This window comes from Teleopsis dalmanni, chromosome 2 (assembly GCF_002237135.1).
Source record: "Teleopsis dalmanni isolate 2A chromosome 2, ASM223713v2, whole genome shotgun sequence".
NCBI classification, from domain to species: Eukaryota; Metazoa; Arthropoda; class Insecta; order Diptera; family Diopsidae; genus Teleopsis; species Teleopsis dalmanni.
The window spans coordinates 153,560,033-153,704,211 of NC_051847.1; the positions used below are offsets into that span (position 1 = coordinate 153,560,033).

Genomic DNA, 144,179 nt, shown 5'->3' on the forward strand with positions numbered 1-144,179 from the left:
ATACAATGCGAAGCTTCAAACAATGTGATCCTTTATTGTGTTCTTTCTTCAAATTAAGTAAATTAAATTAGATTAAAAAGATTTCAACTGAAATTTCGGTTTAGAATTTACGTTATGACCAAAAACCAGTAAGGTTTTACATATACAATTAATTCATTACTGTGATATTATCACAGTTAATATAATACAACTATTTCAATATATCAGTTATATTGAAAAAACTAAGAAATGAACTCCACAGATATGAAATAAATACAATATATCATTTCAATTCTTAAATATTGTAAAAGCAGATTCGTTATTAAGACATTTAGTCCATTTTAAATCAGACAAGGAATAATGTTATCCACTGAATACTGGTTTTGCTTAATCATGTCATGAAAATGGATGACGACGAAGCGGAAAATGGGTTTGAAGTCATAATCTCTGGTGGGATTATGATCTGACTAGATCAAGTTGAGGAACTACTAACCGAAATTAATATACTCGACTGGAGAATGTGCAAAAGCAACAAATACATCAGGCAGAAATTGGACAATAGATTTGTAAGGTAAAGTTAGTAGGAAATCGAGCAGTTCAACCATCCTCTTAATAAGCTTTGGTATGTAACGTGATTCATATTTCTTCATTGTCGGTGTCTATGATACATTATAATTTTGGTAAAATCTGTAATGTGCATTAGATTTAAGATCGGTATATTTGGTATACTGCAAAACTTAATCTTCAAAGTCATACGGTAAGTTTTTATAGAATAGATATCAACTCGATATCTAGACTATTAAGTGCTCGTACATAAATAATTTGTTGATTTATAACTATAGTAAATCTGTCCGGTTTATTATTAACAATCGAATTAATTGAATTTATTATTGCCACGTGGTTGACTATACTGCAAATTCAGAAAATATCACAGCTATAAGTTGACTTCAGTAGAATTAATTGTTAATTTCAAAAGAAGTTACTGATCTGAGAAATTAACATTGGATGTTAATATTCCAAAAGTCATGGTTTTCTGGGTATTTTAGTATAATGGGAAGAAAGTATTATACTAAAATATAACATAATTTCAGATTGAATAGTTTTTAAGCTTAGAATTGAATAGAAGAATGGCTTAAATAAATATCATTATAAATATATGTGAAATTTTTAAAAAGTATTTAGCCAAACCTAGATATTTTTTGTTTAAATATTTACTTTTACATTAATAAAAAATAAAAATATATTGAAATAATTCAAAACTAAAGAAATGTAATCTTCAAGTACAGAAAGGAGATGAAGAGAAAGAGAAAACATGGCACTGCACGTAGTCAGTATAGTGGACTACATACACGAGATTAACGATAATAGAATGTAAAATAAAAACTATTTAAATCTATTTAAAATAAATAAAATAATTATACATATTAAAAATAGTACAATTTTTTAATATACTTCAAATTCAGATTGTCATTGCAATTACAAAATAATTTTTCTTGAAAGTAATTAGTTATTATGTTTATAAAATAAAGTATATGTTATCATAAAAGAAAACGTGGGACTGCGATATAATTCTTCTCATAATATATATTATATTCTACCGAGGAATTCGAAATCCGAGGGAAACAAGCGCTGATACTCAGACAGTAGAATTTTTTTAGTGTTCTTAATAGTGCTCGAACTAACACCTGTAACATCGCTTATATCCTTTATTTCCACCTCATGCTTGACAATCTAAAATTTTACAATAGGTTACTAAATACAATATTGCTTTTAAAAGTATATTATTTAGCATTGGAGTAATATTTCATACCTCACAGGCGAAATATATGGAAGCGGCGGCAATTGATATTGGAGATTTGTTGATCGCAACTTGCTTTTCTTTTGCTTGTCTTGAAATATCGATGGCTTTCTTTTTAACGATATTGGGTAAACCTTTTTGGATGAGAAAAATAATATAATTTATTTTATAGGTAGACCATTTCTTCATGTGATCAAAAATATACCAATGTTTCCGCAAAAGCGCGAGATGACGTCGTCACTAACAATACAATCAACGTTGCAGTCTAAGAGTCTTGTAACTTTCTTATAGCTGCGCCCAATATCTTTAACACTCAAATCATTGGTAGCAGAAATCTCTTTGAAAGTACGGGGTACGCCTTCTTGACGGCATGCAATGAGTAAACATGCTCCGCATTTAGCCAAAACTGTTCGAGATATTCCTCTGTTGCTATGAATCTAAAATGGATACTCAGATATTAAAAGCCGTCAATATAAACACCGATTAAAATTGTATGGATTAATATTTTTACTATTATTCCGTGTTAATGTTAAATGTAACTTTAAGTTATTAGTTCGGAGCTAATTGTTTACACACCTTTCGATACAAAAATTTTGCTCGATCAATAATTGATTGCGTTAAACTTATCCGAGCTCCCATAGAATAAATTTCGTCATACGCTTTAATTAGCGCTTGTTCTGAACTGGTTATTAACCGTTTAGTTCCACTTCGTGAAAGTTGGTTTGACGACGATTGTTGGCTTGAAGGAACCACAGTAAAAGTTTCCAGATTTGCTTCAGTCAGTAAAGGGTTTTCAGGCCCACCAACGCGATTCCTGTTTTGGGTTTCCTCATGTTCAATGGATGTACGCCACTCGCAGCCAGTATCAATTGTACGGTCGACCACAAGCCCACACTCAGAACAGATCATGTCAGCAGTTCGATCATCGTTGATAAGTGGTGCATCATTGTGATATTTACAACATACGCCGCTGCAGATGATATTCAAAAATAAATAAAAATTTTATAAATTGCAAAAATTTTAAATTTAAATGAAAGCCACGGTCAATAAAACTTACTCTGTAGTATATTCCATCCTTTATTTTCTAATTAAACCGCACTCATTCACAACTAGAACAGAAAGGACGCCAAAAAGAATTTGTAGAGTAATATTGGAACGACATAGAACGTGGTTGCTATATGGAATGAGTGGTACTGCTATTTGACATTAAAACAGTGATACTTTATGTTTTTTTTTTGCTTGGCATTGCTTACTTAATACTTGGAAGAAGTAATAAAGAGTGGCATATATTACGCATTTCAATAACTTCATTATGGCATATATGAGTTCAAAAAAATTCCAATTAAAGATCATAATAATTATTTTAAATGTTAAAGTTAACTACCTCCATCGCTCTATACCTTCACCATACCCCATATATTTTGTTAGTTTGATAATTAAATTCAGTTTTTCAGTAGCCAGAGTTAATAATTTCAGTGGGTCAATTACAGAAATATGAAGAATACACATTTTAAAATTATTATGCGATTATGTTTTGCGCAAGATGTCATAATTTGAAAATTTTTTTACTCCCCACATCGTGGTGAAAGTTAAAAATTGTATATTGAAAAAATAAAAAAAAAATATTGCTATGTAATTATTATATGGAAAATTGATCATTTGATGGGCCGTTATGATACCTCTACAATAGATACAAACATAGACAAATATTTATAAAGTATATCTGTAATTTTATGTAATTTTGTTTTTAATTTTTGAGTTGTTACGTCGAAATCATTTTAAAATCGGTTTTGTTTGTCTTTTAAGAATTTTATCTTTTATCTTGAGCGCTATTTTTAGTTTATTTCTATTTGCCGTATTTCGGCAATTTATTAATATCTGCAATTATTTCCAGAGTTATTAAGACATAAAAATAATTATGATATGTCATTACGTATACATATATTTGGTTAGATTTCTTGTTATGTTAAGCTTATGTTAATGGCGTTCACAGTGGTTATTAGGCACTGATATCATGGTATTGCTGGTGGTGCTTAGAGGTGTTGACGACACCATACGGGTGACGATGGGATGCATGTGCTGATACAATCGGGAGTGAATTATGTGCCAGCAACATACTGAAGGTGAGGGCTTGCAGCTGCAGAAATAATTGGTTATGAGTCCATGCTGGTGATAAAGCTCTAGTTACAGAGTTTCGGTTTTTGAAAATTTGAGTTCAATTAGCGACTAGTGGTTAGGAGCCAGAAATTCAAAATAAGAAGACGGAACATTTATCAAGCACACGAAACAAAACATAGTAAGAGAAACGTCAAAATTAATTTCCAATAATATAAAAAATGTATATAAAAAATTCAGATTAACTAAACCAAGTCGACATTATTTTAATGGTTTCACTTCCATCCCTTAAAATAGAATGAAATTTTGCATCTTAGCCGACAAAAATCCAATTGTACACAAAAAAACAAACAATTTTGCTGATAAATCAAAATATTTTGATTTTTATCCGACTTGTCGTCAGACCTGCAAATATTACTATTACACATCAGACTTGGGACAAATTTCGCATTTCAACATACAAGTTGTACGACCAAAACTTAGGTGTAATACCTGCTTTACACACAATCAAGCAAGTGTACTTACTAGTCTGTAACAAGTCTTTTACTTATTGGAATTATTTGCTTTCTGTAGGATTTACTTTTGTGCTTAAGTAATTATTTTGAAACCCTAATAAATAAATGTGGTTATTTGATATCGGATGAAAAAAGAAAATTCTGTACTGTGGATTCAATACTAGAATTTATAGAGGATGTTGGACTTAGAGAATTATATGGCGTTTACACTGACCGAAAATGGGTCATTTCGAATGAGCCATTTGGAAGTGTTTACATTTGTTGTAATTCATTTGTACTCATTTTAAACAGTTGATTTTTCAACTTGCCTGTTGATTTGAATCAACTTGCCTGTGCCAAAATATTGTTGAATGAAAGTTAAATATACCTTCAAATCTTACAGTAGAAACTGAAAACTTGTTTTTGGCTTCGATTAATTTATTTTTGCGAAATAGAAGTTCCAAAAAGAAGTGCATCGTTTTCAAGCAAATGCAACCACCAAACATTTGTGTACTTTTTTTGTAAATATGTCTAAAACAGCTTTCTCAAAACGTCAAAATACCACGAAAAGATTTTATTTAGGGTATGTTCAATGTATTGATTTGCATTTGGAACATATTTGGAACTCATTTATACAGAATGAGATCCAATGGATCTCATTTGAGTCATTTACTCCTCATATTCGATTTTTGACCAAAATGAACCATATGAGGCTAGTGTAAATGCCGCATTATTCTCATTCCATGACGAAAGCACAACTGTGACTAGCTCTTCCTAGTTTGTATTGTTTGTCTATTGCCTTTTAAACTAGTTGATGTAAATACAGCGCCCGCTCTTAAGCTCAAAATTTTTTTTCTTATTGAAGATGTTTCTTAATATTTTCAAACCTTGTTGAATTTTTACTGTAGTAAATGTAAAAAAAAGGATTGATATAATCTAGAGTAAGTAAGTAACTAATTCTCTTGTTAAATATGAATATATTATCTTGCACCCAAACCACAAAAATCATAACAAAAGTAAATAAATAATGGATTTTTAGGTAACAAGAATTATTGATGTAATAAGATGTAATAAATTAACTAAATATACATTTTTTCAGTTACATTTACTTCAATGTTATCTCAAAAGCAAACCTAATTTCCACAGTGTATTGGCACCATAAATATTCATAATTTACTTAAGTTAATTAAGGGAAAATAAATGGAAAACAACACACAACACCGATCCGCCATATGCGGATTGAGATTGAGGAACGAGAAGAAATTTTCGCATATTTCCCCAAAGATTAACAAGTTTGCGTCAAAGCATAACCAAAAATTGTTGATGGTTTCTCATTCGCCGTGGTTTCTGCCGCAAAGGATGCTGCAGTGCAGAACAAACGAACCGAAGTTAACCATTATCCTTGCAAGTTTGCTTACATGTGAAATTGTGTTCGAAATGTGTTTGTGGATCTTTTATATTTATTTTCTCTATTTATATCAAAAAGATTTCGTTTTGATATTTTTTACTATTTTTTAGCAAAGTTTAAAGAAAATACAAGCTATTAACTGTAATAGTTTTCATAAAAAGTAAATTTTTTTTTTATTCTCATTCAGGACATTGGGGAATTAATATAAATTTTATTATTTTCATTTATTTTTATACTTTTTACCTAAAAAAACAAATTTGAAAATTTTATGTGTTTTTAATGTCCTTGCGCGGAAATTGCGTGAAAATTTGGCTCCAGCTTACACGTGTTGATTTGATGTTTTTTATAAAATTTTATGGTCAAGCTTAAGATAAAACTCAACGCAGACGAATATTCTATGCAGGAGCAAAGATGAGGTTTCTTAAATATCTTAGGTAAATAAAGCACTTTTTTCGAGTTTATGGTTTCCGCACAGTAGCTGGCCGTTTTACGAGGACAATTAAATTTTTTTTTGAATATTTATCTTTTAACATAAGCGCCAATCTGGCTGTAGATAATGGCACGTTTTTTTATTTGACTAATTTTTATATAGAGGTTTTTTCGAACAGTAGTGAACTACAACAACAAAAAATTTTTTTTTTTTTATTATTTTAATTAATTGAATTTTTGGCTGACCATACAGCTGTTTCGAGTATTGCCAAATACCCTTCATCAGTGGTCTTGGAAATAATTCTTATATTTAATTATTTGTAAATAATTATTTTTGAGACTGCAAGTACCAGGAATCTTGCCCTGCCGATTTAGAAGCTTAGAGTCAGCGCTCTTTTACCAAGTGATCCAAAGCCGTACTTGAATTTTTATGTTCGCATATTTTTCTGATGTTTTGTTACTTTTGCTATGAAAGTTTTTATTAACAATTTTACTTGCTGTGTTTATATTAGAATGAAATCCTAAATCAGCTGTAGAATAATTAAATTAATTAATTAATTATATTTTTATTTTAAATTGTTGAATTTCAATACAATTCTGTTTGTAGAGGCATTACTTGTTGCATGATTTGTTCTTTCTTATGTATAGAACCTAAGCTAGGAACGTAATTTTTTTTTCATAATTTTTATATGAAAGAAAAGTTCCTTCACTTTTAAAGATATTTTTCGAAGAAATATTATTCTAGTTAATTTATACGCTGTTATGAAAGTTTAATATTACCATGAACAAGAGGCTTAATACCTAGTAGAATAGGTTTATCGTAGCCTAAAATCATAGGCGTAGCGCAAGTAGATAGGGGGTAGGGAGGGGTTATTGAGCGAGCGTGGGGAGTGGACTAGTGGTAAACTCTGTCACCGGGATCACGAGAGCCACGGTTGTAGAGTGGGATGATGGGAGCATCCGAGTCCGCTCATCGAAATGTAGTGTAAGGTTTTTTTTATTAATAAGCACTCAAAAGCACCAAAAGCCTAAGTCAGTGCGGGACTTTAACTCACGGAAAGTGCCTCCTGGAACTACCGTTAAGTATTACGTCAGAAGGCATAGCTTGAGGTGTGAGTGTTGGGGTTTGAAATGAGTGCCTTGGACGAGGTCTGTTGGCAGGATGCTGCGGGTAGAGACATCAGGGTGAGGTTTGTGCAGTATTTAAAAATTCTTTGTGTCTGAAACGGTTTTAGCTACTTTATGATGTTCTGTATTGTTAGTTTAGTGAAGAGCAGTTTAATTTTTCAAGTGAATGAAGAAAATATCACGTAGACTATAAATCCCGGCACAAAGTGATTTAACGAAAAAATTTAGCAATAATTTAACAGCAGAAGAGGGTGAAGCACAACTGGCTCATGAAGCAGTGGAAAGAGAAAGGGGTTTTACTATTCACATTCATTTTCCACATTCACTAGGCTTTATAAATTTGATATAAAGAGTGCAGATAATTTGGCTACATGCCCTGGTTTTCCATAATAACAACATTTGGAAAGATTTTTTGAAAGTTTGGTTTTTGGAACTATGATTTATTAGATGGTATGCAGGCATAACTTCGTACTATGATAATATTCTGTCAAGTGAAACACTGCGGTGCATTGACGTACACTTTATGTTCAAACTAAAACTGGAATTTCTAGCTAGGAATCTCAATTCAGAATATAGGGGAAGAAATGAAGAAGATGATCAAAAGGATTAACATTTATGAAGTAAATATATCTAAGCCATAAAGAAGATTGTGATCAAATTTAGAGGTAAGTAATTGTAAATGGAGTTAGAACAACGAGGTTAAATGGATTATTTAAGAATAAACTTTATGTAGGAAGTTACTGGAACCACAATTATACAACGGAGAAGAAGTAAGCAATGTCGTCCAAATGGAGAACTGGGAACTGAGAAGGCTTGTTCTTGATAGAGAGTAGTAGATCAGAGGGCAGATGATTAGTGCGCAGAATTTTGAGTGGAATAATTTGCTAATAGCATAAGCTTGGCTTAAACATCAAGTTGATTGTGACGCCGTAGTTCGGTTTTTAGGTTCATATGACGAAAAGACACATTTTTAATGGTCAACGTGAGGAATAAAGATATGTTTACGGGAGAATATAACTCCAAGATATTTAAATTTGCCAATAAGTTTCACAGTTTCAGTTTTATATCAAAGGCCTTATATCTCCTGGAATGATCGCGGAAATTGCCTGTAAAGTCGACAGCTGAAACTTTTGGTGAGTTCAGTTTTAGTTACCAGTTATGGTAATAAATGGACAGTGAAATGTCGCTAAATTTTTGTTGAGGGAATTACTGACAAGCAAACAAGCGTGGGTAAGCGAATCTGCAATGAACTAGACAGTCATCAGCGAAACAAATTTGATTGACACAGGAAGAACGTGGTGAAAACATTACAAAGTAGAGGTTTAGGTTTACTGGTTTTATGGACGGGGATAACTATTGGTTTTTCTATGATTTAGGAAAATGACCAATGTTATGGGCATGATTAAAAATTATTGCACATTTGCATAAGAAGAGTGAAGGGAAGAGAGTTATTACAAATACCATCTAGTCCAGCAGATTTCATATGTATTTTCGGCTTCAAAATATTAAAAAGACCGGAGGGAGTAATGAACTCATTAGGGTCAAGTGTATTGCCACAGTTGGCAAATCTCTCAGAAGTCAGTTATACTTTTTCTGAAGTTACCATATAAATCACAGACGAAGTTGCAGGTTGTAGCATTGGAATTGGGATTACCATTATCTAAGGAGACACTATTAATTGCTCAAAGGTTTTACCAAAGATGTTGACTTTGGTAGAGTCATAAGAGATACTCATATTATCAACAATAATATCAGGTTTAATTTTTTTTTATCACAGATTTGTCTGGCTTTTTTTAAATACATCAGAGTCGCACTTAATCAAGCGAATATTAGTAATGAAACGATTATGTCTGGTCAGCTTAATTCTTTGAGTAAGAATACTATACAGATTGGAAATTATCGCTCGAGTAAATTGGAAGCGCGACGTGCCTTATTGCTTGAGGCGGTTTGTCCTCCGGCGAAAACTTTTTCGATGACGTATAAGGTCGAGTGGGGAACATGGTATCTAGGGGAACATGGTGGCTTTTTTAAGGAGAGTGTGTGAAACGTGTTCTTGGGTAGTGGTGATGAGAAAGCTCTCGAGGTATAAAACAGTGTTGTCGATTTCAACAGGATATAAATTTCAGTGTTCGAGAAGGTCGAGGTTAGAGATACAGCGATCAAGAGTGGAAAACTAAAAAGAATGTGCAATGTTTTTCTACGGATATTATTATAGGTAAGTTTAAGAAATAAATTAAAAACTTAAAATATCACAAAATCATTTCAAGCAAAAAATAATTTAAAATTTCAACTGATAATTTGCAAACATTGTTGACATGGCAAACATTTTCCGAGGTCCTCAGACGGAAATGTGTTTCATCCACTTTGCACACAATTAGGATATTTACCAAAACTAAAATGCCTGTGTGCCTAATGCATGAGTTTTATGTCGAAACGCGCATGTGGCAAGGATTTAATTAATTCAATCATTTACATTTTCCTCTTATACACGCTAAGACCACCACATCCTTGCGCCATTACCCACCAAACTAGCGTGCTTGCATACGCCACAAAAACAGGAGCATATGTAAATTTGACACGCTACATTGCATTACTTTGTGAGTTCAATTAATTTTAAGCTCCGAAATACATTGTTGGCAAATCTACTCGAAATCTATTTAAATATTTCATTATTTTACTTAATCTATTTTTTTTTTTTGTGGATGCGATGTCAAATTCTATGCGTAATTTGATTTCTATTGGCAAAATTTCCATAGAATTTAATTTCATTAATAAAATGCGTACTCTACCATTAGCGCAAAGGACGAACTTTTCTGTATGTTTACATATACGTTTTTATGTATGTGTGTGCCTGCCAGAATTCTGCACATGGAGGGCGTCCTGTGTATTCCAGAAAACTTTTTGTTTGAGTTTCAATTTGCGTAAACAAAATTACGTTTGACTTTTGTTAAATTAATTTCGCTGTCTGCAGAGTATGTTAATTTTTTCCTCTCATAAAATCCTTTAAAGAAATTTCATAATTTAATAAATTTTTTAATGTTACTTAAAATATTTTCGCTTAAGAGGAAGTAAATTTAATTAGAACTGATTTCTTGAAATTACGGACGTCGCTTAAATTCTGTTATGATTTCATTCAACATGCGTGCAGGTCGGTAAAAACTTCTGTGGAATATGAGGAAGTAAGAATAGGTATCTTAACAATCTTCATCACATCCCTTTGCTCATATCGGTGTCATTTGTGAAAGCAATGCTTACTCGTATATATATTAGAAACGATTGCTTTTGAGGCGGCCATATAACATTCCTGACATATCGACCACCCAAATGTAGAATACGAACGTGGTTATGAGAAGTAAAAATGTGGTAATAGAAAAAAGGCAGAAAGCGACGCATTATCATTAGTGCCAACAGACATTGTAAATTTGTGTAGATTAGTGTTTCTGAATAATAATTCTTTAGAGTTTAAGAATCAAATCACGAGCGTTTTAATGAACACACATTCTCCACACTTTCAAAGGACAGATAACTGTTAAGTGAAAACCCATTATTAAAACTTTTTGATTGGAAAACGCACTTTTTGATTAATTAAAATGAAATCATGTTTTAGAAATCTATCTTCCGATTACAGCAAAAGTATTACTTATTAATATAATTAATGAATTAGTTTTTTATATGAGCGTGACGAACTAACTTCCTCTAAGCTGTCAAGTTTCCAATAACACGACAGTTCGTAAATGACATGGAGAATTTATAGATGAAGCCAATCGATGGAAAGAAGCTTTCCGGCATCAAGTGTGCTAAATTCAAATACATTGAATTCTGCTGGCATACATTTTTTTCATTTAAATATGATTTATTCCAAATATTATAAGTAATAGAAATTATTAACAAATAATATATGCATATGTGTCATCAACAACTAATTCTGCTTTAAACAGTTTCCTTTATTTTAATATTATGTTTATATTACATTATTATAATAATCACTCTTTTACAAAAACGTGGCTTTTCGCTCCACGAACACACTCGGGAGTTGTTAAACTAAAGTCAAAATCATAACAACGTCATAAGTGGGAACTAGGAATTAGGAATTAAGGTACAGGGTAACACATGTATATTAACGGTGTTTTACAAATATTAAAACACTTAGTGACAAGGTAACTCAACAAGCTTAGAATCTGTCTCATTATTTTGCGATAAAAAATTGGTCAACATAAATGAACTAGAGAAATGATAGTTGCTCCGATGACTCCTGGATGGATGACAAAGCTAGAGTTTACTCCAAAGAGCTAAAGCTAGCGTGCACTCTGCATCTAGTAAAATATGTTTTCGTCTATTAGGTGGAGCTTATGGTTGTTGTTGTTGTAACCCGCTGGGGGTGGTCGAACGGCACTTGGTCGTCTTTGACGAGTGGCTCCGGGACGTAGACCCGGCCGTTCTTGGAACCTTATGGTGGTCTTACATGCTTTGGAACAGCTATTGGATTGTAAGGTGTAACAGAAAAAGATTTTGATAGCGTTGGACAGTCAAGCAATTATCAAAAGGATGCAGAAGACGTTAATGTGTCAAGAAGCTTATAGAATGAGCTCATGAAAATAAGTTAACAGTCTCACCTCAAAACGATAGGTATTGTTGAGGAAAACACTTGCGGACTATGTCTAGACTATGTCATCCTTCAACATATCTCAATAGCTTCCTCTGCTGTGTTCGGTCTCAATGAATACTCCATACTTAAGGCCAGAAGGCAGTCACAATTCAAAGCCAAGACTGCTTACCTACTTGTCTCGTGTTTAGCCGATCGATATGCAAATGAAAACGCGTTTGTCTCAAATTGACGTTTACTTCTAGAGTCTGACTAAAGTTTTCTAGAAAAGCCAGACCGTGAAGAAGGACCAGATCGTGTAGACGTAATAGAGTTAGTGGACTTACATACTATTTTGTTGCCGCTAGAAGAGGCTGCAGTTATTGTGTTAGGACAGGGTACGAAATCATTGTCCGAAGTTGAAAAAGATATATCAGTATGGTCTTTTCGTGAAAATATACTTAAATATTCTTTACTCACAAATGTTGTGATTGGCAGCGTAATAGAATGTTAATTTTAAAACTTTAAAAAAGAATTTTTAACAAACTAGTTATATTTTATATAATTATTTCTTTGTTTTTATTTAAAGTAATAAAAAATTAGTTCATTCTTTATCTAAAACATATAAATTAATTTCATATTTAATGTTCTAGTTTATGAACTTCATCAGAGTCATTGGTATTAAGAAGTTTTATAGGTTTCCTGAAATGTGCCTCAAAAGAGCGTAATAGCTTCATGTCATTTTCGTTTTCAACTAAATTTAAAGCTATACCATGTTTCCCTTAAGAAAAAAGAATCAAGATTAAAAAAAAAATTATGTGCAACAATTCAATAACTTAACAGATTTACCGAATCTTCCAGTGCGCCCAATGCGATGCAAGTATGTATCGTAGTCAGGTTTCTCGTCACCATGCAAGATTGGCATATGAAAGTTCACAACTAATGTCACCTGTGTGACATCTATGCCTGTATATTTGAATAAATTTGAAACAATAACATCAACTTCTTGTTTTTACATACAAAATTAAATAAATTAATTAACAATAATTATAAATAAGTATATTATAATATGGTGATGAATTTTAAAAAATAATCTATCTATTCTATTCTCTAATTCTATTATCTAATTCTAATATCTATTCTCAAATTGTGGAAAAAATGAAAATAGTTTAATTTTCATGAAGAATAGGTTTTTGAAAAGGTGTGTTATTATTTTGATGATTGTTATGTTAGCCGATACTTTAAAGCCGATATAATATATTTTGATGTATAACACATACTTTGCGTTTCATTGACTGACTGATTGACTGAGTACTTTCCTGACTTAGTAGTATTATTAGCATCTGAATTCAGTAACAATTATATTAAAAATCTGTTGAATAACATTGAAGAGTATAGAGGATAATGTCTTTTATGTGGAATATTACGGTTTAGATAGATTCATATATATACCTAAACTTGTTGTTATTGATTGTATCAAGCTTAATTATAATAAAAATTATTTATGGTCATAACTTAATATTGTTACTACAAACTATTAAGTTATTTATTTTATTTATTAATAAAATATTTTGAGCTATGTTATTTTTAAACACCACCCACCTCGTGATAAGACATTAGTAGTCACCAAGACTTTTTCAAGTCCTGCTCTAAAGCGGTCTAAAATAGAAAGACGTTCTACAATATTTAATTCTCCCGAGAGCACGGCAACAGAGTGACCATCCTTAGTTAGTTTCCTTGTTAGCCAGGCAGCACATTTACGAGTCTGTAATTTATTTTTATACGTAAAGATTATTAATGACTATAAAGATTATATATATACATTGCAAAAAATAATTGCTTGACCAATTGTAATCCCACCATAAATATTTTGTATTGCTGTATATTTTGATTCCTCGCCTCGGCATAAAGCATAATACTGCTTGATATTATCAAGGCATTCCTGTTCACGCGGCAATCTACAAACATTATAATTTTAATTTAAATTCCATGATTATCAATTTTATTCATGAACCTTATAATCTTAGGATTAGGCACCATGTATTGCACAAAATCGAGCACTTCATCATCGTATGTTGCGGAAAAGAAAATCATCTGGCAACTCAAGTCAAGTTTTCTAAAAAATTAAGTCACGATTTCTGGGTAAAGTATTTATTAAATAGCTTATAACAATTACCTATGAATACGAATACATCGATCATGATGACCTTGAGTAGAAACCATGGTATCAGCTTCATCTAAAACAAAGACCCTAATCTTACTGAGATCAAACCACTTGTATTTAATTCCCCAATCCATGACTTTTCCGGGAGTTCCAATAATAATCTGTTCCGTGATTTGAGCTACAGATGGATCTAAATAAAAATAATTGCGTATGATCATCGATTTTTTGTTTTTTCTAAATGTGGTTTCATTAACGGAAGACATAAAAATATCTATTAAAATATTGTATTTAAGAGGATAACTATTTCGAAAAATTCTAATTTACTCCAATTTTTTAATGAAATTATAAAAAACCTTTATCATACGATTCTGTGTGTCCCACTCTAGAAATATAAAATTTTCTTCCATATGAGTTTACTTCCGTTGCATTACGTTCTTACCTAACGAATTTGTTTTTCATGGTAAATATTAATTATGAAACTACAAACTTTTATCCAATAAAGTCAACTGCACCACTCGATAGGATACTAGATACGGTCTTCACAGCAGGGAACACGTGATACTGCGATCATTGCCTCAGGCGAGTCCAAATCGTTGCACAGTTTAAAAGAGAATTTGCTTTCTATTATATTTAACAATAATTCCATTTCAATATTAGATGGAATTAAATATATAGGAATAAATATTTTTGCCTATTAACATGGGAAAGGCACATATCAAATAAGAGAAATTAATTAGACATGAAAGTATCAAACATGATCTGACTGATTGGTTGTGAAACAAAGTTTGGTTAGTTGGAAAACAAAATAGTGATAATAGTGAACAAAAGAACGTATGTATGTAATTAATAATCTCCAAGGGGTTAGAATATTCCCGAGGTAAGGAAAGCCTGTTGTAAGAGGCGACTAAGATCCCGGTGCCATTCCAGCGCTGTTTGGAATGTAAATGGTAGTAAGTGAGATTCAGTTCCGACACCCGAGCGGAGGCATATATCTGGTACCACAGAGCTTGCAGCTTCTGCTGTTCTAACCAATTGAGGTTGGTAGTGTTGCGATGGCTGTGATTAAAATTCAAATTTACGAGCGAAGAGTGATGGTATTTATTTACTTTCATTCAGCGTGGAATTGCGTTTTCACACCGGGTGTTGTGACCCAAGCAACAACAGGGGTTAAATACGTGTTGCTACTTACATAAAACTTCAATTGGTACCGGCGGAATTCCCCGGAATTCCCATGGGGCATATATCGACGAATTATCTTGATACATGTGTGAAAAACACAATGGTTTTGGCAGACCAAAAAGGTACCCATGTAAAATATTGGATCTTCATGACGATATCTCTTAGTTTAACCGGAAAATACTTATTCATACACCTGGTATATTAAACTTTAACATTATGCTATAACTGTATAATGCATAAACTAATATTAGCATACACTAGTAATTGATTATGTCTTTATAAAATTTATAGGATTTGCTTATTGTTACGAAAAAAACATTTGTATGTACTTACTGGGTTCGCCACGCACTGCATATATCACTGTGATACCTGCAGACAGTTTAGTACAGATCTCACCTGTCTGTATTGCAAGCTCATACGTTGGGCATAAGCAGATAACCTTAAATCAAGCAATTTTTATTTCATATATTAATTTGCTACTATTTAAATAAGTTAAATTCAATGTTTTTCAATGTTGACATAATGAAACATAAATATCAATTTAAGTCTGTTAAAATTTCAAGTTCCCGCGAGATCACGAAAATATATGTAACTTTGAAATGTTTTCCGTTTTTATTTTAATCAAGACTGACGAATATGACTCCGTCCTATTTTTAACACATTTTACCTATTTTATCTGAGATTGTGCTTAGAGTTTATAATGAAAGCTTATTTGTTTAATATAGTAAAGAATCAAATATTGAACTTAATGAATTTTAAAGTATGTTTTATATCTTTTATAAAAGTAACTTTTAAATAATGATATCCTACTTCGCAATTACCTGAGGATAATTTAGTTTTTTATTTACACGGGTTAACATTGCCAACACAAAAGCAGCCGTCTTTCCGGTTCCAGATTGACTTTGTGCGACTAAGTTTAAGGGCGGATCTGCCAATAGGAGTGGCAACGCATTTGCTTGTATTTTGGAGGGTCTATTGAATCCAGCTGCATAAACTGCCTTTAGTAGGTCCGCATCCCTATACAAACCAAAGACTGTAAATAAATTGGAGAAATGTAGAAGTGCACATATTACATACATATGAATGTCTTCAAAGTTTTTAATGGAAACAAGTGGTGAGTCCTTATTTGCAATATTATCATAATTCTTCAATTCATTCAACTTTTCCTTTACGAAATCTATAAGAGTATAGTTCCTGTAAATTTAAAGAAACTATTTATTACTATATTTAAAATATCATATTATGCACAAATACTTATATTTAATAATTATTTTAACTGAATACTAAAACATTACAGTTTACGGCTAGGATACAAAAAAGTTAATAATCGGAGATATAGAAAAATTGCAATCAGAATTTAGAGAGAAAAAAAAATGAATTTTTTTTTATTTGATGTATGTTATTATATACCCATGTACTATATGGCTGAATTAAAATTATCCTATCGTACTCGGTATTTTTCGAGCTATTAGATATAATGTAATAAAACTTTGTGGAGATGGGTTATGGTGGAGATATTGTAATACATTTTTTTTAAACATAATTTTTGGGATAGTTGTTTTCTGGGAGGGTTGTTTTCTGCTTGCATTTTGGGTGCTATAAAATTGTTAATAATTATGCAAAAATAGTTTTAAAAATGTACTTCAACGTAGATTTTTAAACTAGTTTCAAGATTTGTATACAAGTTTTTTCACTATATTTATTATGTTGAGGCTAGTTGGGTTATGCAATTGAGTCTCGACTGGATTATTGCTTATCATTTCTTTAGACTAAGCAATAACTGAGCTCAGATCTGCATACCTTCCCGAGGAACCTGTAACCATTCTAAGATTCATTAACACGGTGTTAGAAAGCCTGTCAGTTTTCGTAAATAGTTTCTAGGCTTTATCATTTATGTATTTTTTTGATCGGATGAATCTTGAGGTCTCAGTCTTCTTAATATACCATGACACCTTGACAAGTCTTCTCAGAGCCTTGTTTTGTGCAATTTCCAGTTGGCGAATAGTAGTGATTGACGCCTTGCTGAATGCTACACACCCATATAGAAATAGCGGTCGATTTATTTTGGTATATATCTGCTTCCTGTTCTTCCTGTTCTTCTTATTCAGTTTTTCATTTTTTAATAGTGGTTGGAAGTGATGAAGAATTTTGGCACAGCTAATGCTATTCAGTTGAACATGTTAAAGCTACGTGAATCGTTTGTCCACCGTAATGACTAGATACTTAATCCTATCCTCTCAGTTTATTACGATATCTCCCACTCTCACTCTCGGCGGGTACTGCCTCCTCTCAAGCGTAACAAACAGAGCTTTAGTTTTTCCATTATTGATTTTTATTTTCCATTTCTGGAAATACTTCAGGATGAGGCTTATATGCTCTTGAAGTGTGTTTGTTATGTTGAGAGCACATTTATCCGAGTATAGCACACGCGCATCGACAGCGTATAACGCCAGTGCCAAGGGACCTAACATTGGGAAATTGGATGTATAAATGTTGTAGAGAGTGGGGGAGAGTGGCGGTCCCTGAGGAACCCCTGGTTCTATATTTCGAACTGACGAGAGAGCGCTATTAATTTTAACCTCCCACGTAGGAAGTTGTCGATGATGTTAGTTAGCCTGACTAGAACACCGCGATGAAACATTTTTACTTTCAGAGAGTCCACAATGAACCCGCTACTTGTGCTTGCGAATTAAATCCTGCTCATTTATCTACCCTATACTCCACTTCCATGCTTTCTGGTTTGGATAGACCCAGACTTCTTAGTATTAAGCTTCTTTAACTCATTTCTCAGTCCTTATTACTGGAACGAAATTTTATCTATTATACTTCGGGATAATAATAGAAATTCCCTAATGTATTCCTCCTACCACAAAAAAGAAACTGATTCATCAGTAGCTTTTACATATCCTGATACGAATATCAAAATCATGTTTTGCTATTTTCTATAATTTTCATATTTCAATTTTGCAATATAAAAAAACAAAAGCTTTATGCACTTACTTTGCAGGTGTAACCTTATTTCCAAATCGATCCATCAGAGAGCTTCTTAGTATTCTGGAATCAGTTTCTACTAATGAAATGAAGTGACAGTAATAATAATTATAAAATTATATTAAACTTTTTTGAACTGATGTGTTATATGTTTATGTATATATGAATATTAAGCTACTTTATTTTCATAATTTGTGTTATAGCGTCATTTATTTTTTTTTTTTTGATTTACACAATCATTTAAAACCTCACATAATAATGAGTAAGATTATGAATACTATATAAAGATAATGGGATTCTTTATATTAACAATGTACAGACTTGTTATTTATTGCATTGTGAATTAATTACATTTCTTATTAAATTGATTTAATCTTATTTAAATAGTACTGTTATGACATGGTGATATATGCAGCGTATGACATGTATCTTTTTATAGGAGATGTTTTTCGGAGCCTTTTAACGCCTCTTAGCGTTCCATTAGTTTCATCGAGTAAAACATTAGAATCTAAGGATATTTTCCACAGTTGGATGTAAATGTGAGAAGTGTGTCTACATTGCTTCGTAAAACACCAGAATTAGGAAGTTAGCGATGACAAGCTTCCTTTTTGTAGAGAAATATACATAGTTTCAGGTAGAGGCGAGGCGTCGAATGGTTCAGAGTGTTCACTGAACACCTTAACAAAGCTTCCTTTTTAGATTTTTTTTATTAGGTAAATAATCTCGCTATATTGCTACTTAGCATTTTTATAATAGCTTTTCCAAAAAGATTAACATAAACACAAAACGTACAATACAAACAAAATCACACATACATATGTTAGTTACACCCAACACTACTTATAATTAATAAAAGAGTAATATATATTAAGGTTCAGAATAAAACTACACCGCGCTGCTTACAAAGCATGCAAATGAAATAACATTCACATTGGGCCTATGTTCAATATTGAATAAACACAAAACATACAAACAAATATAACAATAAAAGAGAAAACAAGTCCCGCAAAATGTACGTAAAATAATCATAACTCTTAAATTAATGCGTGCAAGCGGTTCAATAAAAAAAGTGAACCTCCAATGTTATGCGAAGTAAATACAAAAGAGAAAAGAAATGACTGAGCGAAAATCGCTTTACATTTGATAAGAGGTTCAGTCGACTGAACTGAACCGCAAGTTCATACAAAGCGTGCAAATACAATCAAAGTCACGGTTGCTGTTTTATAAGAGCAAATGGTTCAGTAAAAAAACTAAACCGCCCATAGTAAATACAAAGTAAAAGAGTAAATGAATTCATGAGAGTTTCTTACTCTTATGTAGAGGTTGGAAATAAATCAAAAACAAAGTCATTATTGCAATTTTATACTAGCAAATGGTAAAAGTAAAGAAAAAAATTAAAGAAATTTGAAGTGAAAAATAATATTTAGAAATGGATAAATGTGTGATTAAAGATTTAATTCAAATATCTTTTTTTAAACGATCCTCTGAAAAAAAGATTTTAATTCATAAAATGAATAGACCAACTCCAGATATGAAGAATTTGATACCTATTGTAAAAATGTCGAAATCTGTGGTAAGTCGTCGTTTTCCTACAGCTATAGCTTGTAAGGATGGAAATTTTGTAATAATTTCCAACCTACATAAATTTAGTAACACCACCACTTTGAACAAAATACGTGAAGTAATCTGTAATTAGGAGAAAACATTTCAATAATAAATACAAAAGGTATATAAATAAAAATAACCATATAACATACCTTCATTATTTTTCCACATAAATTTATTTAAATTAATAAATAATAATTTATTTATAAATTATTTATTATTTTATTTATAAATAATTCAACTATAAAATAAAACCACGAGCACCGCCGCTTTTTATAAAAATGTAAACAAACATTTACAAACGTCAAAAATGTCAGAATGCAATTCGCTGCAAAAAGATGCACAAGGGAGCTTTTGTGTAAAAGTGTTAAGGGCAGTAAGTTCAACTAAGATCAACTCTAAGCTTTGTGTACTTTACACAAAAAGTTCAAGAGAAATGCATATAAAATAAGGCGCAATTTTCTAAGAATTTAGTGAGTCTTGTATGATCACTCGGTGGCATTGTATGTCAAAATATAAAATAAATAAATATAAAAAATATTGTCTGACACAGTGGCGGTTTTAAGCCTAGTTGTATAAATTACTAAAATATATATATAATTGTGTACAAGTGCATGGGCGGTTTTAAGTCAAGACACTTGGACACTATTGTATAGATATTCTATAACCAAACAAGGAAATATATTTTTTGTATATATACACTAACCCTTCTGTCCCACACAGGTACGCATTGAGCAAGTAATCATACGAAGATACAAACCACGGAACCAGATTAGAGATCACCGAGCTCCAAAGGAACAACCTCCAGATACAGCAGAATACCAGGAAATAATCTCAAGTTTCTCAAGTTTAATCACGTTTAATGAATTTACTTTGTTTTTTTTTTAAAAAATACTATGTCATTGAATTGTACACATTAGTAATCTCAAGTTTACATAATGACGTTTAACTAAATTCCTTTTTTTATAAATACTATTTTCATGAATTAATAATATTTTAAATAAATCTACATTTAAAATTTAACACACATTACTTTTATTTTGAGAAGTCCTGTCTCCGCGAATATAAATTTATTGTAGCGACCCCCTGGAAAAGACTGAGGATACCCCAGCATAAATTATAACGAAACGGGAAAATCCGTGTCGTTACAATTTATGCCCCACGTTGGGCGCCAACGCATTGAGCAAGTAATCATACGAAGATACAAACCACGGAACCAGATTAGAGATCACCGAGCTCCAAAGGAACAACCTCCAGATACAGCAGAATACCAGGAAATAATCTCAAGTTTCTCAAGTTTAATCACGTTTAATGAATTTACTTTGTTTTTTTTTTAAAAAATACTATGTCATTGAATTGTACACATTAGTAATCTCAAGTTTACATAATTACGTTTAACTAAATTCCTTTTTTATAAATACTATTTTCATGAATTAATAATATTTTAAATAAATCTACATTTAAAATTTAACACACATTACTTTTATTTTGAGAAGTCCTGTCTCCGCGAATATAAATTTATTGTAGCGACCTCCTGGAAAAGACTGAGGATACCCCAGCATAAATTATAACGAAACGGGAAAATCCGTGTCGTTACAATTGGCGCCCGAGCAGGGACAGACAGACTTCTCAAAATTAAAACGAAGTAATATCTACGTTACCATGGCACAAGCTAACATGATCAAAAGATAAAATCTAAATACTTTCATCCGTAGTCCAATTCAAGCCAGTTCAACAGAGAAACATACAAGACGTTCGCATAAGCAGCACATCATGGACTTATCGTATGCACAAACCGTGGAGCGGATACGAAAATGGTCTGTAAAGTACAATGGAGGAGTAGATCCAATAGATTTTGTGGAAAGCATAGAAGAGTTAGCAGAACTTGACGACGTCAACGTGAATCTAATTCCCAGGATGATGCCTGTACTGCTTGAAGACAAAGCACTGATGTGGTACCGGAACAACAATAAACAGTGGAACCTCTGGTCAAGCTTCAAGACAGACTTTCTAAAATTTTTTCTTTCATCTAGATATTTCGACAGATTAGAAGACGAGGTGCGAGCACGAGTTCAGAAGGAACAAGAAAGTTTTAAAGATTATGTACTGGAAATCAAATATCTTATGCGACACACAGGCATAAACCAAGATTCGCAATTGGAGCAAATATACCGAAACATGCGCACAGAGTACCAAATGTACATCAAACGTCGAGACTTTTCGAGCTTAACAGAATTAACAATACTAGCTGATGACTTCGAAGAACTTCGCGCAGAACAGGATAAAATGAGTCGACGCGGTGTTCAACAGGAAGTGATAGTTGGTCGCATAGAAGTTGAATATCCACAAACGATGTTATTGGAAAATACAGTGAGACGCGTACCTACTATGTCGATACAAGATAAACTTATTCCCAGTTCAAATTCCGAGTCACCTATTCTCAACCAGCAGAGAAGTAATCAGCACCGCAACCAGCCGACAGCTAAGCAAGTAACAGCACGAATCATACAAGATCAAGATATATTTCAAAATCAAATGTACCAAGTATCAACTCAGCAGAATATCCAACATGTCATGCCAGTAAGAGAAAATCTAAAACCATTCAATCGAAACCAAGTCACAGAAGTTCAACAAATGCTGCAAGTCCAACCATGCGAACCAAAGCAAGAATCACAAAATATTAGGCCCATCAGAGGAAATTCACAGGTGCAAGAAACACAACGACAAGTAAACCCAAAACTTACAAAGAAGAATCCCGAAGTATTTAAGCCAGCACAAGTTACACCAGATCAGGAAATATTTCAAAGTCAAACGAAGCAAGTATCAGTACACCAAACACTGCAACGTGCCACGCCTTTCAAAGAAAACCTAAAATCGTTCAATCAGAATCAGGTCAAAGTAGGTAAACTTCCAAATGAAGTTCAAATTCAAACGTGTGGACCACAGCAAGATTCAAAACCCATCCAGGAAAATCCCAAAGTATCCGAACAACAGCGAGTCAACCCAATTCAGCAAATATTACAAGCTCAAACACAGAAAGTACAACGACAGAAAGAACCAATCGTAATCAAAGCGCAAAAATACAAGATTCAACGGCACAGAGATCCAAGTCCGGGCAAGGAAAATTCACAGGTAGCTAATCAACCAAGAAAAATCAGTCCAACGAGGAATCACCATATAACACAAGTTAAAATTCAAGATACACAAGGATACGTAGAACAACATCAAGTTCAAGATATTGAAACACAACAAGGTCAACGAAAGGTTACAGTAATCGAAGATCATACCAGACGAGTTCGATTGACTCAAGAAACCCCAAGTCCGACACAATCATTGCAACAAGTTTCAATTAACCACGATAGTCAACGAAAGCAACAGCCAGAAGAAGAAAAAAATGATTCCACACGTCCGAAGGATAAGATAGACAATCCTCTGATACAAGTACAGGAACTAAGTCTAGGAATTCCAAAACCATTCAGCACCCAAAAATTGCAGAAGCCGATGAATAACTTAGATGTACTTCAGCAGAAGGACTATGATCTTGTTAGTATACACCAAGATAAATTTTTCAAAATATTCAAGAGCCCAAAGAAACGGCACAGAAATCATGCAGGCAGATAGTGGCAAATTAATTTTCCTCGGAGAAGGAGGGAAATGTAAGGATGGAAATTTTGTAATAATTTCCAACCTACATAAATTTAGTAACACCACCACTTTGAACAAAATACGTGAAGTAATCTGTAATTAGGAGAAAACATTTCAATAATAAATACAAAAGGTATATAAATAAAAATAACCATATAACATACCTTCATTATTTTTCCACATAAATTTATTTAAATTAATAAATAATAATTTATTTATAAATTATTTATTATTTTATTTATAAATAATTCAACTATAAAATAAAACCACGAGCACCGCCGCTTTTTATAAAAATGTAAACAAACATTTACAAACGTCAAAAATGTCAGAATGCAATTCGCTGCAAAAAGATGCACAACGGAGCTTTTGTGTAAAAGTGTTAAGGGCAGTAAGTTCAACTAAGATCAACTCTAAGCTTTGTGTACTTTACACAAAAAGTTCAAGAGAAATGCATATAAAATAAGGCGCAATTTTCTAAGAATTTAGTGAGTCTTGTATGATCACTCGGTGGCATTGTATGTCAAAATATAAAATAAATAAATATAAAAAATATTGTCTGACACAGTGGCGGTTTTAAGCCGAGTTGTATAAATTACTAAAATATATATATAATTGTGTACAAGTGCATGGGCGGTTTTAAGTCAAGACACTTGGACACTATTGTATAGATATTCTATAACCGAACAAGGAAATATATTTTTTTAGTATATATACACTAACCCTTCTGTCCCACACAGGTACGCATTGAGCAAGTAATCATACGAAGATACAAACCACGGAACCAGATTAGAGATCACCGCGCTCCAAAGGAACAACCTCCAGATACAGCAGAATACCAGGAAATAATCTCAAGTTTCTCAAGTTTAATCACGTTTAATGAATTTACTTTGTTTTTTTTTAAAAATACTATGTCATTGAATTGTACACATTAGTAATCTCAAGTTTACATAATTACGTTTAACTAAATTCCTTTTTTATAAATACTATTTTCATGAATTAATAATATTTTAAATAAATCTACATTTAAAATTTAACACACATTACTTTTATTTTGAGAAGTCCTGTCTCCGCGAATATAAATTTATTGTAGCGACCCCCTGGAAAAGACTGAGGATACCCCAGCATAAATTATAACGAAACGGGAAAATCCGTGTCGTTACAAGCTTTATGGTAAATAAAAACCAGTGGTTTTGTACGCGATTTGCTTGTGGAAAGGACAAAACTTAGAAATAGGGGGAATACGTTATAGTTGGAATTCTGTTTTGATCAAATTGTGAACACCTTGCTAAAAAGCTGACGCCTCGCTACTGGTTGCAGGCATATTTCTTAAAGCCTCGCGGTAGAGATCAATGTGTAACGAATGAAATTTAAATGTACCATATGTAGCACATTAAAGACATATCTGTTGTCATTCACGAAGTAATTAATCTGATTTTGTGTTGTGGTGGCCATATAGCATCTCTATTCATACATGTCAACGTAAAATAGAGAAAAGCGACAAGCAACGTACCAACATTAATGCCATCAAGATTAATAATGCAGTCATTATTATTAATGCAGTCAATATTAATTTGTGTTGCCTAGTGTTTTTAATAATAAATAATTTAAGATAAAAACACAATCCCAAGCTTAGTATGGATTTTGTATGCTAATTATTATTAAATTTAAACAAGACAAACTAGGAAGTAATTGAAGTACGATATCCTATATTGTAATAAATTTATTTCAAATAATTCTGTAAGAACCCAATTGTAATTAATTACGGCCTATGAATGATGTACAGATGTTTAGTGTAAACGTAAAAATTTTTTTAGAATTATGTATTATTTATGTTATCGATATAAATCCTAAAATACAGCTCTGCTATTTATTAGGAAGTAGCGTCTTCGTTGTCAAGTTTGATCGTGTTCCTCATTGTGAAAAAGTTGTAAGTTAGCAAGAATTTCGATTCGCTAACTATTAGATAAATTGTGAATTTTGAATTTATAGAAATAACTTAACAACATTAGAATGCCACGCAAAGTAAAGGCTTGTACTTCTGATACGAAGTGGACCACAAACAAGGAAATTGAGTTTATTTTTGCTATGGGAAACTTAAAACCAGTCGGAATTAACAAACACCTTTACATGGATGTCATAACAAAGAGACTATCTAAAGCACTCTCCAAAAATGTAAGCAGCGAAAATAATTGGTCATATTTGCGAACTTTATACAACCTTGAAGAGTTAGAAAAAGAGGAAAAACTTCCATTTAGTAATGAACAGATGGAATTCAAATTAGATGATGATGAGTATAAATACTATAAAATATTAAGTTTAAAAAAAGTATCGTTGAAAAAACCATCGTCTGCTGAACTTTCCTCTGATAATAACATCAGTCTAGGTAAAATATTTTTGCAAACAAAAAATTAATTATTATTAATCTGAATTTTTAGATGGAGGGCTCACTGAAATAGTCGATAGTATGGGCAAACTATAACTTTGTTCATAATAAATATGTTCTGCACAGCGGCTTGTTTCAAAAAGAAATTAAAAATTCAATACATTTATTAAATATATCACAATAGAAGAAATTAAATAAGAAATGTTGTGTAACATATAAATAATTTAATAAATTATTTATTTATTTCATGTTTGGTATTTGTATTAAATAATTAACAAAAATTACTTTTGCTCGGAATTAGATATTTATAGGAATTTATAGGAAAATAATTAGACCATCAAGTCATTGGTCATTTTAGATAATGTTTCATGGCATTCGGTTTATTTGAATTTATTTATTTAAATTATCAGAAGATCTGGAGGTTGTGTACCTCTCAAAAAATACAGCAGATCTATTACAACCAATTTATCAGGGTGCTACATAACAATATTTAATTATTTTCGAGGAACTTTTAATACACATACTCAGTTAAGCCATAGTGAGTTTTCGATGAAACAATATTAGTAAACTACAGCATCAGAGATGTTATTTAAAATATTATCAAATCAAAGAAAGAATTAATCAACCCAAAATATACTCTGTTTGGAAACAAATATAGATAGAAAGCAATTCTCTTCCTGATCTTCGACAGAACGTATGGAGCTTAGCAAACGAGCGTGGCTGTGAACATTTCGAAAAACGTAATTTGATTGAATTGTGTATGCTAACAAAGCAGCTCTTTCGATTGTGGAGTTAACCCGTTACCCAAGAAGCACTTGATGAGAAGCCAGAACCTGTTATACACAGTTAACTAAGAGCAAAATCCTTCAAGGGTGTGCTTTCTTATTTCGAGACGAAAACCAACATTTTACTTTAAAATCATACCGATGAAGAACATGGTTTTAGAGCATACGTAACAAATTTGTATAGTCCTCGTCCTTCCTTCCTCAAAGCAACGTTACGCACTTGAATTTTCTGATATTCCAAAAAAATATTTGTTTGTGTATTGTATATTTTTATTTTCACCAAAGAATTTTTATAAACGTATCTTATTTAAAAAAAAAATAATTATATACAATTATATAAATATTTAAACTTGCTACGAAGAAAACGTATACCAGAAAAAATTATACGCATACTTAATGCAACATACGCTGACACAATGCAGTTTATTGAATTCCATAATTACAATATCAGCAACCCCATAAACGTAAAGATGGGAATAAGGCAAGGCTGTGTTTTCTCACCTCTGATCTTCATTACTGCGTTAGATGACATCATGTGCAAGTTAAGTCGTTCAGCGAGAGGCATAGTATGGAACGCATTCCGTAGACAAAAATATCTGGATTATGCTGACAATATATGATTTTATGACATATAGCTCATTTAACGGCATCCAGAGCAAACTTAACGAGATTCATTCACATGCAGCAAAGATAGACCTAAAAATAAACTTAGTAAAATTGTATAAATACAAGAAGTTCCCACCCGTTTACTTTTGGATAACAATACAATCGAGGATTCAATTACCTGGGCTAAACCATGCATGTCAATGGCTGATCTACAGTGGATATAGATGGTCATATAGACTATGGTCATTCAATCTATTCATCATGTGTCAAATATATCATGCTTTATGGTTGCAAAACTTGGCGAATCAACACAAATGAAATAAAAAAGATTCGAACTTTCAATAACAAATGCCTAGGGATCATCTACAAATTATTGTGGCCTAATTCTAAGAGCAGCAAAGCGTTTTGGTTCCGTAGTAAAATAGAAATTAAATATTAATATATTTAACCTTATGCTCCCAAGTGGAATGAATAGGCGAGGCGAAAAAAATAAATATTTGAGAAAAAAAAAAATTAATAAATATATATAAATAAATATAAAATAAATATAAATTAAATTAAATATAATATAAATTAATTATAAATAAAAATAAAATAAATATAAATATACATAAATTAAAATATATATAAATAAATATAAAATGGATATTGCATAAATTTAATAAATAAAAATCACAACTCACTCTCTCTGTCACTCCCACTTTCTTAACCATATGTACATTTAAATAATAAATAAAATAAATATTAAATAAAATATGATTAAATAAATATAAAATAATTAAAAATAAAAATAAAATATATATAAATAAATATAAAATGGATATTGCATAAATTTAATAAATAAAAATCACAACTCACTCTCTCTGTCACTCCCACTTTCTTAACCATATGTACATTTAAATAATAAATAAAATAAATATTAAATAAAATATGATTAAATAAATATAAAATAATTAAAAATAAAAATAAAATATATATAAATAAATATAAAATGGATATTGCATAAATTTAATAAATAAAGATCACAGCAGTAAAAAAATCTGACGAAATTAAATAAATCGCCCTCTCTGTCACTCCCACTTCTTTAACCATATGTCACATTTCGTAACAATTGGAGCACAAGACGTACTCCTCTCCATTTTCGAGTTTCCTAATAGCAAAACGAATCCTTTCTCTTTTATTTTCTTAAACTTACCTCTTTTCATTCAAACTACAATTTTTTAAAATTAAAACACAAATGGATTATTTATTTATTAGAAAACAATTTCATTTATTTAATAATTACTTTACGTTCTATATATATATATATATATATATGTATATATATATATATATATTTGTATATATATAATTTTTTTCTGTTTGTAGTTAAATATTATAATTTGTTCACATATTTTTTAAGAAGTTATTTGGATTTCTTATATACTTTTTGGGTTAAGTTTCTAATCGAATAAAGATTTTAATAATATTTTTACTTTTTATTATTAATACAATTTCACAGTTTATTGTCGTTTCTCGACGATCGATTAATGTCGAGACTATAAAATATAATAATATTTTAAATATAATTTCATTTTTTAACATTAAATATTATTAATCATTAACAAAATGTTAGCTGAAATATTCTGTTTTATTTTTTGGAATATTTTTGTTTATTAAAAATATTTCTTATAGTTGATTTGGTTGAAAATGTTAGGTTTATTTAATTTTTGAAGTTAATTTTTAGAATTTGTTATGGTTTTATATATTTTTGTATATATATAAGTATATATATTTAGTAATAAATTAACTTCAAATTAATTCGTTTTTTTATAAAAATTTGGTTATTCAAAAATAGTATAAATGATAATTATAAATATAATTCGTTAAAAAGAAATTAATTTGTCAGTAAAAAATTACTTTTATATGAATTAAAAAAAAAAATATTTTTACGTTAGAAATTTAAATTATAATTTTAAAGTAAAAATGACTGACTTTAATTATATATTTATATATAAATATCATTTATTTAGTTAAGTAATAAACAAATAAAAATTTTTTATTTAATTTTTTGTAAGTGTGTAACAATGTATTTATCGTTTTCTTTTATTTTTAGGATTTTGGTTCATTTCTGAAATATTTTATATTAATTTTGTTAATACAAATTTTCAATGCTTTTATTTGTTTTTTTCTTTTAAACTGAGAATACTATTGAGTTGAAAATTTTTTAATTAATAAATATATATTTTTAAATATTTAAATGGAAAAATATTTATTTTATATATTTAAATATATTATCTACAAAATTTGTTTATTTATTAATTATAAAAAATATGCTTAAAGCGATTTTAATAAATATTTCTTTTTATAATACAAAATTTGTTTTGAAAATATCATTTTTAATGCAATATTCTATATATATGAAAAAAAAAATATGTTTGTATTTTATGTACAAATAAATTCTATGTATTGTGTTATATGCCATTAAGCGGACGGAAAATGATTAAGTAAAAAAATTTATTGAATGATAGATAATAACAGATTGATAGATATATGATATTGATATTATTTTTTAATTTTTTTTATTTAGATAATTCAATCTACAACCTTATGTAGTAAGTATATATTCTTTTATATTAAAATAAGAACTTTTGTTTTTATTTGTATATGTAGCTAGATTTGTGCGTTAATTGTTTTACAGAAAACCTTTTAACTTTAATAGCTAATATAATTTCGTATATGTACATATATATATATATACATATATTAATATGTATTGTTATAATAGTATATTGATATAATATGAGGTGTTTGCATTTAAGTTTGTTATAGGTAAGCGATTAAACGATTAAAAAATGGTTAGTTTAACTTTAGATGTATTAATGATAAGTAGTAGTAGATATTTTGGTTTAAGGAACAAATATTTAATATGCTATGAATTTGGAATTTTAATAATTAAATGTAGAAATGCAGGTACTCAGCAAAAATCTTTAAAAAGTGCACATGTTTAATAAATTAATATTACATCTGATTGCTGCAATAATCATTTAACACCATACAAATGCAAGCTGAAAAGTGTGGATAGATTGAGTATCTGCTTCCAAAAGAAAATTTTAATATCGTAAAAATAGATCAGCAATATATGTATGTTGCAGTAAAATAGAAGACAACCAGAACTTCATGAGGAATAATGATTCTAAGTGATTGTGACTTATTTCTATCCATTATAAGGGTGACAAAGAGTATCAGGATTTATGCTTATAACCAGTTCAAGGAAAAATATTACATATTATGACTATGGATGTTTTATTCTCAAAGACCAAATGAATACTGCCCAGTCTTCACGAAGCCGCAATTTTTAGTAGTGGTATGGATACAAAAAAAAAATTTTTTTTAGATAAAAGTATTTTAATATTCAAAAATAAATAATGCATTAAAAATGATATTTCCCAAAATATGAGAAACTATTTTCTTTATAAATGCGCTTGCAAATCAAAATAAAAGAAAAAATAAAAATATTAATTGCATATAAAGTTATTATATTAAATTGTTATATTTAGCAATTATTCACTGAAACATAATTTTGTTTTGTATATAAATATTTATATAGAAATGTAATTTATTTTAAGCAGGTATCATTTTTACAGCTCTCTATTTTTAGGTACTCTTTATTTTTTGAAAATTATTTTATCTATTTTAGCTGATAAATTTATGTGCTACACCAAAAACAAAATGGAATAAAATTATTGGTTATTAGAAATGATAAATACAAAACGATCATAATAATTTTTATATTAAGTAATATTATTTATTATAAATATTTTTTTTAATCAGTGTTTAAGATTGATATCGACCAACATCAGAAATAAAAATTTTTAACAATATTTCATAAATAAAAAAAGGTTATATATAGTATATATATTGTGCTGACTGTTATATTGTTTTCATGATTTTAAAATTAATCTTTAATTCAATATAAATGTATATCACTTAAAGAAGTTCAATTTAAATATAAATTAACAGATTAGTTTTATTTAAATAATTGAATACTAACAACTTTTTTAAAAATTTTTAACTTAAAATATGTTGTTACTGTTACTTAAAAATATTTCATAATTTTTATTTAAATGAACGTCAGTTAAAATCATAATCTCCATTACATTCAAAAAATAATACAATAGTATTATTATTGTACAATTATATTTAGAAGATATATTTTAATTCGATTTATTTCAACCCAAAAATTTTTTTTGGTTTTTAATTTAGTAGATCTTATTTATTTTAAACTAATTTTCTGCATTTTTAATATATTTTATAATTAAAAAAAAATAAAAAGCGAAAAAATAATTTCGAAAACATCTGACAATATCATCTAAAATGAATAAAGCTTTTTAACGATGAAATAATTCCATATTTTAAAGAAAAAATGTTTTAGTATTTTTTTGATTAAAAGTAGAATTTCAGTTTTTATATAGTAAATAACATAAAATCAAATTAATTTTTTATTACAACAAAAAGGTTAAAAATAAAAATAAATGCTGCAAATATATATATTGTTTTCGGTTCAAGTTCAAAATAGTGGGTTGTACTATCTCATCATAATATAAATAATAATATTAATAAAAAGGTAGTAATAATAAGGAATACAAAAAAAACTTAATAATAAAAATCATAATGATAATAATAAAGAATTTTAATAATAAAAATAATAATAATATTAAAAGAATTATACACCAATAATTGTAATAGTAATGATAATAACAACAATAATTGTAATAATTTTTTTATTATGATAATAATAACTGCAATAAAAAAAGAAAATAATTAAAAAAAGAAAATAATTAAAAAAGAAAATAATTAAAAAAAGAAAATAATTAAAAATAAATAAATAGTAATTTATTTTGTCCCAAATAAATGGCAACTTAAGTTCTCAGGTTTTTAATAGACTGAAATAGTATAAATTATATACTTAAAGAAATTATAACTTTAAATATGTATCTATCTTAGAAAAATTTAATAAAACTGAATAAATAAAAACCTACAAAATTTAGATTTCAAAATTCCTCTACAGAATCGTGATTTGTAACAATTTCTTCATTAAATTTACTTTGAGAATAGATTTCTAGAACTATAGTGACTAATAGACTTAATAAATTTGGAGATCTGCGCTCATTGTTACTTGAAGGTTTATTGCAACAGTTTTTTTCTACACTTGATGAGATTAAGTGCTAAGAATGAGAATACTCTATATGAGATTATACTTAAATGGTAATGAATATGGTATATTGCATTATTGAATATTAGGAGTGGCTTATTAGGTAAATACTTTTTCTGATAAAAAGTTACATTGAGAATGCTGGCGTATAGGCGCATTGCACTAAATAATGAAAACTTTGTATATCAAACTACATATATAATATATTAGAGCGAATATATTTATACTTGAAATAGAAAATTAATAAAAATAAAACAGATTTGGTGACCGGATTATTGAAGTAACTTAATATATCAGTTGTTGTATTTGTTGTCTGTAGATACGAGTAGATTGTCCGGATTACAGACCTAATAGAGAAAATAATAAGAGATCAATAAAACAAAAATATAAATTAAATCAATGACAAGAATAAAAAAAAAAAAATATTTTATTTATGTAAATTGAAGTACGATTTTTCATTCAATATTAACTTTTGTCCTATAGTATTAGCAAACCTGTTTCAAAAATATATATAAAATTATAGAAACAATTTCAAAATAATATAAAAATATTCCCTAAACATCTTTTGAATACAATCCATAAAACAAAATCAGGAGAGAAGCATTTGAAGAACATATTTAACTCTGACTTAGTATTTTATAAAAAATAATCTGGTTAATTTATTAAACGATTTATTACTTAAAGCGTGTACTTTCCCTTTGAAATGAAATTGTGAAATATATCCTTTAGTAAAACTAAATATAGAGAACCTGTTTTCATCATATGCTGCTTTCAGGAAATACGAGTATATATTTATTTAGGTTGACGAAAAATAAATATACTTATATAAAAATTATAAAATAGAATCATGTAATAAATAATACATATTATTAAAATTTTTTATTTTTTTATAATTGTTGGTACTTTTTTATATTGATTCTATTTATAATATAATTAGTGTAATATATGTGTTATTTTTATGTAGAATGAATATAAATAAATTGAATTATTTTTTTTGCGAATATTTTTTTTCTATATTAATTTGAACCGAAAATAATTGATAATATGAAAAATATTTAAAAAAAAAAAAACTAAATATTTAAAATGTGCTGTTAATTAAATTCGATTTATTAAAATGTGAAATGTTTAATTTTGTGTAGGAAATTTAAATTTTGTTAATTAAAAATTCATTTAATATATATTAAATATTAGTTTTTAATATTTTGGTTCATAAAAATGTTGTAGCGTATTAATTTTATAATAATTATATTATTAATTTTATTTTATAATAATTTTATATAATATTAATTTCATATTATATTTATTTTATATTATATTATATTTAATATTATATAAATTTTTTCTAATTAGTTAGTTCATTATAATTTAAATATTTTTAATAGTAACAAATTTTATTTGTTTCTTTTTAACGAATTCTTTTTGGTTTTTATTTATTATAAATACCTTTTTATTTACAATTTTTATTTTCGCATTCATAACAGTTATTATGTTACATTATGTATGTATATATCATTTAGTTTTTAATTTGTAAATTTTTTGTTTTAAATAAATTGAGTTTCTCTCTTTTTTTTAATTACAAAATTTTCTTTTTTCATATTTTTAACATAATTTATTTTTCTGTTATTTAAAATATATATTGAATTTTTAATTTTAATATTTACAAATATTTTGTTTTAATATACTTCGCTCTTTCAATACACGTCTGTACTAGAATTATATTTTCATTTGTTTTTTTGTTTTTTGTAAACTTATGTAATTTTTTGTATATAATCTAAATAATTTCATTTTTTTAAATTTTAATTTAAATTTAAATAAGTTTTCATTAAGAGTTACTGGTCTGTTCTTTTATGCTTAAAATTTAATTACGAATAATTTCATTATGAATAATTTAATTTACCTTTTTTAGTTTTATCAACTTTTCGTTTGTAGACTATGTTTTTATTAGTAAGAATTTCTTATTTATTTTTTGTTTTTTATTTTTATTTTTAAATTTACAAATTTTTATTTGTATTTTAAATGCAGTTTCAATATTATTTTTATATGTTTTAATTCAATTGTAATATTTTATACCTTTTCAAGTTGCAGGAATTTCATACTTTATATATATATATAATATTTTTATATAACTGCTATAATAAATTAAGCCTTTGCATTAACTGGCAGCCGTTGGTTGAAATTCTACACAAAGCCTCCAACACAGATTTTACTTGGTGAGAGCTGCGGTTGAGGCAGCTCTATGTAAGGGTTACTGTAAGATACAATTTAGTTATTGTTTAATAATATGTAAATTTATTTGTTGAATGGTTAATGAATTTATTTAAAATTTTTAAGTATAGAGGAATTAAAGTGTTAGTATTTAGAAATTTTTAGTAATTATTAATTTAAAAAAATTTTATAAAAATATTCAAGCAATAAGTTTTTACAAAAATATTATGCTCATAAGTAATTATTTATTTAATTATGCAAATAATTAATATTGTTTCAATGCTGCTTTATAATTGTTCTTAACATAAAATCTAAGAAGATTATATATAACAAATATTTCAAAAGAACTTAAATTTTCTTAACATACATTTTTCATATCGAAAATAATACTGGAATTATTTTTAAAGTTAACCTCTCCATAAACAAAATTCAAAAAATAATCTTATTACTCTATATAAATATATATTTAAATAAAATTATGAATCCAAAATACTAGAGGAAAAATATATTTTTTTTTTCAGACCGGGTCAAATAAAAAATATAAATACAAAAAAACCATCTTTTAGATACCCCAGAAGAAAACCTATCATTGGGTGAAAAAAATGAAGTAAATTAAGTATTATTTGCATTCCTTTTATGAGACTAGAATAGCTTAAACAAAAATTATAATATAAATTGGTATGGTTTTCCTCCGCAAAAAAAAAAAACAAAATGAGAGAAAGGATCTTCGGCAATAATGAGGAGATAATTAGCCTATCTGTTGTATATCTAAAAGCAACAGTTTTGAGGAGTGTTTTCGAAAGTGTATATATTAGATTTAAAAATTTATCGAAATTCATAAAAATTATATTAAAACAATTATAAATATTAAAGTTATTAAATTAAAATTATTTTTGTCAATTTTTTTGAAGCCATTTAGGTGAACTTTTGCTACTCCCTTCGTAAATACTCATAGTTAACTCATTGTTAAGCTTTGTAGAAACTTTTCAATAAAAATGCTCGTATGTTCGTATGTATATTTACTCTTGTAATTACTTTCAGATATAGGTCTATACTATTTATGTACATTTTAAAAATTTATTTATAACAAACAATTTTTTTAATTATTCAGTTTGTGAGATAAATATGCATATATAATTAAAAATATAATAAAAATATAGAATATAAAATATATCTATTAAAAAATATTTCATAAACTTTTAATTTACAAAAAAGATGAACTGTAGCCGGATATAAAATATATAAAAAACATTATTAAAAAAACCGGAACGCGAAACAAATTCAAAATTTAGTAAGAAATATAATAAAATTAAAAGCAAAGTATTTTTTGAAGTAAATTTTTGTTTAATAAAGATTTTCAGCGTATACTACAATTACTTATGAGCATTTCATAATATATCTTTTATTTTATATAAACAGAAATAATTATTTAAAATAAGTACCATATTGCCTGAAATATTTTTTTTTTTGGTTTAAATTTATTTTTGTATAAAAAATATTAAATTATGTTAAATAGTTTAAAATGTATTTCCAAAAGAAAATGGCATAAGCTAGCTGCGTATTTTTTTTTTAAGCAATTTATCTAATTATGATTTCGTTAATGTTTGACTTACAAAATATATATAAGGTTATAATTTTTTTAATTAGATTTTCTCTCCAGATTATTTTAAAAGTAGTTTAGTTTTTTACTTACAAAAACTGTAGTTTAGTGTAAATTGTGTGTAAATATTATTATTCACCCTCTTCCTCAATTATTATCGATTCACCAGCCCAAACAATGGGACGTCCCTAAATTATTTTGTATTTAATTATGTTTAGATCTTTAATAAAAAATAATTTATTTGGAATTAATTTGATTTATCTAATGCATCGCTGTAGCGTATTTATAAAGCCAAATGTTATTTAGATCCATTAGGACTACGATCTCTTAACACTACCACTTCAGTTTTTTTTCACTAGTATCACTTGATAAAACAACAATGTGCCTATTTAATATTATATTCTTTTAAACTATATAATTTAACCCATGAATAATTAATAATTAAAAAATATTAGCCATTTTATTTTGAAAATAAATAGTGTGTTATTAGCTGTTTTTATTTAAAGTTTTAAAATTGGATTGTGAATGGGATTAATTTAAATGAAATGCTAATAAATGCACTTTCATGGTATGGGGAAAAAGGTGAATTATGTATAATAAAAAATAAATAAACTTTCATTGCAAAAATAAATTGTTTCAGCAAATTTTAGAAAACTAGACAAATATATATAAATCAAAATATAAATATATATATATATAGTGGGAAGAGAAAACACATGCTTTTAATGTAAAAAAGGAAATAATTAAATTATCTCTAGTGCAGTTTTAAGCTACAGGATAATAAGATCAAAAAATAAAATAAAATCTCATAATAGAAATCTTAAAAATCAAATAATTATTACAATAAAATGTATTTAAAATTTATTAGTTTTTGTACTATGTTATGACAGATATATCTTCTTCTCTTATTACGCACTTTTACTCTATAATGGCTGGGGCAATCTACCCCCACACCCCCTGAAACAAAGCCTAAGATCATATAATTTATTGCCCTTTAAGTTATGACGGATCTTAAACCATATCTCCCGAGAGCAAAAAAGTGACTGAGATTGTTAGGCAGGTAAGTAGCGTATCAACTTTAGTGAATAATTTTAGAGCTCCGTCTCTGATATATTTTTTCACTGAGTCAATCCTAAGATCTCTATGTATGTCTATTGATTTAATATACCATAGAATCTTAAACAGTCTTCTTAAGCCAGGTTTTGAGCTATCTGTAATTGCTTTAAGGTAGTATTTGAGGCTTTGCTATATATAACACATCCGTACAGTAGTGCCGGTCTAATTACTTGCGTATAAAGTAACTTTCTGGTTTTAAAGTTGAAGTGATAATATATATATTGAACCTCTAGAAGATGAGTATTTCAAAATGCAATTAAAGTTTGTAAATTATAAGCTTTCAGTAATAAATGACGTCACAATTTTGATTTCCCGTGCATGCCGTTTTAACAACGGATTTTAGTAGAAGCAGCTTTTTGGAGCAACACTATGCTAAGTTACTATGCACTATGCTAAGTTACTATCTTAGTTTTTGAGGTATATTTGAATTTAGAAATTTTTGCAGGAAAACCACCAAAGAGGAAATAGGCACTATCTGGCAGAACTACTTCATATTTCGAGAAGTAAGCTATATCTTTAAATTTATAAATTACTATCTCTTCGTCATTATTAGACTTAATATAAATAGTTGACATAATAGGCGAAGAGAGAGAAGTACATTCTTAGGTTTGCCGGTATAATCAAACCGAATAACTTGTAGTTTAAATAGGGGTACAAGTGCCATCTAGTTAAAAATGAACTATTAAGGTTCGGAAAAATTGGGAATATCATGTAGCTTAGGTAGATTTCAGCACTTATGTAAAATCCACCAAGAATCTAATTTATGATAGATCTTCTATCAGACCTAACATGATAGAAGAATATAATAGAATATATATGGAGTACATAGAGTTAGTTACTTGACTCTATGTGATAGAAGCCTCCCAGTCCTTTGAATGAAGGTCAAAGTTTTACCGTTGAAAACATCAAATGGAGACAGAAATTCCCGGCTCAATTATCTCCTCTTGGCTTAGTTCAAAGCCAAATAGTGACAGAGATACTGATAAGAAGCTAAATATAAGGATGAGGACTTTTTATTGAAAAGAACAAAAAAATACTTGGAAAAATAAATGTGTAAAATCAATCATGAAAAAAATGCATTGTTAAATTATTATTTAGGATTTAAATTTAAGTACAAAAATTAAAAATATTAAACTGTTATAATTTAAAACATATATATACTAATATGAAATGATTCAAAAATAATTTTTAATTAGCATTTCATGCAAACTATACAATTATTAAGTGCTTTAATACAAAGCAGAGTGTTTAGAATATTAGTAAGAGTTAAGGGGAAATATCTAAAAAAAAAAATAGATGGATAGAACATACCTATAAACTACGTTGAAGAATTCTATGCCATACGATAAAACGGTGAAAGAGATGAAATTTCTCACTTATTTATAAACAAATTAATATTTAATTATTTAAGTGTATTAAGCAAATGTGGTACTTTACTTTTGTATACAAATACATATCCGAATATATAACGCAATTTCGTACTATGTTCTTTTTTTAACGATGTTACTATTTGTTTATGTTCTCGAAGTTCAGAAAATTCAGAAAAAGCATTAAACAAATGTTTTCAAACAAAATGCAAAACATAAAGAAGAAGATAGAGTAAGAGTTTTAGAGTAAAAAATTTTATAGATACAGGAAAGTGCTGTGAAACTATTAAATTTGTATAATTTTATAGTATTTCTAGATACTTGTTAAATATACTGATTTTTTAAGTGTGTTCGATTAATTTTACAAACAATTTGTTTAAGTAGATAGTTTTTTGTTTTTGTTTATGTTTTTGTTTCAATTAACAATTCAAATGAACTAATTAACAATAGAAAAGATGTGATAAAAACTTTAAGAGTACTACGATTGTGATATACTCGTCTATAAAGTTACTGAATTTTGTGTATATGTTTAGTTAAAAATACTAATTTAGCTATAAAATTGTTAGTATGTTTTGCAGTTTAATATTCAATATTTTTCACTTTGTAATTGTAATGCAAATACGTTTCTATAGTTTGAGTGAGTCAAGTGAAGCGATTGATGAGCGCCTAGATGAACCTAAACCTAAATTAGTAGGACAACTGACCAGTGATGTTGTTCCAAATAATTTGTACCATCCGATAACAATATTCGATAGATTTAAGTCATCAAGCATTATTTGTGCCACACCCATAAATACTTTCTTTTCAATACGCCCGTAATCGCCCCAAACGGTAACCTGAAAAATATTAACAGAAATAAGTTTTTATTTTGAGATAGTTTATTAATTAAGTAGTATTAAAATACTTATTTTGCTATTTTTTATATTTTATTTCGTTTCTAATTTTTATTCTATATATTTTATATTCTATATCAGGACCTCAAGCGGCCCGCGACATGTTTCTAATCTAACACAATACGGCTAATTTTTCATTATATTTTGGTAAAACCACATTATTTATTATTTATTACATTAAATGTATTGAAAAAAAAGTAATGTTTATTTTAATTATATTGGTAACCTCTTTTTTATAGTTCAACTACTGTAACTACTTCTCTCTGTAATTTATTTTAGTTAAATAAACTTTTTTAAACTCAACAAAATGAAATAAATTATTTTAAATAATTTATTACACTCCAGACATGTAGTATATATTTCATTGTACAACTGGTTCAAAAAACTCGTATCTAGCGCTGTAAGTCATTATATTTTATAATGAAGTTTTATAGAAGTTTGACTGTATATTATATATACTATAGAATTGTCATAAGATACAGTAATTACACTTTTCTAAAAATTACTTACTTGTAATATACAACCATTATACGGCTGTTTGAAAACCAATTGTTGTTGATATAGTGGGTCCAATGTACGACGAGCAGTGGAGGTTTTCATTTTATCAATGCAACGTTTTCCAGAAACCAAGTAAACTTTAACATAGGGCGCGGGTAACATTTTCGATGTGGGCTTTTGCTAAACATTGTTAAACAAAAAAAAATCGTTAGTATATGTACAATATTTAATAATAATTTTTATACATGTATATTATTGATTAGCTATATATCATTAATATAGCTTATAATTTTACAACTACTTTCTGATTTTAATATTTATAATAAATCATTATAACACTATATACTAACCTGTAAGCCTCTAGCACGTATTACTTCTACTTCTAAGAAACCCTTTTGATGGCACATTGATAATTGTATATCACCCAAGGATGGCGCTCCTAACACTTGACGCCCCACAAGCTGACCAGGTCCCAAGCCATCGATAAACTCTGATAACTGCCCATCATTCATGCGTAGTGACGGCGAAAATCTATAGATTTATTGCGATATGTTTGTAAAATATTAAAAAAAAAAAAACTCTTGTTAATTTCATGATGTACCAAAAAAAAAAAAAAAATTTAAGTATTTAAGGAAAAATTATATCTCCGACAAAATTAACATTGTCATTTATGCATAAAAAAATATAAATAAAAATTCACCAAATCGGTTTTTAAATAATTTATAAATTTTTAATAGTTTATTTATACACAGGGAGAAATAGAGATAGTTTTTATATTCATTTTTATTTTTTTGAAATATTTTACCAAAAGTACAAAATTGTGGCTGAAATTTTTTGAGGTGATCAGTGCTTTTTTAGTGTAATTGTAGTTTTCGGAAGAAATACATGCAATAGTGTCAATGTTTGATTATATATTTACATAAAATTGTGATAAAATAATAATAAAAAATTTATTGTAATTTGTTTGTAATTTGTTAATAAGAGAATTTTCTAACAAATTTTTCAACAAAATTTATGTGCAAAAATGTTTGATGCATGCTTTTATAATTTTTTATGACACAATTACACAAAAACGAAATCTAACCTCTTCAGTAAAATAATATTTAATAAAAATATTTACATTTGCTTTATAATAAATTAAATTATTTTATATATTGTATGTAAGTATATTTACAAAATAATTATAAATCAGTAGGTTTGCAAATATTTCTCTAAGTTTTCTTCATTGTCAATTTATTTCATAAGCACTTATAAGAGTACTCCTATGTCTATATCAAAGTCATACAATCATGATTTTTTAGTGAAGTATATTAGTACATAAAAATTTGATATATAATTAACAATCAAAAGACAGATGGAGTGACTTAATCAAACCGACATGAATGTTTAAAAATACATTTGATTAAAATGTAAAATATCTGTGTTATCGCAAATTAATTAATATTTTAATTGGACATTGTCAGATGAACATAAACTAAATATCATTAGCAGTGACAATTGCAAGAAGTGTATAAATCCAAGTGTTAAATTTGAAACTTAAACTCTGTAATATATCTCCAGTTTCTATCCAGATCTTCCGAGAAATTAACTAATACTATGTTCAGACAGCCAAATTTTCTTAATTTCGTAAAAATCAAATTAAGTTAATTTCGAAAGTGTTCATACTGTCCGAAATTAAAGAAATCGTATAATTTTTATTTACAAAAATTAACTGCTCCAATCACCATTTGTATCTGGGAAATTTTAAACGTTGATTATTATAACTATAAAGGAATGCAATCAATAGTGTTATTAGCTTTAGTGGATTTCAGGTATGTGAATTCACTCTATTTTTAATTAATGTTAACAGTTACAGTTTTTTAGGTATATTTAAAATTTCGCGGTTTTATAAAGTCAACTGTCATTGAGATTTATTTAAAAAAAATGTCACTTTTTCGTTATCTCAACTTTATCTTTTGCTTAAAATTTTTCTTACGCATAGTCGCATTTAAAATGTCCCTTGAATTCAACCTTCATTTCAACGAAATTAAGACCATTTATCTTAATTTCGTTCTAACCTTAAAACTGATTTTGAATTTTGTATGGAGAAAACAACTTAGTTTCGCTGAAACGACGAAGACGAAGTTAAGATCTTTGTGACATTAAGATGAGTTTAAACATAGTATAAGATTCTTTGAAGCAAGTTTAATTTAGAGCAGTTTAACACCATATCTGATTATGTATAAGAAGTATAATCTGGTATAACAACTGAGCTATTCCGTTACGATTGGTCCCAGCCAATCCGTTTTATCTGTTTAAGAGATAAGCTATGCAATAGCTTAATCGTTGAGACAATGATTGCTATATAAGGATCAGTTATGTGAAGTTATATCAAGATAAATTTTTATGAATTAAAGCGAAAAAGCTTATGTCTATGAAATCAAACAACGCGTATTAATTGATTGTTAGTTCTGAAGTATATAACGATTTCCGAATACCAAAGTTATTAACTTAAATAATATTTTTAATTATTTATTTTCCTTTAAGATTAATAGAATTAGTTCAACCTTATTTTGTTACTAGATATTATTTTAACCGTCAAAAAAATTATAAAACAGAGTAAGAGTTAAGTACTATATAAGTTAATTTAAATTACACATCCAAATTAAAATTTCACATATAGAATTTTTATATAGAGAATTTTGAAAGTTATAACTCTAATATGACTAAATTTAATAGATATTGAAAATCGATAAAAAATTGTAGTAGAACTATAAATTTGAATGGTTAAAATTTTTAGAATAAATTAAGTAATAATCTTCATCTCCTCTTATTTTTTATATTACTCATTCCCATAATAATGTACCTATAGTTTGTATTCAATCGGGAGGTACTTCTTTTTAAATAATTTCCATTTAAGTTAATATCTTAAGATCTTAAATTTGTTTCTCATTAGTTAGGAGAGATAAAACTTATCATTTGTGACTTAATATTGAAAGGATTGATTAAATTTTTGAGAAAATGAAAAATTAATTTCTGTCTTCATATAATTTTGTGAATTTAAATCTTTGAACTTCATAATCTTAATCTATTGCTTAATATACGTTAGCAAACATATATTATGATAATAACCTCTGAATAGGTGCTAACTTAAAAAACATTTATGTTAATGTACTAGAGCTGAATAGATGATATATAATTGTATCTAAAACATGAAAAATGAAAGTGAAAAAAATACTAATAAAAATAATAATATTGTATTTATAATGAAAACCTAAAATTTATTTATTTTTTATTTTAGAAATATTAAAATTCAAAATAACTTAAAAAAATAGTTTGGTAAAATAGTTTCTATATTCTATTTTTTATTATATTTTATTTTTATGTTTTAAACTATTGAATTTTGTTTTGACAAAAATGTTTAATATATTAAAAAGTATTCATTTCATCTATAAAGTTTATTTAATCTCCTTCAAAGTAGTTCCTCTTAAATATTTAATACCACGATTTGCGATTGGAGAAACAAATCGTATAGTGCTTTGGCTTTTACCTTATTTATTGATCAAAATTATGCTTTTATGTATCTTTTTTAGTTTGGAATATAAAGAAAAATTGTCATATATAAGGAACAGTGTGGTTGTCCCATTACAGAGATGTTATATATCGTGACGATCTGTTACCCAATCAAAGCACCGTCATAGGTGTGTCAGTGACTATAATTTTGAAGTCATTCATTTCATGTTTAGAACATTAATCGGAATCGGTTCACATGTGCCGTATATCATAGCTATTACTTTAATAAAAATTATTTACTTTTAACAAGCAAATTCTGTAAAATATTTTTGATATTTTCATTATTTATGTACGTTTTAGAACACTCACTCTCGCGTCATCTTCAATTTTCTCTCGATTTTGCTGAAAGCATTTGTACTATACATGAACTAGTGATATAATAGACATCTATGGCTCTTGAATGTTTCGAAGTTTTGTAAAAATAAGCGAATCAAAGTGAATCTTCTTATTATACATTATATTGTATATATGATTTGGAATCTCTGCAAACACAAACTGAGCATCGCAAATTGTGTCCTACTTCAGACATATGTTACTAGCAGTGCAACCAATACACAAAAAGAAAGAAAATATTTGTTTCTTTTTAATCTTATTCTGTATAAAGTTGCTTCACTTTTTTACGCCTTCCATATTTAACAATTTTAATCTATATTTTATTTAAATAAGGGGGATTGACTGCTTATGCTTTACTTCTTATGATTTTGTTTAGAATGTCAATAATAGTTTTTAAACTTTAATATTTTAGAGTATACACATTAACATAATATAAATCACATCAAAAATATTAATACAAAGACATTTTTACTTATACATAAATTAATTAAAAAAAATTTTAATTTGTACAAAGCACGGAACATATAATTGACAACATTAAAAAGGTGTAAAAACTTACAATAAACATTTAAAATTTATAAACAGTGAAAATAAAACAAATATATTACATAAACTAACAAATAAACTAATTATTTACGAACAGAATAGACACAAATCTGAAGGTGTTTCACCAGAGACATGAGTACATCGAAAAGTAATCGAAGCAACACAGAACTTAGTTTTGTTATAGAATTGATCTATGCATTTACATGGTACCATATTTTACACTGAGAGCAGAAAATTTAGTAACAAAAGTGAAATCACGAGACAAAAAAAAAAATGTTAAGGCAAAAAATATACACAGAGGTAGCGAGAAATATAGATAGAAAGATAGTTAGATAGTTTTAGAGGCAGCAGTCAACTTTTTTTTTTGTTAAATGGGAAATTCTTCACAGCGATGCAAAAAAAATGTTTGTTTTTTCTAGCATTTTTACTATATGACTTACGATGAGCCCTCGGAGCTAGAGATTGAATGTATGCTTCCAGCACGATATTGCGTTGCTGATGCGCTTGGTGGCACCTCAACAGATCTTTGTATGCTGCCTGCGGAGCCACGCGATTGCCGTTGATGATGCGGATGTGGATGATTGGTAGCATACTGAGCCTGATATTGGTCTGTCAATGGGAGATACGTGAAATATGCTAGGTTTAGATTTCTAGTTTAAAAAATTTTTTTATTGTTTATTATGCGTGTTAGGTTTCGGAAACTTAGGTATATGCACGGTTTGCATCCTTGTACAGTATTCTTAAAAGGAATACCATTTGCTGTATTTGTTCTTAGGATAAAAATTAAATAAAGAGATTTTTAAATCATAAGCCGATCTATATAGCTATACGCCACCTCACCCTTTACGTAGCCAAAACAAAACGCAAAACTTTTAACGGATAAGCGAACAGCAAAAACGAACAATTGCAAACAAAAGTTGAAATGAAGCATAAGCAAAATGAAATCTTAAATATATTTTTAAAATTAAAACATTTAAAATTTATATTCATATATAATTATAATTTCGTTTTGTAATATATAAAAATAGGTTATATGTGTATTATTATATTTGTTTAAGATTTGTTAAAAATATGCAGTGATATATCAAAACTTCACACAACTCATGGATAATTTTGCTAATGTTTTTGAACTTTAAATTGAGTTTAGTATGTGAAGGTATAACCTTAGAAAGGCGGAAGACCGATCAATTTTTAAATTTTGACTCTTTAAGTAACTTAACCAATTTTCAATAGGACATATTTTGATTTCTAAGGCCACACCGCTTGAAAAGTAGCATTTGCAAGAAACATGATTATTAAATGCCTTGAACTTTGTAGTCTATCTCTCCCTGAATATAAAAATATATAAACAAACATGAAAAAATTTTTTCTTTTTTACAAATCAAGTAATGAAAATATTGTATTTAATCAAAAGATGATAAACATTTTAAATATTTAATAACAAATTGGAGAGCATGCAATTAAAATATATACTCTGTATAAATTGTTTGGCAAAAATGTAACATTATAGGTAACTTCCTATTATAAAAAACATTTATTTTGATCATTTAACTGATATTCTTTGGTTTTATTAGTTTTTTTTTTTTTGAAGTAGACGTCATTTAATGGGATGAGGTATGCAATATGTAAGTATGAATTTCTAAAAAGACCGCTTCATCCGATTTACACATTTTTTAAATTTTTAAAGTACGTTTAAATACAAAAAAGTATATTAAATAATATATTGCAATAAAGATTTATGTACTTATACAAAACATCGTTAAATTTAAATATTTTTAAAACCAAAAACGTTAATATATAAAAATAAAGTAAACTATACATAATAATATATTAATATATAACAATAATACTAAGAAACAAAATAAAACACACAAATATTTTGAAAAAAAAAATGAAAATAGATTTATATGAAATGTTTTCATATAAAAAGATTTGCTATAACGAATTAACAGAATTAATAATAATTAAAAATTAATTATTAATTATTAATAAAAAAGTAACAAAATTGTTTTTAAAAAAAATTAATTAATTATAATTAAAATTTTAATAAAAAAACATTTAGAAATATGGATTTATGCATATTTTCAAAAATAAAAGAAATATATTAATGTATTAGAAGTAATATACATTAATATATATAAGAAATAATAATATAAAAATATAATAATATAAATATTTAAAGACACATATACATATATAAGACTATAAGAAAAAAGATATGGGTTTGAAATAATTGAAAATAAACCTATATATAAATTAAAAAATAAAAAAGAATACAAAAATGTATACAAAATACAAATACAAATACACTTACAATACAAAAAAGGATATAGTCCTGATAGTGAATTCATTAATTTATTTCATATGAAAATCAAATAAATCAATAATCTCTGTAAATAATTCATTATTTACATTATTCATTATTTTATTTATTCATTATTATTAATAATATATATCAACATAAGCTATATATATAAGTAGCTTAGTCAACAAATAGTTAATAATTTTGTAATTGACAATATTAATGTAATCATTAAAAACTGTTGACTAATATAATAATATAATATATGACTAATATATAATAATATAATATAACACAATATGTAATATATAATACCTAATACATAATATATAATATATAACATATAATGTATAGTCTATAATACATCATATATATATTATATATAATATGTAATATACATTATATATATAATCTATATACATATATGTATATATATAAATACATATGCAATGCCACTATTTTTAAAATTGCTTTAATGTATTTAAGTTTAAATCAAAATATTTATTTAATATTAACAGTTCAAAAAATTAATTATACCATATATATTTAAAATAAAATTATTAAAATATAGAGTAGTTATTAATTTAATGTATTATTGAAAATTGATAATATAATATAATAAAAATTTATAATGTATTTTTAAAATTTGTAAATAAGGACATACTTAACATATATACATAAAACTAGGGGGTGTGACTCGACAACCCCCGTTATATTCATGATGACGTATATATTGTTCTAACATAGTTTTTAAGTTCTTAAAAAAATTTGATTTCTCTGATTTGCTGATACATATTGTTTAATATAAACAATAGTAATAGTAATAATACCACTGCACTGTAGTGCGAGCATGATGACGTCATAAATGTAAGAATACCACGGCACTGCAGTGCGAATATACTGATGATACATTGTATTATTTATGTTTCATTTTCAATTTTATTTGTTTAAATATGTACTAAAATAAAGTTTCACACATAGCTTGTGTACAAAGTTTTGGATAAAATAACAACCTTTTCCGGAGGGAAACATTTTCTATAACCCATTTAAAGTCCACTACTAAGATGTAATAGCAATTTTCCCATATATGTAATTAATAGCTTAATTTCAGCTTCATTACCAATTAATTTTCTGTACATAAAAAATGCATATCACTTTCAATTTATCATATCTTTTCGAAATTAGATTGTATATTCTCCAAATGGTAATAAAAGATAATGAATTTTCCCATAGTTTTCATTGGCTTCCACGAATAAAAATTTTCACGTCTATTAAATGAAAAAAAAATTTAATGGCTATTAAAACATGGAGTGAACTGTAGTTTTCCTACATACATGATGAGTTGTCTTTACACATAATTGTAACGATTCATTAAATAATATCATAATTAATTTCAGTCGTGTATTGGAACAAATTTATTTGTATTTACCTGAAGGGCTTTTCGACTATCTGGTTTCTTCGGTTAAACAAACTGAGTCGATTTTTATATACAATTTTTTAACATCGAACTGTGTTGAACTTAACTTAGGTACAGTATTAGAATGGGAATCACTTATAATAGAAAAGTATTACATTATTGTATATGTATTATATAAACTTATGTATTACTGATATATACAAAAAATCCTTTAATGAAAAATGGAAGCATATTGAGAATTTTAAAAAGATCATTATATATTGTTTATTACTCGCAGATATGTATAGGTTTAATGAAAGTTAAATGAAGGTACTAGGCGCATTTTCGGAAAAAATGGGAAACGCTATAAAAACCGCTGGTTTAGTGTCCATTAAACCCATAACTGAAAGATAATATTACTGATATATATATAGTACATAGTACACTTTCCTTATTACTTATTCAGATAAATGTGGTGTCATTGCCAAGTTAATTAATTAAGTTAATGGTATAATTAAGCTACTTACGAAAATATCTAAGTTCTCTAATTTGAAGAAATGCGTAAGAGTGGAAGATGCAAATAGTAATTGCGTTGCATCAGTAATATTTCCCACAAACTTAAGACAAATTCTACATAAAATATATAAGATTTGAAGTCTTTCGCATTGGGGTTATAGAATAGCATATTTTATTTATTTTATATATTATATTTTTAAAGAAAAAGTAAATAACGAGGTATCCATTTTATATACAATAAAATGTCGCTAGAAACACATGTTTTATTACGTATCCAAAATAGTTTTAAATGTTAATTTTTTTGCTGAGAATTATGCGTCTTATGACGAGAATAAACTATTTAAAAGGTAGAAGGGTTGAATAGAAATGAAAAGACAACAACAAAAACTTTATTTAATTTATTGAAATTTGAAGTTGTACCGTCAACTTTGTTTCGAGTATTGCCAAGTACTCATCAAATATTTTTTTTTTTGGCAATTAATATTTTCTTTTTATTTGACACATTTTTTTAAATATGATTTTTAAAAAATAATGAATTTATTTTTGGTTTTACAATAACTTAGATACATAAAAATCTACAATATATAAAAAACTTATTTTTTTCTATTATTATTTTTTGAGATAATAATTCAGTCCTTGCAAAATATCTTCGACTATTTTTACGATCTGCGTTTTTGGTTATATATGCTACATATATAATATATATATATGCCATATATATAATATATATATATGCCATATATATAATATATATATATGCTATATATGTAATATATAGCATATATTATGATATACATTTCCAATGGTTATCGGAAAGATTATTGGCTATTAAAGCCCGTGTATAATTTTTGGATTACAAGTCCTTTGTTATTTTTGACTTCACTAATTTTAATTTATATAATTTAAAATTTTTTTTGTCATTTATATATATAAAAATAATTTATATTTATATTTATTCTATATGTTTTGATATACTATATGTTTTTTTACTCATATATAGTATATCAAAGAATTATTATAAAAAATTTAATTTTCGATTTTATATTAATGAAAATTATCTTAATTAATGTAGATAAATTTGATATAGGGTAAATTAAGCGGATTTTTATACAAAACAGAAAAAAGCAAATGGAATTTAAAGTACTATAGACAATGAAATTATGATCCTACAAATGACGTCTACTTATGTAGTATTAATCCTAATGGTCCTTTCAATTTGTAAATATATATTTATTTTTATATAAGAAGATATGATATAAGGTTAATAGATCTTTATAATTGGATTGGCGTAGCTTACCACATTTTCCAGTGTAATTTTTCGCTGAAATAAATTTGTCTAAAATCTTCTTAATAATTTTTTTTTGTTAGTGTAAAAGCATGCATATTTACTTTAATTAATTAAATACAAACTTTACAAAAATATTTTAATAGCAACAAAAATATATGTGTTATGTTTTTTCAACGAAATGGTAGCAAAATGTTTTGTTTAGTTAATAAATATATTAGTTTTAGTAAAAAAAATTATGGAAAATTATTTTTGGGCACGCTTTGTTAGTTAACTTCAATTCTACGAACTCATGTGAAAGGTCAAATTAATGCTACTTTTTTAAAATTGTTCTTAAATGATAATGAAAATGCATTACTGTTCAAACGGAAAATATTATTAAAAATGCGCTTGAAAAAGCTCAATAATATTGAAGCTTTAAAGCTAATAAAAAATTTTAAACGCAACCAACAATTCCTTGCTAAAAGCTTTCATGGCTACCTTCTTCTTTCTACACCGGATGTAAGGTTCTGAACATGATAGCTTTTAGCGGAATTGCCGTTTAACAAAACGTGTTTTTGTTAATAACTTTTTAGCAAATAAAAGCCTAAAAATACGTATCGACTTTGGAGTTAACTTTGTTTTTGTAAAAATAAATTGTTTTGTTGTACAACTGAAATAGGGGTTTATCGCAAAAAATACGAGTAAAAATACGAGAGGATAGTGTACGATAATATAAAAATAAAAGCTTTAATTTTTCTTTAAAGGTTTTCCTAGATAATAAAATAAGTCGGGAAGCATGCCAAAGCGCCAAGAGCTTTTTAATGCTTTTACAAAAACTTTTAATTTCTAAGCTTTTTTAGTCAAATAATGTTTTTAAGAAGTAAAATAAGTTATGACATGGAAAAGTTATTTTAGCATTCCCTAATAATTTCAAAGTTCTATTTTATTTTTTATTTAGCAAAATTTCAAATTCTTTATAATTTTTAGCACAAAGTTTACAGAGAGGTCTTCGTAAGCAGCTTGAGCTTAAAGCTGCAAAGAACTTTTACAATCCTTCAAAGCTTAAAACTAATTGTCATTAAAAAAATCGGGTAGTTTTTTATGTTTATCATCCTTTGAAAGCAATATATAATAAATCATAATTTACTTATAAACAGAAGAAAAGAAAATATAAAAAAATATAAAAATAATTCAAAAATTAAATAAATTAAATTATTAATTTAAATAAGAATTAAAAAAAAAAACTAATATATAGTTTGTTCGAACCTGTCCCCACCACTACCGGCACCAGCATCGGTGAATGCTTCGCCACCATCTGCTTCTGAAGATGAACCACGCGATAGCGCCCCACGTATCTCACCTGGCAGAACTTCTTCACTGCGATGCACCGTAAATGAGTTCTTACCCTTTTTTCCAAAGCCCATACGTCTTTTACGACCTTTTGATTATGAATTTGAATTTATTTTTTTTTTTTTGGTATTATTGTAGATTAGTATCAAAAATCAAAAATTTTTATTATATTTTTTTTTTGTTAGTTAACGTTAATATGATACGCGCAATCAATATGAAAAATAAATATTAAACTCTCTAAGTACTAGTTTAAATAATAAATGAAAAACATAAGTAAATATAAATTAAAACAAATGAATATAAAAATGCAGTCAAGTATGCAAAAAATCGGCAGTGAATAAATCGGTATTTGATTTGGTTAAGATATAGCATGAAGTTGGTTATAATTTTTAGCATATAAAATCGGTAATTATATAGATGCTGCTTAACTGGCAACTACATTACTTTAAATGGCATGTAAGATTGCAACAAAACGTTCGGACTTACCTGTTGCTGAGAGCTGTGATGTAGAATTCGATTTTTTACCCATACCACTACCACTCTTTGGAGAACGTTCTTGGTCCACAGTTCCTTTCTTACGATCAGTCGCTGTATCAGATAAACTACCATCTGAAGGAGATGAGTTAAAAACAATTTGAAATGAAAAAATTTGAATTAAAATTTTTTTTATGGTGCGATGTTTTGATAATAAAATAATGACAATAATATGAAAATAACTCATTTTTATAAATTCAATAATTTTAATTTATAAATTTGTTTTGGTTCAAAATGTATAAATTATTTAACTTATAAAAATTATATAATTTTTGTTTTTTCTCATTTTATATTACGGTTGCTATAAGATATGGATCTTTCCACTCTCCCATATGATTTTATTGAACGTTCTCTAATGCCTTGAACATATCTAACATACATAATTTTATATTTTTGATTTTATTGAACGTTCTCTGACACCTTATAGACATCCAATATATGTAGATGCACAAACTGATAATTATTTAAAAACGAATTTAAAAATGACTATATTTGATTTAGAAAACATTATAACGTCCTTCCTACCCAAAATTTTAATACAAGTAAAAGTTTAATTTTCGTAGTTACTCCAATTAAGGCTTTATTATATATTCAAGCAATTTCATGCCTGATTCTTAAGGCAGATTTAGGACAAAGTTACAATAGAGTTCTCTTACGATTTTTTGAGAAATATGATTTTCAAGAAACATTCATTTTTTCAGTTTTTATAACTTAATCAGAGCGATTTATATAGTCAACTACAAATTATTTCTTTATCCATATCAAAATATTTGTATTATAATAATAAATTGTTGGCAATGTTTTAGTCACAAATAAAAAATAGTTTTAGATTGGAATAAAATATAGATAAAGGTAAGTAGGTTGAAGTGGCGGCCTTGTTTTCAAAAAGCCATTTAAGCTCAAATAATGATCCATTGTGGTACTACAGGAATAGCAATGTTGGCAATGTTTTAGTCACAAATAAAAAATAGTTTTAGATTGGAATAAAATATAGATAAAGGTAAGTAGGTTGAAGTGGCGGCCTTGTTTTCAAAAAGCCATTTAAGCTCAAATAATGATCCATTGTGGTACTACAGGAATATCATTAGTACGTACATATATTTAAATCAGTATAAATCAGACTCTCCCATTAGGTAAAGGAAAACCAACCTGACAGTTTTATAGACTTGATCAGGTGTCTAACATTACAGGATGACAGCTCAGTCAGATCGGTGAGGAGAGGGGTTCTGAAGATTTTTGATCTTCTTCTAGCTAAAGAAAGGCAGGGTTGATCCCTCATCCTCAGAGGCATAACCTCGACAAAAGTCATTGTAGGGTAGACCCAGTCATATAGCATGCAGTCTCATATAGATAAATGATGAAGAGAAATTCGATCGCGTTTTTATTCATCTAATAAAAGTTCTCATAAAACAAAAATTATTCGTATTCGTAAATTAATTTATTTATAGAACGTCATCTTTAATCCAATTTAATTAACTCATAGTAATCAAAAATTAAAAAAAAGGATAATAAAAATAAAATAATAAAAATACATAATAAAAAATAATAAAATAACAAATAATAAAAATATTATGTATTCAATTACTTACCAACTTTTTCTTCAACACTTTGACTGAAATTTGTTTCATCTTTCTTTTCTTCACCACCATTCTTATCCTTATCATATTCACTAAAATCATCATCCAACATCGCATCAATGGCATCCCAATCAATAACATCAAGTGGTGCATCCGCATCAGGATCGTCGGCAAGTGCCGTTCCATCAGAATTGGTTAATTCAGTACCAGTAGCATTTGGATCAGTATTTGTTTTATTCGTTGTTGTTGTAGTTGTTGCCGCGGCAGGCGAGGTTGATGTTGTAATATTTGATGTTGTTGTTGTTGTTTGTACAGTAGTTGTTGTTGTTCCGTCAACCGTTACGTTTTCGTTTGCGTCGTTTATTGTATTTGTATGTTTCAATGAGGCACGTTTAGGTGATGTGGAGTTAGCGACACCATGATGGGAATTTGCAAAAGAGGAAGAAGAAGCATTATTAGCAATATTACTACCGACGACGATATTACCAGCAGCAGTAGTAGAAGAAGCACCACCACCACTACCACTCCCACTACTAGATTTCGTCTGTTGTTCCATGACGGATGAAACTTCTTTCCCTTTTTGCCTACCACTACTACTACCGACACTACTACTACTTGTATTCATTGGATAATTTCGATTATTGTGTGAATTATTTGTGATTTGATCGCCGTAATCATCGTATTCAAAATATTCTGGTTGGTCATTAATGCTAACGAGATTACTGCGATCACTACCTGACTCATGTTGTAAATGTTCTGCACGAGTGCGTTGACCACCGGTGGCCATTGATGATTTGCTACGTTTTGAGGCTATTGACGAATGACGTGCTTGGTATGATGTTGATGTTGTACCAGTTGCTGTTGAACGATTAGGATCGTGTGGTTCACCAATAGGACCTTGTCGTTCAACAGCACCACTACCACTTGTATAACCATTCATATAGGCTTCACCTTGCGGTAGTGTAGCAGACGAATGTGCTGTTGGATCAGTTAGCATGGCTTCATCTTGAAATGGTAAGTTTGAATCTGGTTCAACTGGAGAAAAGTTGTGTGCATTTTGTGCGCTTGGTGGATGTGGTAAATTACGTCGTCGTTTTAAGTAAGGCAGTGTAGGGCCATAAAGTTTTTGTTGATTCGTACGTTGTAAATCTAATGACATATGATTACGTTCATTACGTGCATCAAAACGACGACGAGGATCACGAAAAAGTGATGGTGCTACACCACGTCTGGTCCATCCAACATCAGAATCATAAGTTATTGTGACTATTTTATCGTCAGTAACTAGGAAATGAGAATGACTGAGTGGATTTCTCGCATCAACATTAGCGCCCATATATGATTGACGTATATTAGTTTCAGACCCATATGTTCGAGAAAGATCATCCAGAGGAGGATTTTCAATTTCATCTTCATAACGTATTCGACGTCTACCCCAACTTTTAGTATGTAAATCATCATAGTCCAAGGAACGTGATTGCCCTTCATGAAACATTTTTCGTCTGTCTAATGTAGTACCAGTAGCTGTACCAACTTTCGGTTTCTTAAGTATAGATGTAGGTTGGGCTTTTGCTTCAGCAATTGGTACAGCTGCAATGAGCGCATCTTCACTTAGTTGTCGTGATAAACGTAAAACAGACTGCGTTGGTAATTGAGGTGGTGGCGCTAATGTAGATTTTGCTTTCTTGTGTGCAGTTGGTGTTGGTGTATGCACATGATATGTTGGTACGGCACCTAAATCGCATTGTGGTCCTGTCATACCAGTTAAAAAATGTTGATCCACACATTCGTCGCACATTACCGGGTCCATAGTTGGCAGTGAAGGTTCAGATAACGGTTGATACATGGAAAGTGAAGGCCGACGCAGTAACTGCTCAGCAGTAAATGCATGTGAAACCGGATGATGTTGTGGATGGGGATGAGCATCCGCAATGCAAAACGGATCATCGCAAGCGCCGATAGCAATGCCGGGCGTGGTGAGTGCAGCATTTGTCGAAAGAGCAACCGGTTGGCTGCCGTTCTGACAATGACTGCAAGACTTATCAAAATGATCACGCACATAGCCGACGTACGATGAAGGCGAAGTAGAAATGGAATGCGGATGCTCGTGTGCATGAGAATGACTAGCTGTTGACAGCGTGGAGTTCGGGTGACGAAAAAAATTCATTACTGGTGTTGTAATACGTTTGAATTGATCAAACGAGGGTAATTGATCTATAAAGGGATAACCTCCGCCACTGGTATGGGTACTGCCATTACGGCGAAACATTTTATCAGGGAAATGAGTGAAATCAGCTGCCTGAGTTAAAAATTCTGGAAAATGTATGGAATCAGGTATGTGTGGTATATACTGATGTGGATTAAATGAATGGACTGGCTGTGTGGGTATAGTGTGTGATGGTTGGGATTGATGTTGTATTTGTTGTTGTAGTGAAGTTTGTATTTGTGGATGTAACATGCTTGTTGGCGGCATAATGGCCATGTCGTTGTCCAATAATAATAAATTTGTATCGCCGGTATCGACGAAAATTTGTTCGACTAAATTGCCGGTATTGTCGGTCACCATAAGTTGAGTTGGCAGTTGTGGTTGCTGTTGTGATTGTTGTTGTTGTTGTTGTTGTAATAAATGATGTGGTGTTGGTATTAGTTGTGGATGTGGATTGGTCATTGCTGTATTCGGTGGTGATTCAGATGCAGCCAACTGTGCAAGTTGTTGTAATTGTTCAAGCTGTTCGAGCAGCAGCATTTGTTCTGTAGATGTTGTTGTTGTTGTATGCAACTGTGGTGGCGTATGCATGAAAGCTGACGCTGCTGGTGCTGTTGTCAAACTATTTGGTAAAAAATCACAATCATCGACTTCAATGGTATTGGCGCGGAAGCGTTCAAATAAACCGCCCGGACCGACGACGCGACTACGTGTAGTGCCGCCGTTGCTATTATTGGCGCCAAGCAGCATGCGCCAATTGCGTGGTAAGCTTCTGTTTTTGTTTTCGATTGTTTTTTTTTATTTTGAGTTATGGTTTTGTTATTGTTTTTGTGTTCAGTTTGGTTGTGTTGTTGTTGTTGGTTTTTGTTTGAAATTATATAATTGTTTATGTTGCAGAAACGAGTTCATCCGCATGCGCATGCAAAGTGATTGAGTTGATTTCGGTTTTTGAATTTGTTAAAATTTTTTATTTAAATGAGTTTTTCAAACAAAAATTATTTGTTTTTCAATTTCGCAAATAATCGAATTCAAAATTTTGTGTGCATTGTCATTGAGGTTATGTCAGTTCGTCGCAAGTTTGCAGTTGGTTGATGGTCAGTTTGCAGTGACATACAAAGCAGTTTAAAACACAAAATTCAGACGCGTTTGTTGTATGGTTGAGTTGTTTGTTTGTATGCAAAAAACAACGAAAATAAACAAAGAAAATTTTGTTTTGCTTTCTAACAAGTCGTCATTAACAAATATGTTACTAACATATTTTTTTGTTTAATTTCATGTTTCTGATTTTGTATATCTACCAATCTGTTAATAAATTTTTGGGTGTGAAATTTTAAAATACTTTCAATGAGCTCGAAAGAAACAAAATAAAGGTTTTAGTTCTTTTTATACTAACAAAAAATGGTGCATTAATTTTGTTTTCCCAAAATGTAAAGCTTTGTGGTAAAAAGCTTTCAGTTGCTCTCTGTATTAAGCTTCAAACATATAAAAAGCGCTTACCTTAGTCCACGTGAACCACGTGGCCGCTCTGATTGTGTCGAGAAAGCACTTGAGGTTACGCTTACAACAGACTCCATATCGGAGTCACCGAACTCGCCCATGAAATCCTTATCCGGAGACAGGGAATGCCGTGGACGCATGCGTGATTCCATTGAATGGAGATCGCTATCTGAGAGGCCAGTATAATGACGTTCCCAGCCGCCCATTCCGGTGCTGCGATATGTAGCCTGATGGTGCGGTTGACGTGTCCGATGCCGACTAAAGCGACTGCCCGCTATACGTTCGTCAAATTCTTGTCCTAGGCGGTCACGAAGCATTGCGCTGCGTGAAGTTTGCGGTACCTTTAATTTTTATGAAAAAAGAATTAACGAAAAATTTTTTTAAAAAATGTTATTAATAATTTTTATTTATTAATTATAAATATAATCAATTTCTTATAAATAAGGGAAATATCTTAATAATTTGCATATACTTCATATCATATAATATATATGACAGGATACATATTAATTTGGGAACTAGCGTAAACACCAAAAATTCCTAGGGACTTAACGAAACATCACAGATTACCAACAGATATTAGCGCGGCTTAAGATAATAAACAAAAAATACGTAATACAAATCTTTTATCATGTCTATCCTTTTGTATGGTACAGAAGCTTGGACAATAACCAGCAGTGATGAGAAGGGCTTAGAAGCATTCGAAAGAAAAATTCTTTGACATAGTTAAGTGCATAAAAATTCAGTGGTTTCGCTGGCTAGGCCATGTCGTGCGAAAGGAGGAAAGTACTCCGAATAGAAAGATGTTTGATTCGGTAACCGCTGATAAAGGACGTCCACATCTTCTACTTCTGCACGTGGCTAATGACGACTCACGTCATTAATATCTAACTAAGTAAGTAAGTAACTACTTTATTACTCTGGAGAAGTTGAAGGTCCCCTCGATAAACTAAAATAACATTTTAAAAATTGCTAATTTTAAACACTATTATTAACCCAAAATATTATAGATCGCAGAAGCATAGACGATCAAATTTCTTTTAATGGTCTTCGATATAACGATAAGTTGTACGAGTCTCATCTGGACACTAATATAGTGAAGTCTCATGTTGTGGTTAGAACATGTCTTAAGAAGGCAATATAACGCTCTAATTAAAAAAAGTCGAAATTGCTAACAATGGAAAATCGCGAAAGAGGAACATTTTATATATGCTAAGAGGATAATGAACTGGGTAATCTGTTGCAGATTGATGTTTGTGACTGGCTTCAATTCGCTGAATGTAAAAGGGATTGGTTAAAGGACGGTTGGATTGCTGTCATGACCGATAGGAATATAATGGCATATTTAATAAGAAAGTTGAGAAAAATAAAACTTGTTTTATAAAGTTAATTGGATCGGATAATGGTATATAATGAAAAATTTAAGAAATTATTATAGTAAATGCTTCGTTATTGATAGAAATACTTTTAAATGGAATGATATAAATATTTAGTACTTCTTATTGTATTTATAAATATCTTATTACAATATATTATTATGTAAATTTCACATTCCATCAAACAATTATTAGATTGTATTTCATAATTATAAATAAAATTTTTAAATAAAATTAAATTGAATATTTAATTTACCTGTGGCAGTTGTCTTTTCTTCGGTGAACCAGTAGGTGTGGCAGTTGCTGAACGTGATTGAAAGCGCGTCTGTTGTGTTGTTGCGCCAGTTGCTGCTGCAGCTGTGCCACCAGTGACAACAGCACCCGATCCACCACTTTGTACACCGTACGCTGTACTAGCGGCGGCGTGTGTTGGAAGAACTTGATAGTCTATATAACGTTCGTCTGGCGGTGAGAGTGAACCACGACGTGGACTATTGCTACGATAGTAACCGTGACCACCACTAACGCCGTGATAATTATCGCTTGGTGCTGCCGAATGACTGCGTTGACTAAGGCTCATGCCACCAGGACCTGTAGTGGCACCATTGCGACGTAAGTAACCGCTTTGTGAACCAGCCTGCTATTAAAAATAATTATTTAAATATACGAGTAATTTTATTTGCCCTTAACTGAGAGGGAATAAAAAAAAATTTTCAATTCCCCTCGTTTTCGATTAGATGAAGAAACCATGTAAGTTTTGTGTTTGATATTGAACAAATACATAGGTAATATAAATTAATACGGAAAAACTATAAATAGTGAGTAAAAGTAAAGAGTCAAAGGTAATATATATTAGTAACTTTTTCAGGCAGCTTTTTAAGAAAAATATTTTAAACTACAAATACATAGAGCAAAAATTTTTAAGTAATGCTTTAAAAAGTTTATAAGTTTATAAAAAGATTGCAAAAAAATATTCAAAAACTAAATTTTTAGATATATAGTAGTTAGCTGTGGTGTGTGACAAACTAATAGGGACTGAGATTATTTTAATGTGCTTCAATGTATACACTAATATTAATAAAATATAATGTATATGCAGCCTTATCGGGCATGTAAGGACCTCACAGATTTGGCGTCTTGTGATTTGATTATAATATCACCAAAATATTCTATAAGGATATTTAAGTATATTGAACTTTAGTTAAGGTTGCATATAAAGTAAATCAGAAATTTTGTATAAGTATTCAGGATATAATAATCTATTCAAACTAAACAAACTGGATTAATTTAATGAATTTGCTTAGATTTTGTAGAAATTTTTGTGAGACAAGTTCTTTCGTTGCGAGTTTTATTTCTGAAAAAAGTAAATAAATAAGTAAAATTGGTACAAGCTGTTATCATTAATTTTTAGTTCTATAAATAAGGATACCCTAAACGATTATATGTAATTTCTCCCACTCATAAGCCAGTGAATTATAAGGTCACAAATCTTAATTTTATTAGACATATATAATCATTTAAATACATTAAATTAATTTTGAATTAGATTTTCTAAAGAATATATATGGTTCTTTAACTTCTAATAGAGTGTAGGATTTAACCTCCTTTAATTGTTTTAGATAACACTATGGTATTTCTATGACCTCTTTTTTGAAAGTAACCGCTTCAGATATAACGTAATTATTTTATGAGTTGCTGCTTTATATATAACATATTTAAGAATTATTGAAAATGTGCAAACCTGATTGTGATAACTTTGTCCAATGCCAGATACTGTGCGATAATCACGCGCTACCATGCCGGCCACTCTTTTACGACCTTGAGGTGACATGTCACGCCTTGAACGACGTTCATTTAAATCGAGCTACGTTTGGAGTTTACAGCAAAAGAGTTTGGGTACGGAAAGGATTTATAGATGGAATGAAGGTTGATGCACAATAAGAGGATTTTTAAGAATATATATTATAGCATGAGAAATAATATAAAGAAAAAAGAGAAAGAAAGTTATATATATATATAAAAGTGATATATGCAATTATAGGTTTATTTCTTAAGTGAATAAAAATAAAATATACTATATGTAAATAATCAAATTTACACAGAAATTTTGTACAGCTGAGTGTGTATATATATTATCATATATATTTATATATTTTTGTATATATATTTTTTAAGGAAGTGTGTTGGATATTATGGCTAAATTAGTGGGAGTATTAAATTATTTGGAGTTGCTAGGGTATTGCATGGTGGGTAAGTATATAAGCTTAATGTTGAGTAGTAAATATGTACTAAATCTTTTTACATATATATAAATATATAAAGCTATGTGTACACCAAACAAAAAATATATTGAAAGCACATAGATTTTAGTACTAGGCATGCGATACGATTACTTAAGCTAGTGCGGTTTTAATTTAAATTAACGCAATTATAGTTTTGATTATATTAGTAAAAAGCTAATTGCTTACAAACACATCGAAATACACATATAAAAGCTACTAAGTATGTGTTCTCTTAAAATTGCTTATTAATACAAAAATTTATTATAAATTTACATCAATTGCTTAAATAGACAATATGACTTTTAGTTATATTTTACAATAATATTTTTTTTTGTTTTTAATTAAAAAAGTACAATTTTATTTTAAATTTATTGCTAAAACTTATTTTTATTTACGAGAGATTTATTAATTAATTAATTAATATAATAGTTTTTATACTATATATAAATATTCTTAAAACCACACAATTTTCTTATTAAAGTTTCAATTTCAAATTATAATAAATAGTAAAAAGTTATAATATTTTTAAAATCTATGTAATTCGCTTGACATAGTGAACCTTGGTTAGTACTAAAAGTCTTAAAGCAACAAAAAAATATTATATCTTTATTAAAATAATTTTTTTTTACATTTTTAAAAGCCTCTGCTTTTAAAACTTGTAGAAGAATTTATTAACATACACAGACATAGCAGAAAGTACCAGTAAAGACAAGACTTTAGAGACATGGCTTTGAAGAGAAAAAATTTCACATAACACCAATCCGGTACAATTATCTTATGAAAAATACATTGAATATAAAAAAATATGAGTTTTTAAAAAAAAAAACAATAAAAAGTTAGGTAATCTAAAAGCTTTGTTTAGAAGTAAGTTTATTAGAATAAAATAAATCCGAATTAAAAAAATTCCTTAAAGGTGGTGCTTATAAGGAATTCTTTTAGTTCAATCTAATAAAATATTAAGTATAAATCCTTAATATTAATTATATATAATAGCGATGAGGCAAACTTTTGAAGTAGAACTTGTATATATATATATAATAATAGACATTAAATTTTTTTAAAAAGAAATAGTTTCAATTCTGTAAACTGTTAAAAATTAAAATAACTGTTAAAAATAATAATTATAATAATTGATAAATATAATTAAATGATATTATTAAATATAGTTAAGTCAATAATTTCAGTTACAGTACTGTATGTAAAATTTATAAAAAAAAAAAATATTTCATATGTTTTGATTCTTCGGAAGAAATGGAGAAATATCAAAGAAATTTGATTCAGGCCAAGCCTGGATATAGACATAGCAGGTGCTCTGTTGTCCTTTTTTCAATAGCTGGAAGACACGCGTTGCAGAGTAGACCGAGCATTGCTTTATGCCGTCCTATGGTCCAATACGCTGTAAAAACAGAAATTAACCCAGAAACCTCTGATTTGCTTCTGTGTATCCAGACAGACGTTCTACATTTATAATAGATTCGACATGTAATTCTAGCTGCTGAGACGGTATATGTTTATAGGTTTTAGGTAAAAAAATAATTAGGGAGGAATAATGAATTTTATATTTAAACTATATTATTTATATAACATATAGTTGAGAGAAGTTTCTCTTTGTCAACTCAAAAGGTACTATGGGGTAATAATATATTATATGACCTAATTATGTTATTACGCATATATAGATTACATATACTATATCTATACGTTAGCCGTTAACCAGTCATAAGGATTCATTTAGGCTTATTGTTCCCAATCATAATAAATGTTTGGCAGAGCCTAAAGTGTTCTTTAAAGGGAGATTCTGATACAGGACAAGATTCTCATAGGAGAAAACCACTACCATAGTAAATTGATGCTTTGCATGTTTTGGACAATAACGAAGCAATGTGAATTTCTTTAAAAAAAAATATATATATAGTAAAAGACGAAAATGAAATATTTGTGGAATTCTGGTCTTAATGTCATGTCCCGACAGAATATGAATCGGCGTTTGTTTCTCTATATAAAACAATATTTGTTAGCAGTTCGAATTTATGACTCGTATAAAAACATAAATAGTACATTAGTTACTAACACCTCTAAAGAAGATCTTCAATCAATAATAGATAAGTGCACAAATAACTATTTGTAATAGAGCAATGTATATTATATTATTATTGTATATAGAAATATTTTAATTATAAAAATGAATTTGTATTTTATTTTTATAATTGCATTCTATTGTTTTAAAAATGTAGAGAAAAATAAAAACACAAAGAGAAAACAATGAATAAATAATAATGGATAAACAATGTACATGTATGAATGTACATATATATGTCACCGTGGTATTTACTTATGTAGATGAAGCTAAGATTTATTAGTTAATCGTCAAGATTATTCTTTTTATTCAATAAGCATTGAACAATAATAATATATTTTGAATAAAATTCAAATTCAAATCAAAGCAGTCTATTATTATTATATATATAGTTTTCAAAAGCCTTTAGATTCCTTTTGCTAAATTTTATGCAAAGAGTAAATTCCAATATGCAATGTAAATATTTCCTTATAGATAAATAATACATATCATTCAATGCAGCCAATGCACACAGAGGAATTTTTTTTTTATTATTTTTTTAGTTTTCCCAAAGCAGAGATGAAAATGTCATACACGATATGAATGCTAAGGATATATGCATATGTAATGGTTGAAATGACAATGACAGTTCAAGGAATGTCTTGAAATTGTATATCCTTTTAATTTCCTTCCATGGAAACATTTTAAATATGAATATTGTATTGATTTCATTTCACTTAATTAGTATATATAGTACTTATGTACTCAGTCGTACATGTGGTGTAGATGTAGTGAAATATTGGTAACTCCTTATGTATTTAACATTTGAACATAATAGAAGTGTTATTTTATTCAAATGATATGAAGTTGTTTAAAATAATTATTTTTAACACAAAAAAGGTATTTTTCACATCATCCAATTTTTGTCCGAGTATTGTCCGGACACTAGTCCGAGTATTGTCCGGACATTAGTCCGAGTACTAGTAAAAATATGAGATAAGAAATTTAACTATATTAGCATTATAGTTGAAATAACCATTCAAGCACTATCTAAGTACCTTTATTATTGTGTTGCGCAATGTTTAAAAATTAAACTATACATACAGGGTGTTTTTATTATAATTCATAAAAATTTTATATAAAATTTAATATCGTTGCTATTAAAGGAAAATTAAATTTTAGTTAGCACAATTGAGAACTGAGCTGAGAGTTGTAAAACTCGGCGTGATACCAGTTGTACATGAGTTGAATGTGGTCTGCAGATGATTTCTGATGCGGAATGCAATTTTTACATGAATTTTTATATGAAGTGAATCTGAATCTGAATCTGAATCGCACACATTTAGTTAACAAAAGCAAATAAAGAGAAAAAATTGTTAAGGTTTGTTGTTGACAGTTGTAAGTATTGCTGTTGTTAGTTATGTTGCCACTGTAAGTGTGCCTTTTTGTTCTAGTATTTCACTATATGTGGCTTGTGTGAGAAAAGAGGTCTGTACCTACACCAACAGTATTATTGTTAATATGTGTTATTATTATTTTTTTGGTTTTAATAAAAAATTTTTTTTTACCAGTACTTGTAGTGGTTTTGGAGAGTAAGAGTTGTGTTTTTTTTAATAATCTGTTTTTTTTTTTTTTTCTTTTTTTGGTTACCTCAGGCGGTGGACTTGATGAGCTACCCATGGAGGAAATGCTTGCACCATCACGTCCGGGCGTTATTCCATCGATGTCACATTCAGACATTGTATCCGAATCGCTTAGACGTGATGTGGTACTTGGCGGTGATAAATGGTCTGTTGGTGTCAAAATCATAACGTCTGCTTCGTTTTGGTCATCGCGATGTAACTGTGATGAGTAGGGAGATAAACATAAAATAAACGAAGAAAGAGCAAAGGGAGACGTATAAAGTGCAATACATGGAAGATGAGTGAATATAGTACGACGATTTATTATGGTTTTATGTTAAAATTGATTAATTAATTTCGATCTTTTTTGTTTTTTTTTTTGAATTTATTATACAAATAATATTTTTAGTTGTAAAACTTTTTCCCAGCAAAACCAGCTCAACCAGTTTAACCAAATATATATACACTTCTTATCTGTCATAAATTTTTTGGTGTCAAGATTTAGTTGAATTAACTTTTCTTTTTTTGAGGAACTTAGAGAAACACCCTTATACTGAAGTACGCAAAAGTATGTAACGCCACTAAATTAAATAAATCCAACAATATATTTTATAAATCAAAAATGCAAAGAGTATTATATTGAAATAGTAAAAACTTTTCTTTCAGGAACTTGGAGACGCCCTTATACTGAAGTACGCAAAAGTATGCAAAGAGTAGATTACTCCAATTAGGTGGAAGCAATTATGGGATATTCAAGTGGGCAAGCAAAAAAATATATATAATTAAAAATTTTATTACATTCTTAGTAAAGAATTACCTAGAAAAGAAACCTATTTTACTCTATGTATTTAAGATTCCTCATTGAATTAATCAAAAATTTGATCAAAACATGCGAAAAGCGAGAGGCAACTGAAGTAAATTCTGCGGCAATGTGAGAATATCTTCAATATTTCTAGTTTAATATGAGAGAGCAAAAAGGAAAGTTTTTGAGGTATTTTCTTTTCTTCTTCCTCCAAAGGGTTTAAAAGACAGTTTCATATGTTTTAATAAAACGCATATACTACAGTAACAACTTTAGGAGATTATGTAGTTAATGAACATTAACTTGCGTATTGTGAACTGTTGATTACTTTATCAAGCTTGTGTGGTATATTAGGATTAATTTAGTGTATTTATATTCCACTAATCTATCTATAAGCTATATTTCAGAATGAAAATTTGATGATAGAGTAGTGAAGGATAGATATATGTTATCGATGTACATCACTGTCAATATATGACATCACAATACAAAGCTAGTTTTGAAGTCATTTTTACACTTCACTATGCACTCTAATTTAACGACATAGCTTTACCTAATAGCTTTTGGTTCATCGCCCAAAAACCGGTACTCTGGCCAGAAGAGTCCAATTGTACCAAAAGTTGGTGACTAACTCTCTGCATAAAATTATATTTATGAAAGTATTATGTAGTTTCAAACTCCTACTTATGGAAAAAGTAGTCCTTTTCTAGGCATTAAGTATGTTTTCTATTACTTAATGTAAAATGGATTTTATGTCACAATTTTTGATGAACTTTTGCGCACTTGAACGTATACAACCAATATAGTCAATTAAATTTTATAAAATTGAATCAGCCCCTGAAAAATTATGTAGTAGTTCTGGTATAGTTTGCTCAATACCTATGCAATGTAAAGAAACCTACATTGTTAAAATGTAAGATTTAAATAACAAATTGCTAATGGAAAAAAACACATAAACTAATACAATATATATAAAGAGTAACTATATAATCAAAACATACGAGATATGAAGTATCCTGATGAGGTTGCAGTTGGTACCATTCAGCTTCGTCGTCAAGTATATGATGGGCTAAGTCAATAACAACTTCGCCTATGAAATCATTAGCACCATAACGTACATAGTCCCAGAGCGTTACCTAATTTATGATTTTATTGATTATTATAAGGTTTCCTCAAATGTTTTTACTTCAACGTAGACTTCAGCGATAAGTCGACCTACTTACCTCCAGTAAACGACCCGTTAAGTCACAACGTCTTAAACCTGTATAAACAAATGTCTGACCCCAACGTGGTTCACAGGTATTAGCTAGGGTTTTGGTGCGTCTTTTGGATTTTGTACCACGATCGGGTAAAAGGAACACCTGTACATATAATATGGGTGTAAGGAAAAATAAAGAGGGATAATTAGAGTTAAAAGTTTGTGAAGATGGCAATTAATGAGAATATATACATATTATATTATACAATTTCTTATTTATATACGTTAATGTATATATTTTCATTTTTTAATTACATTAAAGCCAATTTTGTAATTATTTTGTGAAACATTGAAGACTTTTGGCCATCTGCACTTACTTTTGCATAAGGATTTCGCGCAACGCCGCTCTGACGCAAAGTTAGGCCGGTCGCGCATACAATTGTCACTATCAGCTGCAGTGTATTTTGGTCGTAGCCCAATTTGAGCTGTAGACGACCTTCCACTGGCAATGGTACCGCGGTTCCATGATGTGCAGCGCCGACGCTATGTGTGTGCGTATGCGATGACGGTGGTGGTTGGTGGCAATGATGATGATGGCCCGCCGTCGTTGTGGTTTGTGAGTTATGTACGCTTGCACCTGCGTTCGTTGGTCCCAGTCGTTGTTGTGTTTGCGGTTGTGGATGTGGATGTTGTTGTGTGGAAGTGTTTTGCAGGTGTTGTTGGTGATGTGTGTGTGTTCCAGCTGGGTATGTGCGTTGGTGCTGTACATTCGTTTGACGCAAACTATGCGCACTGCCGCTGCCACCGGTGGCATGTAAATCCGGTGAGCCCGGTGAGGTTATTAAAACGCTGGGCTTATCACGATGAACTTCTATTGCATCGACAGTCGGTGCTAAAGAAAAAACATATAAGGAAAAGAGTGTTTATTATTATTGTAATTATTACTATTAAATATTAATTTTAAAATTAATTTAAGTGATTATTATTACAATTTACATTAATTTGCTTAAATTCGTAATCTATATTTGAATTAATATATTTCGTTTTATTACGATTATTTTGACATACACAGTATTTTATTTGATATTTAATGAGCACTTATACATCAGTGTATTGATGGAGATATGTTCATGTTGTTATATGAGAACTACGTTATATATATTAAGGAAGGGAACGTTTTTAGATATAAATATGAAGAATACTCTGATACACTTTATATATATTATATATTACTATACTTTATATATAAACTGCAAACAATTTGTTAATGATTAATATTAATGAAAGATTTTTTAATGAAATTAATGAAGCATAATTTCCTATGAATGAGTATAGTGGGCAATTATAGCACAAAAGATACTCCTAAATTATATAAAAATAATAAAATCAGTTTTTAATCTATTTAATAAAAAGAAAAGTGAGGTATAAAATGAAAATTCGAGCCGATATGAAAACGGCTTATGATCTTTTTATTAACAAACTGTCATTATATTTCAATAAATAGTAAGACCTCAACATCTAACTTTGATCTGGCATCTAACTTCTATAGTGTTCCTAAACTTCATTACTTTTCCCTATTATTACTTTTAATATTTGCATTCGTTACTTAATTTTCATGATTAAATTTCATTCGTTTTAACGAATCATAAAAATAAATTTAATTATTATCATACAATGAAAAGGGATATGCTTTAACGTGATCTAATTAGCACTAAATTAGCACTAAATACTCCAAAGAATTCTAACAACCAATACTGCTCATTGTTGCAATGTTTTCAATAGAGTAAAAATAACGAATAATGTTAAAAATCTTAACTTGTTATAACAATATTTCTTGGGTACTGAACGGAGAGAACAGATAAGTACTGATAACTCTACTACTTACTGTCTTTTTAAATATAGTGCTACGTTTTATAATATATTATTTTCGGAGACTGACGTCATAGTCCGAGAATCAAAAGAACTGTTTTCAGTAATATAAATTACAATATCTCAAAATGTTTCATTCATAAAGCTTAAGTCATCATAAGTTTTCCCATAAAACAACTTTTTATTTGCTGTGGAACATGTTTTTGGACTTAAATAGGTTTGGAAATTATGGTGCTTTATAATTAATTTTTTTTTTTTTTTAATATTTAATGATTTATGTGGAAAATCTCATTTTCAATATTTTTAATAAACTATTTGTTTCTTTTTCTGTTTTTAAAAGAGGCTTATGTGAATCTTTTTTAAGAAAACTTCATTGGAATTTATTTCTATTTTATTTTCATATAATTATCTAAATAAATATAACCGATATTTGTAAGTTTATTTGACTTCTTCTGAGGAACAGATATGACTATATCTTCCTAATACACATGACTAAAACTAATAAATGCTATATTAATATCAATCAAGCTAAAAGTAATCTAAGAGTTCTAGCATTGCCATACTTGAGCAGAACGAATATACGAGGTTTTGAAAATTTACATGTAAAACTTGAAATATTTGAAAATGTTCGAGCATCTTTAAAATATGATATATGTACTGTTTTATGTTTCATCTTATTTTTCTATTTATTCTATATAAATACATATATTAGCAAAAGTTCCAACACCGTATGACAATCGAATATTTTTAAGCAATTCGGTACCAAATGCGCGAGCAGTCCTACATCAAAATGCTCTAGTCAATTTACGAGATAAGGATGAACCAATTACGAGATATTATGACTTTTAATCTTCAGTAAAATTTATATTTATGTAGTTTACATTTTTTTTATGATACTTAAAAACTTAAAAGATGTTAAAAATGCTTACTACTATGTAAATGTGAAATATGTAAATGTGAGATGTATGAGCGTTACGCCGTCATCTCGATATGCGACTCTAATCTCTATAAGAGATTTAGGTCTAAAATTCAACTCTAAGGAGCAATAAGTAAAGAAACTGTCTATTAAACAAAGCACTTCAATTTAGAGAATTAGATATATTCAAGAGGATATATTTGAGATGAGAGTTTGTTTGTTCATGGGTTTGTTCATGAATATATCAATATAAGTAATATGATAGCCTCATAAGCTTTGAAACAAAAGGTATGATTAATGGATTTTTCTTAATTATTGATTTGATTATAAAAGAAAAGCCATCCTACATGATTCTATTGTGTATCTATTAATCTTAGTAACGAAAGTTGAACAGTTTTTCGAGTCTAATTCCATTATAGTATTTCTCTAGTTGTTCCCGCTTTTGAATCATCAATTCTCTAGCTGAGAATAGAGTTAATATCTAGTTGGATACTTATTGCTCAGATTAAGAAATGTCTAATTTTCGAAACTGGAAGTTACAGCTGCAACGCACTATAATGGTTTTGCATATAATTCTTACATTATATCTATTAAGATACAGTGAGTGTCCTCACATTTTTTATTGTTAAAGAATTGAATTTTGTTTTTTTTTTTGAGTATACTAAGCCATTTGTCTTGCATGAAAAAAAGTTAGTTTGTTCCGTAATCCATTTTACAATGTTGATGTTCTTTTGCTACAATAAACTAAAATTTTTGTCTGTTACAGGGATGTTAAAGGGTTCTATCTCTGTTTAAAATCGTTCTTATCACCTCAAATATAGTTATACTAAAACTTTTAACAACTGATAACAAAAAAACGATATCTAAGATAACAATGACCATTCGATAGATCCATGGTAAGGCAAAGTAAGTTTTATTATAGCAATATGAAAGTATAAGAAGCTATTGTAAATTAGTGAAATAAGAGAACAATTATCAAAACATATAAATCAATTTGAATAGTGTTTAAAAAAGGTTAAGCTTTAAATTATATTAACTTCTCTCTGATTATGTATTTTTTTATTCAACCATAATTTTTTTAATATTCACCTAAAAAATTCTTTCACCACATAAAATTACTTATCTTTTATTAATTTCATCAAATTTTTTTTTTGTGTATATGATTATTCATCTGTAAGCAACATGCTAATTTTTTTAAAACATTTTTTTTATTGGATATCTGATTACGCTTCTATATAATATATAAAATATATTTGTGAATATGTAATTAGTTATCTATATATTCCACCTAAATTTATTATTCATTAATTTTCTTAAAGAAAATTATTCTCATATATTCTCATATAATCTACTCCAATTTTTTTAAATAATTTTCTTAAGATATTGTTTTATATTTTTTTATTATTATTTATATAATTGATCTATATATTCAATCTTAATTCATTCAATTTCTTAAAAAAATTATAAAGATTTTTTTTTCGAACAGTAGTGAACTATAACAACAAAAATTCATTTTATATTATTTTATTTGATTGAATTGACTGACCATACAGCTGTTTAGAGTATTGCCAAATAAACATCATCAGTGGTCTTGAAAGTAATTCTTGTATTTAATTATTCGTAAATAATTTTTGTGAGACTGCAAGTACCAGGAATCGAACTTTTGCCCTGCCAAATTAGAAGCTCAGAGTCAGCGCTCCTTTACCAACTGATCCAAAGTCGTACTTGACTTTTTGTGTTCGCTAATTTTTCTGGGGTTTTGTTATTTTGCTCTGAAAGTTTTATTAACAAATTTACTTGCTGTGTTTATATTAGAATGAAATCATAAACCAGCTGTAGAATAATTGAATTCATTAATTATATTTTTATTTTTAATTGTTAAATTTCAATACTATTCTGTTTATAGAGGCATTATTATATTAAAAAATAATTTTTTTATTTTTGTGATTACTCATTTATATATCTATCTTATTGTTTTTTTTATTAATTTATGTAAAACAAATTTTTTTTTAATGGGATTACTCAGAAAAATAATTTATTTTAGTGGTATTTGTGATTACTCATATATATGTATATTCCACATAAATTTTTTCAAATAATTTCCTTTAATTTTTATTTTGTAATTATGATTACTCATTTCTATATTTAATATTAAATATCTTTTTTATGAATTTTCAAATAACATATCTAAATATTCCACAGCAATTTTTCAAAGTTATCTACTATACCTATTATTTTAAACATAATTATATCATTTTTAAACAATTAATTTTTATTAATTATTAACACATAATAAGTGTTGATCAAATGAACGCAGATATAAACTCCTGACTACTTTGGTATACTAATGTATAGTCTCGAAACCTTAACTCTATTATAACTATATTGCATAGAATATATATTTATAAACTCATATAAATGGATATATATTTATATTATATATGTATATATAGAATATATATTATTATTAATGAATAATATTTAGATGAAAGTGATTTAATGTTGTGTTTGTAAAGTCTTGCATATAAAAATAATAATATTAACGTTTCTGTTAATATTCAATTGATAATATCATGATTAAAAATAAATACAAAAAAAATAAAAAATGCTAATTGTATTATGTATAATAATTTATTTTAACAAGAAAATAATAAATGAATCGATATGTTAAAAAATAAGCCAACACTACAAAGAAAGCACTAATTATATTAGATATACAATAATAATAATTAATAGAAAAATTTTTAACAATTCTACAATAAATGTATTTAAAACCAATGTCACTAATGTTTAAAAGTTTTAATTTTAAACTAAAACTTATTCTTATTCTAATAAATATTAAAATAAAATGTACCTTTTCGCTGCACATAACGACCACCGCTGCTGACCACAGCACTACCGGCGATATTACTAGCAATATTACTATTCGGTAAAATATTACTGGGCTGCGATGTTTTTCGTACACTCGGTGCTGAACTATTACCGCCACTACTATGTGTTAACTGTCGCGAAACAATCAATTCTACTTGAGCATCTAAACGGCTCTCATCAATAATATCGTAGACTTCGTCAGCGGTTTTATTATGTAAACTTTGACCGTTCCATTCGATTATTTCGTCGCCTGATGATGGTGGATGAAAATAGTTTAGATAGTGGAAAGTTAGAAAGATAGCAATGTATACATAAATGTAATAGGATGTTTAGTAGTGAGTATGTGTGCTTGTGTTATTTTATGTTTACCTGGTCGTATACGTCCTTCAAGATCAGCAACTGAACCGCGTTTGACCTTTTCCACTATAGCACCACAACCACCGCTACTGCCATTGCTGCCGTTGCCAGACAAGGCCTGACCGCCGTTTATTTTTAAGCCTAGAATATCCTCGCCATCATAATATTTACGCAATATCATATGACCGATCATACGAGTATTATCCGTTGATTTTTGCCAATTTACTGGGTGCTATTAATTTCGGTTTTCGATTTCGAATTTCGAGTTTATGTGTTCGGATTTTTCGTGACAACATTGGGAATGTTGGGTATGTGCACATGGAATAAGGCACGTGTGATGTTTAATTTGCAATTTTTTTGGTATTTTTTTTTTTTTTTGAGTTGGATATAACATTTGTAAGTTTGGGAGGTTGGGTTTTAAAGTTGGAGTTACGCATATGATAAATGAGAAATGTTTATCATTTTAAATTAATTTGTTACATATATAAGATAACAATTTTATATACTAATTTTTTAATACAATTGCTTAAAAGTAAATTTTTTTTATATATTTTAAATACACAAACAATTGATAGAATTTCACAAAGTTTAGTTAAATAATTACTTAAATTTACATACATACATACAAGGATAATAGTTTACAAATGGTTAGTTTTATAAAATAACAATATGTCATATATAGTAAATAGAGTAGCGCAGTTGAGTAAAGCAAAGTAGTATATATAAATTAAGTATATATTTACCATTTTGTTAGTAATATTTTGTAGAAATCATTTTGAAGTAAATAATTATAGATAATGTAATTATATTTTTAAATATTATTTGAGAACACACACATAATACAAACTTTATTTACAACATAACACATATTCATATATATATAAAGCTATATGTGCAATGTTTGAAAAAATACATATAAAAGTTTAATATTATATATAAAAAGTGATTATAAGCAACATTTAAGAGCAGAGAGATAAATGACATGCATAGATCTACAACTGAAATTGATATATATAAAAAATGTGATTAAATCTGAAATGTGCCAAAGTATATAAAAAGCATGAGATCTTAGTTTAAAAAATTATAGATATTTATTATAGACGTGTGATATTTTATAACAAATAAATAAAAAAAGTTATTTTGTATTCTGGGTTTGATTACTCAATAATATATTGAAACTATCTTGATATAGTGCTGATTTTGATTTGTAGCAACTGTTATTAAAAGGAATGAGATAAAGACAGAAGCAATTACTTGACTTTGAAAATATATTTATATAAAAAAGTTACATTAATAAAACTAAGATTTTGATTAATTTTTTATTTCTCAACATTGCTTAAACTTTGTCAATACAATGTCATTAAATGCCTTTCCGCAGGATATCTTTGAGGATTGTCTGTAATAACAAGAATCTTTACATAAATTGGGATTCAGATCTGTCACTGTAAAACTGGTACCGAAAGACTTAAGCTTCATAAAGGAAAAGTACCGTAGTAATACTATGAAAGCTAAAAATTCAACAAATGAATCCCATCCAACAATCATTAAACGTATAATTACTGAAGACGAGACTTGTGATTATGGTCACGACATCCAATTCAAGCTTTAGGCGAGTGAGTGACGTTCACTGGATGAGACAAGACCGAAAAAATCATATTTTCTTCAGTTCAAAAAGAAAATAGTATCTTATCACGGTTTTTAAAGATTACAATGGTATTCTGCATCTTGCCAAAAAATCAGATAAAGATTATTGTGTGCACGTTGAGATGTTTCCGTGATGCAATTTGTCGAAAAATACCGGATTGGTGGGGAAAGAAGTAATCGATTTTGCACCACCATAACTCAATTTCACAAACTGTCATCCACTTTAGTACACTTTGGAACAAGTTTAGTACGGACACCATTTAAGTCACTGAAAAATCGTCTGATTTGATTACCGCGGCTTTGATGGGTATATAAAACTGCTAATATAAAAATGTTTAGAGGATTGAATTAAGCACAGGCAAATATGCCCTTAAGTTAATGGATTATATGTCGAAAGAAGAGTATATCCACAATCGAGGATAAACTGATCATTTCATTTTTAAATAAATTCATGAAACTTTTTGATTAAGATGATGTTAAGTTCGGTTGTAAATTGTGGTACATTCTTGTATAATATATATATAAACGTAGAATTTTCTTTTGATATATTTTATGAGATATATGTCATCTCATTTTTTCAAGTTTTATAATTTCGCAAACTTAATCATAGAGAGGAATGTATAATGATGGTTTAATTTGTGTGTATGGATACATATGTTAAAATATTTATATACGTTTTTATATACGTATTTATTTACATAAATATATCAATCAAAATAGTGATCAAATTTATTATATATTATTATAAAACAAGGGTTATAATATTTTTTTTTTTAATTTATATATAATTTTATAGAAAAATAAAAACTATTATGTATTTAAAAAAGTGATATATAATACAAAAATAAATAAAAAATTTTAAATAAACTATATTATATGCAGCATGCATATTATATTTATATACATCAAGTTTTCCATTCATAAGCAAAAATATTTAGGTGCGATTATGTAGGTGTAGTTTGTGTTGTTTTCCTCAAGTTTCCTAAGACGTATGCATTAGGAAACATCGAATTGTGGGTATATAGACAATACGGGAACTAACCTAATATATTAAGAAATTAATGCTTATATAATTAAATATGTATTTATATATATATATAGGGCTTATATAGGGATTATTTTAAATATTATACATAAAAAAATGCACAACACATATTATTCCGTCATGTCTAAAAAAAAATTATTAAATAAATCAAAAATGTGTTAACAAAATACCATAAAGTGAATAATGATTCCAACAAACGTAAGATAGTAGAAAATACTTAGAAGTTCAGTTATATACAAAAGGTCGCAAGTTCAGAGAAGTGAAGTGCTTTAGTAAAGTTTATTAGTAGAGATTGAGTTAGTAGCTTTCAGTGAGAACCAAGAAAACACAAAAACTAACAAAAAATTTAATAAAATATGAAAGAAAAATAATTTGGTTGGGTCTACTTATTGCAGATACCCAAACGTTACTAGTTGTATACCTTTGGCCCATCACCACGATTCGAGTCTTCGCTGCTAGTGAATGTGCTACTTGTATCAATTCCCGAATCTTTTGTAGCTGAATCTTGGCTACCTTGACGTTCGGCATCCCAGCACGACCAATCGTTGGTTGTATCTAAAATACTGTTGCTGCTATTATTGCTGGCAGTGTTGTTGGCATTTAATTTAGCACTGGTCAAAATATTTGCTGCACCCACTTCCACAGCTGTTGATGGCAATATTGTTGTAACTGGTGGTAATGTGGTAACACCAGTTGATGCAAGTGCATCATCATGCCCATCGAAACGTACCGTTTTCTTTATTCTACGCTCAGTGAAACGCCGTGAATCCTGCGCCGCACTTGTTGCTGTTACTTTGCCGCCACCAGTTATTGTATTCGGAATTGTTTCGTCCCAATAATTATCTACAGCAAGACTACGTTCACGACCTAATGTACCAGTTAAACTGCGCTCGCCACCCCCCTCACCCTTGATTGTTGTTGTTGAAGCCAATGCGTTCGTTGCTGCCGATATACCGTATCGTTCATAAGCCTTATCGCCTATCACAATTTTTGGATGCTGCTGTGTTTGGTAGCTGCTATTACTGCTACTGCTGCTACCACTAACGGTTGCGGTGGCTGTAGCTAATGGCGGTGCCCGCCTTGAATAGAGTCCAGTAATGGAATTATATGCTGTTTGCCGATCGTGATTTGTGCGATTAAATGTATTACGTTGCTGTACATCGAGACGCGCGGTACGTGTGAGCGGATACTGTTCGAGACGTTCACGATGCAAATCGTATCGGTCACGATCTGCCGATGAATATAGTCGATTGTTGTTGGTTAGTCGATAATCTGTGTATGAATTACTAACGCTAAGTAAGTCACGTTCATTAAGGCTGCGCTGCTGACGCCAAGGTTCACGTAGTCCTGTTGAGAAATTTTTAAGCGTTTGTGTGAGGCCAAGGTTTTGTAAAATTTTAGTTAGCAAATTTTGTTTAGTTAATAGAATCTTATTAGGAACTTCGCGCACTATATTGGATGTAATTTTTTGGAGTCGTTGTCTTTATTTTATTACAAATCAAGATAAAAAGTATGAAGGAGTACAAATAAAAATGAATAGAAATGATCAAAATATAAACATTTTAAATAGAAATACCTAAATTAGACTCGTTATATCAGTAAGATAAATAAAATTCAAATACTTTGAAGTTAACTGATATACCATTTAAAAAGCAACAATAATCTTGAAGCATATTAATGTAATCAAAAATTTTTCTAATATCTTAAAAAACATATGACTGCAATAAAAAACCATAGTTTTGGCTAAAGATTTATTAGAAATTAAAATAAATAATTATTACTATAATTCTATTTATATATAGCTTTATACCTCTTAAGTCAGAAACACCTGGTAGAACTTACAGTACTAAGTTCTATACAAATTGGTTTATATAATATATACCTGTGCATTTAGTCAAAGAATTGTTTTCAAAACGTTAGTTTCATATTATTCCAATACCAGTATATATATATACATAGACTAATTATTTTTAAATACTTATTGGATTCAAATGTACACATACCTTACCTTTTCAAAATGTTTAAAAAATGATCTATAGATATGTCATTATAATACCTTTTTTATGAAGTATAATAATCGGTAAATGGAACGACTAGGGACCCACAGCAAAATTCAAAAAAAAAAGATTGAGTATGATATAAACATTTAGACACTATTCGTTAGCTATTAGACAAATATGGTAATAGTATCCAAATATAGCATTTGCTGTAAAAGGACTCAATAAAAAGTTCATATTTGTGTCCATTAACCACAGTAACTGATATATTAAATCTTTAAGTAGAGCATAATAAAGCTATTTATTTTGCCATTTGCTTAATTTCACTTCAGGTCTTCGCAAATCATTGCAGTTCGGTATTTTTTACCTTTTCCTTGTATTGCGTAAATGCCCGGGGGATCTTCTGCTGCCTCAAGAGTTATATTCAAGAATTTTTTTAAGTGAATGTAAACAGATAATTTAGCTTGAATTTAGTCTTATCATTAATTAAATAATGATGTCACGAAGCAGAAATAAAGGACAACTACGAAGAATAAGTGGCAGTAAGTGGCTTCATCTATTCCGTATGATCAAATATCTAACACCACATTTAAGTAGCAAATAAAACATATTTTGTTTATGTTAGAATAATCAGATATCAGCTTAAACATCGATTCATTATTAATAAAGCTGAAAAAGTACATTGGGAGTACAAAACACATTAATTGAGATGGATAGAATACTCTACCATAGAGGAAAACATACAACAGTCCCCAATTTTGCTGAAGTACATAGCAACGATCACCACAATTTTTAAACAGTTGGGAGAGGGGGGTTTCCTGTATCTGTTATCGAGATATAATTCATAACAATTCATTATGATACGAAGGCCCATGGGATAATACACTTTTCCACAATGTAATAAATACCCCGTGCCATCTTCATGTTCGATTCAATTAAAAATCTTTACAAGACTACATACTTATAGGCTAAAAAGAGCCCACATTCTCAGCAGAGAAGATTGTAGATCCATATAGTATGACCAGTTAAGTTATTTCTTCACAAATCAAATTAGAAGAGTACTGTTTCTTGGTCTTAATTGATTATTTTAATAATTAAACTATTTTAACGACTAGTTAAAGAAATTTTTCCCGGTCCCGGCTTTGACTTTCAATCCTACCAAAGATTATGTTGAGGAGAAGATTATGTTGAAATCTCCAAATCTTTTTTAATGTTGACTCTCTTTTTCATTCTGTTTTTCATCAAATTCATTTGATGTTATTTATAATATTTTAAGTACTACATATTAATTAAAATTTTAATAATATAATATATATAAACATTTTATAATACATATATAATATTTGATTATAAAAAGTTCTATGAAATTTATAGTGTTTTATGTACTGAAATTGTTAAGTTGTGTGCAATAAAAAAATGTACAGCGTTACGATTTCCATGCAAATTTTCCACATTTTCATTTCAATTTTTACAATAAATTTAATTTTTTTTTATATAAGAATAAAGTGTTCTAAAGAGTTGAAGAGAAGATAGAAAGAAGGATAGCGAGATAATTGACTGCATAAATAATTGAAATTTCTTACTTTCTTAATTTTTACAAATATTTTTTTTTTTTTGATATTAATTAGCGATTTAAATTAGTCACGCACACATAAACACATCTTTTAATATATTAGTTACAAATTCGTTATATAAAAATAAAAAATTACAAAAAATAGTTTTGAAAAAAATTTGCTTAAAATAATTAAAAAAGTGCAATTTTAAAAATTAAGAGAAAAAGAAAAAAAAATTTAATTAATTATATAAATCACATTCCAAGTAAATAAATAATTTGCTTCTGATTTATATATAAAAAATTCCAAAGCGTAAGGTTAGTAAAATCAATCCAGTAAAAAAGCTTCAAATGAAACGACAAAGAAAAATTGTAAAACTTTTGAGTTCTTCTTACGTTTGCATGAACTTGCACGTCTCCTGGCGAGACCACGGAATGCACACCAACACTACCAATCCCAACACTGAGACCACTACTACCACCGTCGCCAATGTTACCTGAATGTTTAAGACCCAATGATAAACGAGCGGGATTTAGGTATCAATGTATGAGTTTCGATAGGAAATAAAAATAAAAAAATTTATTTTAATTTTCTGCTTGTTTTATTTATAATTTCATTGTAAGAAAAAAATAAAAAAATAAAAAAAATTAAAAAAAAATTATTGTATTGATTCAGTTAGTGTGTAGCTTGGAGTGCGTGTGCAGTATCCTTGAATGTTGCATATGTGTGCGTGTATTAGAAGTAATTAAGTCTTCAAAAGCAGTTAACTGAACTGAGTTATTCGGCCATTTTGTTTATTTTTTTTTATGATTTTTATAAAGCGCGCCATTTTATAATTTGCTTTTTTTTATGATTGAAATTGTGGAGAATTTGTAGGATTTGATTTTCATTCTTTAAGTCTCTTTTCAAATATTTTAAGTAGTTAAATAAATATGCATTTAATTGTTGGTATTAAAAATTAAACAATGTTATTCTTAGAAACGTAACAATTTTACGAAAGCTTATATTTACCCTGATTTTAATATAAATAAAAATAAATGCTTATTATATTAATAAATAATTATAATAAAATTTTTATAAAAATAAAATCCAAAAAAAAAAAATTATTTAAAATAAATAAATTATAATTACTATATTATTTATTATTTATTAATAATTTATTCTATATATTATAAGATTAAATAAATATAATGCAAATGTTTCAACATTTATATTTAATCTACTACTCGCATATAAAATATAATCTGTCAATAAATACTATAATTACTATAATAATACCATAATGTATAATAGATATTATATACTATAAATACAATAATAATTTTTGAAACTATAATATTAATTTATAATAATAAATTAAAACTAATAATAATAATACTATTTTAATGTATAATACTAAAAACCTGTATAATAAATTAAAATTAATTATCGTGTTAATAAAAATAATCGCTTTTATATATATTATTACAGATTACAGATTTTAATTTATGAAACTGTTATTAACATACATAATAATAAATTAATAAATTAAAAATAATAAAAGTATTAAAAGTATATATATAATATATAATATAATATAATACAAATCTCTATAATAAATTATAATTAACAATCATATCTATAAAAATAATTTTTATTTTTTCATAATTATTATTATACTTAAAATATTTACTTAATTTAACTAAATAATTACTTGACACCATTTTAATATTTAAGATATATGTGTATATAAACAATTAAATAATTGTGATTCTTTATAGGTATACAATTCGTTTCCTGACAAAAAGATGGATTTTCCAAATATTTCCTGAAATGATTTTACAGATTCTTTTTTTGACATAAAGAGAGGAAAATTTGAGGAATCATATCCCAGGCAAAAATGTATATCTATTCACTAGTAATAAGTTTACGAAAAAGACGATATTAGTATTTCTAAAAAAAAATAATTTTTTTTCCACCGTCTCTTGAAATTAGCATTTTATAATTTTATTGAAATTCCAGTTTTTAAATTTAATTAAGTTTAATACAATTTAAACTCAGTACACATGCATTTAGCGAAGCATTAAAGTTTTGAAAAATTATTTTTGCATATCTAAGATTATCATTTTGCATTAGTACCTACACTTTGAAGTAGAATTAATTAGAAGCACATAATGCGATTACTAACATGGGCAAGGTATTACCATCAATGCTCTGAGCATTAATAGGGATATAAATACATATAGTTTGTGTGCAGAACACGTCTAGAAAATATGTAATTCACAGCATAGTAGTACTCGCATTTAATGTGCACATACTGCTTTTCTGCATGAAAGTAATTAAAAAATTTCCATTGACCAATATCGGATCAATTTTCAATTCAATGGAGACAAATGCAATGGTACACTGTTGATTTAAATTTTAAACACGATATGCCATTCGCTTCCACAAAATGTGAGCCAACTGGTAATAACGTACATTAATGTCGATAGGTAAGCGTAGGTAAACAGACAGTTATGTGCCAGCATAAGCTGTCAACTTTCAAAGAGTTGAAGCTCTAATTAAATTAGCCATAGCACACAGGCGTTGCCGTACACACAACAACATAACCACGGACATTACCGTATATTTGCACATAAATACCGATTTGCCGATTTGTAGGCAGACATAAAATATTGGCACACCTACACATATGCAGGAGGGAGCAGGGCAGAGCTTCTGCACAGAGCACAGAGTGCAGAGCTCAGAGGTATAAAATTAATTAAAACTACCACACACAAGTAAACAAACAAATTACATATATTTTACGCCATTGGCTTTAATAGTGCGGACACTCTTAAATGCCAAAGCCTTCAAAAATTATTAACATGTGTGTAACAGTGCGTATGAGTAACATTTAAACACACAACTGCACTCACTCAGTGCTAATGCAGTGAGTGTGGGATAAACAACTGTATTGTGAAGGAATAGAAGTGAAGGAACGTTGCAGTTGTGGAAGAGTTTCTCGATTCACCATCGGTTAAAAATAGTGACACGTTTGATGTTATAAAAATAGAAAATGGATTTGGATTAGGATGCATGGATGTGGATGCGAATAAACATGGAGGGGACAGTTCGATTATCGCAGCGACAGTGCAAGTTCGAGAGTTCGATTTCATGCTATGCCAAGACGGTTGGTTTATGCGCATTTCACGTCTGCAGTGGCAAGTTCGCATTGTTGCCTTTTCTATTGTGGATAATTTTAGAAAAGGCTTACTTACTTCTCCTTGTCTGTGGGTAAGAATGAAAAGCTATTTTAGTTAAATGGCAAATGAGCAAAATGTATTCAGGCAATAAAATATATATTTATAAACGTTATTTTTAACGTCTTGTGAATTAATCAATATCGACAACTTTTCTGAAATTTTTCCATCATTTTAATATATAGAGGTATTATTATTTATTATTGTGCATACACATTATTACTATTATTAGAGCAAAATAAGTAGAGAGACAACATTGGTTTGAAACCTTTTATTCTTCTAAAAATATAATAGCATTAATTAATTATTGATTAAAATAATTAATTTGACACAAACTTTCGAAGTTTAGAACTTTCTAATTTGATTTTAGCGAATAGTAATTAAAATGGCTTCAATCATGAGTGGATGTCGCCAATACAATGAACTACACGAATATATCACTCTTGCTAATCTAGTATATGCTTTTGAAAATCAGATATTTTAAAACCTAAATAGGAAAAAAGGTTTCTTAAAACAATTGCGCTGAGATGAAATCTACCATAGACTGGCTGGCATATTTAACCTAACTTAAAGCAAAAGTTTTTGAATCTGTTGTTTTATTATATGATTATTATCATAATAAACTGTACGAAAAACTATATATAAAATAATTAATATATATTGAAAATTATATATGGAAATTTAGTTCAAATTTTTTTAGATCACTTTAGTGTGTTTCTATAGAATAATTTCTTTTATTATTTTATTTATTTTATTAATCTTTTTATATTATCATTTGTTAGTGTAGGGATAATGATAAAAAAATTTCTAATTTTATTTGTATGTAAAGTAAAAATAACCAAAGCAGCTTGAAAAAATATTAACTGAATAATATAACAAATAACACTCAATATATAACACTCAATATACTTTCGGCACACTGTGCGTATGAGTGACTTTTTTGTACTAACAAAAATAACGCATAAATAATTAAATGTTTAATTATTTAATGTATCTACACTATGTATATATTCAAAATTTTTATATATTTTTATATATCCCAATATATAATTTTTATAAATATTAATGATAATTTTTATAGTAATTTGTTATACCAAACATTTTATGCATTATTTGTTAAGTTATGGGTACACGGTGCGTATGAGTGACTTTTCCCACTAACAAAAAAATTATTTATAATTAATTATTTAATAATTTAACATATCTACAATATGTATATTTTAAAAAATTGTATATATATCCTAATATTGATTTCAACAATATTCTATGTCAGCAGCACGTTTTGTCTTTTATTGCATTTGCATAAAACCAAAAAAAAACAAAAAACAAATGAGATTTTGTTTTATTTTCTCAGTAAATTTTAGTTTTACTGATACTTTTATGGATTTTCGTGACCAAAGTCAATTGAAACTGTGCCAGGGGTATACTCTAAATATGCTAGTAGAAAAATAAAGAAACTGTAAAATCTTTTTTCCCCACCATTATTTTCTATTATGAAAAAAAAACAAGAAAAGAAAAAAAAATTATACTCGTAATATTTAAAAATAAAATAAAACAAAACAAAATAAAATAAAATAATGCAATTGCTGCGTTACCTATTTTGTTTTATTATTTCATTTTTATTTTTATTTTTTGTGAGTGTATTTGTTTGGTATTTGTTGTTGGCTTTGACACAGTTTTATTGTCACAAAGAAAATAATGCAGCACTAAAATTCACTTTATTTGTCACGTTTGGCTTAGTCTTTCAGCAATTTGCATAACCTTAACAAAACGCACACATTTACACACACACACACTCACATTTGCACAGACTTTGCTGTACACAGACATGAACAAACACACAAACGTCTAAACATACGAACACTAACAAGACACGCACTTCTAGAAAAATCGATAAAAATTTATTGTTTTACGTAAAATTCGATTATTAAAACGACTCACAAGCCAAACTAAGTAAGTTTTTTCTTTTTTCATTGAATTAAGTCAGTTGAGGACTAACTTAAGCAAAATTGTTTTAAGTAAGTTAAGAGAGAGACTTGGTCGTTTATCAACTTTTTTGCTAAAGTGTGAAATAATTTAAAATTTTATTAAAAATTGTTAATTACTTTTAATAATTTTCAGAGTCAGAGAGATGTGATGTTCCAATATTTGATATACAAATAATTCAGTACTAATTTTAAGTGTTTACTTAAGTTCAACTTTGCTTTATTAAGTTTATCCCAATGCCTCTATCTAGGCGAAAGCGTTGCTTTTAATAGTTGAGTAATAATAATAAGTACTAATAATAAATCTTATATAAAAAGTTTGATTCTGATGGTGTTTACTCGAAGGACATCCATTCGGGACTGGATATTGATACTAATGTTGTCACTAATATTCATAGAAACTAGTACTATTAATCGTTCGTTTCTCTTGGTTACTTTGGAATAAATTTTTGTCCCCTTAAAAGAGAAAATATTCTTCCAATCCTAACTGTAAAAGCGGAAACAAACATTTTGTTTATATTATAGCAATGGGGCTTTGCATACCTTTCTAGGTCCAAACAAGACAGAGAATTCTTTTATAAAGTCTACGTTACATATAATCGTATTTATATATATAATCTGTATATAGAATTTTTGGTGAAATTTTGTAATAGTCATATAAGAATCCTCTGTCTTTCTTTTTCTTTGTTTAGGATTTGAATTCTGTTTTGCAACTTTAATTACTACAAAATGTATATGTTATACCTATACGTATATACTATGACATTTCCAATATAATATACACATATAGTTACATAGAAAACATCTAAACAAAATGAATAGTTCGACGTGATACCAATTTTCGGGTACGCCAATAGATTATAGTAGATCAGCTACTTTTTTCACTTCACTATATACGGATATAACATACTTCTTGAGATTTCCAAAATTAAAGTAGTAAACATTTTACATAGCATAAATTAACAGATCGTCAGTTATATTTGGTAGTTTTCATATAACAAATCAAAATTTCGATATTTTGAAAGCATCGTTGATATATGCTATAATAGAAACTGTTATATAAAATTAGTACCTGTCTATAAAGTGATTAAATAAGACTGAATAAAATATTATAAATAATAAAATATTCTTATTTACGATATTTCGAATAGAACTGCACTTTTGTTTTCAGATTATTGCTGCTTTTTAAAGGCATATTTAAATTCCTGAAGAACTTATATATTAAATATATATTATTTATATATATTTTTATACAATAATATATTTTTTAAGTTACTAATACTATACTCTAATAAAAATTATTTAATATATAATAAAATAATTACTAAACATATTCTCAAACTTAGTTATGGCACTGTGACTACTTCTTAGGTAAATATCTTTTCCATATGAACTACAAGTATAGTCGGCGATTGTATGAAATTATAATGTATCTATAACTTACTATAATCGTACTATAACTTCATAGCCTAGCATACATAAATGAATGAAAACTAATAAATGATAAGAAAAAAATTAAACGGTAGATATAGTATTTATATTTTGGAAGCTAAAGTTGTGTAGCTTTTCTAGAATTGGAAGAAGTGCGACTAGAACATTTTAAGGCACTAAATGGCGATTACTAATTTCTTGGATTGTGAGATAGCTTTTTATATTCTAAACATGGAAAAGTGTTTATGTTACTGAAAGGTGACAAATACACGTCTATATGCTAGTATATGTTATATACTGTGTATGTCTAAACATATACATGGTATACATAAATATTTTACAGATATAAACAAACTATTTATAATAACCCTTCACACAAAGTTGTAATTTTTTTTAAAGAATAATTCAGATAATATTTTTTTTAGTGTATAATTTATATGTATAATTTATATATATTAAATAAAATAAAAAATTATTTTTAATTTAATTTATAGCAATAATTTTATCTATTAATTTGCAAAATTTTTAAATTACATTGAAATGTATGTAGGGTGTTTATATATAGTTATATTTTTATTTATTTTATTTTTTGTTTATACATATTTTTTTTTTTTTTTGTTTTTTTTTTTGGTTCTTACTAAACTGTAGGATTAGTGATAGTATCTTTTTGTGTTCACTAATTTTTGAATTGCACATTTTGAGTGTATCTAAGTAGCATTTGAATTGATTTGATTTTGTGTTTGTTATTTGCATTAAAATTTTGCATATTTTTGTAAAATGTTTTGCCAACAAAGTGATTTGATATTGCATTGCATTGCGAAATAAGCAAAATTGTTCAATTCAAACACTTTTCATGAATATTCAAGATTTTCCTTTCTCTTCCAAAAGTTCACAATTGCTGAATGTAAATATTAGAATGAAACATACCTTTAATCTTTTTTGGATCCTTTCAGGACAATTTTGTTGTAATAGTTGATATAGAAGTTAAAAGTTCTTTTATTATTATAATTTTAATAATAATAATGCACACACTTAAATTTATATTTTGCACTTTTTATTTTGTCAAGTTTTTTAATTTTGTTTTATTGAAATTTATTTAGTTGATTATTTTTGATATATATATATTTTATTTAATATATAAAAAATATTGTTAGTATTACATTAACATATTTGTATTGGTAACAGTTTTCTATATTGTATGCAGCATTTTATTGAAAAACCTAAATTGAAATAATTTCCTTTTAAAGTAATATATAGAGAGTCCTTCAAAGTATATAACAAATAAACCTCAAGATTTTATTTTATTTTATACACAAATGTTATCATTTTTAAAGAAAAATGTATAAAAAATCCTTCAAAGTATATAATAAATAAACCTCAAGACTTTATTTATTTTATTTTATACACAAATGTTATCATTTTTTAAAAAAACCTAAATAAACATAATTTTTCTATAAAGAGAAATATACGAAATCTTTTGAAGTATATAAAATAAATTATCCTTAAAATCAATACATAATTAATCTTCAATATTTTCATTCAATATTAATTGATTAATTGATTTTTAACGCCCCTTTTGACGAAAGATTGTTTTCAATATAAAGATTTTTATCGAACAGTAGTGAAGATGCAACAACAAAAATTTTTAATTTTTTTAAATTAATTGAATTTTTAGACTATTACCAAAAATAATCATCAATGTTCATTTTGAAATAATTTGTTAAATTTAATTAATCGTAAATAATATTTTGAGACTACAAGTACCAAGGCTTGAACTCGTGACCTGCCAAATTTGAAGCTCAGAGTCAACATTCATTAGGCAACTGATCCAAAGCCATATTTGACTTATATGTTCGAAACTGTAATTTTGTTTATTTGCTGTGAAAGTTCATTAATAAAAAGATTTTTGAAAGAAATATTATATATTTGTGATGTCATCCAGTTTCACAGGTTTTTAGACTTTTATAGTAAAATATCTTGACAGATCTTGACATTTGCGTAGGAAGAAAGGTCAGTTATCTCTTTTTCCTATCATTTCTTGCAGTTTTTTTAAAAGGTACTGAAAATGACTTGTCGACACCTTTACGAGTCTAGTCAATTGGTAATTCTGATATTCGTTTCAATATCATAACAACTATTTTTTGTCCCTCTTTCCTACCCTAACTTGTTGTATTTCTATTTAAAGGGATACCTCATTTTTTTGGAAGGGTGTTCAATGATCTGTCAATACCATCAGGTGTTTAACTAATTGAATGTCAAAAATATTATACCGAGTTGAAGCTGGTAGATAAATACTAAAAGGTATATTAAGTGAATTGGTTCATTTAAAGTCAACCATCAACATTTTATAATGTCTGTCTTATAGAAAAAAGTTACGAAATAATCTAGTATAAATAAAATATAAATATAATTAGAGTTCGTATTCAAAAATTTAATTATAAATTGTAAAGTTTAAAATATAATGTAAGTCAGAATTCATTAAAATGCGTTCATTGTAAAATTAATTATAGTAAAATTTGATTCAAGTTAAATATGTATTTTTGCATTAATTATTATTATTAGAACACGCTTTAAAAATATATACATCTATAGGTTGTATAAATATATATACTATACAGCTGCAGAACAAGCTAATGAAGTGTAGTGAGAACAAATACCTTTAAAGTGGAACTGACATTTAATTAGTAGACATAACATCATGTCGAGGATTTATCTCTCATATGAAATAGGCTTCTCAGTTGGACAATATGAATCACAACTTAGACAGCTGATTCGTTAGATCCAAATATTAGTTAAATGGAATGAATACAAGAAAGAGAAAAATATAGATTTCAGAGATGATGTACATACATTTCTGTAACCTGTGGGAACTTAGCGCTCCTAGTGGAGTATAGGGACTCAAAAAAAAGTAGTCAGTATGGGAGTTTTAACGGAGTTTTTTTTTGGCATTTTTAATATTATTATAACGAGAGAATCCTTTTCATACTAGGTTATTAGATTACAATCATTGACATTATAGTACAACGAATCCATCATTTATTTTCTAGAATAGTCAATGAAAGAACTTTGTCGTTCATTAAATTGGGTTTTCGTTATAACGACCAATATTATTGTAGAATAATATTGTAGAATAATACCGATCTATTATATACTCTGGAAATAAGCAAAATTATTTCGTATAAATTATTTAAAGCTTGATTCCACAGAAAACAGCATTCTTTAAAAAAAAGGTAGGTGTTTTATTAAAATAATTAATAAAAAAATATTGAAAAATTAAAAAACCAAACGCGATTCTGAAAATTCTTAATATTTTGATTCAGCCCAGCTTAGTTCGCAAATAGTAACGAAATCAGGTTACGCGTGAAAACCCACACGAACAGAATTACCTACGCTTGAACGCGCGCACACTTATATTTCATTTATATACATAATTATAAATAAATATATATTCACATATATACACACAACAATATATATAAGTATATTCAAGCACAAAATTTTTGGCACGGAAATGTATCTAGAAGTTTTGGTACAGGATAAGAACAAATAATTAAATCAATAAGTTTGTCAAAAAAAATGTTTGTGAATAAATTTTTATTTTTATATTTTGAATTTAAATAAATTTGGGTTAAGATTTTTTTATAGCAATTTTTAAAATACATAGGAAGTATTGAGAAAGTATAATATGCCACTTATAACTTCACATATAAAAGCTTTTACTGGATTGAGCATTAAGTACGATAGGTTACTATACGTGATAAGTCCAAGTTTTCTCTATGGTTGCGTAGCAGTTAGTAGAGCATCGAGTTTAACTACTAAAGATCTTTACATTCTTCTTGTGTTGAGAAGACTTCCATAGTATATTAGAAACAGTGAAATCTATAAAGACTTAAGAACTGAAAGTGTTAAAATCTATATATAACAATATAACATAGAGCTTTCAAAATATTGTTAATAGATGGTCATTCATTCAAAGTTTATTATCTTTGGTAAATATGCAGTACTTGAAACCATTCTGCCATATAATTAAATTAGAAAGAACTTCATCAGCATATTTGAAAATTGATAGTATTATAGTGATTCATGAAATTAATCATCCACATAAGGAGTGAAGATACTTCGGATCATTAACTAAAGGAAATATAATATATATATGAATATGTAAATGAATAGTGTTCTATCAAGAAAGTTTTCGATAAGAATAATATCATCAAAATTTTATTTAAATAAATTTACTTATCCTTTTTTTCATACAATTGTACAAAAATTCTCCTCATTATATATTAAACTAATTAAGATATACATTCAAACTGTAACACTACGTTTGAATTGCCCTACTAACTTGAATTCAATTCTTCTACATAGTAACTTAGGATAGAATAGAATAAAAATAAACAGGGTACCAGCACCCAACGGAGCGGAGCACTGCGACTATAGTTAAATTTTTGTGCTGCAACATACCCTAACCGAACAGAAGACATTCCGCCTTCTGAAAGAAAGCCAGAATTCTACTGAGGACCTCCTAATGTCAGAAGGGGAGAGTAGACCCAATGACCTCCTCCTGGCCCAGATCAAGGCTGAGCAGTCACAGATAATGTGACTGGAAGTCTCGTTTCTCTTCGGACAGACCCATTTTGTTAAGGTGATAACGTAGTCACTGATTACCCGTTAAATATTCCACCATCATTCTCAGCTGTTTTCTGCTGAAAATGTGTTACCATAATTGTAGGGATGAACCAGCTCTGTAGCCTGTTGGTTACATTCATCAATCAGAGATCTAGTTGTCTCCACTATATGGCTCCGTTTCATAGAGCCAAATCATTTAAATAAGTACAGGTTAAGGTACCAGCCAACAACATAAAAAAGGTACACAATGGTATTGAAAAAAGTGCTAGCTAACAACACCAAAATGGCTATATAAAATCGAAATAAAAGAGAAATTCAAAATGCTAGTTAGCAGTACTAAAATTAACACTATTGGGAAATGTCTTTATAAATACTTTCTATCTAAATTACGTAGTCGTTATAATTTTAATAAAAGAAAGCTTACATATTAAAAACATAATATAAAAAAAATTTGTTTTTAATAATCTAAATACAAATGCGTTTTTTTTACTGAACCCAAAATGTAGTGTGAATTGGAAAAATATTTAATATGTTCTGTAAGAACCAAAAAAAATAATTTTGTTGAAGCCGGAAGTATAATATTTTATGAGCCGATGTTGTTAATGGCTTGAGCCGTCAACCAAATGCTGAGAAATCCTGATAGAAAGCTGAGGTTTATTAAAAAATTTCTGTGCTTTGGACATAATATTCACAAGGAGCGGTCGGAAAGTGTAAACAGATTAATAGAATATTCCACCTTTCTGAAGGATTTTTTTTATATGTAATGCCGACAAGAAAACCATAAATGGCATCAAAACCTAAGAGATTCATTACTTAGATAATAAAGCGTCATCATTTATATTTTTATGATTATCACAGAGCAGGAAGAGAAAGAGTGAGAGAGAAAGAGGGATAGGGAAAATCGAAAAGGTAGAAAGAGAGAGGGAAAGTAAAAGAGGAAGATATATATATATATAAATATATATATAGAGAGAGAGAGATAGGGAAAGTGAATAGGATACAAAGAGAGAAAGAGAGTGAGAGATAGAGAGAAAGAGTGAGCAAAAGATAAAGAGGGAGCTAGAAGGAGACAGTAAGAGTGTGAGCAAGAGAGAATAAGAAACAGATAAGAAGCGAAATATTCTGACGAATATGGGTTCAACTAGTTTAATAATTTAATAATTGAAAAAATCACAGATTAAAACACATTCGTTTATACAGAAAGGAGTTTAAAAATTAATACATTGTAAATAAAATATAGTTTTTAAGAAGAGAACATGTGAAAATTCAACAGGAACTCTCATAAATACTACAATCTTTACATATAATTTACGTTAAACTAGTTACAACATAAAGAAATAATACAATAATACAATATAATGTTTAATAGTACCAATTTTCAATCAAGTTAAAGCTCTTTATCTCACAGTATAGCTTCGATTTTAACAACAAATGTTCGTTTTTTACAACGCAAAGTGCTACCGAGTTTCATACAAATATCGACGAAAATAGGGAAATGGTTCGATCCTTTTGAAATTTTCAGAAAATATGCTTATGTGGGAATAAAACACAGGAACGATGAAATCAGTTATCTTCCTAAGTATATATTTAATCGATATTTTACGTTTACATAGCATTAAAAATTTATTTGCAGCCAAAAAGTATGCTTCAAAATTGGCCAAATGCTTTAGTGGTGAATGCTTGCTAATTAGGAACTTAATTAAGTACCATATAGAAACATGATATAATGTATCTTTTTTAAAACCGAGTGCTTAGTCACCGAAAAATACTTTTAAGTCTGTTAGGAAATATTATTTGTATGGAAGATACGAGTATTTCTTATTCGAAGAATACGAAATTTCGCTGGTATCTGGTGTTACATTCTGGAATTATCATGTAAAATTTGCTTTATAGTTTGAGATTTGAAATCAATTAAAATCTTTTAAAGTCGGTTTGGTTTTTTTAAGAATTCTCCTGATGAAAGCAAAAGCGAATTTGCCGAAATACGTATAATAATATACAAAAAAAAAAAGAACGATTGAAATTAAAGTTAAAGTTCTGCAAAAACAAAACCAATTGTAAAATATTGTCGACGTAACAACTTACAAAAAATTTAAAACAAAATTACACTGATTAAAATCTGTTGCAGAGTTTAACTAGATCATTATCAGTGCACAGTTTGACGCAGTTCAAGTTTCTATAACTACATTAAAACATTAAAAGTAGATACTAAATTTAAGTCAATGCAAGTCCAATGGCTTCTTGTGCGATTAATCCATTGATAAAAACGCAAAAGCTTTTAATCCACTTTTAAATTTTACGAACATTTCATAGTTATCATTTTTTTAGTTAGTTTAACTAATTTCAATTCGCATAATACAGCAAAACAGGAGGATATGGAAGATAATTATATTCATTATCTATCAAAATTTTTAAGTTTCTTGGTATTTCATCAACTTTTGGATTTTTAGTGAATTTTTAATAGTAGTTCTTGAAATTGAAATTTTTTTAAATTTTTAATATTGAAACCATTTTTATTCTAGCTTTAAAAAAAATTGCCCTTAATTATATTTGACTAATTATCTACCCAATGCTATATATTTGTTAACATATATGAAACCATGATTTTTTTTTTATTTCCATACTTTTGAAAATAACAATAATAAAATATTAATTTCATATTTAAATAATATTTTAGTATTATTTTAATTATTATTTTTATCTGCTAAAAAAAACAAATAAGTAATAAATGGTGACAAATTTTAAATCTTCCCCTCCTAATGTAAATGTTGAATTAAGTTCAATTCACCTAAATTGCATTTACTCTACTATTTTATTTGCTTGCGATTTTAGCGCGTACTATACATTGTTGTAGTGTTTTGACTTCAAATTAAATATGCATACTTTTAGGAGAAATTTTAAGTTAAGTCAAGTAACTGAAGCGCGTATTTCACAATTACTGCAATTACACACACACAATTTTAATAAATTTAATTATATCACATATAATTTTTTTATTTATTTTTATTTTATTTACTTAATAGTTTCTTAATTTGGTTTTTACTTTTGTTTAGTTGTGTGTGTTTTTTTTTGTTTTTTTTTTGTTGTTCGCTAGTAGTTTTCGTTACACGAAATTTTTGTTTCCTTTGAACTTAGTTTATTTATTGATTTTTTGCTATTTTTAGAAATATTTTATTGCATACTTTTGTGTGGCCATTTCGCATTATAAGTTATTAAATAATATTTGTTTGAATAATTAATTATTTAATTTTATTTATAAATTTTTAGAATGTTGCAATTATTTATTTAATTTTAATTATATAAAACAACATATTTTATTTTGTTTGAAAAGTGCATTTGCACCTAAAGTAGCACATAATTCAAATTTTTATTTTGGTTTTATTTATAAATTTCCTGTACTCCACTTAAGTTAAATTACATTTATTAAATAACATTTTAAATAATTAATTAAATTTTAGAAATATTTTCAAATTTATATTATTTATTTACACTACACACAAACACAAACACACACACACATTTGATGTCCTTAAATTACACAAAACACCACACGACGTTTGCATTGTTATCATTTTAAAATATTTACTCAAGTAAACACGAAGAATATCTTTTAATAAAATAGTTTTTTTTTTAAATATATTTTATTTAAATTGTTATTAACTACATTTTGCTTTGTGATCTCTCAGCAATTGTTTTTAAATTTTATTTAATTAGAAAAATTTGCTATTTTGTTGCAGTTCGAATTGCCCGCAAAATGTTTACACGCTTTTGAAGTTCATCGAAAACTAATTTAACTTCGTTGCTATAAAAATCTCAATGGAAAGCTTTTCTATTTTATTCCAACACGCCTTCCACGACAACTTTCCAGCGACGTACAACTAAAAATAAATTAAAGCGGAACACGCTACATTGGCAGCAGCTGGCGGCCACTAGGTGAGTTTATTGAGGCAGTAATGGTCAACGTCAATGCAAAGCGAATGCACACTTACTGTGCTCTTCCCAGCGCCCTTCCTGGTACTACACTACTACTCTACATAGCCCACATAGAATAATTTGTTAAAAGGATATGTTTTTGTTTTCATTGTTGCCTTTGTTTTTATATCATTCAAAAAAAAAAAGTGTTAATTTTTATAATCAATTTTAATTATTGTTGATTTTTTGTAGTTGTATTATATTATATATTTATTTAAATTATTTTATATTTTCTTATTTGAATTTTACTGTGTTTCAAGTTACTGTGTTGAAATTTTAACAAGTATGGTGAATAAATTTTAAAATAACTTTTACAAATGCTATAGCCATAGAGTTGAAATTGGTTATCATAACTCATCTATAGGAAATGGATACTTTAAAATAGAGTTCACAAGTTCCATATTTTTGGAGTTGTATTTGTGGAAGGCACACCAAAGCTCCATTTACTTGAATTTTTTTTTAAATTCATATAGTGTTTACAAAAGATTTAGAATAACAATAAAAATAATTGCCTTACATTAGGTTTTTATATAAAAAATTTATTCACCATATCTCAATTAAAATTTGTAATATTAAGTAGCCATCGTAATAAACGTAAAAAGCATATGGTAGTTGGGTGGGAATAATATTATTGGAAAGTTGTTAACAATGTGAATAGACATGACTTTTTTTCAACTTTTTATAATGTAAATATCTTAAAATAATTGAATATAAAAAAAAAAAAAATAAATTATATATTACTATATGTACGTTAGAAAATATATTAGAGTTCATGTTTCTCTATAGGTTTTCACTGTCACTTTTTATGTGAAATATTATATGTGTAATAAAAATAGGTGATTATAAACTCTTGTTGTCATTTATGACAAGAAATTTTTGAGTGCAATAACTTTTAAATGAAAACAGTCGAAATTTCATTTGTTAAACTAAGTTTTTATTAACACCAGAAGTTTTAATATTTTTATAAATTCTTGTAATCATCGAATAATAAAGTGGTGTTTAGAAAAAAGTGTGTTTGGTGAATATTTAAAATTGATCCATGCAATTGTTTGCATTTTTGGATTAAGCAATTATCACCTAAAGTTAAATCAAGATGGTATGAAACACCATACTACTATGTGCTATATTACATGTATTTTATGTAAGACGGTAGCGCAATTGAACTGTAGCCTTTTCGAGTGTCAAATTTCTAGTATTTTATTAAAAAAACAGATAGCATAGAATTGAAACATAATGTAATACTGATTTTTAAGTAGCAGAAGACTGCGAACATAATTGTTATTTTACCGATCCCAACTAAAACAAACGACAACAACTTTTGAATGAAAGCCAAAATAACAGCTGTTTTGGATATACTAACTTCTGAGGAGTAGCTCGACCACCTTTAATCTAACTCAGATCAAAGCTGGACTACTCACAAAAAATGTTACTAACCATCTCATCCGCTTCCAAGCAAAGACCACATTCTGTCTTTTCAGAGACATCCAAGACGATAACACTGGATAAGATTGAACCATCAGTTAATCTGCCAATAACTTCAGTACTTTACTGTTACTATTACGCGGAACGCCATATTGTATTTGAATGGATGTGTCATCTATGCGATTACCTAAAATGTGGCACTATATCGACTTCTTTCTACAACAAATTATTTTTGTCGTTGTTGTGAACCAACTTATAACATCAACAGTTAAAAATGTTGGAAATTAACAAAATTTTTAAATTAATTTGGAATTTTCGAAATGAATGTCTTAATCGCGAACGTTTTCTCCTAGTCAGTAGACAAAGTAGTCGCGTTCTGCACGTATGTGAATCTCTAGAATCTTCATCTATTCATAAAGAAGGTCTGTTTGAAGCACATACATCCTCTGGTATATTTTAGTACTGACATTGGCTTATGAACTATAAAATCAGCTTGCATTACCCAATATAAGAGTGCAGTGCTCCTAGTAGTTTGAAAATAGTATTGGTACTGTGTCACCCAGTCAAATTACGATAAAGTAGGGTAACTTTATAGCCCTAATTTGGATCAGACTGTCCCACTTTTTGATAATTTGGTGTTGTAACTGCTGAGTTGACTCTATATTGTACCATGTTTCTTTAACTTCCAAAATAATGTTTTTATCTTAACTCATATTAAATAAATACAACAACCTAAATGCGAAGAACAGAAAGCTTATCTACAGTCAGATAATTAGACCAGCACTACTTTATGGGTGTGTCGCGTATAGTAAAGCTACCGACTCTAATATCCAGAAGCTACAAGTTGCTCAAAATTAGGCTCTCCGAAGACTCTTCAAAGTGCCATGGTACATGGTACATCCGCACGAATGACACGCTAAGAGACCTTAGAATAGATAAGGGATAGAGCCCAAAAACTATATGCGATAACCGACAGGCTACCCTACTTAGCACTATCTAATCACTAACCGCACGGGACGGTACGCAGATCTTAGATCAGTCATTGAATAATTACGAAGCTAATGAGGAATACACAAATTAATCAATCAAAGAGTAAAAGTACCCAGGTGCACTAACTCGGTAAAGAATCAACATCAACTTTAAGAACAAAATGAATTGGTCGCCATAACATAAAGTCCTTAAACAAAATGCACTGTAAAGTAATTAAAGCCTGATTTAATAGAAGAATATGTCCTCTCAAATTTACAATTTCAAATTAAATTTGTATATTAAATAAAATTTCTTCTTCTTAATTTATTATAACATTACTTTCCCTTTTTCCACACTAAAATACATAATTACAAACACAAAAACAAAAAAAAATTCATCCAGCATGACAGTGCGTATATTTACACAAAATTCTCAACAAAAAAAAAAAAAAAACAGAAACATATGAAAAATCAGTATCACAACAAAAAACAAAAACAAAATGTAATACTCGTACACAGCGAAGAGTAGAGCACAAGAAGAAGAAGAAAAAAAAAACTCATCACAACTTTCCAACAACCAACAAACATTTCCAATGACAATGAAATTTTTCCCATTCTGTTCTGTGTTCTGTGTAATGTTCTCGTGCCGTACATACTTCATTACAGCATAAACAGTAACACAAATACACAACGCGACACACACACAAAACATACAAACCAATGCCAACGAGCACATGCACACACACATACACTCCGACACATCGGTACACTTTAAGGTTGTCATTCACACTCAATTGCAGCGTGTGTGGGAATATTTCGTGTACATGCGCGCCACTCCATTTCACATTCCAATGCAACGACTATTGTGAATGGGCATTGTTTATTTGTTTATCATTTGAATTCTGTGCGAAACTCACCACGACCCGTGTTGAGTTTGCGTTGTAAAGGGATTTTAAAACGGCAGTAACTGCTTATCACTTGGGAGTGTGGTGAGTTTCTTACGAAAATAGTACTCGCGTAGCAATCTTGTTTTATTTACATTCATGTACCATAGTTAAGTGTACTTTGTTGTTGTTGTTATTGTTGTTGTTGTTGTTATTATTATTTATGTTTTGTTTTTGGTTTACGCATTTAATATTGTGGCAGGCTTATTTTAATTAGATTTTGAGTATTACATTTTTTTTTTTTTATTCGATTTGGTGGTGAAGAATATTTTAACAGTTGAATTCATTTTTAAACGAGCGAGGGGAGTATAATATATAATAATATAATATGTTATAATATGTCTAGTTAATTTACTGACTAATTTTTTTTTTTATTAAATATAGAATATTTATTTAAGCTTTTGTTGTAAGCAGCATTGATTAATACTGTATGTATATGACAATATACATATACATGAAATATACATACGGATATGACAATAATTATTAGATTGTACATAATATGGTGTTTACACTTAGACTTATTACACTCCTACTTAGCAAATTATATATGAATTTTGTTAGAAAAATGATTCATATTGCTGTATGTTTGTCGAGTGAAATATGTTACAATAGTCTAAACATAATATATGTTGGAGCCAAAAGTAAACAAGTCTTTGAAAAAATACATATTTGTAATGACGCCATCTATTGGTAATTATATGCGTCGGCAAGAAAAATACTTGACTTTTGTACTCACAAAATTGCAGATCATTTAACCGAAAAGAAACAGAGTTATTGCACTTAAGTGATAATTCTTCTAGTTGTTTCGTTTAATTTAGAGTATACCAAGAATTTTGGGTTGGAGAAAAAGTATCGAACGATATTTTTTTAGCTTTATTTTATATTTTAAGCAATGATTTTGAAATGATGGATTATAAATATCAATTTTTTCTTCTACTTGTTAACAGTTAATTAAAGGCATATCTAAAATAAATATGATTTCGGAAAAAAATTGCATTTGAAGTAGACATGTGAAAAGATTTGCGTTGTAAATGATGTGAATGGATGCTATCAGAATTACTTGCCAAGAAATAATACTCTCATTTTATTTTTATAAATTAGAGCACAAAAAATGTTTGGCTTAGAACCGAAAAGACAAAGAATATAAGAATAATGCTTAAGGAAACCTTAAGATCAACCATAAAACAGTTTTAAAAAATATATATGAGGTAAGTCGCTTAGAACATAGACACAAAGATGACAAAAGGCGATATGTGGGGGCGATATAATTTTCAATGTTCATACAAATACCGAATACTTTTTGCCCAGCCCAATATTTTATTTAGTTTGAAATAAAATAATTATACAAATAAATACTGAAGCTCAACCGTATGCGTTTTAAATTCATTATTCTTTTATAATTTAAAATAAAAGTATAAAATTTAATATATGTATATATGCATAAATATCTTTGTGGGTCATGATATTCTTAATTGGTTTTAAATTTTTGGAAATGTATCAGTATGAAATAAATGAAAGGCGAAGACCATTTTAAAAATATATACTTCAGATTTTTTTTAATTTTGTTGTGATAAACAAACTGACCCAGTTTAAAGTAATTTAAGTTTTAATTATTTCCAAACATTTGCAATTTAATACCTTCTGTTCTTTGCATTAGTGCAGTTCCAGTTTCAACTGAAAATGAAATGAAAATTTCAGAAAAATTTATCTCATGAAAAGCCACAACACGACTCATAAAATTTATTAATGCAGTGAAAGGCAAGGCTTAATGAAATGAAATTTAACGTATTTTATTGTTAAAGGATGTTCAATTTGCAGGACAGCGTTCAAGTTGTTTTAAATTGAAACGATTGTTGTATGAATAAATTCAATTTTGGATTTTCTAGAATATTTTATTATATTATTACTAGAATATGTCGAAAAAAAATATTAGAGATATGATGTTAGAGACACTTCTTCATAACCGGTTGTTAGGTTAAGTTTTATGAGTTGATGGAAAATTTTTAAAGTGAAGGTTTTGTAGAAGCTTGATGTTCAAAATAACACTCGCTGATCATAAGGAAGGCGATGGTAATAAAATTCCTGATAACTCCAATAATAAGACTTAAGCCCTTTTGAGATGTATCCAATTGTCGGATAAAATCAGTATTAGAAATTAAGAATATTAACTATTTGTAAACATATGCAATGATGTCAAAAGGGCAAGTTAGTCCGGGGATTACGATACTGGAAGAATTTTTTTAATTCCTGAGAATGCTATGAAGTTATGCATTTTTTCAGCAGCGTGAGCTGTACGTTTTTATAATTTAGAAAGCATCGACGCAGCTTCTTCATTTCCTAAGTTTTTTTTTTTAAATAATAATATTTCGAAAACTTGTCGCAAGGGGTTTATACCATTGAGAAGTTTCCGTCTATTCGGTCTTTAGGGGATAGACAACCACAACTTTTCGTCTGGTGGATTGGATTTGCAACATTACTTTTGTTGTTGACTTCTACTAAATAACTTTACTGGGTATATTAGTATCTACTGGGCTCCTTACTAGTGACTCTTGCTCTGTTTCTGGATGATAATTGCAGAGCTAAGCTTCATCACCAGTCACAGTTTTCTTAAAGATACTAGACATTTCAGTTTTAAATTTTGAAAAAAATATTGACTAAAACACATAAGCGTCTTTTTTCAAGCTTCACTGTGATATCGGGTATTGGATTCTCCATTTTCAAATTTCGAAGAAAATATTTAATATTGAGCTTCACTTAAAATGTGTGTCACCCAATATGCTGATTTCTTCTTATACGGAAGACTTTTACTTAAGATTTATGATGAAGATTTATCATTCAATCTTGGAGTTAGTCTTGGTTCATCATCATTTTTGTATTCCATCAAAGTGGCGTATATCAAGGGCCGAAGATTTCTGACGACTTTTTCGAGATGACTTTCTGCCTTTATAGAAAAAATGTTCGGTTTGGAATTAGTTAACCCACTTCAGAAATTTCACACCGTACTTCATAGAAGAATTCCCGGTCTGAAAATATCGAATTCACTTTGACAGTCCAACTAATCTATATGCTATTTGGCATTCATTAAATATTTCAACGGACTTAATATTACTGCGAAGTTTCTAAAAAATGGAAAACTAAATGTCTTTCTGAGGGGGTGGTGGAGTTTCCCCCGATTCTTTGTTATTGAGTTTATGACTTCTTGTTTCCATATTGATTGTTCTCTGTGAAATTTCAAATAAAATATGGCAATATTATGCCAAAAGACATATCATTTTAAATTTGGAAAAATTGATTTCTATAAACAAATTAAGCGAACTTTTGTTAGCCCCTCCGTAGCAGACTGCTTTGATTACTTTGTACTAAAGTGATCAGTTTTAGTATGTTTTCAAATAAAGCAAAAGGCAAGTGTAAGAACTATGCACATGTTTTTAGAGTAAAAAATAAGCTTAGTATTTTTCTAATAATTAAATTATGGTATATATTTAAAAAGGAGGCCATCTATCGAATCTAGGTATTACAAGGGACGATATCTGCAGACATTATCACGAAGAAGACGAAACAGTAGAACACATTCGGTGTCAATGTGATAGTCTTGCCAGACACAGACTTCGGTACTTATCAACTGCCTATCCACCTATAACGAAAATAGGCAATATCTCTCCAAGAGACATAATGGCATTATTAACTGCTACACATCCTTAAAGTATGCAGTGACGTGGTGATATAGTTCTCAACCCTTTCAAGAACTAAGAAGAAAATATAGTGAATATATATTTTATTGAATATTTTTTTGTTAAAGACCAAATAAAGTAAAAAGCTCTTTTACCTAATTTTCCTATCTGAAAGACTTAAAAAACAACTGTTCCAAGAATTTAATTATTTATTTTGTTGACCTCATTTTATTATAATTTATTAAATGTTTAAAAGTGTGTAAACTACAAAAAAAAATAGAAAAAAATAAAAAAGAATTTGGTCAAAACTTTTTATCATTAAAATTTTATTTCTTATCAAAAGGAAGCAGCGGCAGGAGCAGCAACGTACTTTGCTAATTTGATTGCTGGGAGCCACTGACTCGCATGTTTACTGGAAAAAGGATTCCTTCATTAAGGATTCTTGGCACTTTTGAATGCGAAAGGCATCTGAATGAAAGAAAAGCAACAGAAATCAATAAAAATGATTTGGTGGGACTCAAAACGCTGCGAAAATATGTCTTTTGCTGCATAAAGTTGCACTGAGAATCAGCGCTGCCTTGTGCTGTGCTCTCTGTATTGCAAATAAAATTATAAAATTTTAATTTTTCCACACAAAGTCAAAAAGTTCTGTGGTCGTAGGCATAACCAGCAAGTGTTGCAATCGAATTTACACTGTAATTCAGTAGATCCCAACCACAGCAACTGCACTGAGACCACCCGACAAAAGGATACCCACTCGCACGCATTCACACACACAAACAGTTAGTCTCTGTGGGGCCTCGAAGCATTTCTAATTAGGGCAATAAATCTTTAGAAGGCGATTTGAATTGAAAGTTGCACCCGCGAAAATAGTGTAGGAAGCGAAGCGGCAGCAGTCAAGCCAAAAAAAAACCAGGCTGAAAAGTATCTTGGCGCAAAGAATAAAAATCAAACATTTTCTTAAAAAAAAAAAACAAGAAAAAAAAATTAAGGAAGAAAGAAAATTATTTTAAATATGAAATATACAAAGTTGAAAAAAAAAATAAAATAAAATATTTCATATAAGAAGGCGCTTTGTGCTGTGCTGGCTTGCAAGATGGCAGCATATTGTGTGATACAATAAAGAAACGCTATGCACCAACCCCCCTTCCACCCTCCTCCAGCGAATATTTTCACCATGCAATTTTAATTTTTTTCTTTTTTTTCTGACTTTGTTGAAGCTAAAGTTTGGCTTTTTGGCTCCAATGCCAAATCGTTTTTTCGGGTCAGAGGCGATGGCAGCAAAATGATGGTCTGTGCCTATTGCATTTCTGGTTTTCTTGTAGTTTCCCTTCATTTTTTTCGTTTAAAATTTTTAAGCATTCTTGCTTTCATTTACGCTCTAGAAGCGGCTGGCGAACGAGGGAGGCATGAGAAGTTAGCATGCAGTCCATTTTCAAATTTATGCTGATAATTTAGAACAAGAAAATTTGTATATTTATTGTATTTATATGCAAACACGTATTAAAGTTTTTTTTTTTCGTTTTAGATGTAGAGTTTGAAAATGTTTATTGCTATTTATTTTCAACTGGCGATAAAAGAAAATTACTTAAAATTTTAACGGCATAATTATTTTACTATTATTAAATAGAAATATGGTGCAATAATTGCAGTTATTTAGTTCAGTAGTTAAATTATACGGCGATATACTGATAGATATTCTCTTGGAAAAGAGAGATTTATTACATTATTTAAACAGGAAGTAAACCACGAGGAAAGAGGGGAACGAAATAATTTCGAAAGTTCCGTTATCAAAACTAATGAACAAAAGAAAAAAATTAAATAACAAACTTCCACAACTCGAATTTCCGTAATTCAAATTTTCTATAACTCGAACTAAAACGAGTGCAACAGGATTTTAGAGGCAAATTACATACAATTCAGCTTCCATAACTCGAATAAAAATATTGCCCAGTGCAAATAGCAATATGGGAAAGTGCATTCTATAAGACGAATTTTTGTTTTAAGTATAAATGCATTTAGCTGTTAGGGGAAGTCCCTTTTTCCAAACCAAATATTTCACTTTTGCTTTCCTATGTTGCTCCTTTGTGCAAATGCCAGTTGCTGGTATCGCGGTTTAACGTAAATAAAATAACTTCCAATGTTACTCTTTATGATTATATTGAAGTTGTCAATGAAATTTGTACATCAAGCTTTTCTAGAAATGGCGAAGCTCCAAATTACTGGATCCAATTCTAAGCGCAACCGAAAGTGATGATGAGGGTTCGATGGAAGAAATTGTTCATTAGCCTTCTAAGAATGAAGTAGAAGACTCATTCAAAATTCTGAATTTTTATTTACAAACGAATGATACTTCAACTGATGATCTCTATAAGGCTTGGAATAAATTGGAATCTTTTTTTACTGAAAATAAGGAAAGAATTTAAAATCCAAACCCTAATTTCTGAACGTTTCACTTCACCATCCCTTCTGTGTTGTATTTGATTTCAAATAATTAAATATCTTAAAATGTAATTCTAGTTTCTTTCAAAAATAAAAAAAAATAACTCTAACTCCATAAGTCTCCATAAGTCGAACCTTTTCTTTCCAAAATGGTACTTCAAGTTATGGTAGTTTGATAAAAAAAATAAAATATAAGAAAATAATAAATAAATAAATTTAAAAAATAATAAAAGTCCTAAGCCCGGTAAATTAAAAAAAATAATTAATCATTAATTATATGTGAGGACCGCTATAGGCTCGTAAAGTTATCCCGGTATACGTGTATTAAGTTCATAAAAAATTTATAGTCAAATCGGATATAGGTAAGGTCAAAATTCGTTCCATTTGTAAAAGAAAGCCCAACTACACACTATCTCCAGCGAATATTTTTCGAAAGAATGCCCAACTAAAAACTATCTTAAGCGAATATTTTTCGGTAAACTATTATTTGTTCAAAAGGGTTGTCCATATAAAAGAAGTTAGGATAAATTGCTCCAAATAATGATAAAAAATTTGATTTTAAAAAAATAATCCAACCGAAGAGATTGTCTGTTCAAAAGCAAAGCCCATTAGAAAAGTTTTTTAACTGTAAGCGGATACTTTTTCGTCTGAAGTGTTCGTATGCATGTCACATTTGTCACATTAGTCTATAGACAAATGATACAAAAATCTGAGTTTGGATAGTAAATATATATATATATATATATATACATATATACATACATGTATATAAATGTATTTATAAATATTTTTACATATATATTTATATGAATAAAATATTCAACGTTATATTCTTTTTGTATATATATATATATATTTAAACATCTAACGCAAACATATTTCATAGTCCAAGAATAAATATTGAATGATACTGTTATTATAATATTTAAAAATAAAAAATATATATAACTTCTCATGCATTTTCTTTTATAAATGGATATAATATACGTAAATAGTTTTATATTATATCAAATAATTTTATATTTATAATAATACTTTTATATTATATCTAGTAAATAAAATAGTCGCAATAAAAAACTATTATTAAACTTAAAAAATTCACATATAATTTCAAATATAATATTTTGATAATTAATAATTAAAAGTTTTATAGAATAATATATATAATATACTACATAATCATATTTTATATAATATAGTACATAATTATACGTTACATAATATATATATATATAAATAAAATTACATATATAATTAATAAGAAATATAAAATAATATAATGTATATTAAGACATATTATATAATTATATGTTATATAATATAATTATTTAATATAATATATAATATAATTATAAATTTTATAACATACGTCATATTTAATAAATACTCTAAATAATTAATTTAACACTTAATCCTTCACTCAATTGAAAGCATTTTGAATAAATAAATTAATTTTAATTCTAATTAAATAGCTTTACTATAATAATTATTAAAGTATTTTATAACATATATTGTAAAAAAATTTTTTTAAAAAATATTAGTAAGTATTTATAAACTTCCTTTAATATTTTAATAACTATTTAAAAAATAAAATTATTTTTGTTTCAAATAAGAAAAATTAAATCCTACAAAATCTTACAATTGACAAGAAATATTGCATTTTTAATAAAATTAAAAATAAAATTTTGTGTTAATAAAACAAGCGATTTGTTTTTAATTAAAATAATATTATTAAATAATCTCCAATTCAAACTGAAATAATTTTTTAAAATTGAAGATCAAAAATAAATTTCTTAAATGAAATTACGTGGACAAAAAGTAAGTGATTATTTTTAATATAATATTTAATCCTTATAAAAAGACATTCTATATTAAATTAAGAGTTTTGTTGATTATTTTATAAATAAAATATATTTTACATATATACATATATGTTATATTCTATTTAATCATAAATTTTATGCCTCTTATAAGTATGAAAAGCGGTCAGCTACTTTTTGTCCACAGGCAATAATGGTATTAAAATTATAACATTTATAGGAGAATTTTTAGGAGAATTTTTTAAAAAATTATATTTTAATATTATATTAAAAAATAATATTTAATTTTATATACATTTTAAAAATAATAAACACTTATTCAATAATAATTAAAAATAAATATATTTATTGAAAAAGAGGAAGAAAAATGCTAAAATAAAGACAACGTACGTAGGTAATTTTATCATACAATATCGCTGGGGAGAGCGTTTCATATATTTGAAGAGTTGGAAATAAAAATAGATGATTTAAGTTGAATAGCTTGTGTATTTTAAAAATCATTAAAAGTGTAAGGATCAAGTAAGTTATAGAGGATGTATAATCGCAAGACATGTATTGAGTGGACGCATACAGAACGAAAATGATATGTGGTATATAAATTGGCAAAACGAGCAAACTCACCGTCATAATCGTACTGCGCTGCCTGTGGCATTAGGTGACTCTGGATCTCCTCTTCGGAGCTGCTGAAGGAACGTTGAGGCTGTGTTGTGTACTGTGTGCCAGTGAGTGTGCGTCGTTGATTGTAGGTTTGTGAGTCCATAGCGTGACCACCGCTTATAGTTAAGTTACGTGTTATAGGCGGGGGTTTTTGATAGGTCTGTTGCGCTGAGCCACCAGGTGGCGTTGGCAGTTGTGCTCCGTGAAGTGCTGCATTTTGGCTGGGATTGTAGGAATGTTGATGTGAAAGCCTTTGTTGATGATGTGCCGTATTCATATGTTGCTGCTGTTGCTGCGAAGTAGTTTGTTGCAAATGTTGCTGCGATTGTTGCATTTGTTGATGATGCTGTTGTGGATGTTGTTGATTTGTGGTATGCATTCGCTGTGCTTGTATGGGATGTTGCGATTGTTGATGCTGTTGTTGCCCAAAATGTGACTGCTGTTGTTGCGTTTGTTGCTGATGATGCTGTTGATACTGTTGTTGTTGCTGTTGATGTTGCATTGGTTGCTGTTGTTGTTGCTGTCGTTGATGTTGCACTTGACTTGGATGTGCTAAATGTGGATGTTGACGCATCAAACCATCGATTTCACCCTATTTTTTCATAAGTATATACAAATGATTTGAATTATATTAAATAAATTGATAACGTCATCTCTTATTTACCCCCCGCACCTGATATAATCTTGGATCTTCGTCAGCGTAATTACCACCCATACGTTGTTGTTGTTGATGCTGTGTATGTTGTTGTTGCATACCATGTCCACTGTATTGATGTTGCTGCTGCATTTGCTGTGGGTTCATAGGCTGCATACGCTGCCGTTGGTTAGGACTTATCATATCCACCCCACTGTCCGTGCCAGACATACGTCTATTCGTTGTTTGCTCCTGCTGTGAGTATTGACGGCGTAACACACTTCCAGTTCTTTGCATTGGCAAATTTTCTTTTTCGGCTGCACTACGTGTGCGTTCTAGTTTTGGTCGCTTATCTGTAGTATCGTGTGGATCTACAATTGCTTGTTGGGAGATATCCTAAGAAGGAACGAAAGCAATTTTTTTATTGTGTTTAGATCGTGTTACATTATGACGACATGGAAGTACTTTAGTTATGAAATTTATTAAATACAGTACTTCCTAAAAAGCGTAAATAAATTAAGCTCAAGATTTTGTTCACGTTTAAAAAGTTAGTTTTAGAAGTTTATGGCACAATGATAAAATTAATATTAATACTGAGTTAACATATTACTGAGAACATATTATTTTATTTAGTCGAAGTATGGTAAATAATATCTTTTGTTTTTAGAAAAGAATTTATATTCAATTTATTTTTTTAAGTATTTTATAGAAATACTTACACTACTGCCATCCGGTTCGATGCGTCTTATGAAACCATCTTGTTGCACAGCTGCTTTGTTAATCCATTGCCCAGTTTTGGATAATAACTCCTGTTTTTTACGACAAAGTATGCAAACCCATATCACCTGTAAAGAAGTAAAAATAAATCAAATATAAATGAGATTGAAGTCAATTTTTTTTATCTGATTTTTTAACAAATGAAGTAACAGTTCCAATATTTAACTAAGTAGTTCAATTAAGTAGGGCTTTATATGTGACTCAAAGGATTCACCTTAATTAGGGAACTAAGCCATTTATCTTGGTTAGATTATTAAGGTGATCTAAAGGATCCATATTAGTTAGGTTATAGAAGCAATCCATGGGATTCATGTTGGTTGGACTGTTAAGGTGATCCAAAGCATTTATGTTAGGCTATTAAGGCGATCTAAGAGATTCATATTATTTAGGTTATGGACGTGATCGTAAGGATTCACTTAGATTGGTTCGCAAGTTGCTATAGAATACTCAAAATATTTACATAAAATCATTTTTAAAGTTTAATTATTAAGATTATTATAAGAGGTATTACCTTAGATATGTGTCAGATCATCTAGAAAAGAAATCTTTAGCATATTTAATAAAAACAAACATATGCGTTGGATATTGACAAAACAGCTGGAAAAAGCTTTCTTCTGCTTTAGGATTGGTACAAACGTCATTAAAGGGAACATTCTATCTCATGACATATTTGTTGAACCGTCGGTGATCCATCAAAGTAACCGAAGTACATTGAAGTAACATTCTTATGTAAAATCTCAATAAAATAGCAATTTATTTCTTCTACTTAAGAGGAATCGAATTGATTGTTTTATTGTTGCAAAATAAATCATTGAACTTTTATAATATGTATTTAATTATTTTGTAAAGTAACTCTTGAATGGTCTGACAATATCTTTTCCGATGTTTTGAAAATTAAATCGTGGGTTTAATTTCATATTTATAAAATAAATTATTTATCCTATAAAAACATTAAAATATTTCGTAGAATAAAATAGATAATTTATATAATCTATGTATGAAATACATTCTATTCCCCTCTTGACGAATTCTTGAGCATGTTACTGATACTATAGACTAACCGATGTTACTCACATATTTTCTTATTTACATATTACTTATATTTTTATGTATAGATTTACTAATACATTTACTTTTATGTAGATGTGGTCATATAAGTACTCTATTTTATCTTGGTGAGAACGTTGATATTAATATCTGAGTATAATGCTCTTAAAAGGAGATTTACTTACAAATTATTAATAAAGAATAAACAGTTCTCTTATTTTAACTCGGCACGTGACACTTGTTGGAAAAAGCAACATTTTGCAATGATTATGTTAACTTATACAGCTGTGGTTTATGCATTCGTTCTAATTAATAGCATAGCAAGTGCATTAGTTGTTCATTGTTCATGAATAACAATTTGAATGTGTGTTAATACATAGGAGTTTGGTTAAAAGTTCAAAGTGACAGGGTTTAATTCTAACAGTTGCAGTCTATAAACTATTTTAAGGCAATTAAACTAAAAGCTTTTTCTGGACAATGTCTGATGGGCACGTTGTAAGAATTTGTATTATATTCAATGACTGCTGCAGAACACTAAAGTTTCTATATTTCTATTTACTGTTTAATATAAAATAAAAAACAAATATTCTGATCAAGAGTCTTACTGATATTATGTAGTCGGATTCAATTCTTTGAGACCCGACTACAAACCACTTAGGAATTTTTATGTATTCTTATGTGGTTTATAATCGGGCCGAAAGTTGGAGTTTTTTGGTCATATTCTGAGGCATCCGGAAAAGTATGGACTACTAAAATTAATCATTGAAGGCAGAATTGAAGGTAGACGTGGCCCTGGGAGACGAAAGATATCATGGCTGAAGAATTTACGTCAATGGTACAAGATCAGTTTTTCGAGAAGCTGCAGATAAAATCAAAATAGCAATCATGTTAGCTAACGTTCGAAGCGGATAAGGCACCTAGAAGAAGAAGAAGTCGGGAATTAAAGAATTGAACCCCACTACTCCAGATACCGACGTACCTATCATGTTATAAAGATATACATTAATTGAAATATCCTGCTATATTTATTCTTTAAATTAATTTAAATAATTTAATTCAAATTTATGTATTAAATAGCATTAAATAATAATAAAACGTGATCATTTTAAATAATAATAAGAGATCATAAATATATATGTTAATAATAAACAAATAATAATAAATAAATAATAGTAAATAAATATTAATACCATAAATAAGTAATAATAAATAAATAATAGTAAACAAATAATAATAAATAAATAACAACAAATAAATAATAATAAATAAATAATAATAAATAAATAATAGTAAATAAATTATAATAAATAAATAATAGTAAACAAATAATAATAAATAAATAACAACAAATAAATAATAATAAATAAATAATAATAAATCAATAATAATAAATAAATAATAGTAAATAAGTAATAAAAAATAAATAATAATAAATAAGTAATAATAAATAAATAATAGTAAATAAGTAATAATAAATAAATAAATAATAATAAAGACATAATAATAAATATATAATAAATAAACAAATTTGAAGTCTCTTAAAATTGAATTTTGAATTTTACTGCTCTCAATATTTTATATACGTGTGACGCAAATATCTCAAGTCTTGCTAAAAAAGGTCCTTATAAGTTATAAGTCCCCACAGACAATTTAATTGTATAGCCGCCCATAGTTTTATTTTTGGCTCATTGACCTAATTTAGGCGTCCAAAGCATTTATAATTTTCATATTATCTTATTATTTTGAAATATTTTTAGACAAATATATTTTCTTTGTCCGTATATTAAAATAAATAAATTTCAATATTCTTTATCTGAGGTTTTAGTTATGGTGAAAAAGACGTCAATGCCTGAAGCTTCTCGAGGGCCTGGTGCCTGGTAACAGAGAAATGGTGTCACACTTCGCCGCAACTTCTGAGCAGACAAAAGGACACTTCCACTTACAATTACATACATTTGGCACATATTTATTTACAATAAATAAGTACGAGTATGTGAGTATGTGTAAAGCAAGTGTGTCGAAGAAAAATATCTTAAGAAATGCTTAAGTAAAGCATTTCATTTTTTATGTTTTTATATAGGAAATGTTTGCTTTTATGCAAGTTGCTTTGAAAAATAGCGTCAGAACGCAAATAATGAGTGCCTTTATAGTTTTTGTCGCATGTGGTACCAAGCGGCATTCGGCAATTGTCCTTCATACGCTCCGCAACAATGATAAATGCGTTTTCTGCCAAAATCGACTTAAGTTCCAGTAAGCAATGGCTTTTGGCTTTAGCGGCTAACAATGCGCAGATGAGTGATAGAATATCTCAACTTACAATTTTTCAAACTCGAACTTTCGCATGGATTCAGAGTCTGTGTATGGAATGATGGCCTGGTCTCCAGCATGTTTGGCGACAAAATCTCATTCTTTGTATCCTTGCTTTTATTTATTTGATGATTTTTTGCTTATGTGTTTTCTCTGTATGTGACGCTGTGATATTTTCGCAAAATAATGATAAATGTTATTCAGTTTAGTTAGTTCACTCTTTCAAACGTTTTAGCATAAAATATGATTATTTCAAAGGTTACTTTAAATTCTCTATTAAACATTTAAGGAATAGTTTATATCTACAAAAATTAAATAGATTGAATTCGGAGAGAATTATTAAAACGTTTTAGCCACTAAGGGTCAAAAATGATTTCTCTGTTTTTTTTTGAGGTTTTCGATTAATTTAAGGCAACTGCATTCAAATCTGCAACACGTTTTAGTCCTATGGATCCTTAGTAGTAACGGAAATTAAAAAAAATATTTTTAAAGGATTAATAATAATGCTTTATTTTAAACGATTGGAGTTTCGTGTCTTTAGCAATTTTACGATAAATATGCTTCCCTACATTTTACCGCAATCTCTTTTAAAAGCAGGGATGTTTCAAATATTTCTTAAAATTGTTTTCTCTAAGAGGTTGAAATTTGGGTAAAAATACTTTGGGTAAATAAATGTTTGTGAAAGACACGTACTTCATATATTTTAATATGAAAAATTTCAAAACCTTAATATTTGAAATAATTGCACTCATAGATCCAGATAGCTAATAAAACAACTAGTACATACCTAAAGCTATTGAAAAATGCAAAACGAGATAATGTTATTGTGCAATATTGAAAATTATTATTTATATTCTTGAAGCCTTGTGCGCCGTCGTATCACTCCGCACTGTCTCTATTCAGGGCATAGGTTATCTACAAGTAATTTCCTTTGTCTTCTTTGCAACGCGATATCTCGTAGATCACTGATACTGCTGTAATTGTTTCTGTTGGAAACAATCTTAATTTCGTTCAGTGTTGCACTTCATCTTGTGCCTTGTGGATTATGTCAAATGAGCACTATTGGACATTTGTAATGTCATTTGTAGATTTAAGTAGTGTGTGTCCAATCCAGCTAAATTAGCGTCTTCGAATATCGATGTTACTGTCAGCAAAACCTGTTCTTCACCATAGCTTCTCGTTAGAAATGTGGTTTGGCTAGAAAATTCTGAGAATTTTACAAAGACATCGATTTACAAAGCTGCGTAATTTTGTTGCACTTGTTCTGAGACGAACCACCTTTTGCATACACACAAAAGCACTGACAAAACCCAGGACATGAATATCGTGACTTTAGTTCTAATACTGTAAAAATTTAATGACCATATTTTATTCAGTTTACTGAATACGTCGATTCCTGTCTTTATTCTTACCGCTATATCCTTCAGTGTACGTCTTCAACACGTTTTTAGTTGTTGTGGTATTTATAATTAGTCCAACCTTGGAAGATTCAAGATCAAAATCGTTAAGTTTTCTTTGCAGGTTGGCATGTCAGTGGGCTAATTCTCATTTGTCATCTGCAAAGTCCAATGATTCAAGACTGAATGTTTGGTTTAACGGGTTTTCTATCTTTTAATATCTTTTAAAAATAATCTCAATCATGGTAAACATTCCCGTGTAACCTGACCGTCATATAAAAAGAAGGAAAATCTAGGGAACTCATTGAAATGAACCACGTGAAAGCTGCAAGGCTTACTGCAGTTCATTTTGGTCATTGGTTTAGAGGAACCGGTGCAGAGTAACTGCACAATTCTTTGAATACTCACTGTAAAAGTAAAGAGAACTTATAGAAAAAAGAAACTATTAGAATTTTTTTTTGTGAATATACAGTTTTAGCCTCCAGAATAAACAGATTTTTAGGGAAGTACTTTTTGACAGTTTGTAAGACTGCTCACCGATAAAAACGAGCTCTTAGTGTTACTTACGAAGAATATGGTAGTAAAATAGCGAAAACCGTTAGTTATGATCAGCAGAAAGATAACTGCTGACCTTCCACTGCAACCAGAATATCAACCAGCTAACCATACTAAACATTAGCAGTAGAACTTTAGTATGTATTTTTGGATCCGCACTTTTAATTATACTTGTAGTTTACTTAAATGATAATAATCTGAATATCTTGTTAAATAAGTTTGCACAGCGCCATCTATTCGTTAATAGTAAACACTTCTGTCAATTAGAAGCCTTTCAAAACTTATCTGCTAGTGTATTTTTAAGCAATGTATGTATGAAACTTTTAAAAAATATATCAATATATATTTTATATACAATAATAAATAACAAAATGATAAGATATAACTTTTTAATGATCTTTCACTTAATATTATTTAATTTCTGTTAATTTAGAATAAAAATAGAAGTGGAGCAAATATTTCCATTTATTAACACCTATTTAAAGTATATTCTCATGTCCTCTATGTTCTTCAATGAATAAAGCTTCATACCGTGAAACTGTCAACACGTCAACATGTCAAGTAGTTGATACATAGTAGTACATGTCAGTGACAAATATTGGCCCATCTCAAACTACTTTTCTGTCAGCACATATAAGGTAACCTAATTCCACACATCACCAGCACAATTTAGATATTTTCCCGAAGTACTTAAGTTCGTTTAGAAAGTTTTCACTTCAAAAAAAAAACAGAAAAAGAAGAAATCAATTTGACTTACTTTATTGCTGCGAAGCGTCACTTTTCCGCCACACCGCGCACAGCACCGAATATTGCAATAATGACAAATGTGCCCAACTCCATCGGCGAATTTAGTCTTAAGGCATATGTGGCAGGTCGCATCAAGCTCAACGCCGGCTTTCTTCTGCTGTTCGGAACGCTGACGTATTTGCATTTCCAATGTGACAACTTCATCTTGCTTTCGCCTGAAATAGCACAAAAATGTTATTTAAATTAGAAATAATAATAAAACAAAATGATAAATTCTCATTTAAAAGAGAATTTTATATGAATTTGGAGTTCTAAAATAAATCTCCGGCGGGCTGCGAAATTGTCAAATTGCGTGATATTTATTTATCTAATTTATTATTTATAATTGAATTGTGATTTTTTTAATACAGAAAATTGAAAATAATATAAAGCAATTAGCATTGCTAATTCGCTATTACTATTACTACTACTATAGAATGGAACTAAGAGAAGGTAAATATATAAACGTAAACTCATAAGACTATATCGATAAATACCAAGTTAATCGATATACTAAAAACCAAAAACTTAAAGGAGTTTCCTTATTTATTACCAAATTTTAATGGTTTCCTGTAATTTCTACTAGAGATATATAGTATGGGTACAGTTCTTGTATATTTTTATACAAGACTATGTACCTGAACCATTTCTGATTTAAAAAAATGTTTTCAAATGAAAGAATGTCAGTATCTGTCAAACAGTCTAAGAGAGCCTTGAGATTTTACGACTAGATATATTGTCCTTAGAGATGTGACATGATCTCTTAGATTATATGCTACCGATGCACTAACATGTTGTTTATAGAATAGTGTCACGAATGCACTGTATTTGTTCAAACACCAAGAAAATTTGAATATCATCGTCAATGGTACCCAGAATAATGCCATAAAAACGATTTGATTGGACAACTAAGGTGTGTTTTACTGCAACTAGAGTATTTTTGTGAAATTATTTGAAATCTTTGCTATATGTGGACGAAACATTGGAAAAAATCTTTTGAAAATCAAAGCTCAAGGACACAGTTTCAGAAATGTTTACGTTACGTCTAATTGAGATGCAGTTTTCATACTTAAGATGTGGTATTAATTATCTATGCAATAAAAAAATAGTCATTTGCTCAAATTATCTCTTTTTAATTTGTTTTGATTTAAAATCCTAGAGCTCTTTAGAAAAAACATCTTATAGATCGTTTTTTTTTGACAATCGTATTTTGCTCAAAGTCGCAAGAATTCGGAGCAAATTTTTGGTGCTATTAATATATCTGGCTTAATACCCGATTATTCAAATATTGACCTGCATGCAATAACACATAGAAGCGTAGTCATTGCACATGAAGAATACGATAAAGATCGATACGTAATAAAAAGTTATATATTCCCACTCTACATTTACTGTATTTAGACTCACTAACAAACAATTTTTGAATTATAGAGCTTATGCCATATATACAATAGAGTTTTGCTAATCTAAAAACATTAATATTGGAGTCAAATCAGACTAATGACACATTTGGAATTGAAAAGTCATATTTAAAATCCAAGAACAGTCTTGCATATTTTTATACATTTATCTTATTAATAGATCAGATAATATATTCTGTCAGGAAGATATGTTGGCTTCAAAGTATACTTCTTTAAAATCATCTGAATAACTTATTATCAGAATTTAACGTTGTTCATTACAAATGGTCTCAAACACAATTGAGTAAAAGTGTTTAAGACACTAGCCCGTGTTTAATCAATCAAAGAAGGTTTAACAATAAAATTGAATAAGAACTGAACATAAATCCACTTTTTATTAAGTTAATTCATATTTTAAATGACACGTTCACAGGATGAATGTATAAGCTAATAGTGAACAAAGTTTCTAAGCAAATAAAATATACACATATGTATGGAGATAATCCATATATATAATTTAGACTACCGGGCAGAGATGTTTATAACACGTAATCTGGATTAGTGCATTATCTGTCGATCTGGACTATAGGTAACATATTACGGACATGTTGTATATATCGCATTTTCAAATTTTGTTCAAAATAATTATATATATATATTGTATATTGTATATATAGAACTATATATCATATATTGTTTAAAGTACTATCCATACATACCGCATAATCTCATTCTGCTTCTCTTCCTCTTGCTTCTGTCGCATGAGCACATTTTCGATTTGCATACGTTCGTGCGGAGTTAGATGAGATAAATCGGGCATTTCATCCATTTTGGCAAATTCTTATTTCTCTTTATTATTTTTTATATATTTTTATATATATATGATTAGATTTAATTAATGTATAATTAAGTTTTTATTAAATTGTGTTTGCGTAGTTTTTAAAAACAAAAATATATTAATTTTGTTTTCATACAAAATACGTTTATTTTTAGTTCGTTATTAATATTAGGCTTCGGAGAATTTTAGAATTTTTTATAAGAAAAATTTTCGTTGATGTGTTTTAGTCAATTTTTTTTTTTTGTTAGAAATATATTAAATTTTAAATAAACTGCGCTTTTATATATATATAAATTTTCTTCATGTATAATGTATAATTTTGCGAGAGTTGCTATTTTTGTTTTTTTTTTTGTTTTTAAATTCAAAAAAATTTTTTTTGTGTTAAACTGAATTTAAATTTAAAAATGTGTGTTGTCCTTAATTTACATATATATTTTTTTTTTATAATTTTAAATATATATAAGTAGTAATATTAGTTATTACTTAAAGCTTTGCAGTGTTTACGTAGTTTGCAATATATTTTCCGAATCTACTACTAATTTATTTACATCAGTTAGTGTTGCCTTTATCGTGCGTTTGTATTTATCCATTTTGCATAAATCACAGTCCAATACGCTTTGTATTTTTTCTCTTTATTTCTAATATAAATAAATACTTTTATTTTAATTCTGTTTGTTGACTAATTTGTATATGTATAATTTATGCTATTAACTTGTCAGTGTATTCAGTTTAGTAATTTTTGGAACGTTTTTGTAGCTGCTACTTTTTCTACTACTATTTTTAATTTTGTTACTACGTTGATTTTTAATGAAATTCGTTGAGTTTTTAACTGTTTTAATTAATTTGGCGAAATTCCACAACATTGTAGGCAAAATCAGAGCTATTGCCCTGCTCTTATTATTTTATTTAATATATATATATATATTTATATATATATCATATATTTGTATTTAATTTTTCCTTTTTTGTTGTATGTTTTGAAACTATGTAATTATTTTTTTTTTTTGTTAATATTTTTTTGTGCAATTTAATTTCGAGTTGTGTTTTTTTGTTGGTTTGTTAAGTGTCAGTGTTTCTGTGTCTATGTAAGTCAAAGCAATTATATTACATTTTTTACTAAGTTTCAGTTGCAGTTTTTGTTATTATGTTTTTGTTGTTGTTGGTTTGTACATGCATCGTCGTTGAAAGTATGCCCCTGCTTTTCTGTTTGCTGCTCCATTTACCCGCAAACTTCAACTATGTCTGTGGTATGGTTCATTTCCGGTTAAATGGTAGTCGTAAACGGTAAACGGTGCTGCAAGAAAGGAAAAATATATTTTTATTAAAAGTTCATCAAAGGATGTTCATATAATAAATGAATTATGTAAGCAAAATTCGCGTTAATCGATATAATTTATGAGCGAGTAACCGAATGCATACTCCGTCCCTCCTTCGAGTTCAAGCAACTTTGCGCTAATAAATTATGCATTCATAATAAAAAGGATATAAAACTTCTTTTGTGCCAGAAGGAGCAAAAGTAAACATACTCGACTGCAACTTAAATTGCACTTCAATATTTTATTAACTGACAATTTGCGGTTGATACTATAAAGGATGAATGTTTTAAGAAAAATAATAAAAATCAATAAATCCTTAAAAATTTTTTGTGAACAGGGTCGCATAGAAAAACACATAGTAGATTAATGAAATAGAGGGTCAACTTAGAATATTAAAATATGTGACATACACATTAGTGAGAATGAAATCTAAAAGTTTTTCTATATGGATAGATAATTGTTCTTCATTCATATTTTTTTATAAAATTTCACTTCACATAGTTCTATGTTCAATATTCGAAAGCCCTTAGCATCCCTATCTATAACCGTAGCACTCGCGACCCTGGTGGCATAATCCACTACCAGTACAACTACCACGCTTAAACTTGCCTCCTTAATCTACCCCCCAATCTACCTGCACCACGCTCTAGCTTTCTGGCTTAGATAAACTAAGATACTCATTAGATACTGGAATGATGTTTCTACAAAGCGATCGATATCTTTCACTAGTCAAACACTTCGCTTAAGTAATAACCCTGTCCACTTAACCTACCCCCCTATCTACCTGCGCCACACTCTATCTTTCTGGCTGAGATAAACTTAGTCCACCAGGTATTAATCCTCTCGATCATATCTCTCCCCTACTAGAACAACGTTTTCACAATACGATGGATATCCTTTGCACTCATTCCTAAGAGGTGGTTTTATAGGGTTGAAGTCTTACACTTTGAAAACACATATAGATGAAAACTCAGAATGAGATTTTGAGATTAACATTGTCACATTGAATTTTATATACAATATAATACACTTAATAAATCTCCAGTTTAGTTAAGAAAAACAAACGCTACTCTAACTTTTCGATGTTATTTTTCGAAAACAATTTGTCTTAACTTTCAATATATATAAACCTCAGTTTTGATAATTACATTTACACTTGAACCAAATTTCTTTTTCTAATACAGAATCCACACGAGAGTGACTCCAGTATAAAGCATCTTTTGGATGTCTACAAAAAGTCAGTCATCATTGGTGCCAGATCAGGAGAGTATGTTGGATAGGGAAGAAATTCGAAGTGTGATTCTCACAATTTAATCATCGCTTTTATCGACTTTTGAGTTATTGGGCTCAAACAAATATAGCATTTATAGAAAAGAATTGGATTTACCAATTCGGTACAAAGCTGCTAAGACACTACCTGATGATATTGTCTTACGGAATAATGCTTTTGGATCTTTTATAACTGTTTTTTGGACTTTTATGTTTTTAAGAACAAATCTTACATTTGGTTGACCAAAGCCTTCTACATCAACAAGGTCTTTCCAATTGACTTTTAAGTCCAACTGGTATCAATAATAATTGACTAGTATACCAAAAAGGGATTACCTCGTGCACAGCCTTAATAATGCCTATTAACTTACTGTTTGGTCTTAACAGTAATTTGTTCTATAAAAAAAAAGTTTATCAATACACGATATTTTTTTGTCCATTGTTTTCTTAAAAAAAAAACTGGAGCCACCAAAATTACAATCTCTATAAACTAAATATTAGAATAGCATAAGATTTAAACATATGTCGTTTGAATAATGCTACCAAAGAAGATAAAGAAAAGAAACTGAGAGTTACTCGAAAAATTGTGTATAAAACTTTTTGAATAATTCAAATAATATTTAAAATTTGAGTAATGAGGTGAAAATATCACGCAGTATAAAAACAAAAAGCCTAATGCTACATAATGGTGCGTGATGATTTTCCCCACCAGGTTTTGCTATTTTGCCCACCCGGTCCCTATTCACCACAATGTTAGCTAAAATAAGAGCACTTTCCGAGAAATTTCATTGTTTGTTTAGATTTTTTTACGTTAAAGATCCGTTAAGATTTTTTTTGTGATATAACACAAAAAGGCACAATTCAAAATGTTCTCTGTTTCTTTTCTCTATCTTCTTTGATGTTACTCTACACAAATGTTATGAGTTTATCAACAGCGTTGCCAATTATTTGTCAAATCGTAGACTTATAGAATGATGTGGGAATATAATGTTGCATAGACTTGAACATATCACTCTGACTTTCATTTATTTTAAAAGAAATGGAACATTTCTACCACGTTTAAACAATTTTGAATACTTAGTAACTCTACAAGTAAAATTACCATAAGTTTAACGATTAACATATAAATACTTGAATTATTAAAACTTTTAAATATAAATCTTATAAAGTCTTTTCGACTCAATTATGGAAAAAAAAACATATTCTTGTAAATATAAAAGATATTTTAATATAAATATAAGTAGATAGACAAAAAAGATAGTCAATTAGAACATATATAATGTCACAGATCTCTAAAACAGCGTTTATCTGAATAAATATAGAAAATGTGCATTCTTTCTTTTTTTTTTCTTATGAAGTCTTCTCTTGCATGTTTGTCTAATAAGTCGGAAACACCTTTTATACTTTTTATACCATGTAGTGGACATCATACGTACATCATACTTTTTCCGATTCTCTCGAATATCAACATTTGTGTTCAGTATTGCTTCGAAAATATCACAGAAAATTTTTACGAATGCCAAAACTGATCGAATCGGCAGTCATTAATTTTTGATGAGTGCACTCATTGATTCATACTACTCGAGTTTATACTTGGTTTTTACGAGTGTACTCTGAGTGTTACAATTATGACTCGTCGCAGTTCTCTGGTACTCGTAAATAAAAATGCCGAATGAATCAGCAATATTTTGTTTTGTCTTGTTTCATTTTTATTTTCCTTCGTTTTGTGTCAATTTATGCAAATTATTCACAAATTGATAATCCATAAATTATCATTTATCATGGTTCCCACATATTGGTACTTTTTTCCGTACGGTACTCTGGTACTCGTAATATCAAATTAAATTTATTTATAGATGCAACTGTACGCTATGAAACTAATAAAATTTTATGTATTGATATAGTAGGAATATTGGAGCAACAAAAAGTAAAAGATAATTTCGATCGGAATGAATTTTAAGACCATATATATATAATAATAATATATATATTTGGACTTGAAAACATAAATGTGGAGAATTGATTAAAGTGTGCTATCTAGTAAAAAGTCTTAATAACATATGCTTCATTTCAAATATTTTGAATAAAACTTCAATACAAAAAAAAAAAAAATTGTGCTATTTTGAATAGGTATCAGAATCACGTCAGTTGTTTGAAAGTATATAATTTTTATCTGGTTGTGCAATTCCTAGAATTAAAAGCAATACATAGCAATGGATAGAGTATTATATATGTTTCTATTTCTTTTTATATATTTACACATTTACTTTTAGAAAATGAAGGAAATAGTAAAAACCGCGGACGCCGTTACCAAAGAGTTCGTCTTAGTATATTATAATAACATGGACAATAACCGTGACGTAAGTAACACACCATGCTCTTATGATCATTATGTCACCGTTGGTTAAAAAACTTCCTTAATTTCTCTGGAACGCAAATAACAGTTAAGCCATATTTTGTTTTTTATCTGTTTACAGAAAATCGGTGACATGTTTGCCCGGGACTCTATGTATGTGTTTGATGGAAACAGGACAACTGGACTGGCATCCATCCAAAAGTATATTTTTGACTTGCCAACAACTTCTCATGTCATATGCAATATCAATCCCCAGCCGGTTTTTGGTCCAAATGATGAAGTTTCGACTATTATTGTAAATACTGCCGGTTATGTGAAGCATGATGGAAAAAAGCCGAAGGATTTTACTGAGTCATTTGTGTTATCTTATGTTGATGATCAGTGGAAAATACGTTCCAGTGTAGTCCGTTTATTGCAATAGACAGCAGAGCAGTGTATTAAATTCTTGCCGCATTGTTGCTTAAACGCGTTACAATAATAAAAAAATTTTATGGAATAATTACTAATTAAAGTAATTGAACCTTGACTTTTATTTTGAAAACATTTTCGAAATTTTTGCAAAGAATTTAGTCATTAGTAGAAATCTTATATATTCATATTTACATTTAAAATGTACTATTGTTAGGTAATGGACTAAACCTATTGTAAGTCCATTGGACTGTTGATTGGTAATGTACTAAATCTATTATAAGTATATTGGACTATTGATTGATATTGGACTATATATGTATGTAGTAAGTCTATTGATTGGTAATGGACTATTAATTAGCGTTGAACTATTTCTGTAGTAAGTCTATTGGACTATTGATTGGTAATGGACGTTATCTATTGTAAGTCTATTGTACTATTAATTGGTACTAGATTATCTCTATTGAAGTCTCAATAAACACAATCAATGATATGAGTATGACTCAAGTATTGACTGCTCATTGCAGTTCTCTTGTGCTGGGCGCTCACTTTTCCTGGTGGATTCTGGTCAGTTCGTAGGCATGCCACTTCTTGCCGCAAAAAAACAAAAATAAAATAAAATATAAAAAATGTCTGTTAAATGGTAAAATTTATGACATGAAGAATCTAAATCGGCAACGGCGTAAATTCGTAAATGCATTGTTGAACACTGGTGATTTTATGAGAAAATCATCTTAATTTAAGGTAAATATAGATTAATTTTATTAATTTACTTTATTTTATTTTATAATTTAACATTTACTTTAAGTAAAGTACATAGTACTTAAAGATTGTGAAGGAATTAATCTGAAGTTTTTATGATCAAAAGCTATTGTTTTGTAATTTTCCAAAAAATTAAAGTGCCTTTATATATAAACACTTTGACTGTAGTGTGTGAAGAGTGGAGAAAAAAAGCATATATGATTTATTAGACTTTAGAGCAAATAGACTCTTATTCATACCAAAGCAATTCCCAAACGTAATAACAGGAACTGCGATGTATTCTTGTTCACATCAATTTTTGCCACACTGTGCAGCTTAATTGCCCTGTAGCCACTCCAACGGGAAAGCACGCTACTTGCACTTTAGTGCACATAAGTGCTATATTGCAGCACGGAAAATAGGCCGTTGTCCTCTTAAATGCATTTTAGTGTTAGCTTAACTAACTTTTCTTTTGGATGTAGTACGTTGTGTTTCTATATGACCTCAAACGGCGCTGATGGAAGCAACACCAGAAATAGCTGTTGCAGCAGATAGAAGCACTTAACGGACGGGACGGGACGGGATGGGAAGACTAGCAGTTGTGTTTTATGGGTGCTTTAGCGCATTTGTGCGGTTCACTGCGATGCACTGCAAGTGAAGGCATAAAATATGCAAGATGCAGCCTGAAATGCTGTTGCGAAATTCATGACGATACGATGTCAATGCAGTTTTGACTCCACACAAAAACAGTTTTTTGACAGCATATTGCAGTGTTTGTTTCTATATGATTAACCCAAATAAATAATGGAAAATATCTACACATATGTAAGTGTTTGTGTTTATACACAGAAGTAAATTTATTTATTTCGTTTACCACAAACTTTGTTGCCATAAAATCGCTTTCAGCTGCCATTTCTTGTTTTTTTTTTTGCCATAAATTTGACAGCGTAAAAAAATTTAAATTTGGCTACGTCATTGTTTGGAAAGTAATTGATTTCACTGATTTAATCGAACACTTAACTTCTGTTTGTGGAATATCTTACGTGCTCTCTGCAGTTTATCTACCGAAATTATAATACAAAAAAAACTGTATTACGGAATCTATTTTAGGTACAGCTGTACTGGGGAGAAGGGCAAATGAACACATGTTTTAACGGGACTCGGTACAATTCAACCTTGTGTTCCCATACATCAGCGTTGGTTTTACAGTGTACCACCGTATGTGTATGTGCTTATGTGTAAAAAATAATATTTATTTTTTTGCCATTTATTTTTATTATTATTTATCATTAACGAAATAATTTTTTTTTTTTAATAAAAAACTTAACAAATATTTTCATGGAAATGCAGAATGTAGAAGTATTTTTATGCGAAAACAACAAAAGCTTTAAGGGCTGTTATTATTGCTCTCAATACTCTGCAATTGTCTCTCTCGCTCTTTCTCTCTCTTACACTCTCTCATCAAGAAATACGTTGGCTTTTTACCGAATTCCTCCAGAGTTGAAAAATTTCCCAATATTTTTAAATGTCAAGAGAAGTGAAGTAGAGCATTCCGGTGAGAACAAAAAATCAGCGCAACAAAAATGACTTAAACGCATTGGAATGGTTAATTGACAAAAATAGAAACAGGCACAAGGATAAATGTAGTTGAAAAGAAAACACATAAAAGTTTTATTAGAAAAGCAAAGAGAATAAGAAAAACAAATAAGTTAATGAAAAATTATATACGTTAATTTTTTTTCTTCTTCTTCGAAAACAAGTGGTTAAAAATAGATTGCTTCATATTAGTTGAGTACACATAGATTAAAATAAAATACACATGAAAGCGATATGTGAAAGGAAAGGAGTAGTGCTGAAAGGAGTAGTATTTGTTTTTATTATAATTCATCACTTATTTTAATGAAGAAAGAATTATTTAACATAGATTTAAGAGACTTCATACTTACATATATTAATATTTATATGGATATAAATTATTTAGAAATATTAAAGGAGAACAGTGTTACTGTTTAGGAAAGAGTTCTGCTTAAAGATTCCAATCTATAACCATACACCGTTTACACAATTAAAACATGATAAGTAATATATTCCAGTGATGTCAAAAGAGCTAGTGAACTAACTACAACACTTACTCGAGCCTGTTGGTCACAAGCATTTATTAAAAGTAGCAGACTTGACCATCATGGAGTCAAATTCCTTGTGTAATATAATATGTATGGCACAAAACAGAACCGTCGGATTGGTTTACCTTCACCTAATGGGAGAGTCGTTGCCTTTTGGCATTGGTCGTATACTGATCACCAGGTCTATGTACGAACTAACGCTATTCCTGTGGTATCGCAACGGGCCATTATTTGAGCTCAAGTGTGCTTACTTAGTACTCAAAGCCGCCACTCCAACCTAACCTAACCTAAAGCAAAGAATCTATAGTACAAAGAAGTGCCACGCTCATACAAACGAAATATCCACTTTATTTTGCTGGTGGATTTATAATAAATCCACCCAACCTCATGCAACAATGTTCGATCGAGTCACAACTGGTATGATGTTCAGTTCAAACTCATTGCAACCCACAATTGTTTTTATACGCCTGTTTCTTTTGCCTTTCTTGTTTTTATTTGTCTATTTAATTAATATACATTGATTAGTAGCGAAGTGAATGGTAAAGAAATCTCTGAAACAATTTTACCATATACTTTGTTGCTTTATTTTCTTGTACTGAAAAGGCTCATATCATAGGAGTAAAGAGTAATAAAATATATTTTCTTTTTATTGCAAAAAATGATGCACTACAAAAACTATTATGTATGTACAAATGTGATATTGGAGACATTAAGTCTACAGTACATAAATAGGTATGTTTTTATTGCACATTTGTGTGCATATATTTTACCTCAAATGGAACTGCTTCTTAATAGTTTGAATTTTTGGTGACTTTTTGTAATTATTTTAAAAAATATTTGCAAGATTCATATAAAAGTTTTTGAAAAGTATTTTAGAGAAACTAAAAATATTTGAAATGTAAGAAAAATTTTAATGCAAAAATGTGTAGAAGTCACTAAAACCACTATTAATGCCTCCTGGTTTGAGGAAACGCATGAATGCTATTTACACCGGATTGAAATGTTAAAATTGATGATTACGATATTGCTTTGGAAACATTGCGCATGGACAACATTTAAGAATAAAGCTTCATAGAATGAAAAAAATCAGATTTGAGACATAAATAAATTTGTAATGTGTTTTTACACTACAATTCATACCAATAGCAAACAGGTAATTTTGTTTCATATGCTATCAAATTCAAAAACTTATCAAATGTACACAATTTTGACTTCGTCACTGAAATGCTGTTTGATCGCTTGAACATTTTACAGCGAACAAACACACAAACATGCGTATAATGTAATACAGAGGGTTGCATGTATGATTGAATACGTATGCAGTCGGGCTTTTGTCAGCCTTACTTGACTCACATATAGGTTTGAACTGAACATCATACTAGTTGTGACTCGATCAAACATTGTTGCATGAGGTTGGGTGGATTTATTATAAATCCACCAGCAAAATAAAGTGGGTATTTCGTTTGTATGAGCGTGGCACTTCTTTGTACTATAGATTCTTTGCCTAAAGGTTTTTGACTTTTTCCTTTTCAGGTAGAGATCTCTTGAACATTCTATGTGTCGAAAAATATTGCAAATCCAAAAATAAGAAATAAAAACTTGCAATAGAAAGAAGTCTGGATTTATTTGTTGTTTGTTTCGACAATAAAATCTAAATAGTTGGCGAAGTACGATTTTAGAAGTTGACCAAGTATCATATAAGTCGATATCAATAATCTCAAGTAAAAGTAGCCGTCAGTTAACAATAAAGTTTGACTTAGAATTTAAAAAATGCAGCTTTGCGCTATTTTTTCCTACAGCTGATGTATGGTGATAAGATGCGGCTGGTTTTTAGAGAGCAAGTTCTTGTGAAATAGTGAAGGCAGAAACTAATATCAACAACTATATCGAAAAACCTTTTAGAAGGAATAAAATGTTTTAAAATACACTATCGAATAAAATTGTAACAAGTGTAGCGAAGAATTACTCTACAAGTACATTCCAGAGTTCAGAAGTTGCTAATCACCCCGTTAAAGTTACACTACAGAAGTTAAAAGTAATGATGTCAATTTATTTTAAGTTATTGGGGTTAAGTTATTCCTTTGAAAAGTAACTACTTAATGATATAAAGAGGAATAATGGTACAAAATAGGGAGGAGACTAATTTATGAAGTGATCTCGAAATTGTAAATTTTAAAAATTCGATTTTAAAGGCTGCTTAGAAAGTGGATCTGGGGATTTACCATCTCTAATAAATGGTTAATCCCCATCTGTACAGAAAATGGAAATTATATCCAAAAAATGGAAATTATATCCAAAAAATAGAAAATGATGATTAAAATCAAGAAATTAACTTTTGTCAATTCTTTTTTTGTAGTCAAAAATTTTTTTTAAAGCCAACAAGGCTTTTGTTATAATATATGTTACACTCCTCGCAGATGTTTTTAGAAGCATATGGGCATGGATTATCTGTTAGTATTGAGTTCTTGAGTTCTATTGAGTAAAAGCGCTAGTTAGTGTATACTTGCGTTTTATCAAGCAAAGAATAATATGTATAGGGGATAATTCACTCTACAGTGCACTGTCATTCAAATTCCTCAAATAAGTCTTAAGATTAAAGGTCCCTATAAGCCTTTTGGGCGTGATGGGTTTGGTGGACTGTCGAGTATAACGCTTTCGCCACACAAATCGTTATGAACGAACGTTATTGTGAAGATGCGAAACAACTTCACCTTATCGTAGTTATGTATAGTATATTATATGAAAAGTATCTGAATGCAGAAATCACATTAGATCTGAACTTATGTATTAGTCGTTATGATTACAATTAATTTGTAGATGTAAGTAACTAGTAATTCACTAGTAACTTACTAGTAACTAACTTGCAAGAAACTCGATGAATAAAAAATTATGTGCTTCACGGATTTACTGGAAATAGTTTTTGGTATATTTAGGTCATTGGCGTTTTCTAATTCCTCCACAGTTCTTGTTTTTAGTATAAAATCTAAAATAAATTATTTATAAATTTGAAGTAAAAGGATTTTGGTCAATATTTTCGTACTTTTTTTAACAATGAGAATTTGTTGTGTTTGTTGATTGTCGTCTTCTGCACATATTTATTGCAGTGGAATTGCCTGTACTGACCCAACTATATTTGCATTTGTTCTCTTCAACACAAACTAACCAACTTACCCGTATACCGTATAACTATTTACAAAATCCATTCGGTTTGTATATCCTGTCATAAATTAAATCGGCCTTATTCCATGTCCACAATGCCACAATGCGTTTTTTGACATTTTTGCATGACATAGTTTACGTACGATTTGGGTTTATGCATGAGTTCGGCTAACCAATTTAATTTATTTTTAGCTCAAAATAACACAAAAATAAACAAAATTTATTCTTGTTTATTAATAACAAATTGGAACACTAAAAATATTACCATAATTGAGCAAAATGCCATAACCAAAAAAATTTGGCTGCTAATGATCCTTATTGCATATCATTAGAGTGGCCTTAATGCAGTTAATTTGACTAATTAATAAGTAATGTTGTGATTTTGTTTATAAATAATTAATATCATTTATACTAAATTTTATTAAGTTTTTAAATTATTTTCGAAACAGTTTTGCCACTCTAAAGTTGATATATCCAAAACTAGGGTTTTGAATGTATCAATGGACGTTCGGGTATAGAAAAACGCTCGCCACACCATTTTTCTTAATATTTGGAAACAAAAAGAAGTCATTGGCTGCCAACTTTGGACTATAAGACGGATAACCCATTAATTTGATTTTTGAGTGTTCAAAAACTCTTTTCTTTGATGTGTGGGATTTTGCATTGTCGTGGTGGAGGATGATCTTTCTTCGACGGTTGGCATCCACACTTCCACAAAGACTTTCGACAAAAAAATGGTTTTGTGCCATTCAGAATTGACCATTCTACGTAGTTCAAGTGATATAGTTGTCACATGACCAGTTTTTCTGAAAAAATATGCGACCATTTGCTTCGATTTCCTTCGTCCGCACACAACTTTTGTCGAGTTCTGTTCACTTTGGAATACTCAGACAGTGTATTGGATTTTTTTTTACATTAGATCAGATCAATAAAGTAGATTCAATTATTTCTAATTACGCATTGCTTTGCTACCATAAACATGATCATAAGGGAAGGTCCATTTTTGTTAAGTCAATTTTTGGAATACCCATTAGTTCAATCATATTTCCATGATAAAAACCCTCAATATTCTAAATCTGCTCATTCTCAAAGAAAGTGTTCAACTGTTTTCCTTTCCGCTTCCTAACTGTAGTTCCCGCTTACTAGCCAGTGACCTGTCAGCACTGGTTTAATTTTTGCCACTTCTATTCTGGCTCTGAATAGTAGGATTTTCAATTTTGTTATTTTGTACGTTGACCATGTAAGTTTGGATTTTTCGGAACCTACCCAAGTTTTCCATTTATGATAGGTTATTGTTTTGGATATGTTTTTGTGCTTTTTTTTATAATGTTAGCATTTGTTAACTGTTTCTGATTCTTATTAAGCTAATGTATTAACAATTTCATTACCTTGCATTGCTTGGTGCCTTTGAACTCAATTTAGGGATGTTGTGTACTGATTACTCACAAATCTCGACTTGCCACATTGATAGCAAAAATATTAGATATTAAGATACTTTACGAACTCACATATTAAAGAATCTCCTCATATTCTTTTGGATTAAAGGGATTCGTGCGCCCACCTGCATTTCATATTCTAGGCATCCCTGATGATATAGTAATTTCAGTTGGCTGAATTTTTTCGTTTCGTTTATCGATTGGTGGATAAAATAAAAGGATTTATAGAACTCAACTTCATGACATCGGTACTCCATATTTGATGAAAGGTTATGTGATAGTGTGGCCAGAATCGGGCGATGCTCTTCGATCTAGGTTTCCTTGCATCTACTTCCTGATGTTAAATTACTGCTTTCAATTTATAACTCTATCAACAACAAGTAGAGTATAGCGTTGAGAGTCAGTGTGGACATATTCTCATAGCCCGTATAGTTGTTGAAGGGCTTGCTATTGCTTATTAATATTATATTATAATATTATGATCATCAGACTAGTGAGTTAAAACGGAGTATTGGTATGACCGAAATATGCATTCAAAGATTAATTTTAAGATAAAAGAACTAATTATCCAACCATTCCATTACTAGAGTGAAAGTATTTCTTACCCATTCTTTAGCATTCGCTTTCAAATTTAGCTTAGAATCCATATATATTTCGTAGGAGAGTAGCTTTGACCTAAATGGTCAATTCAAGTAATTTTATATAATTTTATAGATTTATTGTCACACCATTCCTAACATTCACACCCTCCTAAGTTCACCAAGTACTTCTTCCCTATTGTTCACTCATCCTGTGTGGAAACTACATCAGCTGCCTATGGTCTGTGTTACTAGATCTTGGTTCCACTCCAAAAGAAGTTTGTTCAAAACAGAATTCATAGTAATTAAATACAGTAAAGAGAACTTTACCTTATCGCATCCTCTTTCATGTAATCTTAGCGTTGTAATTTTTCTTCAGAACCCCAGAATATTCTTAGAAGAATTATATATAGGCATATAAAATTAAGAATACAATTTTACTAGAAATATTTTGTATGGCATAGAGATGGAAGTACAAAAAACATTTCCATCCTGAGTCTCACTCTAACTGGGTCCGTCACTAATGCACAGTATCCACCAACTTGTTTTTACGTTGAACTGATTAAAGTATTCACTATTTAATAAGAACGAAAGCAGATATTTATACCCAATAAAAACTAGAAATTTTTTCAACTTAATTTCAATTATTCTGAAACTGAAAATTTTTACCTTGACTTTTATCGTTTGGCATGTGCATGTAGCGCGGCGAGTGCTTGAAGAGAGCATGAAGCGTGTAAATTGGCAGGCATTTTTCCCTTTAAAACAAATTTTGCCAAATCAATAATTCACAGAAAATTATTCGAAACTAATTTCGAAGCAATTGATTAAGATAGTTTTAAATCAGCATTTGCTCAGTATATATAGAGTAAGCCTCCGCTATGGAGAAGCACTTATTTCAAAGGAGGACGGAGGACGGGGGACGGAGGACTGTTTGCTGTCTTTCCTCAGACTACGTCAACAGCAGTTCTCCACACAAGGCAAGCTTTGACCTTTTGTATCCTTAAAAAAATTCTAAATAAAAATAAATATGAAATAAATTGAAAACTGTGAATGAAAATCATTTCATTTTCTTTTTGTATTTTGTATTTTTTCAGAAAATTAATTACAAATCTGGGAAAATGTGAAATGTGAAATTTGTATGCTTTCCTTCCTTTCGTACCATATTTGCAGTGCATGAAAGCAAGTAGGCTGCTTCTGATTGTTAATTTATTATTGCTAGAAGCAAATAAAACTCTAGTTAAAATGATAAGATATTTTTGCAGATGCTTTATTCTTTTTGTTAAATAATTGAAATGTACAGAAATTTTAATATTAAAAAATTTTGTGACTTATGTTGGAAACAGTTCAAAAGGTTTAACAAAGCAAAAATTTTTTTGAGATATATGTAGGGAAAATTAAACAGTATAAGAAATATTATAAAAATTATTATTTAATTAAAGTTATAAATAATAAATAGATATTAACTGAAAACTATAGAGAAAGTAAAATGAAACTTCAAAATAAATTCACTAAAATTACGAAAAAGGCTAGGTGATATTGCTATTCGGATCAACTACTAACAGAAAAGTAAAACTCATACCGAGACAAAATCAGACAATAACTCAAAATGGAGAAATACGCCTTTGACATAATAATGATAATGGTTTATGGGTTAGGCTAAAACCTTTCTGCACTGCGACCAGCTTGATCTATTGTGCACCCCTTTATATTTAATTATTTAGTGTCTCGATGTATAGAACCAGCTCTTTCGAAGGAAGTTTTTAAAGATCTTCATTTTTTAGTTGGTAATCAGTTGTTCCATAGACTCTTCCTCAGCACAGCAGAATTACAGTAAACATTTGTGTCGGATGTACATTTTTTGTCTACGTGTTTAGTGCAGGCAGCGTGGCCTGTTAGTGCACCAGAGAGTGACTTTAGACTCTTCTTGTTTAGGTTGAGAGCGATTTTTGCACTTTTGGCATCAAAAGTCAAGAATTTTTTGAAATGATTTAGGCCGTCTATGGTATTCCAAAATTCAATGATACTTTGTTGGTTCCATTTCTTTTTTACATGGTCAGAAACTTTATTTATTTGAGATTACAATTACTTTAGAGACCCTTGCAAATACAGCATAATACAGCTTATCTAAGCACCTTTAGAAAAGAGTCTGAATCTGGATTTACCGTATTTTTAAAACTCCATTCTAAAAAATTGCAATAAGGCGTGGATTCTGAGAAAATAAAAAATGTGAAATACGAATGTCTTCGAAAAAAGTGTTTAATTTACTGAACCATAATATGTGGTCGAATAAATTAAATAGATTATGGAGATGCAGATACAACGAGGAGTTCAGATGCTGTTATAAGAAAGAAATACTTGATTAAGTTCTATGCCAAGACGTTGACTTGACTAGCTTGGAGTTGGATTTTGGTCACAAAACAAGTAGGTAAAATTAAGCCCACAGCAATTACGAGATTTATAAATAATCTAGAATGGTCAAATTTCTTCTTCTTCTTTATTCTACGCTTATCCAATTTTGAGATAACTCTGCTTACATGCTATTTCCAAGTCAAACGGCTTTGATCAAGTGTCGGCTTTTAATTATATTAATTGTGTCAAAGTTTTTGGTGGCCTGTGCTTAGCCACTTCTTTCTTTAGCGCATAGTTTGTGATTCTAATTTGTGATTTTATCCCTCAAAGCATAATGCTCTGCCCTTCTTATGACATAGCCGTATTAAGACAGACAGTTCTCTAACATTTTGGTTCCAATTAAGTCAATTTAGTTATCTTGTCCAATATTGTCAAATCGGTGAGTCCAAATTTTGGATAATGTTCGGATATGAGAAAATGATAATTGTGAATTGGAAAATAGGATTGTCGGTACAAGTGCGTTTAAAGAACTGTCATCAAAGAGGCAAGCAGAATGATCTTTCTTTCAATGATGGAAGTGAACATCGGGCACTAATCAAAAAAGTTTATCTGACGCAGAACTCATATAATTTTAAATCGTCGGCAATATAATTGTTAAAATTTTTATATGTTTTAATATTATATTCACATTATTTATCAGAAGTGAATATTTAGTCTAGCAAGAAACTATAAAATATGTATAACAAGAAACAAACATATATTACTATTTTCTCGTGTTAGAAACTTTGAAATAGGTTTGCCAGAAATAGATTTACGACTACACAATTGACATGCCCGTTCTGACGTAACACTTTACGGTAGTTCCAGGAGGGACTTTCCGTCCCGACTTAAGGGCATGTTTTTATTGTTCTTTGCTTTTACCTTGAGAAGTGGATTTAGTATGGAAAATTCTTTAGAAATATCTGAATTCGGCTTTGTGCTGTGCTACTATATAAATAATCTTCAATCATTTATTTATTTAGGCTATATATGACAGTAGTGAGAAAAAGTTTAATAAGTTCAAGAGAAGATTGGAAGAATAAAAATTCTTAAATTTTTTAATTAAGCCCACTTAAGACAGTCTAACAATGCAGTTACTAATGGATCACTTTCATTTAGAAAATCATAACACTTACTTAGTGATTGCAGATATGAGTCGTCCTTGTCTGGATCTGGTAACCTCCGCCAGCCAGTGCGATTAGCTGGTTGCTGTCTCCAGTTGGAAGTACCGAGTACAATTACTAGGAACTTTAGTATTCTCCTTAATAACTTTTCTCGCAAATGTGAGGAAGACGAAAATTATATTTGGAACTTACTGGGTAGGAAAATTAAGCATATCAGGGACTTACTTTCTAGAGAATCTGCGTCGTTTTAATATATATGTTTTCTTGAATAGTTTCCAACACATACAGCTTTAAGGCGCGTTGTGATATGTTTTCTATCATTACTCGTACAACATAATGGAGTTATAGATTTAAATGGACTATTATAGTGACCAAACTAGTCCATAACCTTAGTGACGTAATGGTCACTAAGCTATTTAATCTAGCTAAAAAAATTTCAATATATCTATTCATGTCCTATAAGCAATAAGTTGTGAATCTGAACTCATAGAATTAATTAATGTATTCTATCTAAAAAACTCAAAGAAATATTATACTATTCTTCCAGAAGGTATGAATTGTGGATGTAAGATATTTTTAATATTTCAACGCTGATCATAAGGTATTAGATATAACTTTGGTAAACACCGTTCGTAAATTATTTCATTAAGGCAATTATAAATTTCCTACACGATTATTATGTTTTATGAAATTTTTAGTGTAAGCCGACACAAATCACAAATGTCATTGATAATCGCTGCATTTCAAATTACATTATTACATTAGTTTGTACTATAAAAGCGAGCAATTTTATTATATTTTATTATGACAGCAGCAGGTCAAAGTACTTTTTCATGTACTTTGCATTCAAACTGATGTCGTACGTTTAATGTCAATTACCTTTGCTTTACGACTACAAACAATTTTATGCACCCTTTGAACCCAATTGCAAATAGTGGCAAAAAGTGTTTACCTTGCACACTTTTTGTGCTGTTGTTTTCCACTTTTTCCATTCTTTTCCACTTTTTGCTTTGGAATCTATACAAATAAGCAAGTATTACCATAAACAACCCAGTAACAATGTAATTTGAATGTATCAATGATAAACCCCAGCCACAGGCAACGAACCGAAATCGTTATCGGCCCACATGCAACTGATAGTGGCGGTCATGGTGACAGTGTTTGGTGATGGTGACGGTGTCGACATCGACGACGCCGACGACGACGAGGACGGCGACAACTTATATGGTTGTCTATTTGTATGCCGACTGACGCCTTCCTACTCGCATATACGTCTATGACGTCTGAATGGGTACTACACCCAGCACCCAAATCTAAATTAGTGCTGCGTACTTTATTTGTGTAATGGAAGCCACAGCCACAGGCTGGGTGCATTGCTGATTGGTATTCGTGTAGTGATGATGTCGGTGATGTGCCGCTGTTAGTGACGTTATCTTCATTTATTTATTTAAGCTTAATTTGTTTGAATTCTAGTGAAACACAAACGATTACTGATGCTCGTTTAATGTTTGTATTTCGCACTTAAAGGTTTTTAATTAAATTTACTTAAGCAAAATACAATATATTATAAAAGATACAATTTCATTGCTGCTGCTATTACGCCGCACTGTCACACCCACTCAACCCACCCAGCCTGTTGATGAATTTCTTTCATGCCTTTCTCTACTGACGTAATTTTTACTCGCCTTGTGATGAGAAATGATGAGGAATGATGAGGAATGATGAAATTACAAAATGAAACTACTGTGCCGCCACTGTGCTTGTGATTTCATTAACATATTCATCACTGCTTACCAGTTTACACAGTCATTATATTTATGCTCCCTTGTCATTATAGGATTTCTTTTCTCTTCTCTGCTTCTTGCTATTTGCAAAATTAATCCATAAAACTAACTTCAAATTTCTTGAATTTTATATTAGTTACTTTATATTGTTCTCACAATGATTATCATTATAAAGTGGAATTAGTATCGTACAATATTTTATGTAGTGTTCAAATTAATTGTATTTATAATGTATTATTTAATAAGTAACACAGCCCCGTAGCCAGAAATTTACTTTGAAGGGTTTTAAGAAAAAAAACTGGATGGACTATACTTGTGTTTAGTGTTCAATCATATCATGATGCAATCACATGAACAGACGTGTACATATAGTACGTCAATTGATTTCAAAGAGGATTCAGTAGAAGAGAAGAGACACCCTCCCTCTTTGGGTACGACCCTGATAAACAATATCTTTAAAGAAAGTTGTTAATATTCCAAAACTTTGTTGAAAACATCTGTAGTCCCAAAACAGACATAAACATATTTGAAAACATATTTGAATATAAAATTATAATCTCCGATAATATCGAAATAACAATATTATATAAAATATGAAAAACTATGCGAGTACCTATAGATCTTATAAATGATTGTATACCACAGACCTTTTTAGCTTAATTCTAAAATCCGTTTTGATGAAAGAAACTATATTCTTGATTTAGAGAGGCAATAGAGAGGTATTTTGAACAGTAGCAAATTACAAGAAGAGTTCGAACAGTAATGAAGAAGCAACAACAAAAATTTGATTAATTTATTGAAATTTGGGTGAACACACAATGCTATTTAAAGTATTTCCAAATAGTTATCATTAATCTTAGAAAATATTCGAAATCATTTTTTAGTTTGTAGTATATAATCTGTCGGATTGCAAGTGCCAGGCTTAGAATTCGTGCCTGATAAATTATAAGCGATAAGTAATCATGTTTTTCCAAAGCTGCACAAACATTCAATGCTCAAGCCTCAAGTTTTTTTTTTCACTTTATTTGTATGTAGTATATACTATATATACACAAAATACTGTTATCTGGTTTTCGGATATCTCAAAAAATCCGTGCAAAACGATTTACATTAAAGGAAGAGAAAAACTCCCACTGAGGAGGGACATTTAACAGACCTTCTTAAAAACGACTATGGATATAGGATTCATCAATTTTAAGAACATAAGCATTAGTGTACTGAAGTTGAGAAACTTGTTTTTAGATATTTCTTTATCTATGTTGTGTTTCTTTATTTACGAGTTTAGAGAGAGTTGATAAGCGTTTTATCGTACAGGTCATAAGACTGTTGAAAAAAGTTGTCATTATTGTAAGTATCTACGTAATTGAACTCTGGAACTCTGCTTCTCCATTAAACATTGAAAAACTCCTAAGAGCTCAATCGAAAACCATCCGGCAAATAATTTATAAAGATCTTAGAATTAGCACAGTCAAAGATCTATTTGTCAGCAACACACCAAAACACACTTCCAAGCAATCTCACCCAAAGCACTGGAAGTCTGGTTTTAAATTCAGATTGCATTCCAAACACTATGTGGAGTAAACTGTATGTAGAGTAGAATTAGACTCATGAAGTATAAAGTATGTAAAAAATAAGCCGTAACAATTGTGTAAAATGTTAATTTTAAAAGATGTCTACCCCGGACTACTTATGTTTATAACGAGAGCCTGATTCACTGTTCATTTACTGGTCCAGACTATAGTATAAAACTAGCGATGCAATTTGTTAATCTCTAGGACATGCTTGGTAAAATGCAGCCCATTCGCATGATCCGCTATAAACTAAACCTAATATAATATTTGAGTAGTTCAATTTTCTACAGAGACTATGAAAAATAATAGAAGGGTTTATAGCTACATATGGCGATATGGCGACTGCAACAATATGATATTATTTGATGAGCAAATTACTGTACATAAATATATGTAAACCAACAGTTAAATAATTTATTAAAAATATGAATCTTAGATCCAATATTTTTACTAGATGTCAACCTTAGTAATCTTAGCTTGCCAGTGCGTATATAATATTAAATCCCAACATATTTATCTAATAGGACCTAAAAACCAATCCAAGTACTATATGGAGTAAACTGTCGTTCACATTCTTGATGACTTAACAAAGGTGTGACGGTTGTCCAGCTTGCTAGGACTCGTAATGCTAGTTGTTAGTAAAAGTGATCAAGATGCCATACCAAGTATATCTAAGGTTAATTTGGATATCTAACGGGCGTTTTTTAAAAGTGATTGTTTTGTTTTTGGTTTTCATAAACAAAATGGACCATCACTTTATCAGTTTTGAATTGAATAAAAATAAAAAAATCAAGTTTTAGTATTTAAATCTCATCTCCCAATTAAATAGTCTCCCAATTTATGGGTGGGTCATATGGTATTCTTTTTCCTATATGTGCTTTCAATGTCTAGAGTCAGTTAAATTTAAATATTTCAAAATGTATATGGCCCTAAACGTATTTTTAAGACTGTTGTAAAGTTGTTGTAGCAATAATTATATTGAAAAATTAAATATCCGAAGATTATTAATAGGTTTTATATAAAAAAAAGTATATCAAGTAATAAATGTTCACTTTTTTGTTGTTCTGTATCAAACCTATTAATAGGTTTATTAACCTATTATTAGACCTAACACACTAATACATGTCCGTCAAAAGTGTCTATTCATGTTTTTAACCAGTTATTAACCATTTTCTCTAATGAAAATCACGAAATTTGCTGAAAGATAACGACATATACGTATATAGTTTGACATGAAGATAAGATTGTAAAATAGATTCAAACAAATAGTTAAATAGGTAAAAATATATAACATAACGTGTAAGGAAAATACTAACGAGTACATACAAACTAAGATTAGTTGTCGATAATTTCATACAATCACATATCATCTCATCCACAAAAACAAGACGTTTATTGGGATGACGTAACAATTTAATTAAAATATAAACAAAACAAAACATTTCGTCAGAAGAAGCTAAATTAACTATTTTAAATTGTTGAGTTTTATTGTTTAATATTCAAGGCCTATTTACTATACAATGTTTTAATCATTCTATATTTAATAATTAATTTGAATACCAAAAAAATTTTATTTCGCTACTGATTTAGTTCATCAAATTTAAAAAAAGGTACTAGTTCATTTTACGACACAATTAGTTCATTCAAATGAATCAAAAGGTACTTTACGCAATAACCTCAAGGGACAGAATTATTGATTTAGTTCATGAAAATGAACTAAAATAAATAGTTTTTCCTGTTCTTCACTCAATTAACTGAATAAGCGAACTAGTTTATTTAACTATAAACAATTATTTCATTAAAATAAATCAAAATACATAGGTTTTATATATGTACTTTACGCAGTAACCTCCAAGATTGAACTAGTTTATTTTACAACTGATTTGATTAACAATCCTCAAGTCCTGGACTCTCAGGAAGATATGCTGATTTAAGGTCCGTCATCAACTAAAAGACAAATAAATGATATGATTTTTTGTTTTTTAGCCTAGTTAAAGCCTAGTGTGGGGTAGAGATAAGCCCCCCAGCCATTATAGAGTAAAAGTGCGTAATAGCACTAACTCAAGAAGAAGAAGAATCAAGAATCAAGATTAATCAAAATGAGTTAAATTTCAAAGTTTTTATGTGTCATTGAATTGAACAAAAATACATAGCATTTTACATAGCAATGTGCTTCCCTCAATGAACTAAGACATCGAACTAATTGATTTTATTATTGATTTATTTCATTAAAATGAACTTAAATTCATATCTTTTACTTATGTACTTCGTCCAACAAACTGAACAAGTGAACTAGTTCATTTACCGATTCAATCACTTCATCAAAATGACTCAAAATTCTTTGGTTTTATTTATGTATGTACTTTACGCCAAAATTTCAAGGGATGGAACTATTGTTTTAGTTCAGGAAATACTCAATAAACTGAAAGACGGTACTAGTTCATTTTACAATTCAATTATTTCATTAAAATGTGTCAAAACTTTTAGGTTGTATATATATAGTTTACGGAATAACCTCAAGGCATCCAACTAGTTTATTATACTATTAATTAAGTTAAACAAACTGAACTAAAATACAAAGCTTTTTTGTATGTACTTTATTCAATGTACCAAAAAAAGGTACAACTTAATTACTTCATTAAGTTTAATTAAAATACATCACTTCACTCAATGAACTCAAAAATATCAAACTAGTTTACTTTACGATTGGTTTAGTTCATTTTAGTGAACTAAAATATCGAACTATTTTGTTAAGACTAAATTTATTAAAATGAAGTAAAATACATAGCTATGTAAGTCGGTAAAGTTTATTCAGTATATTGATTGAAAACATGGACCTTATTATTTTTTTTAAAATAGTTCCAAATACAGTGAAAACTCTCTTAAGCAAACACTTATTGCCAGAGAGAAGAGTAGAGAGATTCGATTAACGAGTTCTGATTCTAGAGTAACGAATATTTGTTCAATAAGGTTATTTATTATCATAGATCAGCTGTATCACTGTATACGATATATTTAACATTAATTACATATATATTTTAATATAAATGAAGAAAATATGTGTATTTTTTGAACTTACTTTTTTAAATCCAAAATCCGCGTTGTGTGAAAGTTCGTTGTTGTTATAGTAGTTTTAAAAATACTTAATTATAATTAATATTATTAATAAATTATATGTATATTTGTTTTTTTGTGTTGTATTTTAAATGCTTGTTTTTATATGTATATAAGTAGATATTTAATATGTAATTAATTAATGTTAATTTTTTGTAAATTTCATACGTAATAGTTCATTGTTTTAATTTTTAAATTTATATTGAAACTTTTATTTACATAGCACATACACGATCAACATTTTCAATGCATAAATATTGATATATTGAAATATTAAGTTTGTTTCATTATTGAATTATGTGTTTAATTATTTATTTGGAATTAATTTTTTTTAATTTTAATCTGGTTTGAACACAGGTCAAAAGACGTTACTACGTAAGCAATGTGTGTTCACCACGGGTACGCGAAAACGCGTTAATGTATAAACAAAAAAGCGATTGCATTTTTTTTTCTTATTTCGGTTTTTTTTTTGTCAGAGAAATATTAACGTTAAACGTTGTTGCTGTGGTGAAAATGTTTTATGTTTTATGCTTTATTTTTGTAATAATTTTCCTCTTATTTTTTTTTGGTAAATTATTTGTTTGCTTTTGGATTTGCTAGAAGCAACAACTGCCTTGGCAAATATTCAAAAAAACTTTTATAGTAGAGGCACAACATTATAATTTTGAGTTATTTTATTTACTTTCATTTCATTTGATTTTTAGTTTCTAAATACAGAAAACTTAACGAATAATGTTTGAAATTTTATATTTACATATTTTACAAATTATTTATATATTTCCTGTGAACTATTTCAGTTTAGCAAGTCAACAACTTTCGAGTTGAGCGTCTATCAGCGAAATGGTCAATTGTTTGAATTATTGCATGCCATTAGTGGTGTTAGTGGTGAAGAACGTAACTTGTTTGCTGTTTGCTGTTTGCGTATTTGATTTTGACTTTAGGAGTTGGAATGGTGAAAATGAGACCGACATACACAAAGTTCGTTTATAGAACAAAGCGAGAAAATGACACAAAAACAAAAAATGCAATAATGGTGATTAACGTTAACGTTGAAATACTGGGAAATTATGTCCCGAAATGTTTTAAAAACGAAACGGGATGCCTCACACTGTGCATGAGTTAAGGCGCCAGCCAGGTGGGTATGCGACAAAAGTGTTTTTCTACTTTTTGCTTATGAAGTAAATATGGTGAGTAATGAATGCTTTTATCTTGCGCTCTTTTCCCGTTGTTTTCCTCTTTTCTGCTTACTGCTTACTGCTTAGTGCTTGATTGTTAATTAATTTTTTTCTTTGTTACATTTTTCTCATTTCTGCTTTTTACAAGGATACTTTTTTTTTACAACTATTTTTTACATGTTACATTATATTTTCGTTTATATTATAAGAAAAAAATTGCCGCCGTTGTGTACTTGTTTTTCAATTAAGAATTGTTTAAAATAACTGCTAAAGACTTTTTTGTTGTTTTTACATTGAGTACAGAGCAAAATCTAATTTTTGTATAGAGAAAAAAATTATGAGCTGAAGAATTTTTAACTACTGAATTTTTTATGATTTTATATCCAGAAAATTTCTACTTTTTTGCAATATTTTTCACTATTTTTTTATATTCATATACATATTTCTTTTTTGTGGATTTTATCTTAACAATTTAACAAATAAATCACAAATATTTTCAACTGTTTGTATGTTTAATTTTCACATATGTATGATAATATACTGTATATATATGTATGTATATATTTTTAATATAAATTTTTACACACGCTCCTCTGTTAGTGACGAGCACAACGACGACGGCGACACCACTACACGACAACGACTGCCTTCGAAACGTTTGAAGCTGGAAATTTTGTGTTGGACTTTCTTCCAGAGCAGGATAGCATTAATGCGTTTACCTTACCTACGTTGTGCTGTGCGGTGGTGAATTCACTCTGGTTAAAATTCACTTGTTTCTTAATGTTAGCGCTTTCGCTAAGAACTTTTCAACTCCCTTGTGAAGGTGGTGAGTTTCATTGACATGGGACTTTAATACTTAATATAGTGTGGGCTTTTTGTGCTGCTCTTAATGTTTTCTATGCGCTTTTATAACTATATAATGATGCGTAAACACACACGTTCACACAAATTCACATACATACAAACATGTTTCCACTATGTTGTGTATACTTTAGACAAGTGTTTTCTGCTTTAATACCTTTCGGATATAAGCGTGTGTAAATGTATGTCTGTATGTTGGGATGGATAAATTATTTGGAATTATTTGTCGAATCGTTTTTGATGAGGTAAAAAATTTAACAATAATAAAATTAAACAATAATAAAATTAAACAATTATAAAATTAATAATAATTAATAAAAATCGTTCTAATATAAACACAGCAAGTAAAAAGCAAAATAACAAAACTCCAAAAAAATTAGCGAACATAAAAAAGTCAAGTACGGCTTTGGGTCAGTTGGTTAAGGCAGGGCCCGAGTACGATTCCAGGTACTTGCAGTCTCAAAAATAATTATTTACGAATAATTAAATACAAGAATTATTTCCAAGACCACTGATGATGGGTATTTGGCAATATTCGAAACAGCTGTATGGTCAGCCAAAATTTAATTAATTAAAATAATATGAATTGAATTTTTGTTGTTGTAGTTCACTACTGTTCGAAAAAACCTCCTTATAATAAAATTAAACAGTAATTAAATTAAACATTAGAGCAGAGGGAGTGAAAATACAAGGTAAAGTGTCTGATTGCATTTAACGATATAAATGCCAACGCGATCCTCGTTATTGTTCTTTCCAAGTTGACACACAGCCTCCACGTGGCGCCCTCTAGATAGCTACAATCATCCGTGCTTAGTGAACTAATGTGTGCAACAAAATCCTCCTCATGGATATATAAGTTTATGCGTCGGGCTTGGAACCTATCGGTGTGGGTGGATGATGACTCCAAGGAAAGTTTCTATGAGCAGCTTGAACAAGCATATGAACGCTGTCCCCATCATGACATCAAAATCGTTGTAGGAGATTTTAACGCAAAAGTGGGTAAAGAAGGTATCTTACGCGTTGGCGACGAGTATCGAATTAGATGGAACGATGAGCTGAATGAGCTAAACTGCGACATTAACATAGTTAAGTGCATAAAAATTCAGCGGCTTCGCTGGCTTGGTCAAGTCATGCGAATGGAAGAAAGTGCTCTTGTTGGAAAGGTGTTTTATTCGGTACGTCCGCATCTTCGTTGGAAGGACCAGGTGACTAACAATTTGGGGGTGCTCAGTACAACCAACTCGCGACAGTATGCAACTAATCTGGTAGACTGGCGGAGGCTACTCGACGCTGCCAAGAACGACTCACGTCTGTAATGACCAACTAACTAAGCAAGTTAGTAAAATTAAACAATAATTAAATTAATCAATAATAAATTTAAACAATAATTCTATGTAATAAATAGAGTACCACATTTTTTTTTGATGTTTGTTTTGTTTTTATTAATTTTTTGTAGAAAATAGGTACTTATAGTAATAGTAGTATAGTAATAGTATATTAATAATTTAAAAACATACAATAATTATCCATACTTTATACATTATTTACTTAAATCTATAATGAAAAGCTAAAGCTAAACTGTATCCAAATGTATGGCTTCATGTGCACCTGCCCCTACGGAAGATAAAGATACCCATCCCAACGACACTTTTTATTAACAGAATAAATATATGCGTGCAGTAGGACTACGCTTCTCGTTTTATACGTACCGCTTCAAAAGAGGGGATTGGCATCAATCACCGTAATCAAGGGCAATGGTACAATCGGTAGGGTCCTGACGCTACCGCAGAAAACGACGAGTAGATCTAAAAGTGCTACATAAATTAATTTTTATTATTAATTCAGAATTAATGGACTATTATAAGACAGGATTAAGCAAATAGTAAAATTAAATCGGAAAATCTAGTAACTTATGCCTGGATGGTCTGATCATTTCCGACAATAATTTCTCACCATAGAAGCAATTTTTCAAGGTGAGGAGCTTACATGTGCATTTAGCTTTTTAACGTATTTTATTTTAGATTTTTCCTCTTTTGGTGTCTCTAGCAGTTTTGAAAATGGTTTTGTTTCTGATATACCGCGATACTTGTTTGATGTCTCTTAGAATTTTCAATTATGTTTTTTGAAAAGATTTTAATGTTAGACAAACTTGCGTTCCCACGCATTTCGAAGCTTTGTGTCCATATTGGTTTAATGGTACTCTAGCATCTTGTACCCTGAACTTAAACCAGATTGGCTATTCAGTAGCTACTGCAAATTAGCCGCTTAAAGTTGTTTGTAGAATTTGTATTTTGCTTAAGTCAGTGCTTGAAGCGAGTAATTTTCTAAATGGGTACCATTATCTTTTTAAGGTATCATAATGCTGTTTGAAGTGGTTTGTTGTGGTTTTTTAGGGATAGGGATAATTTTTCTTAGGGATAATATCGATTATATAGTATCTCTTAAATGGTTCAGAATAATGTTGTTAAAATAAATAATTATAATTTTTTTTTATTCATATTCAAAATAAAACTGAGATTAAAAATGAATACCGAACTTTAAACTTATATATTTTTTATCTCAGTGGCGACTGCTTGAATTAATATATCAATTATTATTTCAGTAACTATAAACGAACTAAAGAAATATAAAAAAATAAATAGATAAATAAAAGTATAAAGATTTCAATTATTTGTGTGCGAAATCCTGAGAGTTTCTGCCTTTCAAAGTTAAAAAGTTAAACATTTTATTTGTGACTTAATTATTCATGCAACAAAGTTCGTTCTGCGCCATCTTTGTTTTCACGTCAAGCGCAATTGTCAGTTGCCATTTATAAAGAAAAAAAAGTGAACACACTCAAATGCACACCCACACCCGCACACGAACACAGTTCGTTCGTTAGTTGCTGTCAATTTGGCAGCTAATCTACATATGAGTGTACGTGTGTGTGTGTTTGTCTCAATGACATATTTCCATATACACTGCACAGATGAACTTTCTGTTGAACTTCAAAACACACTTAAAGTAAGTAAAACTGCTCAAAACCCAAGTGGTCAACATTTCCTC

The 144,179-nt window shown here is 28.9% G+C and overlaps 6 protein-coding genes across 8 annotated transcripts; 3 read left to right on the top strand and 3 right to left on the bottom strand.

Moving 5' to 3' along the window:
- Positions 1-1,448: 1,448 nt before the first annotated feature.
- LOC119681901 (transcription initiation factor IIB-like) lies at positions 1,449-3,229 on the bottom strand. Its single transcript, XM_038095205.1, has 6 exons — positions 3,162-3,229; positions 2,835-3,082; positions 2,354-2,747; positions 1,983-2,214; positions 1,790-1,911; positions 1,449-1,710 (listed from the first exon to the last, which is right to left on the bottom strand). The coding sequence occupies exons 2-6, from the start codon at positions 2,849-2,851 to the stop codon at positions 1,567-1,569; spliced, it is 909 nt and encodes a 302-aa protein (XP_037951133.1). The 5' UTR covers positions 2,852-3,082; positions 3,162-3,229; the 3' UTR covers positions 1,449-1,566.
- A 9,345-nt stretch (positions 3,230-12,574) lies between these two features.
- LOC119680305 (DEAD-box helicase Dbp80-like) lies at positions 12,575-18,374 on the bottom strand. Its single transcript, XM_038093059.1, has 10 exons — positions 18,277-18,374; positions 16,354-16,470; positions 16,098-16,293; positions 15,610-15,715; positions 14,110-14,287; positions 13,948-14,049; positions 13,756-13,891; positions 13,536-13,698; positions 12,783-12,899; positions 12,575-12,714 (listed from the first exon to the last, which is right to left on the bottom strand). Exons 1-10 carry the CDS (start codon positions 18,309-18,311, stop codon positions 12,575-12,577), a joined length of 1,290 nt encoding a protein of 429 aa, XP_037948987.1. The 5' UTR covers positions 18,312-18,374.
- A 3,271-nt stretch (positions 18,375-21,645) lies between these two features.
- Positions 21,646-23,493, top strand: LOC119675967. The gene has a single exon (XM_038087189.1). The coding sequence runs from the start codon at positions 21,646-21,648 to the stop codon at positions 23,491-23,493; it is 1,848 nt and encodes a 615-aa protein (XP_037943117.1).
- Positions 23,494-25,375: 1,882 nt separating this feature from the next.
- LOC119685351 (MRG/MORF4L-binding protein-like) lies at positions 25,376-26,050 on the top strand. 2 transcript variants are annotated; one of them, XM_038099608.1, is made up of 3 exons: positions 25,376-25,444; positions 25,507-25,900; positions 25,953-26,050. In XM_038099608.1, exons 2-3 carry the CDS (start codon positions 25,528-25,530, stop codon positions 25,994-25,996), a joined length of 417 nt encoding a protein of 138 aa, XP_037955536.1. In that variant the 5' UTR covers positions 25,376-25,444; positions 25,507-25,527; the 3' UTR covers positions 25,997-26,050. The 2 variants fall into 2 exon arrangements, with proteins under 2 accessions (XP_037955536.1, XP_037955535.1); XM_038099607.1 differs by having other exon boundaries at positions 25,406-25,900.
- An 8,458-nt stretch (positions 26,051-34,508) lies between these two features.
- On the bottom strand, positions 34,509-115,722 carry LOC119678050. 2 transcript variants are annotated; one of them, XM_038089690.1, is made up of 22 exons: positions 115,613-115,722; positions 113,465-113,669; positions 107,344-107,469; positions 106,655-107,020; positions 105,955-106,582; positions 75,700-76,625; positions 72,602-72,821; positions 72,216-72,482; positions 66,954-67,468; positions 66,602-66,739; positions 66,380-66,514; positions 64,605-64,796; positions 60,358-60,480; positions 58,873-59,256; positions 57,241-57,581; positions 53,550-56,515; positions 51,913-52,035; positions 51,343-51,514; positions 40,515-40,695; positions 40,177-40,344; positions 39,478-39,609; positions 34,509-34,733 (listed from the first exon to the last, which is right to left on the bottom strand). In XM_038089690.1, the coding sequence occupies exons 1-22, from the start codon at positions 115,720-115,722 to the stop codon at positions 34,731-34,733; spliced, it is 8,421 nt and encodes a 2,806-aa protein (XP_037945618.1). In that variant the 3' UTR covers positions 34,509-34,730. The 2 variants fall into 2 exon arrangements, with proteins under 2 accessions (XP_037945618.1, XP_037945619.1); XM_038089691.1 differs by lacking the exons at positions 34,509-34,733; positions 60,358-60,480; positions 64,605-64,796; ... (3 more) ...; positions 72,216-72,482; positions 72,602-72,821 and having other exon boundaries at positions 39,242-39,609.
- Positions 115,723-120,426: 4,704 nt separating this feature from the next.
- On the top strand, positions 120,427-121,155 carry LOC119683415 (NTF2-related export protein-like). Its single transcript, XM_038097080.1, has 3 exons — positions 120,427-120,538; positions 120,590-120,676; positions 120,794-121,155. The coding sequence occupies exons 1-3, from the start codon at positions 120,530-120,532 to the stop codon at positions 121,091-121,093; spliced, it is 396 nt and encodes a 131-aa protein (XP_037953008.1). The 5' UTR covers positions 120,427-120,529; the 3' UTR covers positions 121,094-121,155.
- The last annotated feature ends 23,024 nt before the right edge of the window (positions 121,156-144,179 follow it).

Excerpts from the sequence above, each read along its gene's own strand:
- LOC119681901 (XM_038095205.1), bottom strand. Across the intron at positions 2,215-2,353 it reads CAAAATTTTTGTATCGAAAG|ATTCATAGCAACAGAGGAAT; the intron begins GTGTGTAAACAA and ends TATCCATTTTAG. Across the intron at positions 1,711-1,789 it reads CCATATATTTCGCCTGTGAG|ATTGTCAAGCATGAGGTGGA; the intron begins GTATGAAATATT and ends GTAAAATTTTAG.
- LOC119680305 (XM_038093059.1), bottom strand. The coding sequence starts at position 18,311 with ATGGATCGATTTGGAAATAAGGTTACACCTGCAAA. Across the intron at positions 14,288-15,609 it reads TGCAGTGCGTGGCGAACCCA|ATCCATCTGTAGCTCAAATC; the intron begins GTAAGTACATAC and ends ATTTTTATTTAG. Across the intron at positions 12,900-13,535 it reads TACTAATGTCTTATCACGAG|GCATAGATGTCACACAGGTG; the intron begins GTGGGTGGTGTT and ends TCAAATATACAG.
- LOC119675967 (XM_038087189.1), top strand. The coding sequence starts at position 21,646 with ATGGACTTATCGTATGCACAAACCGTGGAGCGGATACGAAAATGGTCT.
- LOC119685351 (XM_038099608.1), top strand. The coding sequence starts at position 25,528 with ATGCCACGCAAAGTAAAGGCTTGTACTTCTGATACGAAGTGGACCACA. Across the intron at positions 25,901-25,952 it reads TGATAATAACATCAGTCTAG|ATGGAGGGCTCACTGAAATA; the intron begins GTAAAATATTTT and ends CTGAATTTTTAG.
- LOC119678050 (XM_038089690.1), bottom strand. The coding sequence starts at position 115,722 with ATGGATGAAATGCCCGATTTATCTCATCTAACTCCGCACGAACGTATG. Across the intron at positions 113,670-115,612 it reads AAGCAGAATGAGATTATGCG|GCGAAAGCAAGATGAAGTTG; the intron begins GTATGTATGGAT and ends GTGCTATTTCAG. Across the intron at positions 59,257-60,357 it reads GACAAAGTTATCACAATCAG|CAGGCTGGTTCACAAAGCGG; the intron begins GTTTGCACATTT and ends TATTTTTAATAG.
- LOC119683415 (XM_038097080.1), top strand. Across the intron at positions 120,677-120,793 it reads ACATGGACAATAACCGTGAC|AAAATCGGTGACATGTTTGC; the intron begins GTAAGTAACACA and ends ATCTGTTTACAG.